This window comes from Hyperoodon ampullatus (assembly GCF_949752795.1).
Source record: "Hyperoodon ampullatus genome assembly, chromosome: 18".
NCBI lineage: Eukaryota > Metazoa > Chordata > Mammalia > Artiodactyla > Ziphiidae > Hyperoodon > Hyperoodon ampullatus.
This window is the reverse complement of record NC_136931.1, coordinates 19,304,600-19,442,292: the sequence shown is the minus strand read 5'-3', so window position 1 is coordinate 19,442,292 and position 137,693 is coordinate 19,304,600. Positions and strand designations below refer to the sequence as shown.

The 137,693-nt window shown below is 49.2% G+C and overlaps 8 protein-coding genes across 17 annotated transcripts; 5 read left to right on the top strand and 3 right to left on the bottom strand.

Annotated features, from left to right (window-relative positions):
* Positions 1-13,271: 13,271 nt before the first annotated feature.
* RIPOR1 (RHO family interacting cell polarization regulator 1) lies at positions 13,272-21,526 on the top strand (the record flags this gene model as incomplete). Of its 4 annotated transcripts, none has more annotated exons than XM_079723718.1 (22): positions 13,272-13,390; positions 13,506-13,658; positions 13,828-13,906; positions 14,617-14,640; positions 14,733-14,786; positions 14,930-15,082; positions 15,184-15,247; positions 15,341-15,384; positions 15,463-15,588; positions 16,041-16,189; positions 16,267-16,396; positions 16,476-17,190; positions 17,380-18,131; positions 18,219-18,331; positions 19,222-19,354; positions 19,616-19,751; positions 19,876-20,037; positions 20,303-20,461; positions 20,622-20,818; positions 20,908-20,991; positions 21,091-21,181; positions 21,324-21,526. In XM_079723718.1, 22 exons carry the CDS (start codon positions 13,287-13,289, stop codon positions 21,419-21,421), a joined length of 3,720 nt encoding a protein of 1,239 aa, XP_079579844.1. In that variant the 3' UTR covers positions 21,422-21,526. The 4 variants fall into 4 exon arrangements, with proteins under 4 accessions (XP_079579844.1, XP_079579841.1, XP_079579843.1 ...); XM_079723715.1 differs by having other exon boundaries at positions 18,216-18,331; XM_079723717.1 differs by having other exon boundaries at positions 13,287-13,390; positions 16,476-17,160; positions 17,359-18,131; positions 18,216-18,331.
* A 41,311-nt stretch (positions 21,527-62,837) lies between these two features.
* CTCF (CCCTC-binding factor) lies at positions 62,838-82,098 on the top strand (the record flags this gene model as incomplete). 4 transcript variants are annotated; one of them, XM_079723976.1, is made up of 10 exons in its annotated part: positions 62,838-63,621; positions 63,995-64,165; positions 66,901-67,034; positions 70,403-70,523; positions 71,110-71,259; positions 75,230-75,390; positions 76,172-76,354; positions 77,115-77,247; positions 80,592-80,756; positions 81,914-82,098. In XM_079723976.1, the coding sequence occupies 10 exons, from the start codon at positions 62,841-62,843 to the stop codon at positions 82,096-82,098; spliced, it is 2,184 nt and encodes a 727-aa protein (XP_079580102.1). The 4 variants fall into 4 exon arrangements, with proteins under 4 accessions (XP_079580102.1, XP_079580101.1, XP_079580100.1 ...); XM_079723975.1 differs by having other exon boundaries at positions 77,115-77,250; XM_079723974.1 differs by having other exon boundaries at positions 62,841-63,621; positions 81,920-82,098.
* An 8,075-nt stretch (positions 82,099-90,173) lies between these two features.
* On the top strand, positions 90,174-102,623 carry CARMIL2 (capping protein regulator and myosin 1 linker 2; the record flags this gene model as incomplete). 2 transcript variants are annotated; one of them, XM_079723504.1, is made up of 39 exons in its annotated part: positions 90,174-90,213; positions 90,469-90,563; positions 90,657-90,707; positions 90,943-91,005; positions 91,105-91,229; positions 91,358-91,449; positions 91,653-91,723; positions 91,838-91,911; positions 92,056-92,131; positions 92,219-92,307; positions 92,430-92,524; positions 92,602-92,688; positions 92,769-92,881; positions 92,996-93,073; positions 93,205-93,281; positions 93,373-93,477; positions 93,664-93,733; positions 93,887-93,968; positions 94,067-94,163; positions 94,245-94,302; positions 94,431-94,603; positions 94,796-94,958; positions 95,039-95,140; positions 96,502-96,630; positions 96,710-96,823; positions 96,990-97,150; positions 97,226-97,313; positions 97,558-97,710; positions 97,830-97,896; positions 98,361-98,596; positions 99,447-99,547; positions 99,630-99,993; positions 100,080-100,202; positions 101,076-101,112; positions 101,255-101,326; positions 101,450-101,671; positions 101,828-101,908; positions 102,225-102,302; positions 102,389-102,623. In XM_079723504.1, the coding sequence occupies 39 exons, from the start codon at positions 90,174-90,176 to the stop codon at positions 102,499-102,501; spliced, it is 4,215 nt and encodes a 1,404-aa protein (XP_079579630.1). In that variant the 3' UTR covers positions 102,502-102,623. The 2 variants fall into 2 exon arrangements, with proteins under 2 accessions (XP_079579630.1, XP_079579631.1); XM_079723505.1 differs by lacking the exon at positions 101,828-101,908.
* Positions 100,272-105,261, bottom strand: ACD (ACD shelterin complex subunit and telomerase recruitment factor; the record flags this gene model as incomplete). The annotated part of the gene is made up of 14 exons (XM_079723506.1): positions 100,272-100,414; positions 101,404-101,498; positions 102,638-102,710; positions 102,791-102,882; positions 102,999-103,372; positions 103,557-103,643; positions 103,726-103,822; positions 103,901-104,052; positions 104,203-104,237; positions 104,353-104,397; positions 104,508-104,584; positions 104,671-104,764; positions 104,947-105,080; positions 105,163-105,261. The coding sequence occupies 14 exons, from the start codon at positions 105,259-105,261 to the stop codon at positions 100,366-100,368; spliced, it is 1,503 nt and encodes a 500-aa protein (XP_079579632.1). The 3' UTR covers positions 100,272-100,365.
* Positions 105,262-106,420: 1,159 nt separating this feature from the next.
* On the top strand, positions 106,421-108,171 carry PARD6A (par-6 family cell polarity regulator alpha; the record flags this gene model as incomplete). Of its 3 annotated transcripts, none has more annotated exons than XM_079723414.1 (3): positions 106,421-106,483; positions 106,864-106,996; positions 107,325-108,171. In XM_079723414.1, the coding sequence occupies 3 exons, from the start codon at positions 106,421-106,423 to the stop codon at positions 108,077-108,079; spliced, it is 951 nt and encodes a 316-aa protein (XP_079579540.1). In that variant the 3' UTR covers positions 108,080-108,171. The 3 variants fall into 3 exon arrangements, with proteins under 3 accessions (XP_079579540.1, XP_079579539.1, XP_079579538.1); XM_079723413.1 differs by having other exon boundaries at positions 106,864-107,086; positions 107,328-108,171; XM_079723412.1 differs by having other exon boundaries at positions 106,864-107,086.
* A 224-nt stretch (positions 108,172-108,395) lies between these two features.
* Positions 108,396-111,617, bottom strand: ENKD1 (enkurin domain containing 1; the record flags this gene model as incomplete). The annotated part of the gene is made up of 7 exons (XM_079723343.1): positions 108,396-108,769; positions 108,860-108,996; positions 109,097-109,260; positions 109,364-109,489; positions 110,498-110,670; positions 111,242-111,436; positions 111,533-111,617. 7 exons carry the CDS (start codon positions 111,615-111,617, stop codon positions 108,609-108,611), a joined length of 1,041 nt encoding a protein of 346 aa, XP_079579469.1. The 3' UTR covers positions 108,396-108,608.
* Positions 111,618-112,139: 522 nt separating this feature from the next.
* On the top strand, positions 112,140-113,767 carry LOC307066149 (uncharacterized protein C16orf86; the record flags this gene model as incomplete). Its single annotated transcript, XM_079723246.1, is given in 5 exon segments — positions 112,140-112,244; positions 112,453-112,682; positions 113,038-113,255; positions 113,357-113,484; positions 113,486-113,767. Coding segments are annotated over 5 exon segments (963 nt in total).
* A 4,632-nt stretch (positions 113,768-118,399) lies between these two features.
* GFOD2 (Gfo/Idh/MocA-like oxidoreductase domain containing 2) lies at positions 118,400-128,821 on the bottom strand. The gene is made up of 2 exons (XM_079723169.1): positions 128,560-128,821; positions 118,400-119,959 (listed from the first exon to the last, which is right to left on the bottom strand). The coding sequence occupies exons 1-2, from the start codon at positions 128,816-128,818 to the stop codon at positions 119,061-119,063; spliced, it is 1,158 nt and encodes a 385-aa protein (XP_079579295.1). The 5' UTR covers positions 128,819-128,821; the 3' UTR covers positions 118,400-119,060.
* Between the last annotated feature and the right edge of the window lie 8,872 nt (positions 128,822-137,693).

Genomic DNA, 137,693 nt, shown 5'->3' with positions numbered 1-137,693 from the left:
AGTGTCCTTAGACACAGATCTTTTCTTGCCTGGATACCTCTTCCTTTGGGATAAATTTCTTTATTTTTAAAAAAATATTTATTTATTTATTTGGCTGCATGGGGTCTTAGTTGCGGCACACGGGCTCCTCAGCTGTGGCATGCATGTGGGATCCAGTTCCCCAACCAGGGACCGAACCCAGGCCCCCTGCATTGGGAGCACAGAGTTTATCCACTGTGCCACCAGGAAAGTCCCTGGGATAAATTTCTTTTTCTTTTTCTTCTTCTTATTTATTTATTTATCTTTTTAATATAAATTTATTTATTTGTTTTTATTTTTGGCTGTGTTGGGTCTTCATTGACCTGCGCGGGCTTTCTCTAGTTGCGGCGAGCGGGAGCTACTCTTCATTGCAGTGCGTAGACTTCTCATTGTTGTGGCTTCCCTTGTTGCAGAGCACGGGCTCTAAGCGCGTGGGCTTCAGTAGTTGTGGCATGTGGGCTCAGTAGTTGTGGCTCGTGGGCTCTAGAGCGCAGGCTCAGTAGTTGTGGCGCATGGGCTTAGTTGCTCCGCGACATGTGGGATCTTCCCGGACCAGGGCTCGAACCCATGTCCCCTGCACTGGCAGGCAGATTCTTAACCACTGCACCACCAGGGAAGCCCTAAATTTCTTGAAGTGGAACTTCAGGGTGAAAAGGAGGGTTTGCACTTGACATCCTGATATATACTGAAAAAACTACTCTTAAATACTCAAACCAGATCCCATTCTCTACAAAGCATCCACTTACACATCATGTCCCTCACTGCCAATCTCAGAGGCCAAAAAAAAGTCTCTTGTTTACATTTGCATTGTGTTGATTATTAATGAGACAGAGTACCTCTTAAAAGTGCAATTTTAGTGAGTGAATGGATGAGTGCAGTTAAAGCATCAGAAAAGAGAAGTGGCTATAGGAACCGCAAGGTGAGAGTGCTAAAGCCAAGACTTAAATGTGAGCAGCATCCCTAGCCCTTGCCCTTTGACACACACATTGGGCAGTAGGGGCCAGGCTGGGACTGGAGGTGGGTGGAGGTGGTGGCAGGTCCAGGCCCACCCACAGACCCACACTTAGCCCCTTTCAAGCCTGCATCTGCCCCCACCACCCACTGAAGTGCCCTAGCGGAGCATAGTGCCGTGGTCCCTCTCACGTTTGACCTCTTGGTGAGCCAGTTGACGATCATTGCCTCCAAAAGCTGTCTCTAGCCTAGATACCTCTTTCCTCTACCCACATGTCCACCTGCCTTCTGGACACCTCCTCCTGGATGGATAGTCCCCAGACCCCTCAGATGCCACCTGCCGAAATTGACCATATCACCTTCCCCTAACCTGATCCTCCAGGCCTCTCCACATCACTGAAAAACACCCATCACCCAGGCCCAAAACTCTGGCATGATCTGGGATGCCTGCCCCTCTAGACCTCACATCCCATCGGTCACCCAGCCGTCCATTTTGCCTCCTGAACATCTCTTGAATGTCTCCATCTCTACTGCCTCAACTCTGGCGCAGGCCACCATGACCTTGGCAGGGAAATGATAGCTGCCTCTACCTGCCCCCCTCCAAGCACTGCCTGAATGACCTTTGCAAAGCACAGATATGGCCACAGAATTCCCCAGCTTAAAGCCCAGGCTCCCCATCACCCTCCATGCTCCTTAGCCAGTCCCCAAAGCCTCTCATGGCTGACCTCATCCCCAACACATACACAATTCTCCCACCACATTAAGCTTCTGCTCCCCGCCAGCAAAGGAGGCTGCTCCTCCCTCCTGTACCTTGAACTCTGCTGTGCTCTCTGCCCCAGATACTCCTCTAAAGACCCACCCCCTGTCTGCCTAGGGAGCCTCAACAACTTGCCCCATTCCTACAAAGCCCTTCCTAACCAGCACACACCTTCTCTCACACACATAAATGTGTACACAGACACAATCACAGTCACACATTCACACTGGTGACATAAGAGGTGTAGAGACTCAGGGATGACCTGCCCTAATTGACAGTGAGTCCCCAAGTGCAGGGACTGGGTGGCCTCACCTCTCTGTCCACCCTTCTGGAACCCCCAGGGCCGAGCACACACCAGGCTCCACGAAATCTTGCTGAATATCTGGCAAATGAATGAATGAATGTGTACATCCTCTCTGAGGCATGTGAGCACAGGCGCAGTAAGGGGCAGACTTTATTCTGTCCCGTCACAGGAAGCTGGGGGTGACGTTGCACACCAGAGAGCTGTAGCCATGGGGGCTGTGGGGTGGGGCGAGGGAAGCTTCTGTTTTTCTGCGTTTTGGGACTCGAACGGCGTTACTTTCAAAAGTGGAACTAGCTGCACCATATGTGAGGAACTGGAGTTCACTATGGTTCTCACCACCCTCTGCCATCTATTAGAGGGATTTTTTTTTCTCAGGCCAGAGCCCAGCCCTTCAGGAATGTGCACTGCTCGAAGGTAGCAATGGTGATGATTCGGTTGCTCTGCCCTAGCTCCCAGCCAGCACCAGCAGAGCAAATACTCAGGGAATGATGCCTGGCTCAGACAGAGCCAAACTAATTAGGATTCGGTGAGCTGAATTGGAGCTCAGATGCTGCCCCCTCCTCTGACCATGGAAAGGCCCTGCCTTCCCTGAGCCTCAGGTGGTGCCTCTGTGAAATGGGTGTCAGCTATGTCCTTCCTCCCCTGGCTCACTGGCTGCTGTGGAGAGGCCTAGCAGGCCTCTAGCACCCCATGATCCTCGGAGGCTGTCACTCCTTCAAGGCCCCTGAACAGGGGGAGAGGGCCAGGTGAAGCCTCAGGTGTCCCGTCTGTTCACTGCAGCCCCATCCATGCCTGGCCCTGATGGAAAAAGGATGGGGAACCAGGAGTGGTCACAGACAAGGACAATAGGCAGTGATGGGTACTCAGAAGGGGTGAGTGGGAAGCCAGAGGACACAGGTTTCTTGGAGGAGGTGACATTTGAGCTGTTTTCCAAGTGGATAAGGGAGAGGAGCATCCCAGGCAGAAGGGAGGCTGGGAGAAGAGACAGAGGCCAGAGAGTAGGGGCCATGTCCAGGGATCTGCAGGGAGGCTGGTGTAGTGGAAACAGAGCAGGAAGAGCTGGCAGGACAGGTGGGAGATGAGGAGGTGAGGTCATCTAAGGCCAGATCTCCTGGGTCTTGGAGGCCTCACTACAGAGTCTGGACTTATCCTGAGGGCATTGGGGAACCAATATGAACTGACTTATGATTTAAAAGATCACTTGAGGGAATTCCCTGGTGGTCCAGTGGTTAGGACTCCATGCTTCCACTGCAGGGGGCCCAGGTTTGATCCCTGGTTGGAAAGCTAAGATCCCACAAGCCACAAGATGTGGCCAAAAAAACCCAAAAAGATCACTCCAGCTGTTGGGTGGACAACAACTGTAGGGTACAAAGGAGGCGGCAGGGAGGCCAGAAAAGATAGTGGCCCAGACCCGGGTACCAGCTGTGACAATGCAGAGATGTGGCCAGACACTGGACAGAGGGACTAATTGACTGTGACGAGCAAGGGCGTTATCTATTACAATTGGGACTTTTCTGGAAGTGGAATTCCAGAATTCCAGGCCAAGAAAGAGTTCCTCGGACAGTAGCCTGGCGAGTCCCCACAATCACCGCTGCCTCATCAGAGTCTCAAGCAATGGCACAGGGACAACTCTGTGCCACTGCCACCCCAGGGGCCAGCATGCTGCCCAGCCCTGAATGGTCAGTGGGTGTTTGTTGAGTGAATTAATAAACAACAGAGTTCTAATAGTGGGAGGTGAGGTGCAGGGAGGGAACAAATCTGCACATTTTATGTTAACATAACATAATCACCTCCTTAACATAATCATGTTAAGGAGGTGGAATCTACAGGACTAGGAGGCTGAATTAAGGTGGGAGTAGAGAGGGGGACGTCCAGGGTTCATGCATTTACTCATTCATTCAATCTCTCATTTGATAAATATTTCTTGAATTCCCACTATGAGCCAGGGACAGTGGTGATGAGGACATCTGTGGCCCCTGCCCCCACAGAGCTTAGAGACTCACAGTGAGGCAGGCTTAGGTGCGTGAGCACACACGGGCATACATGCTACCTGGTGGTGATGGGTGACATGAAGGCATGAGTCCACAGGACATGGGGACAGAGAGTACCAGGGAGAGGCTGTCTTCAGAGAAGGTAGTCAGAGGATGCCTTGCTGAGGAGATGACTTTACAGGTGGACAGGGACCAATTGGTGCCAGTTTTGAGAGCTCTAGAGAGGCCCAGCCTCACTCGGGTGCGAGCCTAGGTGGACAGTGGTGCTTTGCAGAGATGAGAACGAAGGAAGAAGAGTCCCTCTGGGGAAGGTCATGAGATCTGGTGGGTCATCAGGGGCTCTGGAACAGGAGAGGGCTCTGGGCACAGGGGAAGGCTCAGGATGCTCAGCAGTGGATGGATGAAGTCCTGAGACTGGATGATATTTTAGGGTGGGGGGAAACAGAAAGAAGAACCCAGTCTCTGGAAGCAATCCTCAGGTCTACTGACTACAGAAAAGGGGGTGCTGCAAAGGAAGGCAAAGAGGAGGGGCTGGAGAGGGGGAGAACTGGGAGAGGGTGAGGTCTGTCTCTGGTAAGAGCTAGCGAGGGAGAGGATGTCAGTGCCCCCTGCTACCTCTAAAGGTGACAGACTACAGAGTGAAGCCTGAAGGGTGGGGTTGGAGAGGACTGGTGGTGTCTTATTGATGGGAGGGGTGGGGGAGTGGAGCTGGCCCTTTTACCCCAGTGTGAGGTCAGCTATCAGCTCCACCGTAACCCACTCCAGGGGACAGCCAGTATTCTAGCCCCCTTGTTGGAAAGGACTGGGTTCTGGCCCCCTTGGACAACATGTACCCAGACCTTGCCAGGGTCCTCACCCATGCTTCCAGAGCAAGGCCCGAGACTCCGCAGATGCCGGTACCCAGTGAGTGGTGACTGCGTGGCCTGGCTAAGAGCTCAGACTTACCGGTGCCAGATGGTGGCAGGAAGGACAGCCTGCCCCCACAGCAGGGAAACTGAGGCCGGCGGACGGGCAGGGCTCAGGGGCAGCGTCCAGACCCAGAAGGTGTCTGATGAGTAGCCTTCAGGCCTTCCTGTTCCCCTCTCTGAAACTGGCCTTGATCCTTTCCTCCAACCAACTCAACCCAGCAGTGGCCGCTCCAGGACCTCTTTCACATATGGGGGCCTGAAAGGTCTCTAGAGCCCACGGAATTCAAGGAGGGAGCAGCCAGGCGAGGCTCTCCGGTGCACCGGTTTTGGGGTCTGCATGGGAAGGAATGGTTCCTTCCTGCCTTTGCTAATGGTTCTCCGAAAGTCGCCCTATTCCCGCATATGTATCCGGATCCCGAGCAATGAGAACTCCCACCGCCCGCGTGTCGTCCAGGGTTCCCCCCAACCCCCCGCCGCCCCGTCCCGCCTCGCCCCGCCCCGTCAAGCTGGTGGACGCCGCCAGCCACCGGCCTGCCCCGTTAGCCGAGAGGGCGGAGCGAGCCGTGGGCGCCTCCAGGGGTGCGGGAGCGCAGGGGGTGGGGCCCAGCTGGCCAGAGGAGGAGCGGGTCGTCTGGGCTGCAGGCGGCGGAGCAGAGGGAGGGGCGGGCAGCAGCGGCGGCGACCGCGGCAGCTGCGGCGCGACCTAGCCGGGCAGCGACCAGTGCACGGAGAGCGCGAAGTCCGCGCAGCCCAGCGCAGCCATGTGAGTGTCCCCGCCGTTTCCGGGGAACGCGGGCAGGGCGGGGGTCGGGCGCGGCGGTTCTGGTGCCTCTCCCCGCCTGGGGAGTCCCGGATCTGCTGCCCCGGCTGAGGCCCTGTCCCATATCGCCCCATCCCCGGGACCCAGGCCTCGCGGTGTCGTTCCTCCCCTCTTCTCGGGCGCGGAGGACGCCCACAAAAGCCGCCGCCTCTGGGCCTGCCGCACCCGGCTCTGCCTCCTTCCCTCCCACGGCAAGGCCCAGGCGGCCTGTGCCCCGGGGCTCTGGGGTGGGCCAGGCCTGAGGGTGGGCCCTTGGCGCCAGCCTGGGCCCTGGCACGGACGCTCACCGGGAGCCCCACTGCCCTCGCCGCAGGAGAGACTGAGCTGGGAATGGGGAGAGGGCGACGAGGCGTGCAGGCCCGTCTCCGAGATGAGCTAATCTCTCTGGCCCCACCGGCTGGCCTAAGCCGCTTTGGGCCCCGACCCGAGGTGGCCGATCCGGCCTTGGGCTGGGCTCTTCGCCCAAATCTGGCGCGGCCCAGGCTGGAGAGGATAGCACCGGCGCCGTGGGGAAACAGACCCTGTTCCTGGAAATGAGAGGCTGGTGTGGGAATTCTGCAAGCAGCCAGGCCTGGGCAGCCTGCAGAACCGGTTTGGGGAAGGGGCTGCTCACCAGGGCTAAGGGTCTGGGTAAGCCTGGCTTCAGCACCCTCTGTTCTCCTCTCCCCGACAGGCCTGAGTCCAGCCTCCAAGACTGACCCATCTCAGCCAGTTCTGGGTTGCTTCTAATATATGTCCAGGCTGGCTGGCCGAGCACCTACTGTGTGCAGTCCAGTGTAACAATAACGGTGGGCCATCTGTGGGGCTTGCCCTGGGCCTGCATCGCTCAGTGCCGGCACAGTCTTCTGAGGAGGGTTACCAGACGATGTGGCAAATGCAGAAACTGGCCCAGAGAGGTTAAGTAATATTCTGAAAGTCACACAGCTGGTTTGGAGAGAGGTGGGAATTAGACCCAGATCTGAATTCTTGCCACTGCACTATCAGCTTCCCCAGCATGGAGGGTATCAGCGGGGATAGGTGGGCGGGGAGAGAGATGAGAATTGGAGAGTGAGGTACAAAACCTCCCTGTCAAAAACAAAAAACAAACAAAAACAATCCAACAAAAAAAACCCTCTCTGTCCTGGGTCCTGTGGGGCAGCAGCTGCAGAGGGGTACCTGGAAATGGGTGGGGATGAGGGGAGCACACAGGGCGCTGGGCTGGGTCCTCCCCGGGTGGAAAAGCTGGCGGGGAGGACGCGGCTGAGTCACTGCGGGCCCCTTGCTGCAGCTCGGACTAGCGCCTCTGCCAGGCCCGGCCCGGGGGAGGCCACAAGGCTTCCAGTGCGCCGCCGTCCGGGAATGTGACCAGCTGACCAGGGAGGGGGCCGGCAGGAAGTGAGGCCACCCGGGCGCCTCCGCCCGGTTCCGGGGTGGGGGGTCCCAGGCGCACCGCGCCCCCCTCCCTCCCTGCTCCCACAGCTGCGGCATGATGTCAGCAGCCGGGTTTGGGGCAGTTGCCATGGAGACAGGGGCAGGCTCAGGAGGGACCCCATTCTTCCTTGAAGCCGCCCCTTGCCCGGGTTATTTTTAGCGTCTGTTTACCTCAGTCCTGGGCGGCCCTGCGGTGGGGCGGGGCCAGACCGGAGACTCCCGGGAAAGCGGCTGGCCTGGCATACCACTGAGCTGGGCAGCACAGGTGGCGGGACCTCCTGACCCACACAAGTGCACCAGTTTGGGCGTGTAGAGGGTATTAGAGGCCGCGGGATCTGGGGCCACGCAAGCGGGCAGAGTTCCATTCCTAGCTGCCCTGAGCTGGCTATGCTGCAGGCCCCATCACCCTTGAGACCTGGGTTCTTTCCCATGTCCAGAACAGAATTTAGGGCTGCCATAAGTCCAGATAATCCCCTGGCTCTTATCAGCCAGCCTCCACCAACACCAGTTGAGGTGGCCCCTCTCCCTTAGCTCAAGGGGTTCAGCTCTTTCCCTTCCCCCACCCCCAGCAGGGGAGATCCTGCCTATTCACCCCCTGGAATTGTCACTTAGATTGATATTCTGATGGTCATTTGGACCAACAGTTATACATCCTGGTCCCTGTGGCAGAAGCCCAGAGAAAGAAAATTGATGGGACACTCAGGCCACTCTGAGTCCAGCCCACCTACTCAGTTCCAGAATCCCAGGGAACCCCCACCTGGCCCCATTCTCAGAGGACAGAACCCCACCTTACTTTCTGATACAATCAGAAAGTAAGGAAGGGAAAAGGAAATTGTCTATGAGGTAGAGGAGTTGGGGTAGATAGAGACTTGAAATCTACCCCTCCAGCAGCTCAGGATCTACCTGTATCTGGGCAACCCAGTTCAGTCAGCCCCCAACTCATAATCAGCTCCTGCCTTCCTTCATTGCTTTGGTGCAGGGCGCAGAGGGTACAGCAGGGAGCAAAGCAGACAGGCCTCAGCCCCCAGAGTTCACAATCTGGTTGGAAGGCAGCCCTAAAGGGGAACTGACAACTGAGTTATGTGGCCTCAGGGATCAGAGAGAGGAAACTGTGAGGCACCTTAAAGGGGGACCCAATCCAAGGCAGGCTTCTTTGAGGAAGAAGTAGTAGGGTAAGACTTGAGAGAAGAGAGGGAGCTGGTCAGGCTGAGAGTAGTGGGAAGAGGATGTAGGATCAATGAGAGCTGCTGCTTAAATGCTGAAGAGCCTTACAGGCATGGACAGAATTCACAGTATCTGGAACAGAACGATCATGGGGGGAACAGGACTGTGAGGGGAGGAGGAAGGTATATGAGGGAAGGGACGGAGCGTGAAGGTCTTGCGGGTCATGTTAGAGAGTCTGGACTTTATCCTTGGGGTAGAGGAATGCCCATGGATGTTTCACAAGAGTTAGAACAGAGGGAAGTTAAAGATTTAGAGTCCTGGGGTTTGAATCCTGGCCCTACCACTTAACAGCTGTGTAATCTTGGGCAGATTAATAATTGTTAATAACATCAGTTAACATTTGTTGTGTGTTTACAGTGAGGTACTGTGTCCACCCCAACTTCTGTACTCCACATACAATTCTCCCTTCCCCGAACACTCCCAGTAGGGGAAGTATCTCATTTCATTCTGCCAACAGCCCTGTGAGATAGTTGTTATTATTATTGTTGTTATCCTCATTTAACAGATGGACATCTGCAGCCCCAAAAGGTTAAGAAATGTCTCGCCCAAAGTCACACAGCCAGTTAGCCTCAGGTTTCTCACCTGTGAAGTGGGACTAATAGGACACACCCCATAGGTTTGTTGCCAGAATTAAATGAGATGATGTTTGTTAATTAAGCACAGTGCCTGGCATCCAAAGCACTTGATAAGAGGACAGTTTTTAGCATTGTCAGGTGACTGGAATTTCAAGAGGGGCAATGCTGTTATTGAATAGATCATTGTGGGTTAGCACGGAGACAGGGAACCCATTAGGAAGCTGCTGTAGGGTTCTAGGTGAGAATTGGTGATGGCTTGGCCTTGAGTTCTAGCTATAGGGGTGGAGGTGGGGGGCAGATTCCAGAGACGGCAGGAGCGGGTGGCTGAGTAGACGTGGGGGTAACAGAGGCTGAGGGATCCACGATGACTCCTAGTTTCTGTCTTGAACAACTGGATAAATAGATGGTGGGGCTGTCGTGGAGAGGTTAAGACTGGGGAGAGTCAGGGTTGAGGAGGAAAGTGGTGAATTTAGTCTAGGGACTTCAAACTTAGCACATGCCTAATAACCCACTCCACACTGTCACTCAGCTTCCAGGAGGTATCAAGCAGGCAGCTGGATAAACAGGCCTGGTGCTCAGAAGAACGGTTTGGGCAAGGAAGAGATATGGAAGCTGGCAACATTTAGATGGCATTAAGCTGTGGGAGATGTACCCAGCCCATGAGTGGGGAGGATGAGGCCCATTCGGGGATGGGGAGAAAGACAGATCCTCTGGGAAAATAATATGTGCAGCCAGAGCGATAGGTGAAAAGCCAGAGGCATGTTGCCTGTTGAAATCCAAGACAAGGAAAGGCTCAAGGAAGAGGAAGAGAACTACACAGTGAAAAGCTTTGCTGAGATCAAGCAGGATAAGGACCAAACATTGGACACTGGATTCAGCAATGGGGAGGTCACTGGTGACCTTGTCCAGACCAGTCAGGGGAGTACTGGGTATAGAAGCTGGACCAGGATAGGAAGAAGAGTGGGTGGGTTTAGAGAGGAAATGGAGGTAGACACCTCTTCAAGAAACTTGGCTCTAAAAGAGCCAAATAGGGTGAGGGGTAGGGTAGCTAGAAAGAGGCTGGGAGTCCACAGAGAGGTCATTTCTTTTTGTAGTTATTTATTTAAAGTTAACTTTATACTGAAATATAATATTCACATAGAAAGGGTACATGTCCTAACTGTACAGCTCACAAGACATTTTCACAAAGGAACACACCCATATAGGATCAGGAAATACAATCCAGATTAGGAAACAGAACATAATCAGTACCCTGTCAGCCCCCTTGTGCTCCCTTCCAGTCACTACTCCCCAGGGGTAGTGTCACTACTATTAATAGTCACTACTATTCTGACTTCTGTCACCACAGATTAAGTTTAACTGTTTTTGAACTTTATATCAAGGAACTCAAACATATATCCTCTCTTGTGGTCTTGCTTTTTTCACTCAACATTATATCTGTAGGATTCATCCATATCATTGCATGTGGTTATATATTGTTCATTCTTTTTGTTGCATAGCATTCCATTATCTACTGATGGGCATTTGGATAGTTTCCAAGGTTGTTTTCATCTTTTATGTGGGAGTGACTTGAGCTTGTTTGAGGCTTGTGGAGAAAGTTTGAAACACTCATCTTCCATGGGAAGGGAGAGAGATGGCTAAGGTCACACATGAGGATTTCCCACATGGGAAACAAAAGCCTGGCTGAGGTTGAGATTTGCTCTTTTCCAGCCCAGCTGCTGTGCCAAGACCTCTGGCAGCTCCCGCCAGCCTGTGCACAGGTGCAGAGAAGGCAGGGGGTTGGGTTGCCCAGGGTTGGTTTCTGCCAGGTAAGAGAGAAGCCCAGGGTGCTGGGGATATTGGTAGCAGGCGAGCAAGCTGGAGTGGTGGCTGCAGATCCAGGCTGGGGAGAAGGGTGTGCAAGGAAGGTAGGGAAGAGAAGGTGGGAGGGAACCGGCAGAGAGAAAGGAAGCAGAGGCGGATTGTGAGCTCTGTGCAGGGCAATGTCTGTGCAATTCCGGCTGTTATCTCCAGAGACTTGCGTATTGTTGTCACTTAGTAAATAGTTGAATAAATGAGCTGAGGTCTCAAGAGGTCACAGGTAGAAGGCAGGTGAGGTGGGGGTGATGGAGATGTGGTTCTGATTTAGGAAAGGGTCATTCCAGAGCCAGGTGATGAGACTGGGGTGTTCCCATGGAGGGTGGCTGCAGGGAGCAGAGAGGCCAGTGTTGGGTGGGCAATCCATGGGAATGCATAGCTGCCAGCATAGGGTGCACAGAATCCGGTCTTCAAGGAGGGAGGGGGAGATAGCATTTCTCAAACTAGGATCCTTGGACATCTTGCATCTGAATCTGTAGGGGGGTGGTGGGCTGGTTGGAAATGCAGACCCCTGGGCCCACCCCAGCCTCTTGGGGAAAAAGTAAGCTCAGTGCAGCAGAATTGAGCATCAAGGAGCAAGAGTGTTTATGGGGTGGGGGAGCACCCAGCCCATCTGAGAGGATGAGATGCTCAATGGACCTTGAGTATGGTGGCCTTTATCCAGGCTAGAGTTGGATAGGGATAATCAACGAAGAGATACTGGGGGCAGGAAAGGGCCGACACCAAGGGGATTCAGCCCATGTGAGGTGGGGGCCATAAGGATGGGGCCTCTGCCCTAGGATGCAGCTTCTGCCAGAGAGAAGGCCCTGACTGGGCAATGGGACCAGATCCTCTGCCCTGTGGCCTGGGGGTAGAGAGGGTGTCCAGACTGAGCATCCCCTTTGAGGGTGGAGGGATGGGGGTGGTGCATGGTGCTATGGGACTCTCTGCACCCAGTTGCTTCTCTTCCTTCTCTCGGCAGCAACACATAATATGGGATTGATCCAGTCCCCCCACTTTTAGCTCCTTCTCAGCCTCCAAACCCCCTCACGCTCAGTGCTTCTCTGCCGTCCTTTGGCACAGCCCCTCCACTCAGCACCCCCAGCCCTTCCTTCTACTCTCTCAGCCCCTGCTCTCTAGCCTTCACACACTCAGAACCCCAGCTCTCAGCCCTCTGTGTCCAGCTCTCTCTCAGCACTCCTCAACAGCCACTCTATGAGCCCCCTGTGTTAACTGCACCCAATTCAGCCCCATCCGGTGTCCTCACTCTGTTTATCCCTCCATATTCACCGCCGCCCTCGACTCCCTTTACCCACACTCCTGACCCAGCCGAGAAGACCCCCGTAAGTCCCCTGCCTGAGGGGAACCTCCAGTCACCCCTCCCAGAGGCTGGGAGGGGGGCCAAGGGCCCGGTGCCCCCGTGGTCCGGCGGGTCCCGCCCCATCCCGGCGGGCTGAGTCAGGCGGCAGGAACTGGGCGGGGGGCGGCGCCGGGAGGAGCTGAAGCAGGAGCCAGAGTCGCAGGGAGCGATCGCGGAGCCCAGCCCGGCCGGCACCGAGTGGCCCTGGGCCCGCGGGGACACGGGGGGCAAGCGCGGGGCTTGGAGGGCTGTCCCGGACCTACCATGAACTCCAAGAAGAGAGGTAGGACCTGGTCCGGGGCTGCGGAGGCTCCGGGGCTGGTCCCAGGGGGCTGCGGGCCGCGTTCTGGGGGCCTGGGGCGCGTGTTTCGCCGGAGCGGTGTGGGGGTCTGCGAAGGATCTCTTCCTGCTAAGGTCACGGGCGAAGGCTGCTGTCTGTGACTCAGTTTCCCGGTTGGAGTCTCAGGAAAGTGGAGGGGGCGGGGCACTTCTCGGCACTGCCCCCCAACCTGGGAATCCCCCGGCTCTGGGCACCGGGAGGGCTCAGGCGTCTGGGCGCCTCGGCGCCTCGGAGCGGGTGGGGGCTGGAGGGGAGCAGCTTCCGCGGGGCGGCCGGTGTGGGGAGCCCAACCTGCACAGGCCGGGCCTGCCTGGCAGCTCTGCTGGGCTCAAAGCACGCACCCCGCCCCGCCCCGTGACCTCCTACGGCCTCTCGGGGTGTGGGCGTGGGAGCTCCTGGTCCACTTGCGGGGAGGAGGTCAGGGCAGGGCTGGGGAGCCCGCCCCACCCCCGGGTAAACAGGCGCTTCCGCACATTCTTCGCGCGCCCCTCCCCTTTCCTGCCCCTTCCCAGCCCGGGGAGGGTCCCAGTGCGACCCCCCTTCCTGCCCCGCGCGGCAGGCGGAGCCTGCACCTCTGCAGGAAGTGGGGGCGTAGCCGAGGCCACGCTGAGTCCGACACCGAGTCACCCGCGGCCGCCCTGTCATAAGCACCAGGGCCGCTGGGGTTCCTCAGGCCGTGGCCGGCAGGACTGAGATACAGAGGCTGGGCCGTGGGGAGGGGGCTTCAAGGGCCTGATTGGCGCTGGACACCTGCCCTCGCCACCCCCAGGGAACCCCGCGCGGACTCATTCCATGATGTCCCTGTCGGTGCGGCCGCAGCGCCGCCTGCTCAGCGCCCGGGTCAGTAGGAGCCAGTCCTTCGCAGGCGTCCTCGGCAGCCAGGAGCGGGGGCCCAGGTACGCGGCAGAGGTGGGGCTAATGGGGTCAAGAGAGTCTGGCCGGGTTGGAGTGTGCAAGTGAGGGTTTGGGGGATGACTTCTTGTCCCCTCCTGAGTGCAGTCTCTTCTTTAGGAGCTTCCCAGCCTTCAGTCCCCCGGGGCCCCCACGGAAGCCCCCAGCGCTCTCCCGAGTGTCCAAGATGTTTTCAGTGGCGCACCCGGCCCCCAAGGTCCCGCAGCCTGAGCGGCTGGACCTGGTGTACACGGCGCTCAAGCGAGGCCTGACGTAAGCAGTGTCCTCCCAATGCCTTGTCCCATGATCCCTCCCTAAGTCCTCATTCCCTTTCTGCTAGTAGGAACCTTCCCCAGCCTCACACCCTCTCCTCACTGCCTGTTCCCTGGGCAGGTAGAAGCTGGAGAGGTAAGATAACTCTTGTGGTCACCCCTTTCCCCAGGGCCTATTTGGAAGTGCACCAGCAGGAGCAGGAGAAACTCCAAAGACAGATAAGGGAGTCCAAGAGGAATTCCCGCCTGGTAAGTGAAGGGTTGGCATCCCGTATGCCCAGGATTAATATGCCCTTTGCTCTTGTGGTGTGGGGGGCTGGGCAGCACCAGCCCTGGGTGACATCAGAGCTGTTTTCTGGGGTGACTTGGTCCAGGTGTGACTAGAAAAGGGGGTATCAGGAAAGGCTGGGGAGGTTTCTCTCCTCAGCTTTCCCAGGCTGCATGCACTTTGCCTGGGACCCAGTGCCTGTCCATAGGAGCTTCCAGTGGGTTGGGTCAAACCCCACAGACATGGACAGCAGAAGATTATGTTGTAGTGGTACTGAGGGAGAGCCATGGTTCTTCCTGGGAAACAGGTCAGGGCTTCCCAGAGGAAGAAACATTTCTGCTGGGTCTTGAAGCATGAACAGGAGTTCCCTGGTAGAGGGAACCATGCATGAGGAGGCACAGAGCTCTCTTCCTAGGGGTTGTAGAAAAGACAGTGGGCCAGGGGAGGGATCCCATGGAAGAGGTGGGGGGAAGAGTACTAGAGGGGCCTTGGGGACCAAATCTATGACACCAGCAAAGACCAGGCATGTGGGAAGGTAGGTCAGTCCCTGCTTTGACTGCAATGGCTGTGGACTGTGGTGTGAGAGGGAGGAAGGCTGTGATGAAAAGGAGCTAGGTAGGTCTGGGTGAGCAGCTGCCCCTGCTGGAGTACTTCCCCTACCTCCTAATGCCCCCCTCATATCTCTCCGCAGGGCTTCCTGTATGACTTGGACAAGGTGAGTGTATAGAGAATGGTGTTGGAAGAGGTTGACTCAGGGAGGTAAAGGGCCCTGGGCCTCAGGCTTCTCCTAACGCACCTCTCCCCCAGCAAGTCAAGTCCATTGAACGCTTCCTGCGACGGCTGGAGTTCCACGCCAGCAAGGTACTTGTGCAGCATGCATGTGTGTTTGCAGCGTGGGGTGCGGGATTGGGTATCACAGGGAGATGAGATGATGCTAGGCTCTGGGTGAGCAACCCCGGTAGTGAGTCTCAATCTCCCCTCTGCCACCCCTCTCATCTGCTCAGATCGACGAGCTGTATGAGGCATACTGTGTCCAGCGGCGTCTCCGGGATGGCGCCTACAACATGGTCCGTGCCTACAGCACCGGCTCCCCAGGGAGCCGTGAGGCCCGGGACAGCCTGGCCGAGGCTACTCGGGGGCATCGGGAGTACACAGAGGTGAGGGATGTGTGCCTGTGAGGCAGAGGCACGGAGTGTGGCAGAGCTGGTGAGAGGGGACTGGTTCTTGACCTCCTCCTGTCCCTGCCCATCCCTCTCAGAGCATGTGCCTGCTGGAGAGCGAGCTGGAAGCACAGCTGGGCGAGTTCCATCTCCGGATGAAAGGTACCAAGTGGTGAGGCCGACTAGTGGTGGGGAGAGGGAGGTGTGTGCCTGAGACCCCTGGACCCAGCTCATCTCCTTCTCCCCCACTCCCAGGGCTGGCCGGCTTCGCCAGGCTATGTGTGGGCGATCAGTATGAGGTAGGAGGATGGGCAGGGAAGGGCTGGGATGGCAGGGTCGCAACACCAAGGGCTGCTTCATCCTGCCTCTTCCCCTAGATCTGCATGAAATATGGGCGTCAGCGCTGGAAACTACGGGGCCGCATAGAGGGTAGTGGAAAGCAGGTGTGGGACAGTGAGGAAACCGTCTTTCTTCCTCTGCTCACGGAGTTCCTGTCCATCAAGGTGATGTCTCTGCCCAGAACCATAGGACACCAAGATCCTGTGACTCTATGACCCTGTGAACCCCTTATGATCTTCATGACCCTGAGACCCTTACCCCTGTGACCCCCATCTGGTTCCATGACCCCGTGAATGTGTGACCCCTTGACCTTCATTACCCTGTGATTTCCTTGTGACCTCCTGACCTTGTGAATATATGACCCCTGAACTCTCATGAGGCTGTGACTCCCACGACCTCGATGACTACAAATTTAGACCTCTGTGGTCCCCGTGCTCCCAGGCTGCTTCGAGCCTCCATGGCCCCATTACCCTGAGAACTCCATTCCCTGTAACTTCCTCATGGCCCAGTGACCCTGTGACTGTCACATAACCTCTATGCAAATTCAGACCTCTGATCTCCCACAATCTCATGACCCCTACACCCTTGTGACCCCACCATGCATTCTTGGCTACAGGTGACAGAACTGAAGGGCCTGGCCAACCACGTGGTTGTAGGCAGCGTCTCCTGTGAGACCAAGGATCTGTTCGCCGCCCTGCCCCAGGTTGTAGCTGTGGACATTAATGACCTCGGCACCATCAAGCTCAGCCTGGAAGTCACGTGGAGGTTGGTGGGGCTGAGGGGCTTGGAGACGGGGCTGGGGCTTGATGTTAGCACCTTCTAACAGCTTCTTCCTTCTCCAGTCCCTTCGACAAGGATGACCAGCCCTCAGCCGCTTCTACTGTCAACAAGGCCTCCACAGTCACCAAGCGCTTCTCCACCTACAGCCAGAGCCCACCAGACACGCCCTCACTTCGGGAACAGGCTTTCTATGTGAGTCACATCCCAGGCTCAGCCCCCCATCCAGGGGTTTGCTGGGGGTGGTCCTGAGATGTCCTTTTCTCTCTCCTAGAATATGCTGAGGCGGCAGGAGGAGCTGGAGAATGGGACAGCGTGGTCCCTGTCATCCGAATCTTCTGATGACTCCTCTAGCCCACAGCTCTCAGGCACTGCGCGCCACAACTCAGCCCCCAGGCCCCTGGTGCAGCAGCCTGAGCCTCTGCCCATCCAGGTTGCTTTCCGTAGGGCTGAGACCTCCACTTCTGGGACCGTGGATGAGGAGGGGGCCATGGCCCCAGCCCTGGTCAATGGGCATGCCCCCTACAGCCGGACTCTGAGCCATATCAGTGAGGCCAGTGTGGATGCTGCCCTGGCTGAGGCTTCAGTGGAGGCTGCAGGCCTAGAAAGTCTAGTCCAGGGACCCAGCCCACCTGCACATCCAGATCCCACACATGGGGAGCACCCTAGTCCTGTCCCTTCTGCCCTGGACCCTGGCCATTCTGCCATAAGCCCCACTCTCAGTACAACAGGCCCTGCCCACACATCTACAGACCCTGCCCCCTCTGCACACCTAGACTCAGTTAACAAGACCATAAATTCTAGCTCTCCTGAATTGCCAGACCCCACCCACACCACTACAAGCTCCACCTCTAGTGCTGTAAGCCCTGCCCATAGTGCTCCAAGCCTTACTCACACTACCACAGGTTCTACCCACAAGACTGTGGTCTCTACCATCACTATTACAGGCCCTACCCCCAGTACCACAGGGCCAATCCAGACCACCACAAGTCCCACCCACAAGCCGATGCTTTCTACCCTCACTCCTGTAGCTCCTGCCCCCAATACTACAGACCCAGTCCAGACCACCACAAGCCTCAGCCACACTGTCACAATCCTGACACACACTGTCACAAGCCCCACCAACAAGCACATGATCTCTACCCTCTCTACTGCAGCCCCTACCCCCAGTACCACAGACCCCGCCCAGACTACCATGAGCCCCACCCACACTACCACTAGCCCCACCCACACCACTGCAAGCCCTACCCACACCACCATAAGCCCCACCCACACTGCTACAAGCCCTACCCATACCATAATAAGCCCCACCCACACTACTGCAAGCTCTACCCACACCACAAGCAGTACCCACACTACTGCAACCCCTACTCACACAGCCAGGATTTCAACTCACACCACTACACCCAATGCTAAGGACCCAGTCCAGATCCCCAGGAGTCCTACCCATTCTGTCACAAGTCCCACCCTTATAACTGTAAGCCCTTCCACTTTTCTAGACCTTGCCACGCTCTCCAACCCCTCTGCAAACACAGACCCTCCCCTCCCAGGCATCGACCCCCTGTCCTGTAGCTACCCAGCCTCCACTTCCTGCACTCAGGCAGACCCTATAGCCCTCAGCACCTCCCACCCAAGTCCTACCTGTTCCAGTTGGGAACCCCTCACAAGCCCTTCCCCAAAACTCCCAGAAGCCATCCGTCAGAGCCCAAGTCCCCCTCCCTCACCCCTAGCCCCTGTGCCCCAGCATTCAGACCCTAGAGTGGCCAGGGCAGCCCAGGCCCCAGTTCCAGGGGCAGCTGGAGGTGCTGGGGACAGGAAACTGGAAGAGGCACTGGGGGCCCTAATGGCTGCCCTGGATGACTATCGTGGCCAGTTTCCTGAGCTGCAGGGCCTGGAGCAGGAGGTGACCCGGCTGGAGAGTCTGCTTATGGTGAGGAGGGCTGGGCTGGTTTGCGGCAGCGCAGGGAGGGTAGCCAGGCAGGGGCGACAGCTCTGACGCCCTTCACAACCCCAGCAGAGACAAGGCTTGACTCGCAGCCGGGCCTCCAGTCTTAGCATCACTGTGGAGCATGCCCTGGAGAGCTTCAGCTTCCTCAATGAAGATGAAGACAATGACAGTCCTGGGGACAGGTGAGAGGGGCTAGGAGCGGGGGAAGAGGGGAGGTGAGTAGCAGGTGAAGGAGACAGGCGAGAAAGGGGAACAGGTGAGGTGAGGCCAGGGGGAGCACGTAAAGAGAGCAGTAAGATGGGTGGTGGGCTCGAGGGAGGTGGGTGGGAGGGGATGGACTTGCTGGCGGGTACATCTGTGTTCACCCCTCCCATGTACTCCTAGTGTGTCCTTGTTGCTCACGTTTTCAATCACGTCTGTATCCCCAGTGCTTCTGGTCACCTTCCTTCTCATCCCTGCAGTGTCTGCCTCCTCCATCGGTCCCCACCAGCTCCTGAGCTTCCAGCTCCTCCTCTCTTCCTTGGCCTCACCTTGAACCTACCCTATGAACGAGCCTTTACTGTGCCTCCCCGTGCATCCTGTGCCCCCCAGCATCAACCCCTCTGTCTGGACCCCAGCTTTCCCAGAGACCCTGGCCCCTTGGCTCTTTGTCCCAGAGTGGCCTTTGCCGATTCCCAGTTGAAGGTCATGCCCGGCCCCTCCTCCCTCCAGTGCTGCCTAGGTTATGGCCCCGTGCCCTGCACCCCTTGGGCCGCAACCCCTTGCAGTCCACATTGCGTAGACCATCCCGCCTGCAACCCTACTCCCGCCCATCCCAGCCCCGGCGGCCCCAGAGGTCCCAGCAGTCCTAGCTGGAGGTAGCCCTGGGCAGACAGGCTCTGGAGACCCCTGCTACCACCTGCTGGTCCCAGCCCTTTCCTCCTTCTGGAAGTCCTCCGTGAACTTACCCATTGTCTGTTGTTTGTGCATGATGTGTTCTTCTGTTCTGGGATGGGGGGAACTTAATAAAAATACTCTGGTGACCAGATGATGATGTGTGCTCCTGGGGCGGTTGACCCCATTTTTCTCTCAGGCCCCCAAACAGCCCGGAGCCTGGGGCTGAGGACAGCCTCGACTCACCTAGTGCCCGACCCCTCAGCACGGAGTGTCCAGCTCTGGACACTGCCTTGGTCCAGCACCTGTACCACTGCAGCCGCCTCCTGCTGGTGAGGCTAGTGGTATTCCCCCACCCTTCCCTTGTAGCCCCTTCCCCCAGGGAGCCCTACACTTCAATCCTGGCCCTGCACACCTCCTCTGAGTTCCACTCCCCAGTGTCCCAGGGCCTGGCTCTTGCTGAATGGAATACCTCCCACACTCTGGCTCCCCCAAGTCTCTCCCGATGCATGCAGGGACTGGTAGTCCCTGGTCTCCACCCTCTCTAAGCTCTGTCTTGAGGTCTGAGCTATTTGGCCACCCCTATTCTCCAGAAACTGGGCACATTTGGGCCCCTGCGCTGCCAGGAGGCATGGGCCCTGGAGCGGCTACTGCGGGAGGCCCGAGTGTTCGAAGCAGTATGTGAGCTTAGCAGGCGATGGGAAATCCCTGCCACCTCTGCCCAGGAAGGTAAAAGCTGTGTGGGCTCTGCCTCATGTCTGCCCCAAAGTTCCTCCCTTGCCCTATCCCACCTACGCGCCTGTCTCCCCACCGGCCTGTTCTGTTGCTGACAGTTTCCTGCACCTCCTCACAGTGGTGCAGTTCTCGGCCTCCCGGCCCGGCTTCCTGACCTTCTGGGACCAATGTACAGAGGGACTCAGCCCCTTCATCTGCCCTGTGGAGCGGGTGCTTCTCACCTTCTGCAATCAGTACGGCGCCCGTCTCTCCCTGCGCCAGCCAGGCTTAGCCGAGGCTGGTGAGTGAGCTGCCTACCTGCCCCCTCTGCCCTCCTTTCTCAGATCCCCAGTGATGGGACCTCAGGGAAAGCCAGGTCAGCCCACAGAGACATGCTGAGATGAGCACTGAGAAGAAACATCGAAGGCTCATGCCTCAGCACAAAAGGGCCCAGATTGGACCCTTTTGTGCAGGGTCCCTGGACCTGCGCGTGGGGTGGGAGCCCTCTTCCCTCTAAGGACCCAGGTCCATCCACACCCTGAGACCTGCGGCACTGCCTCCCACAGTGTGTGTCAAGTTCCTGGAGGATGCCCTGGGGCAGAAGCTGCCCCGGAGGCCCCAGTCAGGCCCTGGAGAGCAGCTCACCGTTTTCCAGTTCTGGAGTTACGTTGAAGCCTTGGACAGCTCCTCCATGGAGGCCTATGTGACCGAGACTGCCGAGGAGGGTGAGGCAGTAGCCCTGGTCACAAAGTGGCCTGATGCTATGGGTGGGTCTGAAGGTGTGAATTCAGGACATGAAGGTACAAAAGAACCCACCCCGGGAGGCTCTTTGCCCTGCCAGCGTGTTCCAACTGACACCCCCCCCGCCCGGCTTCCTTTTTTCAGTGTTACTAGTGCGGAATCTGAACTCAGATGACCAGGCTGTTGTGCTGAAAGCCCTGAGGTTGGCACCTGAGGGGCGGCTTCGAAGGGATGGGCTCCGGGCCCTCAGCTCCCTGCTTGTCCATGGCAACAACAAGGTCATGGCTGCTGTCAGCACTCAGCTCCGGAGCCTGTCACTGGGCCCTGCCTTCCGGGAAAGGGTAAGAGTCAGGCAGGGCTCCCTGAGGGCAAAGGCTGGGGTCCCAGGCTCCCAGTGTCTGGCTAAGTCTGCCCTCCCACCCTTAACCAGGCTCTACTCTGCTTCCTGGACCAGCTCGAGGATGAGGATGTGCAGACGAGAGTGGCTGGCTGCTTGGCCCTGGGCTGCATCAAGGTGACCCCTTTCTCTCCCCTCCCAGCTCCCCAAGCCCTGGGTCCTGAGCCTTTCTCACCTGCTGCACTGGGCCCACCTCAATGCTCTCTCCCCTGGTAGGCTCCTGAAGGCATTGAGCCCCTGGTGTACCTGTGCCAAACGGACACAGAAGCCGTGAGGGAAGCAGCTCGGCAGAGCCTTCAGCAATGCGGTGAGACTGGGGAATGGGAGATATGGGTCAAGTTGAGTTCTATGACATTTTGGCTGCTGGGAATAGGGGTGAGATGGGGTCAGGGGTGGGAGGGCCAGGGCGGGGCTAGGGCCTCTCCTGACCCCATCTTTATCCATTACAGGGGAAGAGGGACAGTCTGCCCATCGACGGCTGGAGGAGTCACTGGATGCCCTGCCCCGCATCTTCGGGCCCGGCAGCATGGCCAGCACGGCATTTTAAACTCCCCACCCACCGGCCCCCAGTGCCCCTTCCCCCCACTTTCAGGGCTTACCAGGCACTGGCAGGGAGGGTGAGGGCTGGCTCCAGACACTCCTCCCTCACAGATTCCTATCAATGAAAATCTAATATATTCTCCTTTTGTCCTCGGGGTGGGTAGAGTCAGTGCCGCAGTCAAGTGCCTCCCAGCCTCGGCTCAGCACACTTGCCATAGATCGGTGTCCCGGGCCTGGCCGTCCTGCCTCTGCCCTGCCACGTCCCTTGGTTTTGTATTTTATTTACAGAGTTTTACAGAAAATAAAAAAGCAAAATGCCTTTCCTACGTAGCCTGGACTGGTGCACTACTGACCTTCTGCTCCAGCACACTCTGGCTGTGGCCCTGACACTAGTGTGTCCACACTCCAACTGTGACAATGCCATGTGCTTTTGCCCTGGAAATCCAGATGGAACAGAGCCCAGAGGCTGGAACTGCGCTTGGAAAAGAGGGCAGAGGAAGAGGGTGGTGGAGTGTTGCTGAGGAGGCCCGGCCTGCAGGTGGGTGTACCCTGGGCCTGGAAGCTGTGGGCCTAGACTGGAGCCAAACTGTGGAGTTGGCCTAGAGAAGGCCCAAAGGGTGCCAGTCCTGGGAATGGCTCCCTAGCAGCCAGCTCACTTGGCCAGGAGGCAAAGAGGAAGCAGGCAGGAAAAGGTGTGGTGGTGGCTGGAGCTTCTGGCCACCAGGGAGCAGCAGAACCCCGTCAGGGAATGCCAGGCTTCTGGGTCTTCGCCTCAGCCCAGGCAGCTTCCTACAGAGGGGGCTGAGCACAAGGAGCTCCTTGAGCGCTGGGTAGTTGAGAGGAGATTCTTGCAGAGGGGAAGAGCTGGGGCCTGGGAGGCAGGAGACCCGGATGGCTGCCCTGTGACTCTAAACAGAAAGTCCTTCCTCTCCCTGAGCCACCTCCTCTCCGTAATAACAAACCTGACTAAACCCTGTGACCTCCCCACAGCTGGCAGACTTGCGCTGCTTCAGGAAATAGGGCTCCAGGGAGAGGGCTCACGTGAGTTTATTAACCCCAGAAAGTTAAGTGTTCAATGGGAGGAGCCTGAGGGTGGGGGGACTTCAGCATGGCAGGCCTGTTCTAAGGAGGGCCTGGGGGAGGCCCACGCTCAAGGCTGGAGAAACAGGTCTGCCACCCTTCCCCTTCCCCTCCCCCTCCAGAGTTTTCAGTGGAGACAGTGCAAGGGCAGGGCCTTCCCCACTCCCTGAGCCCACTCTGGCGTCCCAGTACCTGTGGCTGTAGCACAGCAGCGTGACACCCTGGGGGGAGTCTGTGTCCCTGCACTCAGGTAGAGCCAATGAGCTGCCAACAGTCCCCCCTGGGGGGTGACCCAGATCCCCAGAGAGCCCTGCCCCCCTGTGTTTTAGAGCTGTGTATGAAGAGGTTTGGCGGGGCCCTTAACCACCTGCTGGGGAAGCCAAGCTGAGCAGAAAAAAAAAAAAACGGTAACAGGAAGGAGCACAGGAAACACCTGTGTGTGGATGCAGGTGGCTCATTCCAGTTGGGTGGGGGCAGGCTGACAGCCCTCAGCACATCGGCGCAGCGCTGTGCTCCCTCTGTGACTGTGACGGGTGGCATGGGAGGGATAGTGTAGCTCAGTTTTGGGGTGGTCGGCTGGAGTGGTAGGGGAGGGGAAGGCAAACAAACGATAGAGACCAAGGCAGCACCCAAAGCTGGCCACAGCCTGGGCCTGCCGCAGGGGCCCCTGCAGCAGGGTTGCAGTCCCAGGACCACCCCTAGGAGCCCCTCAGGCCTGAGGTCCCCTAGTAGGGCAGGACTGTCCACTGACATCCAAAGCGTGGCCTGTGTGGCGGGGAAAGAGGAAGTGAACACTGGCTGACCAGGTCCTGCAAAAGTGCAGGCGGGGGTGGCTGGACTAGCACAAGCTCATGGCTTAACCCACAGGAGAAGACAGGGCCTGGGCAAGAAATGTAGGATGGGAAAATATCCCAGCCAGGGGTCAACTGGGACTGTCATTGGAAATCTGAGTGGCTCTACATCTCTGCATTCCAATTCTGGGAAGGGATAAGGTACCTAACTCTGTCCTCTACAAGGAGAGTCCTGAATCCCGAGCCTCATATTCAGCTCTAGGTGAGGGTGGATATGAAGGTCAGAGTGGGCAGGAGCTAGAATTAGGGCACTGTGAGGTACAGCCGAAGGACTATCAAGGCCAAGACAAAAAGAGCCTCGGGCCTTTGCCCCACTAACCCTACCCAGCTCAGAGCAGTGTGAACCAACCCCAGAACAGCCACTCAACCCCTCTCCATCAATGACTTGAAGTCAGGCTGGATGGCCTCCTATACCCTGGCTCAGGCCCATGTCTGTGAGGTGGTGGGGGGCAGGGAGAGCCCTTGTCCTCCCTCCTGTACACCCTGCCCCCCCCGAATACACATAGCCTCACATAGGTCTTCCCACAGGGCAAAGCTGCTCCCAGCACACCTCCCATCTCCTACCCTGCTGTCACACAGGTTTGGGGAGGCACTCACTCCCGCGACTCTGGACGGTTGAGAGCCTGCTGCCTCCAGTGATGGGAGGTTGATGACACCATCGGGAGTCAAATGCACCAGAGCAGGGAAAGCCTGTCCCCAGCTGTCCTGTGGAGCCTGTGCCAGCCTCTTGAGGGGACAGAAGGAAGTGGGCCTCCAAGTTCTGTGACACACTGAGAAGCACCCCATCAATCAGGTCCATCAAGGCCACAGCCATGCCTTGGCCACCATCGTTGGGGGTCTCCCCGGAAGAAACTAATAAGCATGCACTGCAAAAACTGGGACCAGGCTGAGGTAGTCCAGGATACAATTTATTGTGTTGGTGGTCCCTGGAGGCTCCCCCGACTCCCCTCCTTTCCTTTTGCCCTCTTCCAACCTTACCTTTCCTCCAGTCTCCCACTCTCCTTCCTCATGTATTCAAAGCTGCAGAGAACCAAAAAAAAAAGAAAAAAAAAAAAAGGCACGTTGGTAAATGCAAAGAAGCAGATGGGTTGGCACGTGGGAAGAGAACTGCTTCTTTGTCTCGCCTACAGAGCGGGGGTGACTTCCTTGTGTGCTTCTGCCTGGTGTGTGGGTACAATCTGCTGAACCCTAGGCATATGACATGCTCCCCCCAACCCCAGACAGCCCTGGAGTGCCCTATTTAGGCCATCCATCACCCATGGACAGAAGGCTCTTGGCTTGGCTGCCAGACCTGGCTCTTCTGGACCTACATAATACAGAAGGGTGAGCTTGGGAAGGACTCCCGGGCCTATACAAACAGCTCAGGAAGAACATCTATCATTTGGAAAATAAGACTGTCATTGACCTGCGAGAAGGGGCCTCTTGTTTCAGAAGGCTGCAGTGGGGTGTGCAGTGGGGTCACAGTTTAAGTTTAATGTCAATGGTCACGTCTCACTTATCTCTGAAGACACCCAGGGCATATGGATCTTCAATAAGTACTGACTTGGAGCAGCTGAATAAGCAGATGAATTGCCATGCTAACACCAACGTTTGTAGCTATTTCCTCTGAATCTCCTTACAACTTTCTCCTCCACCTCCTCCTCAGGCATCCTCTTATAAACATCACTCCACAGGATTCCATTCTAGGCCCTTTTCTCCTCTCTTTTGAAACACACTCCCTGAACCACCTCATCCATTTCTCTGGCTTCCATCTATACGCTGAGGCTGTGTGCCAGTGATTCACACGGCTCTCTCACCTCCCGACCCCCATATCCAACTGGTGACTGGACATCTTTTGAACAGCATTCTCAAAATCAAACATCTCAAAACCTGTTTATCCTCCAGAACTTCTGGAGAAAGTACTCAGGTACTCAAGCCACACAACTGGGCCTCACCCTTGACTCTTTCTTTCCCTGTCCCCTCTTCCCAGCCATCAGAATCTTCTCAATTAAATGCCCTAAATATTTCTAAATTCTGTCTGCTTCTCTTTATCCCCATTGGCACCACTCAGTTTCAGGACGTGTTGACCTCTCTCCTAAACACTAAAACTGCCCCCTCACAGGCTCCCTGCCTCTGATCTTGCCCTTCTTCCGTCCATTCTCCATGGTGCAAAGTGATTTCTAAAAACATAAACCCACCACTACAGTTTCTCTTAGGGAAAATTCCAGCCCCCTCAACCTGGCTCACAAAGGCTTTTAAGTGAGTTCCTCTCTCCAGCCTCACTTCTGCCATCTAACTTCTCAGTCTGCACTGGACCTCACCAAACCACCCGCAGGGCTCGCGTGCCCCTCTGTGGTACACTCTTCCCACTCCTCATCTTGCCTTGCTAATGCCTGGTTACCTGATAGGCTTCAACCTAGACATCACAAATTTCTTCAGGAAGCTTCCCTTCCACTGGGCTCCTGTCACAGAAACATGCATTTCCCCTAGTACAGTACTAGGGGAATCACACCCCATTGCAATTGTTCATTTACTTTGTACCCTCCAATATATACATCCATAAGTATTTGCTGACTAGTCTACTAGGTAACAGGTACCACCCAAGTCTGCGAAAGATGATTGGTGCCTTGCTTGTAGAGCTCGTGTTTTGCTTTGTTTTTAAACAGCTTTATTGAGATTTAGTCCACGTACCATGCAATTCACCCATTTAAAATGTGCAATTCAGTAGTGGCTTTTAGTATATTTACAGAGTTGTACAATCATCACAATCAATTTTAGAGATTTCATCAACCCCAAAAGAAACTCGGCACTCCTTACGTATCATCCCTGGGACCTCTACATCCCCTCCCCTTTCCCGGCCCCCAGCCCCCGAGGCAACCACTAATCTACTGTAACCACAGATCCTATTGATTTGCCTATTCTGGACATTTTTTTTTTTTTTTGGCCGCACCATGCAGCATGTGGGTCTTAGTTCCCCGACCAGGGATCAAACCTGCACCCCCTGCAGTGGAAGCGTGGACTCTTAACCACTGGACCGCCAGGGAAGTCTCTGGATGTTTCTTATAAATGAAATCAGGTTAGGTCTTCCCAACTTACCCAATGGTAAGACTCACCTGAGAACTTCCGTGGAGATTCAAATTCAGAGACCAGGGAACCTGTATTTTAAACATGTGCTCCAGGCAGTTCTCTATTTAATCAGGCTGCATCTGCCTTTACTGTCCCCAGCAAAAGTGGGTCAAGAAATAGCTTTTGATGAATACTGCTAAAATTTAACACGATCTGAAAACATTTTGAACATGAAAGGACAGTGTATGTTTAATGCAGAAAAAGCCTGGATACTCAAAATACCCCCCCGAGTCCCCCATGAAACACAGCTCTTCAGAACACAGTTTTACCGGGACTTCCCTGGTAGCGCAGTGGTTAAGAATCCGCCTGCCAATACTAGGGGACACGATTCAAGCCCTTGTCCAGGAAGACCCCACACGCCATGGAGCAACTAAGCCCGTGCGCCATAACTACTGAGCCTGTGCTCTAGAGTCAGCGTGCCACAACTACTGAAGCCTGCGCGCCTAGAGCCCGTGCTCCCACACTGCAACAGAGAGTAGCCCCTCTCGCTGCAACTAGAGAAAGCCTGTGCGCAGCAACGAAGCCCCGATGCAGCCAAAATATAAATTAATTAATTTTTTAAAAATGCACTTTTACCACAGGGATCTCAAATAAGGAATGGAATGGAAGCCTGAGCAGGGGACAATATAGGGAGGGAGAACTGAGATCAGACCAGTGGAGGCGGCAAGCAAGTTGCATCCACAGGGGCCAGAGGTGGCAGTTAGAAAGGGGCTTGTGGAGTGGCTGAGGAGTTTGGGATTTACCCCCAGAACACTGGGGAGTCATCCATGTGCTTGAAGCAGGGGAATTTTGTGATCACGTCTGTGCTTTGGAAAGGTCGCTTTGGCAGTTGTGTGGAGGGAGGGAGCAGGGAGCAGTGAGGAGTCTGCGGCTGTGGTCAGAGTGACAGTGCCTGAGCCAGGTTGGAGGCAGTGGAGATAGAGAGGTTAGAGTGAAGGGATGTTCTGAAGGTAGAATGGACAGGATTTGGAGATTGATGGGATGTGGGAGATGAGAAAATGAAGCTCAGGTTTCTGGCCTGTGTGGTGGATGGGTTGTGGCATCTTTCACTGAAAAGGGGGAGCCCTAGAGAAGCAAACTGGGAGGAGAGTGACAAGGCTCATAAGGGTGGCCTGGGAGCCATCCAGGAGGAAGTGTCCAGAAAGAAGCTAGATATGTAGAGTTGGGCAAGAAAAGAAGGGTGTAGGCTAGAGGCAGAACTGTGAGGGTCCTCCTTGCTTTACTGATATCCAGTGACCAATCTGTTCCTCCCACACAAGCAGCCCATGCCTTTTACTTGCTTATCCATCCTTGACTTTTACCTACTAATGCTCATGAGGTTTAGTGTCTCCAGACTAATGTAAGACAAAACATAAGGCCCTTGAGGACTAGCATCCCTCTCCAGTATTACCCTAGCCTTGAGCATAGACCTGGGCATCGAGCAGTTATTCAGGTTACAGATTAATAAGTCATGATTCCAAATACCTCTGCTATCTGCTTTCCAAGTGGCTGGAATTTCCCCCATTAAAGCCCTTCCTGGGACTTCCCAGGCAGTCCAATGGTTAAGACTCCGCGCTTCCAATGCAGGGGGCGCAGGTTCAATCTCTTGGCAGAGAACTAAGATCCTAGCTGCATGGTGCGCACCCCCAAAATAAATAAATAATAAAATAAAATTATGTTTAAAAAAAAAATCTCTTTCTTTGGGTTAAGGCAATAGTGTCCAACTTGCATTAGAGGGCAGACACCTTTTTACCCTTAAACAAATCACATAAAATTCGGAGAAGGGGGAGAAAATGAGGGAGCAGAGAGGCCCAGAGCCTGCCTGATAAGACTTGCCTTCCTCTTCCCCCTCCCAAGCAGCCCCTGAGCTAAAGGATCACGTCCAGAGGATCCCTATAAAAATGGAAATGCTACCTAACAGTGAGGAGCCCTGAGCAGCCAGTGAAAGAACAGGAAGAGACAGGGTGGGGCTGGAAGATCTGAGTACTCATTCTGGTTTTGCCAAGTTACTGGATGACTCTGAGCAAGTCACTTCATTTCTAGAGCTTAGGATGAAACTGTGGCTGGCTCTTCAAAAAGAACTGTGAACATCAGTTGAAAGGGCAGGCATGAAGGTGTTTTGCAAAGTGAAAAGTGTACAGATTAGATGGAATATTTAAGGGTGATCAATGCATACCTGAAAAATGCAGGTAAGAGCACAGAGAACAAAAGTGACCTACTTCTCAAATGTGAGATGTAGGCCCAAGCAAAGTCCTTCTTTAGACTTTAGAGAGCAGTAGTTTGAGCTGAGAGGTAAAAAATAAACAGGGTTTTTACAGGGGTCTGAAGAAAGCAGACATCAATAAGGAAAAAAATTCCTGTGGTCTGGGTAGGAGATGATGTAGAAGGGCAGGTCTTTAAAATTTAGGAGAAAGTGGTTGGCCTTGGCAGCTGACATTGAAAGCTTTCCAAACATCTTATAAGGTTTAGTATCACTACACCCTAGTTCAAAAGTATGGAATGACTTGCTGTCCCCCCAACACTCTTCTACCCTTTTATGTCCTTGATTATGGCTCTTCACTTTACACACCTTTGCCTTGTTAATGCCTTCTGATCCTTTAACACCCAGTTGAAATGAGATACTCCTGGGGAATGATTTGCTCCTTTATGAGTTCATTTCTTCTCATTATAACAATTAATGCATTAAATGTTTTTTGGTTTTGTTTTCTAAATTTTGAGTTTAAGGGCAGGAAACACATCTTGGGTCATCTTTGTATCCCCAGTGCCTAGAAAGGGAGCTGAACATAGCTGGTACTCAATAAATCTTTGCTGAATTGGAATATATCTCACACATGTCCTCAACAGACACAGAGAAATGGGAGTGTTCAGGTGTAGCTTTAGGTCTTACCCCCAAAGTGGGCAGGAAGAGTCTTGCCCATTGTTACTTAGAAAATCAGCACATCTCTTCTCCATTTGTTGATTCTCTTGTTTAATGAGTTCCAAAAAACACATAAATTATCAAGATTATTGCAAGCTTTACCTGGGGGCAATAGTGGGAGCTAAGGAAGATGTTGGAAATAGCATTGTTCTCCTGAGAACTACAGTACAAAGTACACTTTTCTTAGAAAGAATGGCTTCCAGGCCAAGGAACACTTAGTAAGTAATTCTATTAATTAATCTAGAAAGACTATGTCCATCAGAAGGTAGATTTGGGAGTGAGGGTAGGTTACTAAGAAGAATAAAAATAAAAGAAATAATAATGATAGTTTACATTTATTGTATGATTACTGGTGCCTAGAACTATGCCTAAAGTTTTACTTGCATTTTCTCATTCAGTCCTTAGTGAAGTACAATTATCATCCTATCTTATGGAGAAGAAACCTGCAGTTGAGTTGTTACTAATTCACCCAAGATCACACAGCTAATAAGGAGCCAAGACAAGATTCAAATGCCAGACAATCTGACTCCAGCATCAGAGAGGATGATATTAAACATTTAAGTTATATAAATTACATCTCAACCTAATGAACTGCTTACCAAAGCTTTCTAGTAATATGGCTTCCCAGGAGGCTCTCCTATAGGGAGAGAATATGCCTTTTGCCAGCATGTGAGCACCAGTCCACTTCCCAGTTAGTCACCTGGCTTATCCATCAAGCTCCTGTGCACCTGATGAGTCCCTAAGGAAGGAATCCACTCTCAAGGCTGAGGGCCAGATCCTAGAACGTGGTGACTTCACCAATGCCATGTGGTAAGCTGACAGCCTTCTGCTGATAATGCCCTGAACTCCTGTGGACTACAAACCTGAGATAGTCCATGGGAAGAACATTTCCTTAAATCACTTGGTGCTTTTAAGTCACAACAGTTCTCATTGGTGACCAGTCTGGGATAGTACTGCAGGGAACAAACCTGTCCTTATTTTTATCATCCCAACTGTTCCACAGGCTCTCATCATATTACTTTTCCTTCTCACCTTGTTTCTGTCCAGCATGAAACAGCCTATCCTGTTGGTTTGGCTTTCCGTTCCTTGGTCTTTGGGGCCAATTTCATGAAGTAGGACACATCACCATTTCCTGCAAGAAGAAAACATTTCCTTTTGTTCCTTCCTAGTGATCCTCAGCATTTTCTCAGCCATGTAAGAGCAGCATATGGGAATCTTTGTCTTCAGAGAGCAGGCTCCAAGGCCACTTGGACCCCATTCCCGGCTTCTAACTGATGCCTCAGAGGTCATATAGTTGTAATTATAGTTGATATAATATAAATATAGTAGTTGTCTTAGTCCATTCAGGCTGCTATAACAAAATACCACTGACTGGGTGGCTTATAAACAGCAGATGTTTACTGTTCACAGTTCTGGAGGCTGGAAAATCTGAGGTCAAGGCACTAACATGGTCATATTCTGGTGAAGGCCCTTCTCCTGGTTCATAGCTGTGCCTTCTTGCCATGTCCTCACATGGTGGAAGGGGCTAGGAGCTCTATGAAACTTCTTTTATAAGGCATTAGCCCCATTTATGAGGGTACCGCCCTCAGGACTTAAGCACCTCCCAAAGGCCCCACTTATCAATACCATACACATCTAGCATTAGGATTTCAACATATGAATTTTGGGAAGGACACATATTCAGACCTTAGCAGTTGTAAATATAATTGTAAATACAATTGAGGGTTTTTGCCATCTAAATACATTGCCTTGGACTTCTTTGGTGGTCCAGTGGGTAAGACTCTGTGCTCCCAATGCAAGGGGCCCGGATTCCATCCCTGGTCGGGGAACTAGATCCTGTATGCATGCCACAACTAAGAGTCCGCATGCCGCAAATAAAAAAGATCCTGCATGCCGCAACTAAGACTGGGCGCAGCCAAACTAAATAAATCAATAAATAAATACATTGCCTTATATTTATCCACATGAATGCTTTAGAGGTGTGGAGAAAAGGGAACCCCCTTGCACTGTTGATGGGAATGTAAGGTGATACAGCCACTATGGTGAACAGTATGGAGTTTCCTTAAAGAACTAAAAACAATTACCATATGACCCAGCAATCCCACTACTGGGCATATACCCAGAGAAAACCATAATTCAAAAAGACGCATGCACCCCAATGTTCATCACAGCACTATTTACAATAGCCAGGACATGGAAGCAACCTAAATGCCCATCGACAGCCGAATGGATAAAGAAGATGTGGTACGTAGATACAATGGAATATTACTCAGCCATAAAAAGGAACGAAATTGGGTCATTTGCAGAGACGTGGATGGATCTAGAGACTGTCATACAGAGTGAAGTAAGTCAGAAAGAGAAAAACAAGTAACGTATATTAACGATATGTGGAACCTAGAAAATGGTACAGATGAACCGGTTTGCCGAGCAGAAATTGAGACACAGAAATAGAGAAAAAACATATGGACACCAAGGGGGGAAAGTGGGTGTTGGGGGGAGGTTGTGGGGTGATGAATTGGGAGATTGGGATTGACATGTATACACTGATGTGGATAAAATGGATGACTAATAAGAAAATAAATAAAAAATAAACATAAAAAATACATTCTTTTTTTAAAAAATAAATTTATTTATTTATTTATTTTTATTTTTAGCTGCGTTGGGCCTTTGTTGCTGCACGCGGGCTTCCTCTAGTTGCAGCGAGCAGGCGCTATTCTTCATTGCGGTGCGTGGACTTCCCATTGCGGTGGCTTCTCTTCGTTGCGGAGCACAGGCTCTAGGTGTGCCGGCTTCAGTAGTTGTGGCTCGCGGGCTCTAGAGTGCAGGCTCAGTAGTTGTGGCGCACGGGCTTAGCTGCTCCGCGGCACGTAGGATCTTCCCGGACCAAGGCTTAAACCCATGTCCCTGCATTGGCAGGCAGATTCTTAACCACTGCGCCACCTGGGAAGTCCTAGAAGACACTCCTGAAGCTTAAAGGTAAGATGGTTTGAGGCAAGGTCTTAGAGAAAGCGAATTAGTCAGTTTATTAAAGGTACCAGAAAGAAAAGGAGCTAAGCATTAAAGTGTAAGTCAGCTTTGTTTCCAGTACATAGTTCCTAAGTATACCAGGAGCTGTTTGGAGTGGAGGGCTGAAAAAAAATGCAAAATGCAAATATTCCAGAGGTGTCTGGTAATTTTTCTCTAAGATTGCCTTTTCTTTATGCTTGAGCCTCAGGTGTACGTAAGAGACTACTGGAATAATTTGGTTTCTAGAAAAAGAGGTCACATGTAAATTTTCCAGATACTTCACACATTTCTAGAATAGTGAATAATCACATAAGGCAAGTACCTATTACTAGAAATCAGAAAACTTGGGTGTTGGTGCTGAGAAACCAAATTATCCCTTTTCTTCATGTCTGTACCCAAGCAGTTGAATGTTGCTTAGAGAAAAACCGCACACTGGGCCAACTGGTTTAACTTTAAACTCATGATCACAAACTTCAAATGGGTACCCGATACCACCAAGGCGAAAACTGCAAGCTTGCTTTCTCTCTCCCCTGCATTTGCACCCATCTTCACCCTTGTTATCCTAATTTCCACAGTGGAAGCATCCTGTTCCTATCCAGGGTCAATCCTCCCAGTTTCCTTATATCCTCCCATGAATTTCACCCTGATTTAAGTCAAGCAAGGGAATTCCCTGGCAGTCCAGTGGTTAAGTGCTTTCACTCCCGTGGACCTGGGTTCGATCCCTGGTCAGGGAACTAAGGTCCTGCAAGCCCTGTGGCACAGAAAAAAAAAAAGTCAAGCAAGGCTTCGCTCTCCTGTATCACTCCCAATGACAAATAAACATGCTCTAGAACCCTTTCATCTTTTAGAACATGCTCTAGAATTCTTTCACCCTCCCTTAACCCCATATCCTTCCACATTTATCCCTGAATTTCTTTGCTCCCTTCACAGCTAAGCTTCTCTCATGTTGCCTATGTGTGCTGTCTCTATTTCCTCACTTTCCTGTTCACTCTTCAACCCATTCTAGTCAGGTCCACACCTCTGATTTACCAACATGAATCAAGCCAAAGTCACCAATGATAAGCTCGTCTTCCAAGGTGACCAATTCAATATAGCCATGTTTCTGGCCCAAGTTTACCTCTCAGCAGCACTAAACACAGTTGACCGTTCCCCTCCTACCTGAATCCTTCTCTGCCATTGGATTCCAAATTCAACACTCTGTGGATTTCCTTCTGTCTTCCTGGCTGTTCCTCCTCAGTCTCCTTCTCCATTACCCTATCTCTAAATGCTGGAGTGCCTAGGATTTGGCCTTGGAACTTCTCTTCACTCTTTCCTCCAAGTCAGAGGTCTTATAAACTGACAGCCCCCACGTGCGGCTTAATCAGCTCATGCAGTTTTAAAACATCTGATTTAGTTGCCAACATCTGGAAATTTTACACACAAAAAAACCCCAGATTTTCTTTAAAAAGAAAAAAACAAAATATCTGTCAACATTGGGCTAACATTCTCGTAATGGAACAATCAGCTCAATGGAGCAGACACTGCCTACTTGACGCTGGGTCCGTTTGTTCTCCGTGATCTAAGGTAAGGGAGTTGAGAATACAGTCCTGAGTCAGATTACCATAAGTACCAAAGACTCTCCTCCCTGAGCCACCAGAACATCTTCCAGTCAGTCTTCAGGGAATTTTACTGCTGGTTGGGTAGAGTCCGCAGGTGCATCTCAGTGAGGGGGAGGGGCGACCGCACTGTGAGGGGCTGAAGGACCCCGCCCACAGAGAGCTCAACAGCTCTCGGGCAAAAACGAGAAATGTACGTTTTAAAATACACAATTACGCCGCTTCAAATACAGAAAGTCCTTTTGGCAAAAGACTGCTATGATCGTGCAAATGCATCAAGTCTGGCCTTCTGGCCTCTCCGGGCTGAGATGGCCTGGGCACACCAGAAAGCCCTCGCCCTCTTCTCTCACACCCGGTATTAGGAGGCCCTCTTGTAGGGCGGAGAGATCCCCCAAAACCGCTGGGCAAGGACAGCCCTGCTTGCCGTGGCTCGCAGGCGCTGGATTGTTTCTGAGGAGCCGGGAGTGAGAAGGGACCCGCCCGGCCTTACCCGGTGGCGGGCTGCGGTGCTGCGCTCGGAGGGCGGGTCCGGCCCTGCTAGGGCGGAGACTGGGGCGGGGCCCCGCCCAAGAACCGCCTCAGCCCCACCGCCTAGCCCCGCGTGCGCTTCCTCCAAACACCACCCCCCTTCCCTTACGGATTCAGAGCGGGTGACTGCAGCTAAGGAACCAGGTCAACCGGGCCGGGATCCTGGACCGCCCAGAGGCGACTGCCTCCGCCCAGGAAGCCCCACCCAGCGGGAGCCCGGACGTCGGGCTCCCTAAGAACCCACGCGCGACCAGTCGAGGGCGCGTGCGGCGTGACGCGACCCGCAGCGCGTCCCGTGACGCCATCGCGCCCGCTTTTGAAAGTTGGCGCCCGGGGCCGCCTCCCATGCTGCCCTGCGCCAACCCCTCCCCTCACCTTTCCTCCCCCGCCCTCCACTCGTCGCCCGACCGGCCCCCCCACCCGTCCCTTCCCTTATCAGCACCCGCGGCCCCGGCAGCGCCGACGCAGGCGCACTGCACCGCGCCGCCGCCATTTTGTGTCCGAGTCTGTGGAGCGATTAAACCGTGCGCGGAGCTGCTTCTTTGGCGGCAGCGGCGGCGGCGGTAGCCGGTGCGGGTGCGCGGAGCTGGCTGGGGACGCCGGGTGGCCGGAGCGGTGGAGCGGCGGCGGAGCGAGCGCTGCGGGGGGTGTGGCGCGGAGGTAAGGGGGCCCCGGGTGGAGGAGGTTTCGCGGGCCGCCTCTAGGTGTCACGATGGGGCCGCTCCGGTCGGCGCTGGCTGTAGCCCGGCGCCAGCGCCGCCGCCGGGGGGTGTTTGTCTCCCTCTACCGTCCCTGCTGCGGCGCGGCCGCCGCCATTGCCCGTCGCCGCCGCGGCCCGGCCGCCCCCCCCCACCCCGTCCGCCCGCTCGCTCGCTCGCTCGGCCTTCCTCCTACGGCGCGCTAGGCCTCCGGCGGTGGCACCGACAGAGGCCCGCGCGCTGGCGACTCCATTTTCCTTCCTTTGTCTCTGCCCTCGAGGCCGGCTCTTGGCCCGACCGATCACCCGGCCGCGGCCCGCCCTCTGCCCTCCGCCCCTCCCGCCATGGGTGGCCTCAGCCGAGAGGCGATCTCCGCTCCCCGGCTTCCGCGCCCGCCTCGCTCAAGTGTCGACACCCAGCCACCGCGCGCGCAGCCAGGTCTCCATGCAGTATGGGTGTCGGGCCCTTGCCGACGCCTCTCGGGCTGCCCATCCTCCAGCCTGCCCAGTCCCGGAACCTACCCTGCGGCCTTGCGAGCGTCCCCCGCCGCCCGGCTGCTCCGCGGTCGCTCCCAGTCCGCGCGTCGCCGCCGCTGGTCTCCGTCTCCACCGAGTGGCGCAGGCGGCGCTGCTGCGGCTGCGAGTAGAGGGACCCCAGAGCTGCCGAGAGCTCCCTCTGCAAGGCTGGCTGAGCTGCTCGCGCCTCGACGCCGCCTGAGCGGGCGGGGGGACGCGCGCTCGCCGCCCCCGCCGGGCCCCGCTGCGCCCCCAAACTAGCGCCCGGGCTCCTCGCCCGACCCGACCGGTGCGGCCCCCCCACGGTGGGCGGAAAGGACACGAGTTCCACAAGTTTTTCTCGAGCGAGGGTCGGATTCCCCTTGCAGTGATAGGAGCCTGACTTTGTGCGCTAAGAGATCTCAAAGGGATCAAAACTTAATTTCATTCTGATCTCAAGTGACGTGACAAATTCCTGAATTCGGGATTATGGGCTGGCTAAATTGGTTCAGGCAACTCTTGAGTTTCCGTCTCGCTTTAAAACGTCCTGACGCTAACTTACTACAGTATTTAGTACCTGATGCTTTTAGGGCTAGGCGAAGGCAGTTTTGCCCCGGGATTGTGCAACCCGATCTAAAGCGCCAGTAGGGCAGAATGAATTTATTCTTGACTCCACTGGTAATTTGCCCATATGCTGAAATATGAGGGATGATGTTGTAATTGAATCCTGGGTCACTAGTTGCAGTTGGTTTATAAATATCTACGCGTAATGTAACTACTTTTTAGTAGCTGACTTCCGGCAGCCCTGAGTTCAGCAATAAGTAAACATTCGCATATGTAGCGTCTTCCTGCTTTCTTTGAGTTTAGATCAAATAGGAAAGTTAAAATTCCAGGTCTCCTTTAGGTGGCAAAAGAAGTTAAACAGGGAATATATGTTAAATTTATTCTGTCCTTAAGTTCTCTTGCATCATTAAAAAGCTTCCTGTCGAATTGCCAGTTTTTTCTTTTCCCTCAAATATTCTAGTACCTTAATACAGTATCGTGCAGCACTTGATGTATCAACTGGGGTTGCTTTGGAGAGAGGAAAGTCTTGATTAAATAGCGGGGCGGGGAGGGGGAGGCTATGTTAAGTTTATGACGATATTAAAACAGCCTGGTGCTAGGCAAAATTGACCGGTCTACTGTGTGTAATCTCAATCTGTAGGATTCTGCAGCAAATGCCTCCGTAGGGGAGTGTTTTCAACATTACTTTTTTGAACCCTACAAAAATGTTCGTTCTCCCTCTCCTCCATAATAAAGTTGCCCTAAGTAACTAAATGCAGTAGTGTTGATGGAGTGTCAGGCTTGAGAATAGAACCACACTTAATTGTCTAATATATTGGTCCGTTTGTGTAATTTTTGGCATTCTTGTAATTTTCAGTTTTACTTTCCTTTTGAAATTATGGATGGCAGGTGGCATGTTTTACTTATTAAAATAAGGTCCACACGGTTAAAATCCAGCGGGTCTGTAGTTGAGTCAGGAAGAAAGCTTGTTTTCCTGGTAGCACTGTGCTCCATAGACCATGTTTTGCTTCTTGATTTCAGTTGTGCCATGTACAGCCAGCCATCAGCTTCTTGGTCTTACACATCGTTTATGTCTTTGTTTTTTTAAATACTCTATTTATTTATTTATGTATGTATGTGTATGTGTATGGCTGTGTTGGGTCTTCCTTGCTGTGCGTGGGCTTTCTCTAGTTGTCGCGACGGGGGGCTACTCTTCGTTGCCGTGCGCAGGCTTCTCATTGTGGTGGCTTCTCTTGTTGCGGAGCACAGGTTCTAAGTGTGTGGGCTCAGTAGTTGTGACACATGGGCTTAGTTGCTCCACGGCATGTGGGATCTTTCTGGACCAGAGCTCGAACCCGTGCCCCCTGCATTGGCAGGTGGACTCCTAACCACCGCGCCACCAGGGAAGTCCCGTTTATGTCCTTTTAATGGTATAGATCTTGTCCACAGAGTTGCTGTCCTTTAAGATTTCCTCTATGCCAGGATTCATACTTTGTTTGTTTATTTTGGCTGCGCCGTGCACCATGTGGGATCTTAGTTTCCTGACCAGAGATAGAACCCGGAGATCTAACCCGTGCCCCCTGCATTAGGAGTGCAGAGTCTTTTTTTTAATTTTTTTTTTAAGAGTCTTAACCACTGGACCACCAGGGAAGTCCCCTTTGTTTTTATTGGAAAACTAAGTTTACAGAGAGAATAAATTGAGGACATTAAGGTTACCCAAAGAAACTTAAATCACTAGTATGAGGAAGATTACAACAGGAATGTTTACCTACCTAGGAAAATACTGCTTATTTAAGAGTAGCTGTAAAAGTTATCTTTAGGGATCCATTCAACCAACTTAAAATTTAGGAGCTGTCAAAGTTATCCTTAATATGCATTCAAATTCTAAGAGCTTTAGGATTTTGCTTTAAAGGACATAGAAAAAATGAGGGCACCCACCAGGGACTTCTCTGTGTGGCTTGGGGAGTTCCTTGGGAGTGGCAGAAGCCACCTGTGGCTGACTAGGGCCCTGTGGCAGAGCCTTGCAGAGTGGTGCCTGCTGGCAGAATGTTCCTCTAGAGGCTGTTTTTTTGCTTCAGGGATGCTACTGGCATCAAATTCACTCTACATTAACTATCTTATAGGCTCTATTTCATTTTTTAAAATCAGAAACCTAGTTAACCATCTGTCTAACTTATTTACCTATCTTGGTTTCAGACGACTAGAGGCTTTTTTGCCAAAAATTAGGTCCCTCTTCAAACAAGTAGGATTTGTCTTAATTTAATGCTTTGAGAAAGAGTATACAGGTTTAGAAAAAACAATAATGGTAAGTAATGTATAACTTTGAAGACCATGGTTCACAATTAAATGTGTAGATTCGGCATACCATATTTGTTTTTTTAAACATCCGCAAACTTTCTCTAGTTGTCTTCAGATCTTCTCTGGCAGTACCTTTGTGCATTTTCTCAGTTTTTAGTATTTGAATGCAAAGATGTGGCATTGCATACAGACTGCTAACATATACCCCAAGAATAGTGATTTTTCCACACTTGATCTTATTTTTAGTCACTCATCAATTTTCAGGGGCGTAAAATTTCATTCCTTTTGACACACATTAGTGACAATATATGGACTCCAATACAAAAGTGTTTCGTGGGCTAAATGCACTAATTCTCTTCTTATGTTGTTATAAATTGCCTTTTCAACAGAGAAGACTTTTTTTTAGCTTCATCTGGTAAAGTATTATATCAGTTTAGTTTTGTGGGCTTTAGTTATGAGATGGATTGCCTCTTAATTGTACCTCATATGCCAAATTCTTTGGAAATGCTTAAATTCAGCTCTTTCATTTCATTTGGGAGTTTCTCCCCCCCACCCCCTGCCATGGAGTTAAGTACCACTCTACCATTGCCTGAAGCTTGACAGTCCATTTATTTGTATTTTAGGGAGAGAATTGTCAAGTAACAATATGACCTAAAAATATTTTGTTATTTGTCTAAAAAAAGATATTTCGTTGCTGTGCTTCTAGGATTTTCAAAGGTCAGTGGTGAAAGCTCCCCCCATAGTTATCTTATTACATGAAAAATATAGTCTTTACTTGTGGTTTAAACTAACTTAGTCAGTAAAACCACTACTTGCTGAAGATAAGGAAATAAACTGTTAAAGGAGTATTACTACATCTATAAGAATTAATTTTTTGGTAGTTTAACTGTATTTACATTATTTGGTTGCAAGGTCACAGTGGGGTGCTATTTTGATAATCAGAAATCTTTAGTTCTTTATATATTTAGCAGATGTTTAAAAAAATAAGTGAAGGTTTTATTATTGACTTGATAGACATTTACAGCATGTCAATTAGTAATGTAACATTTTAGCAAGTATATTGTTTCCCAATTTTATTTGTCTTCCTCTTGCCCTCATTTTGCTTTTCATACTGTATCTGCATTTGTGTATGTTTGGTGTTCATAAAATGATTTGTGCTTCTATTTTAGAATGATCACAGACTTGGGGCCAAAGAACAAGATGAAGTAGTGGATAGATTGCTGACCAGAGGCTTGAGAGCTGAGTTCTGTCTTCCCTGCTCAAACTGACTTTGCAGCCACGGAGAGGTAAATGCTGTTTCCATTTCTTGGTCTTAAAAATAGGAGTAATAAGACCTTCCTGGGGCTGGAGGATTTGCTGGATCATTCTTGGGTATAGGAGATACAGGACAGTGGGTGATTGAGGGCGTACAAGCTTTATATTCAGGCAGTACTCCATTTGAAACTCTGCGTGCACTGTTGTATACTAGCTGGGTGACACTGGGCAAATTACTTAACCTTTCTACTCCTACAGTCCTTATTTGTGAGAATAATACCAATTAAAGAGACTGTTCTCGGAGTTGATGAGAATGTGTATAAAACATCAAGTACCATTCTGAGTATGTACATAGAAAGACACAAGGATATGGTGGCTGCTTTTCTGTAGAAACCCAAAATACATTCCAAATATACATTCCATTCAACCCAAATATACATTCCAAAATGTGTATTTTGACTCGTGGCAAATGACCTCAAAAGTCCAGGGCTTGTGGCAATTTGTAATTTTGATGGGGAACAGATGGAATCCTAGTATTGGGGAAGCTGGTATCCTAGATAAAAATTGTCTCACTTAATTTGAGTTAACCTAGCTGATAACCCATGTTGCTTCATAGTGTTACAGTCATTATAAATAATTTTTTAAAAAACATTTGAAAGGGTCACTTAAAATTTACTTTAGCCTACAATTTCTGCTATGAAATATAATGAACAGTATAGGGAACTTGAAACAGGCCTCGTAAATGTCAGTCTACTAGGGTTTGGGATTTCATTAACAATAAAGTAGGGTTCTAAGTGTGAAAATTATCTCTTCTCAGGCTACCAGGAAGAACATCTTTCTTATCCCCTAAAAAATGTGAAAATAGTTTAATTGCACTTATGTAATGGCGAAAAGGAATGTAACAGTGAGGGTTACAAATGCTGAGATTAGATAAGCTTATATGAATGAATCATCTAAATGACTATTAAGATTTTTCTTACAAGCTGTGCCTGGAGCAAATAGAGAGGAGGAAGGGAACAGGAGTGAAAGCTCTTCTCTTCAACTGTCTGTTTTCCAAGTGGGCAGCTTGGTACCTCGATAGATATGAAGGACAAGATGTATGTGCTAGTATTCTGTTGCTCCAGAAATAACTTGTGCTCTGCAGGCTCTTTTAATGTTGACACACAGTGCATACTAATGAGCTGCTGAAAAGAGAAACAATACTGATTTGAAAAGCTATTGAGAAAACTAGCCTTAAGAGTTTGGGGAATGGGGTTGTAAGAACATTTTGGTCACTTTTAAGTTTTATGACTAGTTTAATTGTTTAGATCCCTGGTTCTCAAACTGGGATATGAATACCCTTAGGGTACAAAGTGGTATGATTCCGGGGTACTTGAAGCCACAAGATAAACATGACCCATCTTCTTGGAGCTTCAATTGTGCTCACTGAGGGGGCGGTGAGTTAAGTAATTTAACTGGTAAGTAATTACAAATTTTTTTACATTAAAGCAAATATATATTTTAGGAGAAGAATGTGAACTCTATGACTGTTTAAGATAACACAGGTCTTCAACAAAATAGGGCATGAGTGCTTGGGAGTGGGAAGCCCTATTTGTATAGGTACTACAGTGCAAACATTTGAGAAGCAGTACTTTTGAGCTATGTAACAGCTCTACCATCCAGCTCCTTATTTGTCCCCTGTAGTATCTACTGTGGACTATAGAAGTTAAATTGTATTAAATGGAGCTTGTTTGCTTGTATGCATGTTACTACACATGCCCAACATGAACAAGGGCTCTGTGCAGATTGGTAGACAGTTCTAGTTGGCTGGACCAAGTCATCAAGACCATTCCAATGATATAAGAATTATAATTTAAAAGAAAAGCAGCAGTATTGAGCAAAATCAGGTCTAAAACTGTAAATTCTATAAAACAGAATTTTGAAAACAAATGTCACGTTAACCCAAGCATAACTAACAATTTATACTGGTTTTTGTACCCTCCCCCCCCGCCCCCATTCAGGTTAGTCAGGGTCATAATAAAATGGCTAAATCCTAAGCTATGGACCTTATGACTCCTAAAATAGTTACTTGAAAGCATCTATTCTTAACTGTTTTGTGTGTTTTACAATCTCTAAGTATTGTTACTAGAGTATTGCTCTTAATGTAAATGGCACTTAAGAATTACATTTTCTGGGGGCTTCCCTGGTGGCGCAGTGGTTGAGAGTCCGCCTGCCGATGCAGGGGATACGGGTTCATGCCCCGGTCCGGGAGGATCCCACATACCGCGGAGTGGCTGGGCCCGTGAGCCATGGCCGCTGAGGCTGCGCGTCCGGAGCCTGTGCTCCGCAACGGGAGAGGCCACAACAGTGAGAGGCCCGCGTACCGCAAAAAAAAAAAAAAAAAAAAAAGAATTACATTTTCTGTATTGATAATGCCTGCTCTTTGAATACAGGTTTTATATTTGAACCTAACTGGTTCTAGATATACTGAAGTGTGACTTTCTCTGAAATGATGTAAATTGGATCAACTCAGATACTTAGATGTGCTCTAAATACCTGCAGTATTTATTCATTGAGCACTTGTAATGTGCTCACTCCATCCTTTGAACACTTGCCTTTCTACTTTGTGCCAGGGAGTGCATTAGGTACTGGGGATTTCAAGATGAGTAAGAAAAGGTTCCTTTTCCTGAGGGTCTTAAGTAGAGTATGGGGCAAGAGATCTATAAATAAGTGTTGTCAGTGCTCTGATAAAACTGTGTTCAGGGTGCAGGGAGGATGGTCAGTTACAGAAGTTAGTGAAAGGTGTTGGGAAAGGCTTTCTGGAGGAGAGACCCTGATCTAGGTGTATCGGGAAATACAAAAGAAGCATAAAATTAGATTTTAATCTTACTAGGGCACCAAGGCTTAGCCAGCGTGCAGCTTAATAGCTGTGGCAAGTTCATTAAGGGTCACTTCCTTGTCCCTTCCTTCCCATTTGTAAAATGACATATCTACTGTATTGGAGGCTTATGACAGTTAAATGTAGTATCGTTAGGGGGAAATATATACAGTTGGCCCTTGAACAATGTGGGCTTGAACTGCTTGGTCCACTTATACACAGATTTTTTTTTCCCCGTAGTAAATACTACGGTGTTACAACCCACAGTTGGCTGAATCCACTAATGAGGGTATGGTGTATGTGGAGGGCTGACTATGAATTAAAGTTGGATTTTAAACTACATGGAAGTTCAGCTCTCCCCTAAACCCCATGTTCTTTGAGAGTCAGCTGTATGTTTGTAACCAACTATAATGTGCTACATAGGGGTAAAGTGATGATCTTTACACTTTAGCAATAGTTGGTCATTGTATATATTTTGCATTAAATTGAATAGTGATGACCACCAGAGAGTACAAAAGTTAAGTGAACTTAAGTGGGACTTATCAGGAAGTTAATCAGAAAATATATTGAGCAGTAGACAAACGGATAAGTAAACAGGATCAAATCCTATGTTGGGAGTGATGTTTGACAACCACTAAAAAAAAGCTGATTGGGAAGACTATTAACCAGCAAAATGCTTATGAGAAGTTTTTTGTTTTTTGTTTTTTTTTTTTTTTTTTTTTAATATAGTACATGGTGGGGGGAGGGGTAGGCAGGGAATTGGATGAAGGCAGTCAAAAGATACAAACTTCCATTTATGATACATAAGTACTTATGTATAAGATACATAAGCATTTAGGATGCTTATATGTGCAAGGTGATAAGTATAATTAACACTGCTGTATGTTATATATGAAAGTTAAGAGTAAATCCTAAGAGTCTCATCATGGAGAAAAATACTTTTTTCTATTTCTTTAATTTTATATTTGTATGAAATGATGTATGTTCACTAAACTTACTGTGGTAAATATTTCATGACGTATGTAAGTCAAATCATATGCTGTACACCTTGAACTTATACAGTGCTATACATCAATTATATCTAAGTAAAACTGGAAGAAAAAAATTAAAATATGGTACAAAAAATTGTTATGGAAGAAAAGTAAAGAAAATCTCAAACAGTAATAACCTGGCATATAGCAAGAGCTTGTTTGAATGAATGAATGCCAAGGAAAAAAAGACTAAATGGATAGGCATCAAAACACTAGTCAGAACAAAATAAACTAGTAGTGTGAGGGTGGTTAGGTTTGGGGTGACTTTTCTTGGTTTTCTGTAGTTTTATAACATAGTTATTTTATAATGCAAATGGGTTTTTTTCTCAGAATTATCAAAATTTGGGAGTAACAATATTCAACAATAGAGGACTAATTAAATTATGATACACCTGTTTACAGACAGTCCTTTGTATCTGCAGATTCAACCAACTGCGATAAAGAGGGACCATTATACTGTGCCATTTTATGTATAAGGGACTTGAGCATCCACAGATTTGGGTATCTGGCCAGGGCTGGGAGGTGTCCTGGAACCAATTCCCTGTGGATACTGAGGGACAACTGTAATAGAATGTCATGCAACCATTTTATTACGTCTAGAAATATATTGAAATGGGGAGGGATTTGAGATATGCTACATAAAGAAAGCAGATTATCAAATAGTATGCACAATATGATTTCGTGTGAGAGTAAATACGTGTATATATGGGGAGGGGACTGTGGATATAAACCAGCATGTTTATGTAAAATGTATAAGTTCATATTCTTGCTTATCAGAGTTTTCTCCTATTATCTGTATTGTATAATTTTTAAAGGGAAAAAGGAATACAATACAATAGGAAGTAGTACTGAAGCTTTCCAATAAGTATAAAGAAATAATAAAAGTATTTTTGCCTAGTAAAGCTAGGCTCGAGAGCCTTGCAGGAACAGTTGCAAAAGTGCAGGCAGGTGGAGGGCACTGGCAGCCATGTTTCTGCCCAAGTGTTAGAGGGAATTGAGGTTGCAGTGGCAATTCTTAAAACTTTCCTTACTTAAATTTGGTCTTAAACTTTTTTTGTATCATTCGAGTAATGTTTAGTTTCATTCTTTGGTAGAGTCTAACAATTGTAGAATTATACTAGAACCTAACGAACCTTTTTTCCCTAGAGGTAAACACTATTAATAGTTTGGTGTGTTTCCTTTTCGTTTTTTCCTCCACTTTTGTAAATGGGCATTTACATATGGTACAGTTTTTAAAACAACATGTAATTGTGCAAGTATTCTGTGACTATCACATTCAATACAAGGACATGAGAGGAAATATTTCAAACAGTACAAAATGATAATAGTGAAAAGTAATAACTTCCCCCTGCCTCTCATCCCTGGGGAAGTTTTCTTCCCCAGAGGTAATAAATATTACCAATTTTTCATATATCCTTCCAGAGAAAATTCTACATATATATAAACATGTGTTTATGTATCTTTTTTTAAAAAAAACACAAATGGTAGCATACTATACACAACATTGTTCTGAACATTTGAGTTGTTTTCAATCTTTTGCTGTTAGAGAAAGATGCTATAATAATTATCCTTCTTGCATACAGCTCTTTGGGCACATGTACTAGTGTATCTGTACGATAAATTCTTAGAAGTTGAACTGCTTATATATTCCTAGAAGAGGGAGTGGCATGTACAAAGGCCCAGAGGCAAGAGAAAAGAAACCTAGGACGTTCTGGATACTGAAAGCAGCGACTAGAGCAGAGTGGATGAGGCTGGATGCAGATCTGCTGATAGGGCCTTGAAGGACCCTGTAGGCCCGGTGAAAGGGTTTAGACTTCAGCCTAAGAGTTTTAGCATGGGAGGTTTCAGAAGGGAAGTCTCCTTGCTGATAATGAATTTATATTTTAGAAATCTGTGGCCACTGTGTAAAAAATGGGTGGTAATGGAGCAAGAGGGAAAGCAGGGAAACTAGTCAGGAGGCCATCGCACTTGGCCAGGCAAGATATAATGTCGGCCTGACTTAAGGTAGGGGATCTCAACAGAATTGCTGTTTGTCTAGTTTTGTTGTATTTTTTGTTTTGTTTTGTTAAACTAAGCTGGAATCCTGTGTCCTCTTTTGTAACCTTTTTTCATGTTATATGTTATGAACATTTTCCTTGTTAGATACCCTGTGTTACCTCAAGTTACTGGGAACATACTTCCTTATTGCTAAATGTTAAGCTTTCTAACCTATTCCTTGTTGTTGGCCTTAGCTGTTTGCCTCTAATACTTCATGTCTCTTCTTATTCCCCATGATTTGAATTATTTCTAAAATAAGAGTAAATTGACTCTGAATGAAAGCCAAGTTAATTGTAAATTTGAGTGCATAGACTTTGATCTATTCAGAATCCTATCAGGTATATAGCTATAGCTCTAAGCATTTTTCACACTGAAATTAAATCCCGTGTTTCTTATTTTGAAAGAGGTAGGTGATACACTAGCTTCCCCAACAAGGAAGGAGGAAATAGAGTCCTAAAATGTCCTAGATGGGTGAGGGCTTTTGAAGAAGAGAGCAGATAGATAATCTTGATGCTTTGTGTGCAGTGGGGAGGGAGGGGGGGAATTATACCCTGACTTAGAGCGGCCGTTCTAGTTTAAAACATACCCTAATAGAGGGGGGGAAGAGCCAGTCTGGTAGACTGTATCTTTTTTTTTTTTTTTTTTTTTTCGGCTGCTTTGGGTCTTAGTTGCAGCATGCGGGATCTTCACTGTGGCGCGTGGGCTTCTCTCTAGTTCCAGAGCGTGGGCTCAGTAGTGTGGCACATGGGCTTAGTTGCCCCGCAGCATGTGGCATCTTAGTTCCCCGACCAGGGATCAAACCCGCGTCCCCTGCATTGGAAGGCGGATTCTTTTTTTTTTTTTTTTTTAATTAATTTTATTTATTTTTGGCTGCGTTGGGTCTTTGTTGCTGCACGTGGGCTTTCTCTCGTTGAGGTGAGCGGGGGCTACACTTCGTTGCGGAGTACGGGCTCTAGGCGCACGGGCTTCAGTAGTTGTGGCTTGCGGGCTCAGTCGTTGTGGCTTGCAGGCTCTAGAGCGCAGGCTCAGTAGTTGTGGCGCACAGGCTTCGTTGCTCCGCGGCATGTGGGACCTTCCCGGACCAGAGCTCAAACCCATGTCCCCTGCATTAGCAGGTGGATTCTTAACCACTGCGCCACTAGGGAAGCCCCCAGCCTACTACTTTTTAGATAAACTCTGGTATTACAAAACTCTGGCATAGCACAGTCACTGTCACAAATTGTTAAGTGTGTGCAAGATACTATACATTCACAGAGGTATGGTACAGAACTATAATAATAGAGGACACCCTCATTGTTTTTAGTATTTCTTGTGTTTCTGTTTTATTTGTATCTTACAGCTTTCTACTTCTGTTTAAAATTTTTTTGTTGTAGGTATATGTTGAGACTATAAAATAGTAGTGACTTGGTTTCCTGTTGGGAATAAATTTTATTATATAATACATTTTTTTCTTTCTGGCTCCTTGGCGGACAAGGCCTTTGATCCTTCTTTTGTCTTGTCTTTTGAGTATTTGTATATATATAAATTTCCCCCCAACTTCTTGATTAAGCTTTTGTCTGTATTTCTTTTTTTTTTTTAAACATCTTTATTGGAGTATAATTGCTTTACAATAGTCTGTTAGTTTCTGCTTTATAACAAAGTGAATCAGTTATATATATATACATATGTTCCCATATCTCTTCCCTCTTGCGTCTCCCTCCCTCCCACCCTCCCTGTCCCACCCCTCTAGGTGGTCACAAAGCACCGAGCTGATCTCCCTGTACTGTGTGGCTGCTTCCCACTAGCTGTCTATTTTATGTTTTATATTTTCTTTTTTTCCTCTATTTGTTTCCATATTTCTCAGGAGTAACCAAGTTGACAGATTACTTGTTTTTATAACCTAATATTAGTTCAAAGTAGCATTTTGTTTTATTGTTTAAACTCTGTGTTCCTATGCATGTATAGCCTTCTTCTGTTTTTCAGATTTCTTTGTTCTGTTGAACAACACTTTAACTATTATTCATATTTTATGCTATACTATTTACTCACTAAGGATGTCTCTCTGTATTTTTTTCATATTAACTGTTTCTTGATCTTTGTTCAAAGGCAGTATATTGCCACTTATTATTGCTATTACTATGCCTTTGGTACAGACATTGTTTAAGCTGTTGACTTCTGATTTAACCTTTACCTTATAGGAGACCCCATTTACCAAATAAAATGGTCTTGTTTCTACAAAGTAGCCTTCAGGAATGAGTACTGGGTTATAGAGGCCCTGGAGCAGTGGCCACATGGTCACTGACACACACTGCAAAAGCATGAATTCACTCCGTTATGTGTGTCCATTTCTCTTTTTCTTTCCCCCTTTTTCCTTTTGTCTTATGTTGAGCTTGTCCATACCATCTAGAGAGATCTTTTGATATTGATGCTACCCACAATAGAGGTGATATTTTAGAACTTCCTTCTTGAGTCATACATTCCATAATTGCTTATATGGGAATCATATTAGTTTTGAGGTAGGCTTTTTTTTTTTTATTATTCCAAATAAATAAACGAAATGATTCTTTGTTGTAAAGAATGAACCAAAAATTCTAATAGTAGAAAACTATGGGTATTTGAGTGGTTTTGATTTATGTCGACTTGCATTTAGGGTGCATAACTGTTGTGTTCTATCAATAGGTCAGTCACTTCAAAGCCATAGTCAGCAGACATTCTATATCAGGATTACCATGGGACCTTTTGAAATAAGGTCTGTCCCACCCCAGACCTACTGAATCAGAATCTCTGGGATCTGTGCTTTTTTTTTTTTTTTTTTTTTTTTTTTTGCAGTACACGGGCCTCTCACTGTTGTGGCCTCTCCCGTTGCGGAGCACAGGCTCCGGACACACAGGCTCAGCAGCCATGGCGCACGGGCCCAGCCGCTCTGCGGCATGTGGGATCTTCCTGGACCGGGGCACGAACCCACGTCCCCTGCATCGGCAGGCGGACTCTCAACCACTGCACCACCAGGGAAGCCTTGGGATCTGTGCATTTTAAAGCTCACTAGGTGATTTTGACACCAACCAGGTTTGGGAACCACTGCTCAGGTAGGACCTGCCCCCAATCCATAGATGTACTGTATATTTTACACTGTATGTGTGTAATTTATTCCTTTTTATAACATAATTATTTATTCAAGGTGATACTTGCTGTACATCCCCAACCTTTCTCATATTCTCAGTGATGAAACACTGTAGGAACACTCTAAAGACAGTCTTAACTCTGAGCTGCTTTCAGGATTATGGGCCTGGAGCAGGGCAAGGAGGGACCTGGTGGTCTCTGACATAGTCACCCTTGGGAGAACAAGGAGAAATGAGTTATTAGGTTGCTGTATGCCAGCAAAAGTGTCATTCAAGCTGTAGAAAGCAGAGAGGGATAGCTCGTGCCTGGGAGGCAGCCTCCAATCCATACTGTGGCACTAGGATGCTGACTGCCAGAAAGGCTTTGTCTTCTGTTTCACGTATAATGTCCAATAAGTGAAATAAACAGGGTACCCTTAATGAGGGCCTAGAACATGACCTCTGAAACCAGGTCACAATAATAAATGAGGTGGTTTAATACAGTTTCACTTGAATTTTTTTGCACAAAGTTTGTCTAATTCCATACATATTTAAGTTTTTCCCACTTACTGTTTCCACTGCTAGAATGTTTCTCTCTACTGTAGTTCACCTGTCAAGGTCTGTTTTATCCTTTAAGATCCACCTTTAGCAATTCCTCTCGTTAAAGCCCTCCTTCACCAGCTTAAGCTATCCTTTTTGCCAGGGTGGTGGGAAGTATGTGTTAACCTCTGTTATAGCACACGCTGTATAGCTCTTGTGTGTTGTTCTCTTTGTCTCCCTGTCAGCTGAGGAGCTCTCTGAGAACCAAGCCCTATGCAGTTAGGACTTTTTTTTTCCAAGTAATTAAGAGGGAAATTCATTTCTGTGTACCCAGCATCAGGTACCTTTTGATAAAAGAATTATTATTGGTTTAGCACTTCTTATTCTTTGTAGCAAAAGAACTCTTTCACCTCCTATAGTTGTTTCACCATATTGTTGAATTAATATTGTTGCAATTACAAGTATTTTATTAGTATGTATGTATTTCCTTATTTCCTAGGTTCAAAGCTCTCCATAAATAGATTTTTTCAAGTAGCTGTTAGAATCATTGTTTTGCTTTGACTGCACCTTTTAATATTAACAAATGGGGAGAAGGGTGGGTTAAAAACTGGGATGCTCTTAACCTTTTTTACTTAAAAGAGATACAATTTTATTTCCCTTTTAATTACTTCTCCCCCCTCCCCCAAATGCCCCATCTGTTCTTATTAAAGTTAATGGCACACAACAGGGAAGAGAAAGGTGTACATGTGACTGAGTAGGTGAGTGCTACTTCAGATAAAGGCTGCTTCCGCTTCCAGTCACCCTGAAGTAAATGGTCGCTAATGTTTTTCTGCTTCTCAGACTGAGTCATCCTTTCCACTCAGCTCCTCCCCATTCTTTATGGTAGTTTTCAACTTTCCTGGTACTCAGTATTAATCAGCATGATACTTTGCTTTGAGTTATCTTAAGCTCTCAGATAAGATGATGATGTATATATTTTCAGGAATAGTAGAGTAAAATGGTTATTTTATTTGACTTTTTAAACCTAACTTTTGTTCCAAAAGGGTAAATAATTTTTGTTATTTTTGGCTAGTGTTCTGCATCTAATAAAAGGCAGCTTTTCCTTTCATTCTCAGGAGAAACTGGTTACTTATTTGTAATTCCTTTTTTTTCCCTTGTCCTAATGGCACTTAGTATCCTCTGCAGTCAGAATACTGGACTAGGTTTTTCAGTCTCCTGGCTAAAAACATTCTTCTAATTTAAATATCTAGAAAAGAGAAAGCTACAAGGTGTCTCCTCTCTTCTCTGCCTTCTAATGATGTCTGATGTTTTGTATTGAGCAGTCTGAAGGCAAGTTGTTAGGTGACCTCCATGTTAGGCTATTTCAGAATTGCTGTGGCTTATGGAATCTCAGTGGGGAGTTTGGGCTGCTGTTTCTTGCCAAGAGTGTAGACGGTCTTCTGATCTGCTCCAGGAAATAAGTTGGGGTTTTAGCTACCTGTTGTCCCTGGAGGGAACAACAATAGGGTATTAAACAAAAAGTTTTGGTGATTTTATTTATAAAGCAGACTTCTGGAAATTGTCCTTCTCTACTGTCTTATTCTCAGTGCACATGTGTTATTTTTAGTACACATATACTTTATAATAACCAGTGTCCCCAAATGACTAAACTCTGAACTAGTGAGTATGAAAGATTATTTTGGTTGTTTTCCTTTGAGAAATAACCTGACACATTTGCTATCTAGCCACATAATCAGGTAATAAATTACTAAGTCTTAACATCTTCAAAAATTAGTGTATTCACAATTAGCTTTTATTTTTGTGGCAGGATTTTTAAAATCTTAAACCTATACTTGTGTTGTTAAGACTTATTTTTTTCTATTTGAGAAATGACACAAACAGCAATAAAGGATATAAATTCATATAGTTAAGCTTCCACGTAGCATACAAACAAGGTTTTGTTTTTTCCATGTTCTCTTCCTGCTTTTGTCATGTGCAGGAACCATTTATACATGTTTCATATGACAGTGACGCCAGTATTGAATGTCTGCTGCTTACCTAACACTGTTTTTGTGTTCATTGCTGTAGAGTATTCAGAAGTAAAAGGCATAGCTCCTGCCCTTATCTAGCTAATAGTCTATTAGGGGAAAAGACAGATAAATAGAACAGTATATTACAGACAAACAAAATAACAAAAAAATGAAACAAATTAGAGTTCAGTCTGCACTGGTCAAGGTTGAGAAGACTTTGAATAGCGGATAACTTGACCTGGAGGGGACAAGACAGTAGGCTCTTGTGTGGGAGATACCCCAAAGGTGAGGTTGGATGGGTTGAAAGGGTGGTAACAAATCATACAGAACTCTGGGATTGAAGCCAAAGAGTTTGGAGGTGATTGAGTAACCCTCAATCCTCATGAGTTTTTCTGCCTCATTTCAGGAAGATTTAGTCTGGCAGCAATATGCTGGACAGACTTACTATAGTAAGATAGACCAGCCTGGGAGGCTGTTTTGTTCCTTTTTGACTCTTTTTCTCTTTCATTCCTGAATTTGATCAGTCACCAGATTCTGTCAACTGGTTGCTACCTTCATTCTGCAGATAATTGGGTAGTTTATCAGAGAAGTCATTTTTGTGGCGAAAATATATCTAAGGTTTGTGATTAGAATTCTAAGAAACAGAAAGGTCATATGTTAAGCTAACATGTGTTCATTGCCTTCTGGGGTGACCTGTAAGGATACAGAGGAGCACAGTAGCCAGGCTCTGCCTGCATTGTTTTATTTAATCTTTATGACAGCCAGTGAAATGGATACGATTATTATCTTTGTTTTGTAGAAAAGGAAACTGAGGCACAGAAGGGTAGCATGTCTCACTCCAGGCCACACTGCTAGTAAGTAGAAGAACCAGAATTGGAATGTGCAGGTCTCTGGTTGGAAAGCCTAAGCTCTTAATGACTATTCCATTCTGTTTCTCCTCTTGCCCCCCCACCTTTTTTAAGATATGGAACAAGCATTTTCCTCATATAAGCATTATATTAAAACATGATTTTTAATATCTGCATAATATTCTGTTTCGTGGATGTATCATCATTTACCAAATTTAACTATTCTCCTGTGGTTGTACTTTTAGGTTGTTTATAATTATTCAGTCTGATTAATAATGTCCTTATAATCTTCGTGTTCATCTCTGATTATTTCTTTTTTTTTAAATTTATTTTTTTAATATTTATTTTTGGCTGCATTGGGTCTTCGTTGCTGCGCACGGGCTTTCTCTAGTTGTGAGCGGGGACTGCTCTTCGTTGCGGTGCGTGAACTTCTCATTGCAGTGGCTTCTCTTGTTGCGGAGCACGGGCTCTAAGCACGTGGGCTTCAGTAGTTGTGGCACGCGGGCTCAGTAGTTGTAACTCGTGGGCTTTAGAGTGCAGGCTCAGCTCAGTAGTTGTGGCACATGGGCTTACTTGCTCCGCGACATGTGGGATCTTCCTGGCCAGGGCTCGAACCCATGTCTCTTGCACTGGCAGGCGGATTCTTAGCCACTGAGCCACCAGGGAAGTCCTCTGATTATTTCTGGGCATAAAGTCTGAAGTGGAATTACTGGATCACAGTAATTTGAATATTTTAAAAATTCTTGATTCATATCACCAGTTACCTTGCTGTTTTTTGGGGTTTTTTTCATTGAAGTATAGTTTACCTCCAACATTATATTAGTTTCAGGTGTGCAACATAGTGATTCGATATTTTTTTAGATTACACACCATACAAAGTTAATATTTTTTATTCTCTGTAACATTTATTTTATAACTGGTAGTTTGTACCTCTAGTCCCCTTCACCTTTTTCGCCCACCCCCCCAACTCACCTCCTCTCTGGCAACCACTAGATTGTTCTCTGTATCTGTGAGTTACCTCACTCATTTTACTGCACCTTGACCAACATTGGGAGTTATCCTTTAAAACAGCCTTAACAGTTTAATAGAGGTAAAAATGCTGTCACATTATTTTAATTTGTATTCCTCTTAATGTTTAGGAGATTTGGTTGTGTTTTTTTTTTTTTCTTATTCATCTGCCATTTGTATTTCTTTGATCTACTTGTGTCCTTTCCCCAACTTTCTCTTTTGGTATTTGTCTTATTCTTATAAAATTTACAATTACTGGGGACTTCCCTGGTGGCACAGTGGTTAAGAATCCGCCTGCCAATACAGGGGACATGGGTTCAAGCCCTGGTCCAGGAAGATCCCACATGCCGCGGAGCAGCTAAGCCCATGTGCCACAACTACTGAGCCTGCGCTCCAGAACCCTCGAACCACAACTGCTGAGCCCAGGCACCACAACTACTGAAGCCCACGCGCCTAGAGCCGGTGCTCCGCAACAAGAGAAGCCACCGCAATGAGAAGCCCACACACCACAACGAAGAGTAGTCCCCGCTCGCCTCAACTAGAGGAAAAGCCTGTGTGCAGCAATGAAGAACCAATGCAGCTGGAAGAAAATAAAGAAATTTTTAAAAAAAATTTACAATTACTTATATAATAAGGATATTAGTAGTAATCCTTTGTCATAATATGCTGCAAATATATTTTCTTGTTGGCCATTTTATTCAACATGTTTTTGTTTTTACAAAAAAATTTATTTTTACTTTAAGGTGGTCAAAATTTCAACAGTTTCCTCTAGGCTCTTCTATTATTTAGGAATCTAAACACAAAGCCTTCCTTATTCTGAGATCAGAAGGCCACTCACCTATATCTTATTTCAAGTTTGGTGTTTGGATTTGTCTTTTTGTGTGTGTGTGTGGCTGTGTGGCTTGTGGGATCCCAGTTCCCTGACCAGAGATCGAACCTGGGCCCTTGACAGTGACAGCACGGAGTCCTAACCACTGGACTGCCTGGGAACTCCCATGTCTTTTTTGTGTTTTTGTTAACGTCTCTCCTTATCTCTGACAACAGAATATATTCCAGATGGATTAAAGCTATAACTCATTGTTTTCCAAGTATTTATAGTTTTTCTGGTACCTTTTATCAAATAATCCTCTTTCCCCAACTAATTTTATTCTATTTGTTTTGTTGTTTTTTAAAAATTTATTTGTTTTTTTTTGTTTTTTTGTTTTTTTTTAATTTTTGGCTGTGTTGGGTCGTCGTTGCTGTGCATGGGCTTTCTCTAGTTGCGGTGAGTGGGGCTACTGTCTTCGTTGGCAGTGTGCCGGCTTCTCATTCTCATGGCGTCTCTTATGGAGCACGGGCTCTAGGCGCGTGGGCTTCAGTAATTGTGGCATACGGGCTCAGTAGTTGTGGCTTGTGGGCTCTTGAGCACAGGCTCAGTAGTTGTGGCGCACGGGCTTAGTTGCTCCGTGGCATGTGGGATCTTCCCGGGCCAGGGCTCGAACCCGTATCCCCTGCATTGGCAGGTGGATTCTTAATCACTGCGCCACCAGGGAAGACCTCCCCCACTAATTTTAAACTGACAACTTTTTATATGCTAGGAGTTTTTTCTGGATTCTCTGTTTACATTGGCTGGCTGTGATAGTGACAGTGCTATACTGTATTACTTATTGTGGCTTTATACTATGTTAATATTTGGAAATAAAAAATGGCCTTCTGGGGACTTCCTTGGTGGCGCAGTGGTTAAAGAATCCACCTGCCAATGCAGGCAATGCTGGTTCCAGCCCTGGTCTGGGAAGATCCCACATGCCGTGGAGCAACTAAGCCCGTGCGCCACAACTACCGAGGCCTGAGTGCCTAGATCCTCTGCTCCACAACAAGAGAAGCCACTGCAATGAGAAGCCCGTGCACCGCAACGAAGAGTAGCCCCAGCTCGTTGAAACTAGAGAAAGCTGGCACACAGCAACGAAGACCCAACGCAGCCAAAAAAAAAGAAAGTGGCCTTCATTTTTCAGAAATTTTATTGCTATCCTCAATATCTTGTTTATTTTTCAGAGATTTTGAAGATTAAATGAACTAGAAATAATTAACATCTTTACAATGTTTGGCCTTTCTGATCATGGATATAGATAGTAGTGTCCCTATTTAGTGAGGTCTTTTATGCCTCCTGGAAGAGTTTTGTGATCTTCAAATAGGTCTGCAAATTTTGAATTGAGGTTATGTTAAGATTGTTGCAACTTTGTATTTCTGTGTTTTTCTGTATTTTATATTAAATATATATGTGTATACAATTTCAGGTTTATTTATAGCTCATCTTGTTCCACAAAGAATTTGAAGAAATGTATAGAAAATACAAATGGTAAATGATATAAAGTCAAACCCCCAGAAAATACAAATCAGAATAAAAGGTTACTACATAGTTTGAGAGGAAAAAGATTTATTAGGGTATGGCCAGCTAAAGTAATGGATCCTGTTACTTAGGTCTCACAATGAAAGAAAAAATTCCTTAGTTGAAGCAAAGCTTTTCTAAGCATGTAACTCCAAATGAAATTTCTTCCATGTATACTTTAGTGTAAGCCAAGGGCATAATGCCAAAACAGAACTTGGTGAAAGCAAGTTCTGTAGGGGATAAGACCATGTGACCCAAGTATACCCAGCTTTCTGATGGTCTGGCATAATTCTGGGATAAAGCCTAGAATAGGATGCTGAATTCCACAGAGAGGTCAAGTCAGATAAGGACAGAAAAGTCTCCTTTGGATTTACCAATTAAGGGCCATTGCTGGCTTCAGAGCAGTTCAGTAGAATATTGGGGAACAGAAGCCAGACTGGTGAAATGAGGCATGGAAGAGAAGTAAAGGTATAGAAACAGCTAGTGTGGGGTTGAGTGTGGGGGAATACAGAGATGGCAGATGCTAAATTGTCAAGAGGGGTTAAGGGGAGTTTTAAGATAAAAAGATTTGAGCAATATAGAGCTGACAGGCAAGAGGGGGAGGGCTGACCCAGCAGGTTCCCCTAGGATTCAGGCCAGGCTGGCGTAGGAGCATAGGCAGACTTCAGGGGCCTTGACCTCGGGGGCCTTTGCGTGAGAGTCTGGGCCTGTGTATCCTCCCACTCAACCAGTCAGCATGTGTTTTTTTCACAGTGAGAGAATAGCGGTGAGCAAGGGCAGGGTGGTGCTCAAATACCAGTTTCCTCTCTTCCAGCTCCCTCAGCCCCATGTGCCAGTTTCACTCTGCCTCAGTCTGAGGGAACCTCCTCCTGCCCCATCTTCTACCCATAAGTTGATAGAATTATTATTATTATTATTATTTTGCTGTACGCAGGCCTCTCACTGTTGTGGCCTCTCCCGCTGCGGAGCACAGGCTCTGGACGCGCAGGCCCAGCGGCCATGGCTCACAGGCCCAGCCGCTCCACGGCATGTGGGATTTTCCCGGACCGGGGCACGAACCCGTGTCCCCTGCATCGGCAGGCGGACTCTCAACCACTGTGCCACCAGGGAAGCCCCGATAGAATGATTTTTTAAAAAGTGTTCCTAAGCTTCAGTTTTTCACCAAGATGGTAGAGAATACAGGAAGGATCTGGTCTTCAGAGTTCCATTTTTTGTGTGCTACTGCAGCCAAGAGGACTAACCCATTTGCCAAGCTCATTTGGTTGGATTAGGGATTAGAATCTAGGTTTCTTTCTTCTTTTTTTTTTAAGCCGCACCTCGCAGCTTGCGGGATTTTAGTTGCCCCACCAGGGATCGAATCCGGGCCACAGCAATGAAAGCGCTGAGTCCTAACCACTGGACCACAAGGAAATTCCCCAGGTTTCTTTATTCCTTATTGAATGCCATTGAGTTGAAGGTGATAGCCAAACACATGAGAGAGATCCTTTAGGCAGTGAAACTGTGGGATTGCGCATGTGGATTTGGGTGGAGACAACTGAAGTAAAAAGGCTAGTGAACGGAATGGCTATGGAGAAGGGAACAGAGCCTTGATGTGCTCAGAGCGGCTGGTGTAGGAGCTCTCGGAGACAAGGGAAGCCAAGGGAGAAGAAAGGCTGATGAAGGAAGAGTATGAGTTTCATGCTGTTATATGCCAAAGAAACTGAGTTTGAGGATGAGGGGGAGGCCTTTGGGTTGGCTGGTATGGTTCCTGGTGAATGGTGCTTGTAGACCAAGCACAGGGACCACAGAGGGCTAGACAGGGCAAGGACAGGTTCCTCAGATAAGAGCAAAGCCATATACATGATCTCATCTATATTTAAAAATACATGTCCATAAGAGGAAAAAAACTCAGAAAACAGCACCAAAGTATACTAGGTGATTATCTCTAGGTATAGGAATTGCGAACAACTTAAAAAAATTTTTATATGTGCTTCATTTTTCAGACTTCTATAAATAGACTAATGTGCTTTAATAATCTGAAAAAGTTGTGTCCAGAAGTTAATGTAAACCGTTTTTAATGGCGTTGGTCCACAAAAAGATTTGACAAAACCTAGAAAGCATGCCTAACTCAAGCAAGGAGAGAGGCAGAGAACATGAGAGACTCCAGAGAAACTGAGTGGAAAGCAGGAGGCACAGCTGAGTCCATAGAGGGAGGAAAGGGATGGATCAGAACCGCTAATGGAGTGACACAGCTAGGAGAGTACAGTCCCCAGGGAGAGAGGAGAGCGACCTGGTCCAGGCTATTAAGTTTGTTACTGATTCATAGACTCCTTTTCCTTGGAGGAAGTAGAAGGATACACTGCTGGAAGGGATGCACTGCTGGCAGGGATTTCCAAGCAGTGTATGGGCGAGGCTGGTGCTTGCTACTTTGTGTCTGATTTTTCTTTGTGAAAATAGAACCTACTGCTTTAAGACCCTGAATAGATGCTGATGTTCATGGACCTTATGCCGTGTGTTTTTTCACAGTGAGAGAACACTCTTGTCAGCTCAACTCCCTGGCAGCACAGTTGGTTTCAATTTGTACTCCTTTGTACCAATTCTTTTTCACCTGGTTTATAATTCCGTAACCTCTTTTAGGTTGTACTTGGTTATTAAAAGCAATTTCTAATATTTTAAGTTCTCAAATTCATGGCAGAGACAACATGGATTTTTTTGTGTTTTTCAAATTGTTGTGTGCTACAAAATGTCGCAGAGCTCAGAGATTAAATGTTTTTCCTCCACTGTTTTTTGTTTGTTTTTTAAAATTTATTTTGGTTGCACCAGGTCTTAGTTTTGGCAGGCAGCCTACTTAGTTGAGGCTCTCAGATTCCTTAGTTGTGGCTCATGGGCTCCTGAGTTGTGGCATGCGAACTCTTAGTTGCAGCATGCATGTGAGATCTAGTTCCCTGACCAGGGACCGAACCCACATCCCCTGCATTGAAAGGCGGATTCTTAACTACTGCGCCACCAGGGAAGTCCCTCTACCGGTTTTATTATTGAGGATATCTAAATAGCCTGGGATTATGTAGTGATTCTGTGGCAGGGCTAGCATTAGCATTTACAGCTTGTGAATTTTTTGTTCTTTGTCCTTTGATACTTTTCCAAGACTGTTTCCAAGGTGGATGGGGCTTTTTCTCTGTTCCTAACTCCAACATTGAAGTTATCATCTTTGCTGGGGTACTAATTTCAGACCTTCATGGCCTGGAAAATGCTTTTTAAAAAAAATGTGAGAAGAGTAATGGTATAAAGTAGTACATCTCAAACTTTAATATATGACACCACTTAGGGATCTATTAAATTGCAAATTCTGATTCTGTGGGTCAAGGGTGGAGCCTGAAGTTCTATGTTTCTAACAAGTTCCAAAGTTAAGCCAACGCTGCTGGTCCTCAGATCATACTTTGAATAACAGAGGTATAAACTGTGCTGTCCAATACAGTAGCCCTTAACCACATGTGGCTGTTGAGAACTTACGGTGTGACTAGTTCCGATTGAGGTGTACTATAAAATATGTACCAGATTGCAGAGGCTTATGAAGAAAGAATATATAATACCTCAATTTTTTATATTGATTTCATCTTGAAATGATAATATTTTGGACATACTGGGTTAAATAAAATAGATTACTAAAATTAATTTCACCTGTTTCTTTACTTGTTAAATATGGCTACTGGAAATTTTTATTTTTTTTTATTATTTTTTTTAATTTGTTTTTATTTTTGGCTGTGTTGGGTCTTTGTTGCTGCTTACAGGCTTTCTCTAGTTGTGTCGAGAGGGGGCTACTGTCCATTGTGGTGCGTGGGCTTCTCATTGCAGTGGTTTCTCTTGTTGCGGAGCACGGGCTCTAGGCGCGTGGGCTTCGGTAGTTGTGGCACGCGGGCTCAGTAGTTGTGGCTCGCAGGCTCAAGAGTGCAGGTTCAGTAGTTGTGGTGCACGGGCTTAGTTGCTCCACAGCATGTGGGATCTTCCCGGACCAGGGATCAAACGCGTGTCCCCTGCATTGGTAGGCGGATTCTTAACCACTTGTGCTACCAGGGAAGTCCCTGAAAATTTTTTAATGGTACATATGTGGCTCACTTTTGTGGCTTCCATTATGTTTCTATTGGATAGTACCAGTACAGAACATTCCTGTCCTGAGACAAATCCATCTGAACAGTATTGGTTATATAAAAGCAATTATAGTTAGGATCATGGCTCAAGTAGTCTTTCATGATCAGAAATATAAATAAGATCTTATAAAAATGCTAGCACATTGATGCTCAGACATGTTTTATTTACAGGCAAATTATAAAAAGCACTTCACAAATGTCCCTTGACCCTCATGTTCTGCGGTAACATTTTGTTATATATGTCCTCGCTGGTAATGGAAAAGACAGTAAGAGATCTTTGCATTGAGCGTTGTATCAATAGTATATACTCTTGGTTGTTGAGAATAAGGGACTAATGAAAGCAGGTAATGGCAGAACAAATCAGGACAACCCAACAACTCACAAGGTTTTCCATTAGCCTTGGTTTTCGTTCCATGCTGATGGTGAGGTTTGCTGAATCTGTCCAAATATGTAGGTTGCCTCAAGCCTGGCTTTTGCCCTCAAAGAGCTTTAACAAGCCAACTGGGGCAATGGATCATTTTGAGAAAAATTTTAAGTGCATAATAGTGTGATTGTTTTATCAGCAGACACATACAGGGAAAAGTAATGGCTAAAAACCAACAAGTCATGAATCTGAATAGGTTATCTGGGGTCAGATACTGAAGGGCCTTGAAAGCCAGAGGGCATTATATGTATCATGCATCTTTCCCTTTTGCAAAAATACGGATACACTTTGTTGAAGAAATCAAGCACTATTCTTTATGAACCAAGTAAATCTTAATTTCCCCTGCTCAGAAAGCATATGTGGGACTTCCCTGGCGGCACAGTGGTTAAGAATCCCCCTGCCAATGCAGGTGACGTGGGTTCGAGCCCTGGTCCAGGAATATCCCACATGCCGCGGAGCAACTAAGCCCGTGCACCACAACTACTGAAGTCCGCATGCCTAGAGCCCGTGCTCTGCAACAAGAGAAGCCACCGCAATAAGCCCATGCACCGCAATGAAGAGTAGCCTCCACTCGCTGCAACTAGAGAAAGCCCACATGCAGCAGCAAAGACCCAGTGAGGCCAAAAATAAAATAAATAAAATTTAAAAAAGGAAAGAAAGAAAGCATATGTGATTTCCCATTGATAGCCAAATGAGTATAGTCTTAATATTTTGTCATTCAAGACCATCCAATCTATGGCCAGAACCAATACATCTTTCTCCTCTTTCTACCCTTTCCTCTATCCTGTGCTTTTTAAGTCTTTTATTCTTTAACTCTTTTATTCTTTCTCATAACCAATTCCGTCATATATTTTTTCTACGTAGGGACCCCCTCCCCTGCAGAATTTGTGTGTGCACACACACCATGATGTCTTTAAATATCCTACCCATCTTGATCTCACACCTGGTTATGTAGGGTTCTCCAAACCTACCACTTTTACCTTGAGCCATTGTACTTATTCTGTCTTTTTTTGTTAGACAATAACTCCTAGAATGCAGGACCGGGCCTGCATAGTTTTAGTCTTTGTACTGCTTTACAGGTGGTCCTGACTTAGGGAGCCTTCTCTGACTGCTAGCATGGATAGTGTTAAGGTACTTGAATTGAAGAAACATGTCTCTAATAGAAGTAACAAAAGCTTTGTTTGAGATGAGGGCAAGAATACAAAACACTTGAAATTTTAATTTTGAATTAACCTTTTATATATTTGTCAGTTTTCTTAAGTCAGATTATTGATATGAGTTACATAATTGATCAAACTCATTTTATTCTTAGGTATCTGGGTACTCTCAGCACTCACAAGACATTAGAGCCAGAAACTGTGAATCAGAAAAAAACTGATTTTTTTTTCTGTTTTCTGTTACGCATTCAGTTAGCATTTATTGTGTTCTTACCAACCTGGGCATAGTGCTCAAGAGTAAAAACTACTTGTTTTCATGGTCTCTGTCCTCAAGGAACTCATGGTTTTATAGATAAGAGAGATACATGAATGTCAAGTTGATGCTATGAGACAGGAGGTAGCGGTGTGTGTAGCTACGAGCAGGACTATTGGAGTCTGGATCCAAGTTCTGATTTTGGCTCCAAAAAGAACTCTGGTGGCTTGTTTTCTAAGGGAGAATTTAGCTAAAAACAGTGAGGTCCTCTGCCAGATGTAAGAAATGTGTAAGATTTAAACCAGTTTTGTGAATAACTCTTTAATAACAAATATCCAGTCAGAGTTGAATCTCATTGTCTTGTGGCTTTTTTTTAAAAATAAATTTATTTCTTTATTTTTGGCTGCGTTGGGTCTTCGTTGCTACGAGCGGGGGCTACTCTTTGTTGTGGTGTGCGGGCTTCTTGTTGCGGAGCACAGGCTCTAGAGCGTAGGCTCAGTAGTTGTGGCGCATGGGCTTAGTTGCTCCGCGGAATGTGGGGTCTTCCCAGACCAGGGATCAAATCTTGTGTCCCCTGCATTGGCAGGTGGATTCTTATCCACTGTGCCACCAGGGAAGCCCTCGTGGCATTTTTTTAAACCATTTGTTGGTTTGAATCAGAATCCAAACAAGATCCATACACTGTGATTGCTGTATCTCTTAGGCCTCTTTTGTCTATATCAGAGTTTCTCAACCTCTGCACTATTGACATTTGGGGACCAATAATTCTTTGTTGTGGAGGACTGACCTGTGCGTAGCAGGATGTTTAGTAACATCTCTGGCCTCTGCCAGAGCATCTACTAGATACTAGTAGCACACCTGCCGCAGTAGTGACAACCAGAAATGTGTCCAGGCCTTGCCAGATGTCTCTTGGAGGCATAGTCACCCCAGGTTGAGAACCACTGATCTGTAGGTTCTCCCTCTACCCTTCCCATTTTTTTTTTCTCCTGGTGATTTATTTGCAGAAGAAACTGGATAGTTATTCCTGCAGTTTCCTTCAGTCTGAATTTCATCCCTGTAGTGTAATTTAATATCGTCTGTCACCAGTTTCCTGTTAATTGGTAGTTGGATCTAGAGGCTTGATTCGTTTCAGATTTTTTTGTTTTGTTTGACAAGACTGCTTCATAGGTGGGATTCCATTCTTCCATCAGGAGGTAAATATCTGTTGTGTCTTTTTGTAATATTAACAACCACTGGTGCCTCATTCATTCATCAGGGGGTCTTTTTTGTTTAAAATGTATATGTTTTCAATTAGGCAAATTTTATTTTATATAATAATCTGTGTTCTCCCTTAATAAAGGAAGGGGAAATGGAAGGTGAGGCGGTTGAAGCCATTGTGGAAGAGTCTGAAACTTTCATTAAAGGAAAGGAGAGAAAGACTTACCAGAGACGCCGGGAAGGGGGCCAAGAAGAGGACGCTTGCCACCTACCCCAGAACCAGACTGATGGGGGTGAGGTGGTCCAGGATGTCAATAGCAGTGTACAGATGGTAATGATGGAACAGCTGGATCCTACCCTTCTTCAGATGAAGACTGAAGTAATGGAGGGTGCAGTTGCTCCAGAAGCAGAGGCTGCTGTAGACGATACCCAGATTATAACCTTGCAGGTTGTAAATATGGAGGAACAGCCTATAAACATAGGAGAGCTTCAGCTCGTGCAAGTACCCGTTCCTGTGACTGTACCTGTTGCTACCACTTCAGTAGAAGAACTTCAGGGGGCTTATGAGAATGAAGTGTCTAAAGAGGGCCTTGCAGAAAGTGAACCCATGATATGTCACACCTTACCTTTGCCTGAAGGGTTTCAAGTGGTAAAAGTGGGGGCCAATGGAGAGGTGGAGACGCTAGAGCAAGGGGAACTTCCGCCTCAGGAAGATCCTAGTTGGCAAAAAGACCCAGACTATCAACCACCAGCCAAAAAAACAAAGAAAACCAAAAAGAGCAAACTGCGTTACACGGAGGAGGGCAAAGATGTGGATGTGTCTGTGTACGATTTTGAGGAAGAGCAGCAGGAAGGTCTGCTGTCAGAGGTTAACGCAGAGAAAGTGGTTGGTAACATGAAGCCTCCAAAACCAACAAAAATTAAAAAGAAAGGTAAAATGAGTTTATCCATTATACTCTCATAAAACCTTTTTGGGATAAAGAACATAACACAGTGCCTATGCAGGTTATTTTACATTAAATGGATTTATTTTAAAGATTGTGATGTGGGCGCCAGTCTAAAAGAAGTTTTTCCAGATTGAGTACTTCTTTTTTTTTTTTTTTTTTTTTTCCAGATTGAGTACTTTTTAAGTCCTGAAGAGAAAGAAGTAAATCTATTAGTGGCATGAGATAATTATAACTCAATGTGACTTAGTTGGCTTTAGTTATAAAAGGCTAATGAAATATATCTGTGGAAGTTTAAGATTAGGATTAATCTTAACACTTTGAAACCCTGCAACAAGTAAGTGTTTTATTTTGCACATAGGTGTAAAGAAGACATTCCAGTGTGAGCTTTGCAGTTACACATGTCCACGGCGTTCAAATTTGGATCGGCACATGAAAAGTCACACCGATGAGAGACCACACAAGTGCCATCTCTGTGGCAGGGCATTCAGGACAGTCACCCTTCTGAGGAATCACCTTAACACACACACAGGTGGGTGCTAGTTAAGAATGTTGGGGGCTACAGCATAGCAAAGGTTTAAACTTGGGTTTTAAATATCATCTAAGCTGATTCCAGTGGGAATAAGAATGGGAAGATTTTTTTGTTCTTTTTTATGGTTACCTCTTTGTGATCTTGATTTATTGTAAGCAGATGGACTTAGTTATAGGCAAATGTAAAGAAAGTTTAGTGGAAAATAATCTAAATTTTATAAGGATGGTGATTCAGAAAAAGATTTTCTGTGGTAGTTAACCTATAATATTTCCCAAAGGTATCACCACTGTGTTGCTAAGGTTTTAACAACAATGACAAAAACTAACCCACCTTAAATTCCCAGGCAGTAATTGCCAGGCACTATGAGGAAGAACATTAGGAGAGAAATGAAATCCTACCTTTGTAAAAACTATAGTTTCTGGTTGTTTTACCTCAAAGAAGATAATTCATAATCCCAGAATGGAAAATTTAAGGCACCATTCCAGCAATTCAAACATTTATTCATTCATGGTCCACACATACTTAATACTCTAATATTAGCTTCATGTTGGCTGTGGTCATGTTCTGGGGTCACTAAAGAGGAGAGACTATGGGCTAAAGCTCTCTTTAGACTCTCTTCTGGGCTCTTTATACTTTTGGTGTTGGCATTTGGCTGCAAGTGCTAATAGAAACTTCTTTCACCTAGTTCTTCATGCAGAATAGCTTTCCTCTATCCAGATTCTCCACCTCATTTTATATGATGATTCTTGTTTTTTATTTGATGTGCTGGTTGTCTGATGAATGTGATCAAGTAGGGATTGGCCAATGAGCAGTATGCTGTGCATTAGTATATTTGCTAATGTGACTTGGTCACTTTTCACCAACTACCTAGTTTCTACCCAGACACTTGATAATAATATGTTTTATTTGGTACTTTGAAACCCTAGGGAAAGGGCATATGACTAGATGAAAGCAGCTGGCCCCATTTATAGGACTTGCCAGAACGGGAGTGCCTTGATGTGGGCACTGCATGTTATGGTTTAGTCCTCAGCTTTGAAAATAAGAAATTCAGTCTGTCTGGTTATTCAGGAATGATTTGGCAGGACTAATTCATACTAACCAAATCCTCAAAAGAGTCAGATTCATATCAGAAAATCAGTTTATGCCAAGGAATATACCTTTTTATTTTCTAGATGCAGTCGTATTGCATTCTAGGGGGCGCCCTTGCCTAATTGCTACAGGATGCTGTAGCAATTGAAGGGTGACTTGGTGAGCCATGGACCTTGAGCAGAGGGACATAGGCAGTCATGTGGGTCAACCTGATGAAAACTTCTGTCCCACAGCAGTGTCCACTTCTTTCCTAATTGCCGTGCTTACGTCTACCAGAGGCAGGCCTCTTTCTCTCCCCTAGATAATACTAGGTAAACATTGGAAATTCTTTGTTTTCAACTTACCTCATCCTAATAGAAATGAATGTTGCTTTCCTTCTCTTGTTAGTCGTTGTTTTACTTACCTGTTTGTACCACCAGACTATACATTTTTCATAGATAAGAACTTTATCCTTCACTCTTAATCCTCAGTGGTAGTAAAGAAGCAAATGGAGCAAATGAACATTCTTTGGAATTTTCTAGTTACTATCATATCCAATCACATTTCCCTCTCCAGTGTTTTCTCAATCTCTGGGAGAATCATTTCTGCAGATGGCTGGACCCATTCATTACATTGTGACTCTTCTTAATTCCATTCTCAAAGGTAGCCTTTGATTTTGGTGTTTGAGATTACCTTGCTGTTCACCCCTTATCCACAGCCCACAATTACAGATAGTCCCTAGTTTCTAAATAATAACCTATGAAGGTAGCACTGTGTTCTACTGTCAGCTTTATCTCCTTATTATCATTATTACCTGGGCATGATATTTTCAGTGCAATGTTCAGAATATAAAGTGGCTAGAGAAGATCTACTAAAGTGATGTTATGTTATGGGGCTACTATGGGAAGACATATTAAAAATGGTAAGATTATCTCAGTGAAAGAAAAATCAAAACAAGAAATATAGAGGGTATATTATTAGTTCATAAAAATATTTAAATATTCCATGATTTGACTTTCAGATCACAGGATATTAGATATTGATGTTTGAAAATGATCTGTTTAAATCACATAACATAAAAGGCAATACTACTTTATAAAGCCTTTGATAAATCTCTAGAATACCTTATCAAACCAAATTTATATAGAAAACATGTTATTATATTTGTATTTTTTTTAAAGAAAAAGTGGGTCAATATGGACAGCCCAATGGCCCTGTATGTATAATCATATTAACAGTAAGATTTGATATGCAAAAGGATCTTGAGTCAAATAACTGTTTATTCTGTGGCCTGTACTTGATAAAAATTGAGGTTTAAAGATGCTGTATATTTTTTAGAAGGGTTGAAACAGAATGGTGTTTCTGTTAACCTTTAATCCATAGTGACCAGAATATTCACAAAATAGGGATAAAAAATATTTTGTATTCAAAGGCAGCATACTCAAATGGATAATTAAGAGAAACTAAATGTTTGGCATGTGTTTATAATATTTTGGGGTTAGTGTTATAAAGTCAGCTGGGCTCACCCATAGCTTTTGGAGCTACTCTCAGGGAGGGTTGATGAGATGACCAGGGTCCAACCTCATGTAGCAGTTGTGTCACACATTGAACTCTGTAATTAACTGTGCCCTTGATCTTGTCTTTCTGTTATACCCTCCTTTCTCTAGGTACTCGTCCTCACAAGTGCCCAGACTGCGACATGGCCTTTGTGACTAGTGGAGAATTGGTGCGGCATCGTCGTTACAAACACACCCATGAGAAGCCATTTAAGTGTTCCATGTGCGATTACGCCAGTGTAGAAGTGAGTATTCAGCTCCTTGTTGGTTCCTCTCTGAAGAAGATCATGATTCCAGTATGAACTGTCCTCATACTGACTTAATACAGGATAGAAAATCTTGCTAGATTACTACACTCCCACTCCCCACCACCAAAAAAAAAAAAACAACTGTAATAAGTGTGAAAGGTTTTCCCATTAAAAAAGGAACACTAACGGGACTTCCCTGGTGGCATGGTGGATAAGGCTCAGCGCTCCCAGTGCAGGGGGCCCAGGTTCGATCCCTGGTCAGAGAACTAGATCCCACATGCATGCCGCAACTAAGACCTGCAACCAAAAAAAACAAAAACAAAAAGGAGCAGTAGGAACTTCCCTGGTGGCACAGTGGTTAAGAACCTGCCTGCCAATGCAGGGGACACGGGTTCGAGCCCTGGTTCAGGAAGACCCCACCACAACCCCACATGCCTTGGAGCAACTACGCCCATGCGCCACAACTACTGAGCCTGCGCTCTAGAGCCCACACGCCACAACTATTGAAGCCTGCACACTCTAGGGCCCACGTGCTGCAGCTACTGAAGCCCACGCATGTACAGCCTATGCTCCGCAATAAGAGAAGCCACCGCAGTGAGAAGCCCGCGCACTACAACGAAGAGTAGCCCTAGCTCGCCACAATTAGAGAAAACCCATGCGCAGCAATGAAGACCCGACGCAGCCAAAATTTAATCAATTAATTTTTAAAAAATCATCTAAAAAAAAAAGAGCACTGATCCACAAATTATTACAGGCAAGTTCTACCAAACTTCAAAGAAATGAGTAACTATACCAAGAGCACTTCAAAATGGAAGATTTTAGGGACTTCCGTAGTGCTCCAGTGGCTAAGATTCTGTGCTCCCAATGCAGGGGGCCCGGTCTCCATCCCTGGTGAGGGAACTAGATCCCACATGCCTCAACTAAAAGATCCCACATGCTGCAACTAAAAGATCCTGTATGCCATAATGAAGGTCCTGTGTGCTGCAACTAAGATCCTACGTGCTGCAACTAAAGCCCAGCAGCTAGCTAGCTAGCTAGCTTGCTTGCTTTCTTATATATGTATATATATATATATATATATATATATATATATATATCACCTTTATTATTTGAGGCTACCCACTTACCAAAACTGGATAAGGATACTTCCAAAAAGAAAACTGTTTCTGTTTGTCACAGAAAAGCCAAAATTCTAAGTGAATTAACAAACCAAATTTGGTAATAGATTTAAAAATAAGTGATTACTAAATAGAATGTATCTAAAATGCAAGAATAATTCAGCATTAGGATATTATTGGTGTGTACTACACTGAGAGATTAAAGAAAAACCATATTATTTCTATAGGTTATTGAAAAATCATAAAATTTAATACTTATTACTGTTTGGAGTTCTAGCAAGTCAAGAATAGAAAAAAATATCTTTAGGGACTTCCATGGTGGCGCAGTGGTTAAGAATCTGCCCACCAATGCAGGGAACACTGGTTCAGCCCTGGTCCGGGGAGATCCCACATGCCGTGGAGCAACTAAGCCCGCACACTGCAACAAAGAGCAGCCCCTGCTCAGCGCAACTAGAGAAAGCCCGTGCAGCAACGAAGACCCAATGCAGCCAAAAAAAAAAAAAAAAAAAAAGAAATAATTATAAGAAGTATATACTGGAAACCTATAGTAAACCCAGCCTAATTAACTCTGAAACACTGGAAGTATTCCCATTAAACTTTGGAACAAGATTTCCATTCCTACTGTTAACATTTCAACATTGTATTGGAAATCCTAGCTAATAGTATAAAATAATAAATGAATTATAAATGGAAAGACAAAACTGTCATGTCTTGCAGACATATTTGCTTACATAGAAAATTCAAGAGTATTGGCTGAAAAACCTAAAGCAGTTAGAGTTCATTTGGGTGGTCAGATCCAAGATAAATACACAAGAATCAGTGACTTATTTATACAATATCAATAGTAGGAAACAGATTCAAACTCTAACAGCAATAAAATGATCTAGGGATAAACTGAACAGCAAAAAACATCTGATACCTACCCGTAAGAAGAAAACGTCTCAAAATTTCCCAAAGGACACAAATACGCATTTCAGGTTGATTATAAATTTCAACTGGAAGAGTAAATATGAATGACTAAGAAAAATTTGAAAAACGAATGAGGGGCTTGGGCTTCCCTGGTGGCTCAGTGATTAAGAATCCGCCTGCCAGTGCAGGGGACACGGGTATGAGCCCTGGTCTGGGGAGATCCCACATGCCGTGGAGCAACTAAGCCCATACGCCACAACTACTGAGCCTGCGCTCTAGAGCCCGTGAGCCACAACTACTGAGCCCACGTGCCACAACTACTGAAGCCTGTGCACCTAGAGCCCGTGCTCCACAAGAGAAGCCACCGCAATGAGAAGCCTGCACACCGCAACGAAGAGTAGCCCCCACTCACCACAACTAGAGAAAGCCCGCACGCAGCAATGAGGACCCAACGCAGCCATAAATAAATGAATAAATTTAAAAAACAAAAAAAAGAATGAGGGGCTTGTGCTATTGGCACAAGACAGTGTGATATTGGAGCAGGAATAAACATAGTTTGTTGAAAAAGAATAGATCCTTGTGTATATAGGAATTTAATATATGATAAATAGGCAAGTTTTGGAAAGAGAATTATTCAGTAATGCTGTTGGGACCATTCTTTAGCCTTACAGTGTGTGGAATTTTACTATATAGTACTTGGAAGTACAGGGAGATTTTAATGTAAAAATTGGAACACTTTTTAAATTTTTCAAAGGAAACATTAGTGTTCAAAACACTTCTTAGAGTCAAGTTTGAAAGTCACTGTTCTGTTGGAAAGGTACTTAATGAAAGATGAAAAGCATAAGTCCATAGTGAGGAAGTGAGAGGCCCTTGGCGCCTGGCCTGTCAGGGAATATGCTGATGATAGGAAGAGAGACTTAAGGGAATTAAAATGCATTTATTAACTTGGATTCAAAATTTGCTAGAAAATTGATCCATAAATAAGCATGGATTATTTTTAAACTATTATGGAAAATTTCAAACATACATAGAAGTAGGTAGACTAGTATAATACACCTCCATGTACCTGTCACCCAGCCTAACAGTTAATAATAGCCCATCTTGACTCATCCATGCCCCTATCCATTTTACCCTCTTCCCTTGGATTATGATAGGGATTTGAGAGATGAGAGGCAACAGTTACAAATAATGAGGAGGAAGAAATACTGTCTTTTAGACTTCTTCTGTATTATAAACTGCAGTGTCCAAAATATAAGCTTTTGTGCCTGACCCACAGTATTCATGTTAACAATCTATGTTAACGAAAGTTTAAGAGGTTCGCTTGCTTTTGTGTTTCAGGTCAGCAAATTAAAACGTCACATTCGCTCTCACACTGGAGAGCGTCCTTTCCAGTGCAGCTTATGCAGTTATGCCAGCAGGGACACATACAAGCTGAAAAGGCACATGAGAACCCATTCAGGTAGGATTTCTCCCTTCCTCGTATTAATGAACCACTTTTTAGTGGATCCCGTGGGACCCTGTGAACCACCACATGCCCCTGTTAGTTACCCGAATGGAAGCTGGCATGAGAGTAGTATAAATTGACAAATGCTTCTCTGGCATATCTTTGGAGTTCATTGCTCTGAATATACATTGGAGAATGGAAAGTTTTTACTGTTAGAAGAAGTCTGGGTAGGTTACGTAAGTAACCCAACTCGTCAGTTTTCCAAAGTACTCTCTTTTCCTAAAAAGAAAATCTTGCAGGTCCTCCTGTCATCCCGTCTGCTTTCCCCCAAAGGTAAGTACTGCTGTAGGAACTACTCTTACTAAAATGTGAAGGACTCCGTGGCAGAGCTGGGCAAAGCAGAGGTGGGGGCCATAGCTTGGGACTTCTTTTCCATCTCTGAAGATAGGCATGAGCCAGGCAGTGGGCCTGAGCCTCATCCTTTCTAAATTAAGAACTGTAGATTCTCTGTGGATTAGCACATCTGCCACCTGGATTACCCTCCAATTAAGTGATAGTATTCAGTTATTTCATCTAAGTTCATTTTGTATTTCCTTTTAAGGGGAAAAACCTTATGAATGTTACATTTGTCATGCACGGTTTACCCAAAGTGGTACCATGAAGATGCACATTTTACAGAAGCACACAGAAAATGTGGCCAAATTTCACTGTCCCCACTGTGACACTGTCATAGCCCGAAAAAGTGATTTGGGTAAGTAAATTAACTAGTGGCAAATGAGAAATCTATTTTGACAAATTTGTGAAAATGATGGCGATCACAGATTACTTCCTTCATGTAAGTTTTGTGAATGTGAATGGCCTGCTGTTTAATAAAAGTCATTGCTTAGGTGCTAGTGATACTTTCTTCTGTCTTCTTTCTCTTACTGAAGCTAGGCTACAAGATTCTTTCCTGACTATAGCTCATCTATAAATTAATGGCAGCTATAACGAGAGAAAGCAGTATAATTAAAGCCCCCAAATAGGGAAGTGACATAGTATGATTCGAACTAAGGTCAGTTCACTTCAGGTTTTTTTCCACAATATTTGTACTTCCTCTAGGTAATGGGACTGTTTTATTGGTTTGGTGATAGCTATGTTTCTGTGTGTAATTAAGCTAGAGTTTATATAGAGGCAGAGTTTGGTGGTAGAAATTTTAGTATGACCCATATTCTTTTTTTTTTAATAATAAATATATCTATTTATTCATTTATTTATGGCTGCGTTGCATCTTCGTTGCTGCGCGCAGGCTTTTTCTAGTTGCAGCAAGCGGGGGTTACTCTTTGTTGCGGTGCGTGGGCTCCTAATTGCAGTGGCCTCTCTTGTTGCGGAGCACAGGCTCTAGGCATGCGGGCTTCAGTAGTTGTGGCTTGTGGGCTCTAGAGCGCAGGCTCAGTAGTTGTGGCTCACGGGCTTAGTTGCTCTGCGGCATGTGGGATCTTCCCGGACCAGGGCTCGAACCATGTCCCCTGCATTGGCATGCATGCAGATTCTTAACCACTGCACCACCAGGGAAGTCCCATACTATGACCCATATTCTTAAAGATAAGGTCATCTGGATTTATCCCTTTGTTTTTATTATTTAAAAGAGATAAAAAAATATTGCCCCAGTCTGTTCTCTATCCAAAATTCATTGCTCCCTGAATAATAATAATAATATAAACTTAGATAAATTACTTTCCAGGTTGTCTTTTACTTTTATTTTACTTCTTTACTCATTTGATCTTTACAACTACCATGTGAAGTCATCAAGGTATATTCTAGCTTTATAGATGATGAACAGGTGTCTTGACCAAAGCTACACAACACAGCTTATGAGTGGCAAAGCTGCACTTGAGTCCTCTCGAACCCTCTAGAGCTGTTTCTCACACAGGGGAGTACATAAGTACCCAGGTCATATCAGGATCATACTGAGCCACAGCATAAACTTGGCCTGTCTTTCTGCAGCATTGGTTATACTCAGAAGGTTTTGAGTAAAGTTATACAGTTGAGCTGGTGTCTTAAAACATTTTTACGTTAATATGACTATATTGAACAAACTGTAGACTGACTAACGTTTTTAAGATGAAACTGTGAGCTTGAAGTAGAGGACTTTGGGCTCCACATAAGATCCAGTGGGTCCTGTGTTCATCCTGCTCTGCTCTTGAAAGGACTTCGTTTAAAAAACTTAAGAGGTACTGTCCTCAGGTAAATGAAAGAGTTTTACTGTTCTCGCTGTATAGAAACTAAAACCTAAACCAGTAATATCTCATGGCAGTGTGTGAGCTGTTAGGCCACTGTTTGAATTATTCAATTTTTTTTTAAGTTATTCACTTTCATGATGCGGATAAAAACCTTGAGTGTTTTATACTTGAATGATACCTCTTAGACCCTGCATAACGAGCTCTTTATGAGGCACTTAATTGCCTGGGAGCTGTCAAATAATAGTTATCTCCCAAAACTATTCCCAAACAAGTTTGTGTTCCCCAAAGCAGGTCTGATTTCACACTAATATGCAATAATTAAGATTCATCACTTTGAGACACAGGAAAGCATGGAGAATCGTGACAGACCTACCAGAGTCAAGATTCACCTTCAAATACTTACTGCTCTAAGTCTTTTGTTTGTTTGTTTGTTTGTTTGTGTTTTTTTTGCGGTACGCGGGCCTCTCACTGTTGTGGCCTCTCCCATTGCGGAGCACAGGCTCTGGACGCGCAGGCTCAGCGGCCATGGCTCACGGGCCCAGCCGCTCCGCGGCATGTGGGATCTTCCTGGAATGGGGCACGAACCCGTATCCCCTGCATCGGCAGGCAGATTCTCAACCACTGCGCCACCAGGGAAGCCCCTCTAAGTCTTTTTTTTTTTTTTTAACTGATGTATAAGAATAATTCCTACTTTATAGAATCATTATTGTAAGTATTTAATAAGAATGTATGAAAGAAAGTCTTTAACTATTAAGTCTCTATTTGAGGACCAGAAGGGGAAAGTTGAGGCCTAAAAATTATTTGGAATGATATATGTGTGTATAAAAGGCCTTCATATAGTGAACATGTGTAGAGAGTTAAAAGTGAGCCATCCCTTTCCCCTACCTTATTTCCATTCCCCAGAATTGGCCCTCTTTAAGTTTGTTGTGATATCACCTTGATTGAGCAGATTGGTAGCACCATAAATTCATGATCCCAAACGCAGCTGGGCTCCTGAGTAATCCAGCTGTTTGTCCTCATCAGTTGTGCTCCCATTCTCCTCAGTGAGTTTGTCCATTCATTCATTCATTCCACAAATGTTTGGGTGCCTGTGATGTGGGAGGTTCCATGACAGAGTAGGATAAATCATTGTTAACTTTCTTTAAACCTCTAATCTTCCTTCCCTTTTCTCTTTGCTTCCCTGGTCACAGTATGTAACCTCTTTTCCTACTTCACAAAAAAATAAAGGCAACAGGTTGAAACTTCACATTTTCTGTTATCAGATGTGTAAACCTACCTGCATTCATCCTCTTTCCCCATCTGCTACTAGAGAGTTTGTGTCACTCTTCTTGTCTGTGGCCTGTCCCTTTGCCCTGATCCCACTCTCCTGTGTTCTTGGCAGCCTTTCCATGGTCAGGTATTGCACCTTTACCTTCATTTTCATGTTCTCACTCCTTAATCTTTTGCCTCAACTCTAAATATGCTTACATCTCTCTTGTCTTTTTTAAAAGTCTTTCCCTTCTAGGTTTAACTCTTATTTCCTTCCTAGCCAATGCTCATGAAGAGTTATATCCCTCACAGTCGTCTCTTCCTCAGCTTCTAGTTTCCTTCCCATCTGGCTTATACCATCACTCTATAAAGTGACTCTGACTAAGATCACCAATGACCCCACATTGCAGAATGTAGGGAACGTTCAACTCCCCATCTGCCTTGATCTCTTAGCATCATTATTCATAGCAGGCTGCACCCTCCTCCTTAAAACACTGTCTTCCTTTGGCTTTCATGGCACTACATCCTGTTGGTTTTTTTCTGATTTCTCTGACTGTTCCTTCTCAACCTTCTCTTGTTTTAATCCTTTTTCCTCTCACTGGCCTTAACTGTTAGGTTTCTTAAGGCATGACCCATACTCTTTTTCTTTCTTTGCCTTAGTGATTTCATCAGTTCTCTTGGTCTAACTCAAATCCTACTCCAAATCTATCCTTTGATTTAGGCTTATGAGCCATCTATTCCTTGCCATCCCTATCCCTACTTGATATCATTGGCATTACAGCTTCAACATGTCCAGAACTGAAGGTCTAAAACCCCTTTATCCCCTCGCCCCAGAGATAAACACAGCTTGGGCTTCAGCCCTGTTCCACTATTCCTTGTCTCAGTAAATGGCCCCACCATCTGCTCAGTTTTCCAAGCCAGAAACCTAGAGGTCATTCCTGATACCCACCTTTCTCTTCCTCACTCTCTGGCCAGTCACTCAATCCTGTTGATTCAACTTTTTAGGTCTCTCATCAGTTCTTCTCCTTCCCTCCGTACCCACTGCCATCTCCTTTATCCAAACCACCACCACCTTTCACCTATCCAGTTTCAACGTCTCAACTAGTCTCCCCACATCTGTTACTCTTTTTATTCATTTTCTGTATAGCAGCCAGAGTAATTATTTTAAGAAGCAGAAATAAATGTATTCTTAACTCTTTGAAATGGTTGTTTGTGTTTTCACAAGTTGGACTGCGCTTTGCATTTTGCTTTCAGGTGTCCACTTACGAAAGCAGCATTCCTACATTGAGCAGGGCAAGAAATGCCGATACTGCGATGCTGTGTTTCATGAGCGCTATGCCCTCATCCAGCACCAGAAGTCACACAAGAACGAGAAGCGCTTTAAGTGTGATCAGTGTGATTACGCTTGCAGACAGGTAGAGCCCTTCATAGTTAGAAAACGGTTGATGTCCCATTATTGTTAGGGGTTTTTTTGTTGGTGGTTTTTTTTTTTTTTTTTTTTTTTTTTTGCGGTACACGGGCCTCTCACCGTTGTGGCCTCTCCCGTTGCGGAGCACAGGCTCCGGACGCGCAGGCTCAACGGCCATGGCTCACGGGCCCAGCCGCTCCGTGGCATGTGGGATCTTCCCGGACCGGGGCACGAACCCGCGTCCCCTGCATCAGCAGGCAGACTCTCAACCACTGCGCCACCAGGGAAGCCCCTATTGTTAGGTTTTATCAGAGTGTTTTTATATACCTTGTATGGTGACTATTTTTAAGGATAATATTTTCAGACTGTGGTTTATGAGATTGTCACCAAAGGTCCTGCTTCTCGATTGTATCATGTCTGGTTCCAACTGACAGCTTTATTCAGTCACACCTTCCCCTACCCTCCACACCCTCCAGGCAGACTGCCAGCTTTTCTCAAAACCATGGGAAGTAAGTCCAGGACTTGAGAGAAGGGAACAATCTGGTCCTGGGGCCTGATGCTTGGGAGTGATCTACAGAAGCAGCCCAGCAGGAGTGAGCGTATCTGTGCTAGGATTTGGGGAAGCAGTTTTGTACCCCAGTATGGTTAACTTTATCCTCTCAATAAGCAGTTTTGAGCCTAGACCCTTGGGAGAGAAAGGTCTTGTCAGCTACACGCACACAGATGGTGGCTGGGGTAGCAGCCCTAGGACAGGGTCTGAGACCTTCCCCCACCCCACTTTCTTTCAGGAGAGGCACATGATCATGCATAAGCGCACCCACACCGGGGAGAAGCCTTATGCCTGCAGCCACTGCGACAAGACCTTCCGCCAGAAACAGCTCCTTGACATGCACTTCAAACGCTATCATGACCCCAACTTTGTCCCCGCGGCCTTCGTCTGTTCTAAGTGTGGGAAAACATTTACACGCCGGGTAAGAGTCAGAACTTTACTTCCTGTCTTACAGTTCTTGATACCACGTTCTTGAGCTTCCATTGCAAAGCAGGGCAGTTGTTTCCACTGAGGTTATAAATATAGAGATGAACTGTCATTTGGAAAAGGGTCACTCATCCCCACCTCGAGGTTTTCTGTCCATGTGTGAACCCTTCCACTGATGGGGAACTCAGTATGTTTTTATTTATTTATTTGGCCACACCGGGTCTTAGTTGTGGCCTGCAGGATCTTTGTTGCAGCATGTGGGCTCTTTAGGTGCATCATGTGAACTCTTAGTTGTGGCATGTGGGATATAGTTCCCTGACCAGGGATCGAACCCAGGCCCCCTGTTTTGGGAGTGTGGAATCTTAGCCACTGGACCACCAGGGAAGTCCTGGAAACTCAGTACTTTTTTTTTTTTTAACAGTTCTGTCCTGAATCTTCACTTAGGGCCATGTTTGTCAGGTGTGCACAGGACAGGGAGGTTGGTCTGATTGTCAGAGGACCCAACCTCATCTTCTGAGCAACTCTCCTCTCTTGCCCACCCTTGTCTCTCTCTCTGCCCCCTCCAGATGGAGACCATTTCCTCTGAATGGGGAGAGTATGTTCAGGACACATTTAGCAGATACTAGAACATTGAGACTTAATAGGATTCCCCCTGCCGCCCCCTCGTTTTTTTTTTTATTAAACTAAAAGAGAACTTCCAATTTTAATTTTACCTTTTTTAGTAATGTGAAAGAGGGTTTTGTTCCTTTTGTTAGAATACCATGGCAAGACATGCTGATAATTGTGCTGGTCCAGATGGTGTAGAAGGGGAAAATGGAGGAGAAACGAAGAAGAGTAAACGTGGAAGGAAAAGAAAGATGCGCTCTAAAAAGGAAGACTCCTCTGACAGTGGTAAGTAACTTGTTTCTTGAGTTAGTTATACATGGCAGGTTTTGGTGCAGAGTTTCCAGTGTATTTACATATGGACATGCTGGGATACAGAGATAAGCCAGTCTCTCATACTTCCTTTAAACCTCTAATCTTCCTGATGTGTGTATATATTTACAACAGCAGTTAGTTTATTCCTGGAGCAAATTTTCTTTTTTTTTCTTTTTTTTTTTCCTCATGGCATTCTATTGCTTGATAAGATATTATATGTTATGTTCAGTTAAAGCCGAAGCAAAATTAATATCTTTACTCAATTTACTCAGATTAGTGATATTCTAAGGCCAGCAGAGTTTCTTTTCTATGTTCATAGCTTTTACATTTAGGAAGCTGGTCTAGATTTGAGCAGTGAATCTAATGGACATGAAGAAGGTTGCTTAAGCATCCTGACCAACTTCTGGTTTGACTGCCTGTGTCAGCCTAGCCTTGAGATGTGTTGATCAAATCCATGAAGGTCAGCCTTTCTCTTCCTACCTTAATCTCTCCATTTATAATTTAAAACTTTGCCTATTTTCCTACCATTGATGTTCTTTGGGGTATTAGTCATGAAATCCAGACAGAAAGTATATGCATTGTGGTGCTAGATTCATGAAAGGGGTGACAAACAAAGATGTTGGTAATGTAGGAATCACGTTTGATTATACAAACTTATTCCATAGTGTTAGGTTTTATAATGTGGATACTTGGGCTACTGGCAGCCAGTTAAGAAGTCACATCTGTGACTTAAAGATTTAAGGTTTTTGTGGAAAAGGATGTAGAGGGGTTTTGTTTTGGAGAATGCACTTATAGATGATGCCTAATGTATTTCTAAAGAGTTCTCATTTTGTCTTCTACATTGCTTGTCAGTAGAAATAGCGGGGAAGGAAATGAAATTTCTGAAAATGTATTAAAGAACTTATGTTACTTTATTGGTTTTATTATAAAATTTGTTCATGAAAGTACTAGGTTTGTTTTTTTTTTTTTCTTTTTTTGCGGCACGCGGGCCTCTCACTGTTGTGGCCTCTCCCATTGCGGAGCACAGGCTCTGGACGCACAGGCTCAGCGGCCATGGCTCACGGGCCCAGCCGCTCCGCGGCATGTGGGATCCTCCCGGACCGGGGCACAAACCCGTGTCCCCTGCATCGGCAGGCGGACTCTCAACCACTGCGCCACCAGGGAAGCCCCAGTACTAGGTTTTTAATACTTAAATCTATAACAAAATCCCTTTTGTTTTTTTATCTTAATAAAGACTTCATTTTTCTATTCAGAACTTTAACTGTTTCTGGGAGAATATTCATCTAAGCGTAAGAGTAGTTTATTTTTTGCTGCCTTTTTTAGTAGAAAAATCTATTTTAAGCAATATCTTCATTCACTTGGTTTTAAGTGAATGCCTCTTTTAAAAATGTCACTTTGCTTAATTTTTATAAAAGCGCATCACTCTCTACTGAGAATTTTGTGGGATCCCTTTGTTTGGCTAAGAAATTGAGTGGACTGTTGGGAGGTGCCAGGAAATGTCAGAGGGCCTCAAGTACCAGCAGAGATCCACAGATAACCTTGAGCTTCAGGATACATGTAGTTGCTCTTTGTTGCAGAGCCTCCTACTCACAGACATTGTCCCATACCTTTTTTTCTCATGGTTCTTCCCTGTTCATTTCTGTGGTTCATCTCCCAACAAGACCAGCTCTACTCTGTAATTGTACTTTACCAGAAGCATCTTTCACCTGCAGAGTTTATTGACGGTTCCTAATAGGTTTCTGCAGTTCCTCCCTTTGTCTTCTGCACTGCTGGTTTGTACAGCACAGTGTTTGGTTTTGGACCTCATACCTAGTGTCTCTTTATCCCAGAATTTCTGGGCTGGTGAAGGCCACACAGTCATATTTGTTCCCTCCCAGAAGTTCTGCCTGTTGGCCATTGGCAGAAATTGACCAGCAGAGTCTACTGCTATTTTCAAGGCCTTTTGCCAAAATCTCTCCCAGCCAATAAGCCTTTGACCCTATTAACCTTCTTTGTGTGCTTTTTCCCCCAATTCTGACTGAATTTGTTTAATTTCCTAGGCATTGGGCCAACTTAGGCAATAGGGGGCTTGAATAAGTCCAGCAGGAAAGCGTGTCGTCCTTGACACTCTGCCACGTACCAGTACGTTCCCCACATTTTCACTTAGGATTTCAGTCACTTGGCAAATAAGGCATTTTTTCCTGAAGATCAGGCATTTACCCACAGACTTCTAAATTTAAACATTTGGTGCTAGAGAAAGAGAATGTGCTTGTAACCTGCATTTCTTGGAGGAAGGCAGACGGGGTACATTTTGTGCCTTGGCAGTGGGGGAGGGGTAGCAATGGTTGCCTATAGGTGTGGGCAGCAGAACAGCCCCAAACTGTGGTTAGTTGTGCCTTACAAATCACTTAGCTTCTCTCTATTTCTATAAAATGAGGGTAATATCTCTTATTTAATGAAGCCTAAATGGAATAATGGAGAATTTTTAAACTGTGACGTACAGTGTAAAAATCAACTGTGATTATGTAGTAGAATGTAAGTTACAGAGCATGATTACAGGCAGTATCTCAATCCTTGTGATCCTTGGGAGTGCTTTAGAGATTATGCAAGGAAGCTGAGGTTCAGTGTGGTCATGGTCCCAGGTCACACACTTAAGAGATCTGAGGCTCAAAACCATATTATCAGGCTCCTCGTCAGTGTTTTTTCTATAGTAGTTCCCTCTCCTTTTATGTGATAATGGCATTCGGGAGAAGGTAAGGGAGTTAAGAATGACCTGTTGGGTTTGGAACAGCTGGGAATTAAATTAAATCCCAAAACTTGGCCTTATGCTTTTCCTACTAAATAGGACGTCACGGTGCTTCAAGAACTTCATACACACAGACATGCATGCACACCGTCCACCACTCTTCAGGGGTCCATCTCAGGCTTAGTGTCCTGCTTTATCCTTGTGTAGTAGGTAGAGGGAACATTTGTTTCATTTTCAACTGAGAACACCATTTGTGGGTTTTTTTAATATAACTGGCATACTGTGGAGTTGCCTCTAAGAATTCAAAACTCAATATTCTGATATCTAAAGCTGAGAAGAAAAAAGTAATATCCAGTCCACATAAAATATGAATAATAGTATTTGGGTTGATTTGCTTATTCTGCATCAATACCAGTTTACTCTGTTAACACTGATAACAAAAATTCCAGTGAAAGCATTTTTTAAATGGGCTTTTAACGTTGAAAATAAATACGTAACTAGACTTCACAGAATATGTGATTATTTGTGTTATTTTTTCTTCCACCACTCTTCTCCTTGCCCCACTACCTCTTCTTCCTGATTTCATGAGAAGAAAATGCTGAGCCAGACCTGGATGACAATGAGGATGAGGAGGAGCCTGCCGTGGAGATTGAGCCCGAGCCAGAGCCTCAGCCTGTGACCCCAGCCCCACCACCTGCCAAGAAGCGGAGAGGACGCCCCCCTGGCAGAACCAACCAACCCAAACAGACCCAGCGTAAGTTGACCGTCTCAGCACAGCAGGCTGGCGTCCTCTCCTAACACATGGGGAAGCCAGACAGGTCCTTATTCTTTGGGTAGATGGGAACTGAGCCATGAGAACAAATTAAGGTCACACTGGGAACAAACTCTCAGGCAGCAATTTTTTGGTTTTTACTGAGGAACATCTCTAGAGGCCTGTTAGGTTTCAATAAGAGAAAATCCAGAGTAGAAGGGTACTTATGTTCTACAATGTGGGTACTGTTAATGTGGGAGGGTTTTACAAAACAACCAGAGTCATAGTCAGCTGGCAAAATTGATGTGGTAATGAATGTAAAACAGCCAAATTTTAAAAGATAGAAGGAAAAAGCAATTTCTGAGCTGACACTGTCCCTCCTAAGAAATCCAGGCCTGTGGATTCTATTGCTGGCCTCCTGATTTATGAGAGGACACAAAGGAGGTGTTCACCCTCCACGTCACACCACGTAGCAGTCCTGTACTGGACGTGGCCCTTGTGACGGCAGGCTCTGCAGGGTCTCAGGTCTGTGTTCTATTCATGAATCTCCTAAAAGCTGGCAGTTTTTTTTCTTTCTTTAACAAATACAGGGTTTCATCTGTTTTTTTAACATGCTCCCTGAGCCCCGTGTCCAGATGTCTTATTGCAGAGGGGTCGTTGACTCTAAAGATCCCGGGAACTATTTTGCCTACACACATTTGAGTGAGTGAACTGGCGGGAGGGCCCTGGGTGTTAGGAGAACTTCAGACTCAAAAATGTCAGGTTCTTTGCTATAGGTGGGTCATCTCTAAAACGGACCTACATCCCACACTCTGTGAAGTATTCCTAGTCCCACACCATCTGCATTTTTTCCTGTCTGACACACACTATTATGAAGCCCAAATTTATGATACAAAGGAAAACTAAGTTTTTTAATATGCAATTTGGGAGTCATATGAAGAGGAGTGTCAACATTTTGTTCTTTGATAGTATCTAGACTAGTGGGGCTTTGTGTATGGCCACATTTTAGGTTATTAGGTCTTTTTGATTGACTTTCTCTGTATCGGATCTAAGGCTTTCCTGTGTTGCTGACATTCATTTAGTGTCGAGTCTGAAAAGACCCTTGCAATCCTTGGGGGCTTTAATGGAGCATTTGTTTTGTTCATGATCCTTTTTGCCAGCAACAGCCATTATTCAGGTTGAAGACCAGAATACAGGTGCAATTGAGAACATTATAGTTGAAGTCAAAAAAGAGCCAGACGCAGAGCCCGCGGAGGGGGAGGAAGAGGAGCCCCAGCCAGCTGCCACAGACGCCCCCAACGGAGACCTCACGCCCGAGATGATCCTCAGCATGATGGACCGGTGATGGCGGGGCCTCGCTCGTTGCCAGGACTGCTCTGGGCTGTGTTTAAACGGCCCGCATCTTAATTTTTCTCCCTTCTTTCTTCTTTTGGCTTTGGGAAAAGCATCATTTTACCAAACATACTGAGAACTAAAACTTCAAGGATGATGTTAGAAAAATGTGATTTAACTAGAACTTGCTGTTTGATGTTAGCAAATCATGGAATGTTCTGAGTCCCTGAGGGTTTACTGTGAAGTGCTGAGGACAGTGTTGACGCCTAACTGGTTTTCTTAGATGGAAATAGACATTGAACCCTCTCTCTTGCTATGGTAAACCACTCCAGAAACCACCACTGGGTTTCCCAGAGTTCTATGGTCTTCTTCCCAGGAGAGTTTTTAATTGTAAATGCAGACTTGGGAAGGACTTAGACTTTTAAACTGGTTTTTGCTTTTGCTTTGCCCTGACTCTCTTTGCTTGGAGTCAGTTGCACACCAGTAGTATGGCATGCTACGATTGGTTTTTGTCCTGAAGACTTTGCCTCTTTCTTGGCAAAGTTTCTGGTATGGTCAAGCTTGTAAATAACTTTTTTTACATTTTAATCTTTTCCATTAATTAAGAGGTTGAAAAGAAGTGCAGTGTAAGAAAACCCAGCATTTTAATTACTTGCAAATTAAGTTTCCACAGACTGTAGTATGTAAATGTTGACAAGGAATTGGATCACAATCACGTAGCAGAACGGCACCCAGACTGCTGCCCGCTAGTGACGGACACCCACATGGAAGATCATGATTTTCCAGCCCATGGAGCCAGCATTTGAACCTTGTACAATTAACTTTGTTATGATTTCCCATCTACATTTTCTTTGCTTTGTTTGTAGCTGAATTTTGTGTTTTATAAATCCTCTGTTAAAGCAGAAGGGTGATTATGAGTGGGTCACAGCAGCTCTTAAAAGCTGGGCCAGAAAATTTCACTAGGTCAGTAATTTAAACTTTGAATCTTCAAAAAATAATAATGTGAAGCAAAACCAACTAAAAAGTGATTCTTGCACATGAACTGTCACATGTTTAAAATGTGTTTTTTAGAGAGCCTCAGTCTTGCTGATTTCAAACACTTTTTTCTTCTGTGTATTGCTTTTAAGAGAACCATCAGTTAGCTATCAGACTCTAGGTTGATGCATTTTGTACTTAGCTGTACTGTGTGATATTTTTCATTATTTTAGGACGCCAACATGAGACCTGTAATAAAATATGTAATGGGGTTGAAAGCTGGGGAGGAGGATCTACTGCTGTACAGCTAATAAATCATAACGGATTAACAAGTGCTCCAAACACTCCGACTTGTGTGATTCCTGCCTAACGAGGGGCCCAGAGGGGTCTGTGTACGTAGCCTCAGGCAGTGCAGGCCTCCTCGCCTTTCAGACGCAAGCTATGTTTCCAGGATGACCACTTCCTCTCTAGCAAATGAGCGATGATCTTGGCAGGTGATGGAATATTGAGTGGATCCTGCTGCAAGTTTCAACGCCCCAAAAGTGGTATGTGAGTAGAGAGGTGAGTGTATACAGCTGCCAGCCCCATGACCCAACTGAAGAGCTGGTTGTCTGTGGTAGAGCAGGTGGGCCACAGAGCTTAAAGGAGAAGGGGCTGGTGGGAATCTTTGGCCTCGAGATCTCAGCTCAAGGAGAGCTGGGATCAAAATACATTGAGCTCTGCCAAGTGCAGGGGAACAGAGAGAAGCTGGGCCCAGTCTTCCCTAGAGAAGTTTATTTGAAAGGGAGACAGATGTGCCACCACCAGGCTGTGGGGAGAGAGCACAGCTGCTTGTTAGCACCTAGGAAGCAGGATGGAAAGGGAGTATGTTAGGAAGTTTATGCATTAGTGTAATACCGTCTTGCTGCTGTTGGCCATTTCTGGGTAGATTCCTTTGGCAAGCCTCTTTTAGGTGAAAGCTTTGGCCACTAATTACAGGTTTTTTGGTTTTTTTAAAAAAAATTTTTATTGAAGTATTTACAGTGCTAATTACTGCTGTACAGTGATGTTGATTAAGTTATATATACATTCTTTTTTATTTAATACTACTTTCCATTATGGTTTATCATAGGATTTTTTTTTAATTTTTTATTTATTTATTTGGTTGCACCGGGTCTATATAGTTGTGGCAGGCGGGCTCCTTAGTTGTGGCATGCAAACTCTTTGTTGCAGCATGCATGTGGGATCTAGTTCCCAGACCAGGGATCAAACCTGGGCCCCCTGCATTGGGAGCACAGAGTCTTATCCACTGCACCGCCAGGGAAGAGCCCTGTCATACGATATTAAATATAGTTCTCTGTGTTATACAGTAGAACCTTGTTGTTTATCCATTCTATACATAAAAGCTTACCTCAGCTAACCTCAACCTCCCACTCCATTCCTCCCCCATCCCCCCTCCCACTTGGCAACCACCACCACCAGTCTGTTCTCTACGTCCGTGATTCTGTTTCTGTTTCATAGATAAGTGCATTCATTTCATATTTTAGATTCCACATATAAGTGATATCGTACAGTATTTGTCTTTCTGACTTACTTAGTATGATAACCTCTAGTTGCATCCATGTTGCTGCAAATGGCATTATTTCGTTCTTTTTTATGGCTGAGTAGTATTCCACTGTATATACATACCACATCTTTTTTTTTTTTTGCGGTACGCGGGCCTCTCACTGTTGTGGCCTCTCTCATTGCGGAGCACAGGCTCCGGACGCGCAGGCTCAGCGGCCATGGCTCACGGGCCCAGCCGCTCCACGGCATGTGGGATCTTCCCAGACCGGGGCACGATCCCGTGTCCCCTGCATCGGCAGGCGGACTCTCAACCACTGCGCCACCAGGGAAGCCCCTTATTTTTGTTTTTATTTCTATTGCCTTGGGAGACTGACCTAAGAACATTGGTACAATTTGTGTCAGAGAATGTTTTGCCTATGTTCCCTTCTAGGAGTTTTATGGTGTCATGTCTTATGTTTAAGTCTTTAAGCCATTTGAGTTTATTTTTGTGTATGGTGAGAGAGTGTGTTCTGACTTCATTGATTTACATGCAGCTGTCCAACTTTCCCAACACCACTTGCTGAAGAGACTTCATTGCTGTGCACGGCTTTCTCTAGTTACGGCGAGCGGGGGCTACTCTTCGGTGCGGTGCGTGGGCTTCTCATTGTGGTGGCTTCTCTTGTTGTGGAGCATGGGCTCTAGGCATGTGAGCTTCAGTAGTTGTGGCGCACGGGCTCAGTAGTTGTGGCTCGTGGGCTCTAGAGCGCAGGCTCAGTAGCTGTGGCGCGTGGGCTTAGTTGCTCCGTGGCATGTGGGATCTTACCAGATCAGGACTCGAACCCGTGTCCCCTGCATTGGCAGGCGGATTCTTAACCACTGCGCCACCAGAGAAGCCCCCATTATGTATTCTTGCCTCCTTTGTCAAAGATTAATTGACTGAAGGTTTGGGTTTATTTCTGGGCTCTCTACACTGTTCCATTGATCCATATGTCTGTTTTTATGCCAATTTTGACTACTATAGCTTTGTACTATTGTCTGAAGTCTCAGAGGGTTATGCCTCCTGCTTTGTTCTTTTTCTTCAGGATCACTTTGGCAATTCTGGGTCTTTTATGGTTCCACATGAATTTTAGGATTATTCTAGTTCTGTGAAAAATATCATGGGTAACTTGATAGGGGTCTCATTAAAACTGTAGATTGCTTTGGGTAGTATGGCCATTTTAACATTATTAATTCTTCCAGTCCAAGAGCATGGGGTATCTTTCCATTTCTTTGAATCATCTTCAGTTTCCTTTATTAATGTTTTATAGTTCTCAGCCTATAAGTCTTTCACCTCCTTGGTGAGATTTTTTCCTAAGTATTTTATTTTTTGGATTGCGATTTTAAAAGTTTTTTTTTTTTTTTACATTCCCTTTGTGATATTTCCTTGGTGTAAAGAAGTGTAACCAGTATGTTAATCTTGTATCTTGCTATCTTGCTGAATTCATTTATCGGTTCTGGTAGTTTTTGTGTGGAGTCTTCAGGGTTTTCTATATATAGTATCATATCATCTGCATATAATGACAGTTTTACCTCTTCCCTTCCAATTTGGATACTTTTTTTTTTAATTTATTTTTGGCTGCGTTGGGTCTTCGTTGCTGTGCACGGGCTTTCTCTAGTTGAGGCAAGTGGGGGTTACTCTTTGTTGCGGTGCATGGGCTTCTCACTGCGGGGGCTTCTCGTTAGGCGCGTGGGCTTCAGTAGTTGTGGTACATGGGCTCAGTAGTTGTGGCGCACGGGCTTAGCTGCTCTGTGGCATGTGGGATCTTCCCGGACCAGGGCTTGAACCCGTGTCCCCTGCATGGGCAGGCAGCTTTTAACCACTGCACCACCAGGGAAGTCCCCCAATTTGGATACCTTTTATTTCTTTTTCTTGTTTGCTGTGGCTAGGACTTCCAATTCTGTGTTGAATAGAGGGGTGAGAGTGGGCATCCTTGTCTTCTTCCAGATTTTAGTGGGAAGGCTTTCAGCTTTTCACCATTGAGTATTATATTGGCTGTGGGTTTGTCATAAATAGCTTTTATTATCTCAAGATAATTATAGGGTTTTTTAACCAGAATTCCAACTTACCAGTTTTCAGTGAAAAGTAAGTAACAGTGGACAAGCTGCGTGAAGTCTTCGGCTGGTTTGTGGTATCCATGCAGTCGGGTCTCCCAGAAAAATCGGTATCGTCAGGGGCCTCGGGACTGTGAACCAGGCAATCAGCAACTTGGACTGAATGTTAGTGGCCCGAGGCTGTCAGGGCATTTGGTCTCCATCCCAGGCATGGGCTAACCCCCACTGCCACCAGGAACCAGAGCACCCCCTACCAGAGTTGTTTCAGTGGCCACATAGCTTTTTAAAAATTGTAAGTATAGCTCCTTCCCTGGTGGTCCAGTGGTTGGGACTCTGCACTTCCACTGCAGGGGGCCCGGGTTCGATCCCTGGTCAGGGAACTAGGATCCTGCAAGCCACACAGCTGCCCCACCCCCACACTCCAAAACAATTTTTTTAGATTAATTTTATTTTATTATTATTATTTTTTTTTGGCTGAGTTGGGTCTTCGTTGCTACACACAGGCTTTCTCTAGTTGTGGCGAGCGTGGGCTACTCTTCATTATGGTGCGCGGGCTTCTCATTGCTGTGGTTTCTCGTTGCGGAGCACAGGCTCTAGGCGCGCGGGCTTCAGTAGTTGTGGCACGAGGGCCCAGTAGTTATGGCTCACGGGCTCTAGAGCGCAGGCTCAATAGTTGTGGCACATGGGCTTAGTGACTCCGTGGCATGTGGGATCTTCCCAGACCAGGGCTCGAACCTGTGTCCCCTGCATTGGCAGGCAGATTCTTAACCACTGCGCCACCAGGGAAGTCCCAACAATTTTTTTTTAAGTATAATAGAAAATCTCTTCATAGAACAGCAAGCAGTTTATCTGTATCTTCAACATAGCTTTTCTGTTCTAATTGTATATATTCAAACTGTTTACAAGTAGGTTGGTTTTGGTTGGGGAGGGGGCAAGAAAAGTGACATTGTGATGCAGCTAAGGCCGGAAGGAGATTCCTCCATTGGCATAGCCCCATGATACATCCTGTGTGACTCCATTAAATGTGAAACCTTCACACTTACTCCACACGGGAGACGGGAGCCTCATGGCAGTTCTGGGAGCTGCAGCCTGGCCTGTCGCCCTGTGCTAATGGAGCAGGCAGGCCTTATTCCTCATTATGAGCTTTTAGCATTTCCTGAGTGCCCACGGAGTGTCATGCTGTCTAGAACACAGAGACAGTCTTGAAAAAGTTGAAGGCCTCTCTCCCTCTCATGAGTCACTCACTTGTGGGAGCTGAGTCCCACGTGTTCGCTTGGTCTCTGATAGCAGTTACGCTTGTTTTGTCACCGCCACCCTGACGGCCAGCAGTTATGGAGATGTGTGGCTAGCCTGGCACCCCGTCCTAATCTCCAGGCTGATCCTGGTTTCCTCCTCTGCAGCTCCCTGCTTGTCCTCACAGCACTCACTAGACAGGGGCTGATGCCACCAGTGCAGCTGTTGGTCTCAAGACGCCCTCCACCTGGGAGCAGCTTGAACCCTTTGGCACTTATTCCCTCTTGTATTTCTCATTCTTGTCATTTGAAATAGAAAAATCCCAGTGAGGGGGATTTTCTATCCTTCTGTTCTGGAGTCTTAAGGTTGCCATGGTAAGACTTGGCAAATGTGAGTGTTCCCTGAGTTCCAGCCACTGTTGTGAGCACCTCTGTAAACATTTAATCCTTACACTTCAAGGTAAATTAATAGCTCCAGCTTACAAAACAGGAACTGGATGCCCAGAAAGATTAAGTGACTTACTCAGTGTCAAACAGCCAGTAAGAGGTGGAGTCAGGACTTGAATTCAGGTAGTGTGCCTTCAGAACCTTCATTCTTGGCCACTTGGCCATACTGTGTGTGAGAGCTGCTGAGCTCGCACCCTAGAAGCAGTTGGTGGGTTCTGTGTGGTCTCTTGTGAGAGTCTTAACCTGAACTCTCTCTCAAGTTGGGAGGCAGCAGAGCAGGACATCCTCTCACCTCTGTTGGCAGGAACTCAGCACCCCTATCTGGCTGAGTCCTGCCCTGTCAGCCCTGGGCTGTCACACCTGGGCCTGCTGCTTTAGGGAAGGGGGCTGCCTCCAAGTAGTTACTATTCAGTTTCTACTTTGTCCTAATCTATGGTGGACCTCAGCAAAGGGAGATGAGATTTCGGGGGGGATGGTGGTAGTCAGATGACTGGAAAATGCTCCCACTGTCTGCAGGCCTCAAGGTGAGGAGGGGTAGCTGGAGATGGGAAAGAAACCAAGAGACTCTGCCCAGTGTCTCTCACCTCCTCTCAGGTTGTTTCACCTCTGCCTGGCTGAGCTGTGGGCAGGGCAGAGGGCTGTTCCTTATCTCATAGAGTTTAATTAGACTAATGGAAGAAAAAAAATTGAATCCCCTCCTGTGAACCCTCCAGAATCTAGGTCCCTGGCCTTTTTTTGGTTTTTTTTTAATATTTATTTTATTTATTTATTTGGTTGCACCGGGTCTTGGTTGCAGCAGGCGGGCTCTTTGGTCGTGGCATGCACGTGGGATCTAGTTCCCTGACCAGGGGTCTCACCCGGGCCCACTGCATTGGGAGCGCAGAGTCTTAACCACTGCACCACCAGGCAAGTCCCTAGGTCCCTGGTCTTTTATAGGGTATCATGCATCCCATGACCTGATGGCCTCCTAGGCCTCTCTCCTAGTGGTTCCCCCCTCCCCAGACTCTCCAGCTCAGGGAGAATGCAGACATGAGAGGACCCCCCACCACCACATACATTGCCTTTGCTCATGAGTCACTCCACCCCTCCCTGCAGCCCTTGGGGCTGGCTGCCCCCTGATGGTACACCCCCATCTTCTGGCCCTGACCCAGCTTGAACTTGATGAAAGCTAAGGAACCTCTGCCGCAGAGAAGGGCGTGGGGCCCACCTGGTGTTTTTTCCACCCTGTCAACAGTTTGTGACTCTCTGACGGGGTGAGGGACTCCACGTTAGGAGCAACAGATAGGGTCCTCCAGGTTTAGGAGGGATCCGATGCTCCTTTCTGAACAGACGCCCCTTGCGTCCTGCGTGCTGTCCAACTTCCCCGCTGGGCTTTGGAGGGGACGGACCGAGGCGGGCTGCAGAGATCCCCGAGCGGGCAGCGCCCCCTGGTGCTCACGGCGGGGACTGTGGCGCGGGGTGGAAGTAGTGGGGTAGGAACCGAAAGAGGCACGTGACACGCGAGACCCTCCCGGCCACACCTCTCCCTTCCCTCCCCAGGTCTGCCCTAACGGAGTAGCTCCTGAGCGACGGCACGGGCGGGCAGCTGGGATCTGCCCCCCTCCTAAACCGTCGTAGCCGCGCGACTTCTCCCAGCCCGCGGAGGCCGGGCAGGGAGGAGCCGGGCCGGGGGCGGCCTGGCAGGAAGCGGCGCTTACCTTCCGCTGCAGGAGGAGCAGGTGGCTGCAGCGCGCCCCGAGGCCCCAGGCTTCCTGTGCTCGCCCGCCGCTACCGTTTCTCGTCGGAGCTCCTTGGGCCACCCGGCCGCCGGGCCGGCCGCATGGCCCAGACCCCCGACGGCATATCCTGCGAGCTGCGAGGTAAGCGCTGGCCCTTGTCGCCTTCTTGGCTGGGAGGAAGCAGAGCGGCCCCAGAAAGCAGAGGCCCAACCAGCGCCTCGTGGCACCGGGCAAGAAGTTCCCTCTGCTCCTCGGGAGGGCTTGGCGGCCCAAATCCACTCCACTCCTTCCTCGCTGGCCCACAGATGAGCCCAGGCCCCCTAGCCCGGTACAGACCGTGGGCGTGAGTTGACCTCCATGGGAGGACCAGTTGCCCAGCAGGCTGCCCTTCCACAGGCGAGATCACCAGGTTCCTGTGGCCCAAGGAGGCAGAGCTGCTGCTGAAAACCTGGCTGCCAGAGCGGGAGGGTGCTGAGCAAGGTCATGTCCTGGTATGGCGGGGGCAGAGGCTGGGAGGGCCACTGGGGCACCAGCAGAAAGAGGCTCTTGCCCTGCCCAGGGTGTCAGACACTCTCTCCCCTCAGGCACTGCTCCGATGGAGAGCCTACCTGCTCCACACCTGCCTTCCCCTGAGGGTGAGTCCCAGGGCCCAGCTGCCACCCCTTTGCCCTCCAGCAGCTCCCTTGATGAGGGCTGCATCTGTGGTGGTGTCCTTGCGGGCTCTGCCCTTCCAACAGCACTGGGCTCCCAGCAGCAGGCAGGACTGGAGTGTAGGCAGGTCCAGCTCTGAGATCCAGGCTGCACAAAGGACTGGGCTCCCAAGAGGGTGGGGCTCGGGCCTTGGTCCAGGCTGACCCAGGCGCTCCGCAGGTGGACTGCACGTTCAGCTACCTGGAGGTCCAGGCCATGGCGCTGCAGGAGACACCCCCCCAGGTGAGACACCTAGTGCCCCACCAGGGCCTGCAGTCTGGTCTTCCCCTCCCCCCAGCCTGCCCCACACTTGGAGCCCAGCCCCTGTTCCACCCACCCCAGGTCACCTTTGAGCTGGAGTCCCTGCCTGAACTGGTCCTGGAATTTCCTGGTGTGGCTGCCCTGGAACAGCTGGCCCAGCACATCACTGCTGCCATCAGGAAGGTCTTCCCTTGCTCGACCCTTGGGTGAGGGCCGGCAACTGAGGGGGCTGGCGGGGAAGGAGGGCAGCAAGGGGTGCTCTGGATGGAGCAGTGGGTGACCTCACTCCCAGGACCTCGAAGTCCCTTGCCCCCTTCTCCATGTCCCTCCTCAGGAAGCTATTCCGGAGGCCCACGCCCCCCTCCATGCTGGCTCGGCTGGAGAGAAGCAGCCCCTCAGAGGCCACCTCACCCAGCAGCCCCTGTGGTAAGGGCCAAGGTGGGGCCGCACGGGGCTTCCAGCCTACCCCCTCCTGCATCCTGACCCCTGGATTTGGAGGTCTCACAAACTGAACAGAGCCACTCAAGGCACAGCCACTACCCAGCTTCGGGCTGATCGTCCTCCATCTCTGACCTTTTGTCCCTCTCTTTCCCCCACCCCTCCTCCATCACACCCCGGCACCAACTCAGGTGGCTTTTCGGAGACATATGAGGCTCTGTGTGACTACAATGGCTTCCCTTTCCGAGAGGAGATTCAGTGGGTGAGAGTAGGGCCCTCTCTGGGGGCTCTGGAGACATCTGGTCCCCCATGTGCTTTGAGTCCCTCCCTATGCATTGTGTCCCAAGTAAGTTGGAGGTACTTTCTTCCCACCCAGGATGTGGACACAATCTACCATCGTCAGGGCTGCCGCCATTTCAGCCTAGGCGACTTCAGCCATCTGGGAAGTCGGTGAGTGGCCTGCAAGTTCTGTGAAGAGAGGAAGATTCCATGACCCACATTCCTGGGCCTTAGCCTCTCCATGGAGGGGGGATGCTGGGCCTAGGATCTGGCTGGAGGGCCCTGAGCTCTGCCTCTGCCCTTTCTTCCACCCAGGGACCTGGCCTTGAGTGTGGCCGCCCTGTCTTACAACCTGTGGTTCCGGTGCCTCTCCTGCGTGGACATGAAGCTGGTGAGAGCATGGGTGTGGCGGTGGGGGGGCGTGGCCTGGGGGGCCAGGGTGCAGCCCACTGAGCTCCCCCCACTCTCTGGTTCTCAGAGCCTTGAGGTCTTGGAACAGATTCTGCACATGATGAGTCAGTCATCCCACCTGGAGGAGCTGGTGCTGGAGACCTGTGGCCTGAGGGGGTAGGGGGTACAGGGTAGGGATTGGGGAGGGGAGTCTAGGGGCTTGGGATGGAGAGACTAGTGGCCTGGGGAGGAGTTGGGAATCCAGGGTCAGAGCCTCACACCTGGGGTCTGGTCCCCAGAGACTTTGTCCGGCGACTGGCCCAGGCCCTGGCAGGGCACACGAGCTCTGGGTTGCGGGAGCTCAGCCTGGCGGGGAACGTGCTGGATGACCGAGGTACGGCTGAGCCTGGGGAACCCCTGGGGGCTGGCGCTGGAGGAGGTGAGACCCACATGGCTGCCCCCATCCCCCAGGCGTGGCTGCACTCAGCAGACACCTGGAGCATCATCCTGGAGCCCTGAGGAGACTCACCCTGGCGCAGACTGGGTTGACGCCGCGAGGTAGGCGGGCTAAGGATGGCGGGGGGAGGTGGAGCTGGGGGTGGGGCACCCTGATTGTGAGCCCCCTCCTCCACCACCAGGAATGAGGGCTCTGGGCCGGGCGCTGGCTTTCAATGCAGCCTTTGACTCTGCCCTAACCCACTTGGACCTTTCCGGGAATCCCGGGGCACTGGGGGCCTCGGAGGACAATGGGGTGAGTGGCCATCCTTAGGGCGGTGATTGGGGGCGCCGCAGGCAGTGGGGTGTCAGGAAGCTTTTGGTGGGGTGATCCCTGACTCCCTGCCTCCCATCTCCATCCTCCCACCAGGGCCTCTATAGTTTCCTGAGCCGTCCTAATGTTCTGACGTTCCTGAATCTCGCAGGCACTGACACCGCCCTGGACACTGTGAGGGGGTGGTCAGTGGGGGGCGGTGATTTGTCGGGCTGGCAAGGCCTGAGGCCCAAGGGTCGACTGGAGGGCAGGGCGGGAAGGGGCTCAGTTCCCCGGCCAGTGTAGCCCACACGCTCCTCCCGCAGCTCTTCGCCTCGCTGTCCCGCGGCTGCTGCGCCAGCCTCACCCACCTCGACGCTTCGAGGAACGTGTTCTCCCGCACGTAAGGGGGGCGGGGCGGGGCGGGGGTGGGGCTCTGCTGGGAGCCGCCTCCCCGCGCCAGGAAGCCCACTGCTCCCGCTCCCCCGCCCCAGGAAGTCTAGGGCTGCGCCGGACGCGCTGCAGCTCTTCCTCAGCCGCGCCGGGACGCTTCGGCACCTGTGCCTGGCGGGCTGCAAGCTGCCGCCCGACGCTCTCAGGTCAGTGTCCCTGCCCACGGCCAGGCCCCCGTCTTTGCGGCCACCCCCCAGGCCTGGCCTCCAGCACCTTACCCTGCTCGTGTAGCACCCATGACCCCCCTGGCATCCTGGCCCTTCCTTCTTGCTATTCGCGGTCTAGGGCCTCTGTTCCCAGCTCCTGCCACCCGCTGTGACATTCCCTCCCAGGGCGCTTTTGGAAGGCCTCGCGCTCAACACGCACATGGACGACCTGCACCTGGACCTCAGCGCTTGTGAGGTGAGCGCCCGGCCCGGAGACGAGAGCGGGCAGTGGGGCCCACACATCGGCTGTGGGGCCGGGGCTGCGAGGCGGAAGCGCTGGGCAGTTGGGGGCCTGATCCTTCCCACCTGTGGCCTGTTGGCCTGAGCGCGTTATCCCTTCCACCTTCAGCTGCGCTCCGCCGGCGCTCAGGTGATTCAAGACTTAGTGTGCGACGCTGGCGCAGTGAGCTCCCTGGATCTGGCGGATAATGGTGAGGCCGCCCAGAAACCCATCCTCCCACCATCCACCAAATTCCCACCCCTCCCACTCCCGCAGCCTCGCTTTGTGCCTGACCTGAGCCACCCCCAGGCTTCGGCTCAGACATGGTGACTCTAGTGCTGGCCATCGGAAGGAGTCGGTCCCTGCGACACGTGGCGCTTGGAAGGAACTTCAACGTCCGGTGCAAGTGAGCCCCCATCTCACTCCTGGGCCTCCCAACAGCACCCCACCGCCCGGGTCTCCCGCCAACCGCTGCCCCTGCCCACAGGGAGACCCTGGACGACGTCCTGCACCGGATTGTTCAGCTCATGCAGGATGACGACTGTGTAAGTTCACGGAACCATGCGGGATCCTCAGGCGATGGACCCCTGTGACCCCTCTTACTCCTGCTCCCTGACCTGCCTTGCTTGCTGATCCCTGACTCCAGCCACAAATGGCTTTCTCTTAACCCCAGCCCCTGCAGTCTCTGTCCGTGGCTGAGTCGCGACTGAAACTGGGCGCCAGCGTCCTGCTCCGGGCCCTGGGCGCCAATCCTAACCTGACAGCCCTGGATATCAGCGGCAACGCCATGAGGGACACCGGCGCCAAGATGCTGGCCAAGGCACTTCGGGTCAACACGAGGCTCCGGTGGGCGGGGTCAGAGGGATGGGACCAATGGGGGAGGAGGGCGTGTATGGAGGGACTTACTGGGCTAAGGGGCAGAGCTGAACGAAGCGGAGCAAGTGGAGCGCAGGGGTGCTCCAGTCGAATGGAAAGGCAAGCGGGGTTGGGTGGGGCCTTGCAGAGCTCCGCCCCCGACTGAACCCTGGCCCGGCCCAGGTCTGTGGTCTGGGACCGGAACCACACGTCTGCTCTGGGCCTGCTGGACGTGGCACAGGCCCTGGAGCAGAACCGCAGCCTGAAGGCCATGCCTCTGCCACTGAACGACGTGGCCCAGGCGCAGCGCAGCCGCCCTGAACTGACAGCACGTGCCGTGCACCAGGTGGGGGTTCCCTCTCTTCCCCGCCCTCCTCTGTGCCTTGGCCCCACCCCCCACCACTTCTCAATATCTCTTGTGCCCAGATCCAAGCCTGTCTCCTGCGGAACAACCGCGCAGACCACGCTTCTGCTGACTGCACCTCCCGCCCGAAGCCACTAGGTCTGGGGTCAGACCCCTCCGAACAGGTCAGAATCCCCTCCCTCAACGTTGAGCATACACAGAAGGTAGGGGATGGGGAGAGCTGTGGCAGCTGAGAGCCTCCATAAGTCTGAGGCTCTGACTTTCCTGGGGCCATGAACCCTGCTGTCCCAGACAAGTCCCTTTCCTTGATCTGCAGAGGAGCCAAAGGCTCTTGAAATAGTTCCCCCAAATAACACTCCTAGTTGCTTTTTTAAAGCATTTTTTCCCTTTCTTTTAATTTTGAACTAATTTTAAACTTACAGAAAAGTTACAAGACTAGCACACAGAACTTTTTTTGTCCTGAGCTATTTAAGAGTATGTTGCCAGCAATATGCCCTGTCACCTATGCAAATACTTAATGGTGTGTATATCCTACAAACCTTTTATTTTTATTTTTTTTATTTTCTGGCTGCTCTGCACAGCTTGCGGGATCTTAGTTCCCGGACCAGGGATTGACCCCAGGCCTGCTGCAGTAGAAGTGTGGAGTCCTAACCACTGGACTGCAGGGAATTCCCTTAAAGCATTTAAATAGGCTCCCCTGTTAAAGACAGGAGGTATTTTAAAATCTTCAGTCATTTCTCTCCACCCCCAACTGTAGCCCCACCTGTGACTTCCCATTCACGGGGCTTCCCTCCCCTCTCCACTGACCTTTGTTGTGGCCAAACCCAGTGACCCTTTTTCTGGCTTCATCTCCCTCCAGTACCTTGTCTTGGTGAGATGTTCCCCATCCATCCATTCCCAATTCCCACTTCTCTCCCAAGCTCCAGAGCCCAGGCATCGTGACCCAGACATCCTGCAGGGGCTTCACATTCTGTGTCTTCAAGTGATCTCATCATCTCCCACATCTCTCTCTTCTCTTTACCCTGGAGCCCAGTCTCGCTGGTGCCCACACCCACCAAGTGCTGTGGACAGAGCTTCAGTCCATGTCTCTCTTGGCCACACCGAAGCCCCCACAGACCTCCTTGGTCCTGCCTCTTGACCGACTCTCTCAAACACACCACTCTTTACTCCCACCCCAGCTATCCTTCTCTCCCCCTTGGCCTTCCTCCATGGCTCCTCACTCCCATTTCTCTTCATCCCTCAATCTGTCCTCTAGCTGGGTGATGAACAGACTGAGCTTCTAAAACACTGACATGACTAACAGCTCTTTTCCTTCCTATTCTGGACACTTAGGAAGTATATATAAAGTACCTACAATGAACTAAAGGAGACATTGCTCTCCCTCCTTGAACAGATAGGGCCCCTAAGTGGCTGTCCTGATGGTGTCAGTTTCAGGACCTCACTCACCCTGTTGGAGACCTTGGGAAGGAGGCAGTCAGGGGATGGGGACGGGACCAGGCTGAGACTGATTCCTCTTGCCCTCCAGGAAGTGAATGAACTGTGTCAGTCGGTGCAGGAGCATGTGGAGTTGCTGGGCTGTGGGGCTGGGCCCCAGGGTGAAGCTGCTGTGCACCAGGCCGAGGATGCCATCCAAAACGCCAACTTCTCTCTCAGTGTGAGCACCCCCTCTCACTACGAGGACCCTTCCCCTCTTAGGTGTCAATTTGAAACTCCTCTTCCTCCTTGTCCTCCAGATTCTCCCCATTCTACATGAGGCTGGGAGCTCCCCAAGCCACCAGTGGCAGCTGCGGCAGAAGCTGGAGGGCCTCCTGGGACAGGTGGGCGAGGTCTGCCGCCGGGACATTCAGGTGAGATGGTGCCCTTGCCCCAGCCCCACCTCCATATCCAGGCTTGACCCCCATCCAGAGGCTTTGCCTGTGATACCCCGGAGTCAACGTTCTGTGAGGGTTGGAGCCTCAAGCCAACTGGTCTGGGCCCCAGCCACACCCTCACCATGCTCTGACCTTTGCCCAGGACTTCACTCAGACCACACTGGACACCACAAGGAGCCTCTGCCCACAGATGCTGCAGGGACCCAGGTGGAGGGAGCAGCTAGAGGGGGTCCTGGGAGGCTCAAGGGGTCTCCCAGAGCTGCTCCCAGAGCACCTGCTGCAAGATGCCTTCACGAGGCTCAGGTAGGCTGGATAGGGCTGGGCCGGGCTGGGCTGGGTAGAGACAGCACACTAACCCTTGCCCTCTGTTGCCGTCAGGGACATGCGCCTGTCAGTCACAGGGACCTTGGCAGAGAGCATTGTGGCTCAGGCTGTGGCGGGTCTGAGTGCAGCCCGGGATCGGCTGGTGAGCAGGAACTGCGTGCTTATACACACACACATACATACACATACATACACACACACATGCATACACACACACATGCATACACACATACACACACACACACAGTGACCTGGCCACTGCCTTGCAGGGGTTCTGTAATGTCTTCTGGGGTCAGATAGCCCAGGGGTATTTCAGGATTCCCTTCGCACTGATACGACTATGGCTGAGGCCCTGCCTCCCATCTTTGGGGTGCCTGGTATTGCAGGTGGAGAGTCTGGCTCAACAGGCAACAGAGGCAATGCCCCCTGTCATACCGGCACTAGATGGAGGCGAGCCCAGCCCCCTTGGGCCTGGGGAATTGGAAGGTCTTTTCTTCCCTGAGGAGGAGAAGGAAAAGGAGAATGAAGAAGAGCAGAAGGTAGGTGGTCCTAGAACTCTGGGCCTAGAACCCTAGATCTTCCCATCTTGTTCTGGAGTGTGGAAGGAGGGGAGGCAGCTCCCCGCCACCCCAGGCTGAGTTTGTGTCTTCCCCACCAGGATGACAGTCCTCCACAGAAGTGGCCTGAATCCAACCGCTGTCTTCGCCTGGTCCCCTCCACTCACAGTAAGTCAGGGCCCGGGGGAAGAGAGCTACTCAGGTTGGGCTGAAGTTCCATTAGACCTGGACACCTGGACACATACATTCACCCCTGTTCCGGGAACTCCCTGACCCTTGAGTGGGCTGGGCCAGGACCCCCGTGCAGCGTGCAAAGTTGGGGTCCTCTGTGGTCAGTTAGCGCAGGGTGGGACCTGAGCAGACCAGGGCCGGGACACAGTCTCCTCTCATCTCATTACCTCCCCGCCCCCTTCACCCCTCCCCTACCCCCAGGATGCGCATGCTTGGCGGCGCCGCGCGCCGCTCGGGGCCGCGCTCAGCACCACGGACAGCGGCGGCGGGGGAGGGGCGGGGGGCGGGCAGCGTAGCTGGGCCCCTCCCCGCGCCCTGGGCGGGTCCCCCGCCGCCCTAGCGCCGCCGCTGCCACCTCCCTGGGCTTGGCGCTCGGTGCTCTTCTGGTGCTCTCCCCTCAGGTGCCGCTGAGGAACCAGAGCCGGAGCCCGAGCTGGCGGCTCCGGGGGAAGATGCAGAGCCGCAGGCGGGGCCATCTGCTCGCGGCTCTCCGAGCCCCGCCGCCCCTGGGCCCCCGGCCGGCCCGTTGCCTCGCATGGACCTGCCACCCGCCGGGCAGCCCCTGCGCCATCCGACCCGGGCCCGGCCGCGGCCACGGCGCCAGCACCACCACCGCCCGCCGCCGGGGGGCCCCCAGGTGAGCGCCCTACCCCCACTCCAGAGCTCGTGGAATTGGGGGTCGCGAGTGGCCCGTTCGCGCCTTACGGGTGATGGCCGGCAGGGAGGTGGGTGCCCAAGACCACCTGGTCATACTGCCGAGTTCTGGCTTCTTCCTGGCCAACCCCCCACCCCATGCTCATGCGGGGTCACGAGTGTGTGGATTTCGTTGGGGGAGCTCTTGGGTGTAGGACTCTGCCTCGGGTTGGCCGCTGCATGGGTGGATGTGCGCGAGGGGGCGTCTGTCTTATCCTCCCTCCCCCGGGGTTAATGAAAGCTGCTGGGCCCCTGGCTGTGGGGACAATCCTGCGTTTACTGCACGTCCGGTGCGGGTGTGTGTGTGGGCTGGGTACTGGCGCGGGCAGTGGGCACGGGGCCAGAGGTGGGGAGGAGCCGGCTTGAGGCCCCCCAGAGGGTCTGACGCAGCAGCAGGCGCCGCTGAGCCGGCAGCAGGCTGGGTGGGGTGGGGTGGAGGGTACTGCAGGGAACTGTTTGGAGCAGAGGGGGTGGCAAGTGGGAATGTGTGACCCAGCGGGTGCGTGGGCTCTAGCCCGCTGGTGACCAGGTGGTTCAGGGTGTTTAGGATACTCCGTGGGACAAGCATGGATGTGGACTGGTTACATCCAGGGCCAACTACAGGCGAGGGGGGTACGTGAAACCAGCATCTCTGCCCACCAGCTGGACAGTGGGAGAGCCTGTGTCAGCAGCCCTATAGGGTCACTGCAGCTCCCAAGTCCTGGAGTTGCCCAGAGCCTGCCGTTGGACAAGGAAGGTGGAGAGAAGTCACAGTTGCACTCAGCCCGGAGCCTTAACCCTGTGGTGTTCCTCAGGTGCCCCCGGCCCTGCCGCAGGAAGGGAATGGGCTCAGTGCCCGTGTGGACGAAGGCGTGGAGGAATTCTTCTCCAAAAGGCTGATCCATCAGGATCGCCTGTGAGTAGGGGGCAATTGCAAGGGGTGGGAGAGGGTGGAATGCTCCATGGGCCTTCCCACTTACTGCTGGCTGTCCCCACAGCTGGGCCCCCGAGGAGTACCCGGCAGCCGAGGGGGGTACCACCCCTGTCCCCCGTACACTTCGAAAGAAGCTGGGCACTCTCTTTGCCTTCAAGAAGCCTCGTTCAACACGTGGGTCACGGCCTGATCTAGAGACCAGCCCTGGGGCAGCTCCCCGCTCTCGAAAAACCACACTTGGGGACTTGCTTCGGCCACCAGCCCGTCCTGGCCGTGGTGAGGAGGCTGGTGGGGCTGAGGGGGGCACCGGCAGCCCCGACCCTACCCGCAGGAGTCGGCCTCGATACACTCGGGAAAGCAAGGCCTACTCCATGATACTGCTACCTGCTGAGGAGGAGGAGACAACACTGGGTGCCAGACCTGACAAGGTGAGGCCTGGTGACAGGGAGTGAAGGCTCTGCAGGAACAATGAGGGCAGTGGGCTCTCTCCCCACTTGGGTATCTCTGTCCCCAGCAGCAGCCCCTGGAGCGGGGAGATACAGAGCTGACCCCAACCTTTGAACAGCGAGTACAAGTGATGCTCCAGAGGATCGGCGTGAGCAGAGGCAGCGGGAGTGCCGAAGGCAAGAGGAAGCAAGTGAGCTGGGAAGGGACACACGTGGGAAGTGAGGAGGCAGGTGACACGTAGCTCATTTTATGTGGGCGATTTATGTGACCAGGAGACTCATGACACACAGGTCTGTCGATTCTTTCCCCTCCCACAGAAGTCATCAGAGTCAACCTTTCTTCTCTCTTGGCTTCTACCCTGACCCAGGCCTCCTTGAAGTGGATGGTCCTTTCTCTGCAGATCTAACAGAAATCTGGCTTTGCCATCTGCATTTGAAATAGCAAATCCTCCAGGGGCTTCCTCTCAAGACACTGCCCTGACTCCTGATCCTGCCTCAAGGCCCAGTGGGGTCTCAGCCCTTGTCACTGCTCTCAACCCTGGTTCATCTCAGAGCCTCTACACAGGTTCCTCTGTCCGGAACTCCTCCCTGCCCCACTTCCAGCCTCTCATCCCCACCCATGGGCTATACCAGGTCCCTCTTCATCCACCCCTGTATTTCCCTGTGGGCCTTCCTTGACTCTCTTCCATGGCCCCCCTGCTAATACCATCCTCTGATCACAGTTCCTAGTAAGAACCACCACCCTACAGACTGTCCCTTTAATAACTTCAGGAAAATAAGAAACACAAATGAAGTGAAACTCAGCTTGAATTTAGAAGCATTAAGGTATAGAAAGTGAATCACAGAATTAAGAAATTACTTTGTGTGTCTGTGCTTGCATATGCTTCTCTGTGTTAACTGTCCACCATCACAGACTGAGCTTCAAGAGGACCAGGACTGGGTTTGCCATGTTCTTGCCCAGCCCACAGTGGGCATTTAGTGGCGGTTATAACAAGAATGAATAAAAGGACAAGGCTAGCACGAGGGTGGGACAAGGTCAAGCTTAACGTCCCTATTTCCTACAGAGCAAAGATGGAGAGATCAAGAAGGCTGGCTCGGATGGTAAGTGGGACCCTGGGCTAGGGCAGTACATTTTTGGGGAGGAGATAGTCCCCAAGGGGTTTGCTCTCCCTGGCAGAAGAGTGGGAATAGCCATGTTTTTCTTCCCCTCACTAAGCCTAAGCCCCCAGCCCTGCCTTTGCAGGTGACATTATGGACAGTTCCACAGAGGCCCCTCCCATCTCGATCAAGTCCCGCACCCACTCTGTGTCTGCTGGTGAGTGAGGGCCACTGTGTATGTTGGGGGTCATGCAGGGACAGGCTGGAGGGGATCAGACCATTGGTCAGGTTTACCTCCGACACCTGGCCCAGGTCTTGGCTGACACCTTTCTCCCTGCAGACCCTTCATGCAGACCTGGTCCAGGAGGCCAGGGGCCCGAGTCTGCCACCTGGAAGACACTAGGGCAGCAGCTGAATGCAGAGCTCAGGGGCCGTGGCTGGGGTCAACAGGATGGTCCAGGCCCCCCCTCCCCTTGTCCCAGCCCAAGCCCCCGAAGAGCCAGCCCCTCCCCAGACAGCCTGGGCCTCCCAGAGGATTCTTGCTTAGGCTCCAGGAATGAAGGTAAGCAGTTACCCTAGCCCCCACCCAATACTGGGCTAGGGCTTGGAGGAGTCCCTGGTGGGAACTCAGCTCCTCTGGGGACCCTGAAGATGGGAGGCAAAGGCTGGAGTGGGGGCAGCTGTTGGGACCATACCCTGATACCCTGGCCTCCCCCAGATGGCCAGCTGAGGCCGAGGCCTCTCTTGGCGGGGCGACGAGCAGTGTCTGTGCATGAGGACCAGCTCCAGGCCCCTGCTGGTGAGGGGAGACATCTCCATGTGTGCTTGAGTACAGGATGAGGTGGGGGGGGAGGGTGGGCTCCCTTCGAGGCTCTGGTCCTCGGAGGGGGCCACCAGTGGCATGGGGGGTTGAGAAATCAGGGAGCCAGAGGCCAGGAGCAAGGGTCTGAGAAGCCCTTCCTACTAGCCCTGACTCTTACCTCCACAAGAGGAACCTCTGCCAGGGGTGGGAGGATGCCGGGGAAGGGGGAGGCTCTGAAGGCAAGTGTGAGTGGGGGTCGAGGACAGGAAGCAAGCCCTTAGCAACCCTCACCAAGTCTTTCTGTATCCCTCAGAACGGCCCCTGCGGCTGCAGCGCTCCCCTGTTCTCAAGCGCAGGCCAAAGCTTGAGGCACCTCCATCTCCAAGCATAGGTAAAGGGGGCTGGAGCCAGTTGGGTGGGCGGCAGGACTGCTCAGTCCAGTCCTGACCCTTCCTCTCTCCCCCTCTCCCTATGCAGGATCTGGCCTCGGAGCCGAGCCTCTACCCCCCCAGTCTACAGAGTCCTCGGGCCCTGAGCGGAGCCCACCATCCCCAGCCACAGACCAAAGAGGCGGCGGCCCCAACCCCTGACCTTCTTCTCCTTTCCTGCCGCATGAGATTATTTTATTAAAAAACGTAAAGGAAGCTGGTGTGAAGCCCTGTTTATCCACCCCCAGGCACGGACCTGTGCACGCATCCTCCCACGTGCTCACATGACCTCTCACACCTGGGTTAGTTCAGCCTCCGGCTGTGGCTCCATCAGAAAGTGCAAGGCCCAGGCCACAAGCTGGGGAGGGAGCCTGGGAAGAGAACCATGGTTGTAGGCCAATGGAGACTGGGATGGGTAACCAAGAGAGTGGGGGCACCCCAAGGCACTCACCTGGCAGCTTGGACCTGGGCACACAGGGAGGAGCAGGGTGGCTCGTACTCATATTGGAAGGCAGAACCGTCACGATGCCTCTTTGCGGGGTCCTGAAGGGGGAGGGTATGGTGTCTGGAGAGAGGCCAAAAAGGCCCCTAACCTCATCCAAGGCTACCCCCAGCCCAGCCCCATTCTATCCTCCAGTTGTAAGGGGTGCTATGCTCACCCAGACAGGGCTGGACTCCAGGGCTTCCTTGGTGGTTCTTGTCCTTGGAGAGTGCTGCCAGGTCTTAGGGGGTAACCCTAGCTCCTTGAACTCCAGACTAGGTCTCTGGGCCATGGTTACAGGGGCCTGGTGTAGACTGGGGACATGGCCAAGGGATGACAAACTTGGGGTGCAACTCAGGGGTGGGGAGTTGGGTACATGGCTGGGGTGTGGGGAACTGGGGGGCAGAGGGCCATGGGCTGAAGAGATGGCTGACGGGGGCTGGGAGCTGTCCTTCTGCGCTGGGTCTGGAGCAGCCAAGGGCAAGGCAGGCAGAAGGCTGATACTGGCACCACTTTCCTCTGACAGCATGTGGCTGGGTAGGGCAGAGGTTCCTGAGGAGGAAGGGGACTCACCATGGGCACAGACCTCTCAGCTCAGACTAGCTGAATGACCTGTGAACATAGGCCTGCAGGAACTGTGTTCATCCCTGCACCCAGCTGTGCACCCTTTCACAGCATCCTGTGTAGCCCAGGCAGCTGATAGCACCAAGAACATGGGGCCTGAGCACCAGCTTACCTGAGGAACTGGGTGAGGAAGGAGGAGAGGAGATGAGAGTCAGCGATAGGTCCTGTAGAGCCGGGTGTGGTGGGGGTAGCTCAGGGCCTGGCGGTCAGGGGAGGCTTATCAGCACGGAGGGCACTGGGCACGCAGGCACTCCCCTCTTGACCTCTCCAGCTCTCCTTACCCTGTGCCCTCTGACCTGGGCCCAGAGAGCTCAGGATTTGCTGGTCATTCTCAGAGATGTGCAGCCATAGGCTGGGGACAGAGTACACAGCCTCTCCCTGTAGGATGAGAACGTTCAGTTTGGCCCTTGCCCAACTCCCCACTCCGACATTTCCCAAGAGAAGCCCCAGACTGACCGTGGCTCTGCAGCGTGAGGCTGCCCAGCGGGTGAGGGGGCGTGCTGTGCAAGGGCCTGCCAGCATCAGACAGCTCTCAGCCAGGCTCACTAGCGCCCCCCGATGCTCCTGGTCCTCCTCTACCTCATCCAGAAGTTGGGACAGTGAAAGGTCTAGGGACAGAGGACCGGGGGATGGGCTGAAGCTCAAAGAAGAGGAACGGGGGTGCAGGGGGAGAAGGGCTTATTAAGGAAGCAGGGGGGTGATGGCTAGAGAGATCACTCTACAGGGAGTTAGGGCAACTGGCCAACCCCTATAAGTACCTGCACTGGGGGAGGTGGACTCTGAAAGGTGCTCCCTAGAGAAACAGAGAGAACAAGCCTGAGGAAAAATCCTGAAGCCTATCTGATAACACAGATTTGCCATTCCCTGACCGAACCACACCTGACCCAAGAGCCCAACCCCAAACTCACTCCAGGCAGTCATAGAGCTTTTTCTGCACATCCGGGTCCTGGTTGCTGGGAAGGAGAAGTAGTAGGCAGTCAATGTAACTAGGAGCCCAAGGCCTATGCCAACGCCAGCCAGGCCTGGGTGGGGAGTACAGCTGGAGGGTGGAGGCATCACTTACCAACCAGTCACCCGTTCCCGGGGCTGCTCCGTGGGCAGCAGGCTGAAGCGGTCCACCTGGAGGTAGAACTCCGCGGGCTGGAGGGGTGAGTTCAGGGACCGGGTCTCAGGAGTTGTCAGGAAGTCGGGCCCAGTAACCCACCGAAGCCAGCCTCACCACTCACCGCGCCTCCCTCGGCGACTTGGACGCGGACCCCGCAGTTTTGCAGTAGCAGCAGCCGGCCTTCTGCCCCTCGAAAGCCGAACTCCTTCTCCTCCCTGCAGCGAGCGCGATCCTCACTAACGCGCTTGCCTGAACACTGCCCCGCCCGCCTGGGGCCCGCCCGCCTGGGGCCCGCCCGCCTGGGACCCGCCCTCCAGGAACCCGCCCACTTCGGGCTCAAGGCTCGTGCTCTCCCACCGGATTCCAATCTTCCCAGGCTCCGCGGAGCCTCTCTCACCAGTCCGAGGCGTTCAGAGCCTCCCGCGTCACCAAGCATCGAATACTGTGGGTCCCGTCGGACACAAGTAGCGTGGCCCCTTCAGACGTGTCGGGAGCGCGGGACGGGCCCGGGGCCTCGGCCTCCTGCAGTACCTGACGGCGACGACCTGCGTCAAACCCACCACCCGGGGCCCAGCACTGGTTTCCGGGCCCTGAGAAGGGGGTGGGGACTCACCTTGAGCAGCTGCCCCGCCCGCGGGCTTGAGAGTGCCTCTGACCCTAGAACCAGCTCTCGAATCCAAGGCCGCAGGACCAGACTCCGCAGGCCTGCCATTCCCGCCGCGGTAGCCAGCCGAGCAAACCTGGACCGCGTTTCCCGCGGGCGCTGCGGCCCCGCCTCTCCTCGGAAGAGGAAACTTACGGCGGCTGGGCGGGACCTGAGGTCGAGGTCCCGCCCATGAGCGTGCCCGCGCGTGCGCACGAGCGCGTCCTATTCGGGAACTTGTCTGCAGACCCGTGTTGGTTCAACTGTAGGCTGTCCTGCTTACTCTTACCCGAGCATCTCTTCAAGCAGCGGCCGGGCGTTTGCGCCGTTCTTCAAGACTCCTGTGGCACTGGGCAGGAAGGGGCCAAGGGCTGGCTCCGATGGAGTGGGAGGGATCTGGGGCCTGAGGCTTCAGCCGAGGGTGGTCCGAGTGGGTGGCTCAAAGCCACTTCAACGCCTGTGACCCCAAGGAGTTCAGCAATTATTTGTTGTGACTCAGTCTCCTCATCTACAAAATGCGCAGTCTTGTTAGTCCGTGGAAATAAAAGTACATAGCATTCACGCTTCCCTGGTGGCGCAGTGGTTAGGAATCCGCCTGCCAATTCAGGGACACGGGTTCGAACCCTGGTCCGGGACCCTACATGCCGCTGAGCAACTAAGCTCGTGCGCCACAACTACTGAGCCTGCGCTCTAGAGCCCGTGAGCCACAACTACTGAGCCCGCGTGCCACAACCACTGGAGCCCGTGCTCCACAACAAGAGAAGCCACCGCAATGGGAAGCCTGCCCATTGCAACGAAAGAGTAGCCCCCGCTTGCGGCAACTAGAGAAAACCCGCGCCCAGCAACGAAGACCCAACACAACCAAAAAAATAATTAATTAAAAAGAGATTAACATGATAAAAATTTTAAAAAGTACACAGCATTCAACAAATACTTCCCTCTCTCTCCCCTCGGATTGGCCAAGCCCCTCCCCCAGATTCCCGGGACGCGAGGACCGTAGCGTAATGACGTAGGAGGACGTAAAGATTCTCCCACCCTTATCTCCGTTTCCTAGGAAACGTGGACTCCGCGTTCAACTCCCCGTCGCTGCCCTCTTGACGTCACGGTCCGGACAGGAGGGCGGGGCGAGTGCTACCGCCAGGGGCGGGGTGGCGCGGGCCGGCCGGGCTGTGCACCTGCGCCTCGGCGGTCCGCCTGGGGCATCATCCCCGGCCCGCCTGGCCCCGCCATGGCCAGGCCGCAGAGGACTCCGGCACGCAGTCCCGACAGCATCGTCGAGGTGAAGAGCAAAGTAAGGGCCCCTCCAGCCCCGGCTCCGGCCTCGGCCCTAGGCGCTTCCAATTCCCTCATTCTCCCCTTCCTGGCTCCTTGGTCCCCACCACCTTTTTCTCTCCTCCATCCTCCACGTCCCATTCTCCGGCTTTTCTTCTCGCTTTCCCCCATCCATCCTCCTTCCTTCTACTGCCGGCCTCAAGAGTCCCTCTGTGGCGTGGGTACCTGAGGGTGGGGAGAAGACCTTGGACAGCGTCCCTTGTACTGGGTGCAAGGCTGCAGCTGTTGTGAAGCCCCCCTGTCTTTCTCACCCCTGCCACCTTCGGACCTGTGGTGAGAAAGGGCACGGACTCCATCCTAACCCCTCCCCGCCCCCCCCACCCCCACCCCGGCCTCCAGTTTGATGCCGAGTTTCGACGCTTCGCGCTGCCCCGCGCTTCGGTGAGCGGCTTCCAAGAGTTCTCTCGGTTGCTGCGTGCGGTACACCAGATCCCGGGCCTGGACGTGCTGCTTGGCTATACGGATGCTCACGGCAACCTACTGCCCCTCACCAACGACGACAGCCTGCACCGGGCCCTGGCCAGTGGGCCCCCGCCGCTGCGCCTGCTAGTGCAGAAGCGGGGTGAGGAGGATGGGGTACAGTGGGCAGCCTCTGTGGGGTAGGGTGACAGGGCAAGTCTACAAGGGTTAGTCCATGCCCAGTGTGCCCAGGCTTCACCCTCTGCAGTCCCTGCCCTTGGCCTGACCTCCAAGTGGCAGGAAATAGCTACAGTGCCCCCTTCCTCAGGCAATTGGCCTGATGGAAAAGGGCTCAAATGGGAAAGCAGGGTGTCTGATCTCGGCGTCCCCCTCTCCTGCAGCAGAAGCTGATTCCAGTGGCCTGGCCTTTGCCTCCAACTCTCTGCAGCGGCGCAAGAAAGGGCTCCTACTTCGGCCAGTGGCACCCCTGCGCACGCGGCCACCCCTGCTAATCAGCCTGCCACAAGATTTCCGCCAGGTTTCTTCAGTCATAGATGTGGACCTACTGCCTGAGACCCACCGACGGGTGCGGCTGCATAAGCATGGTTCCGACCGCCCCCTGGGTTTCTACATCCGAGATGGCATGAGTGTGCGCGTAGCTCCTCAGGGCCTGGAACGGGTTCCAGGCATCTTCATCTCCCGCCTGGTACGAGGGGGCCTGGCTGAGAGTACAGGGCTGCTGGCAGTCAGTGATGAGATCCTCGAGGTCAATGGCATTGAGGTAGCTGGGAAGACCTTGGACCAAGTGACAGACATGATGGTCGCGAACAGCCACAACCTCATTGTCACTGTCAAGCCAGCCAATCAGCGCAATAATGTGGTGCGTGGGGCATCTGGGCGTCTGACAGGGCCTCCTTCTGCTGGGCCTGGGCCTGCTGAGCCTGATAGCGACGATGACAGCAGTGATCTGATCATTGAGAACCGCGAACCTCCCTGTTCCAATGGGCTGTCTCAGGGGCCTCCGTGCTGGGACCTGCGCCCAAGCCGCCTACTTCCTGATGCCCGCAGCTCTCTGCCCTCCCTGGATGATCAGGAGCAGGCCAGCTCTGGCTGGGGGAGTAGCATTCAAGGAGATGGCAGTGGCTTCAGCCTCTGACAGGCAAAGATGCAGCCCTTGCCCTTCCAGGCTGCTGGGACATGGCAGGGACTTCCCCAGTGGGGTTTTTTAGCTTGCTCATGGGGCCCTCTCAGTCTGGGGAACATTAAAGGTTTTCTACAAATGCAGTTATGGTCCTTCTGTTTCCCAGCCCTGGCCTCCTCCTTGATCCCACAGTCTTGCCTTCTGGCCTGGACATGAGGCAGGAGAGGAGGAGTGATAAGGGCAGCAAAGAAACCTTCCTGTAGTCAAGCAGCAGGAGGGACACCAGGCTTGGCATTTCTAGGGTAAGAAAAGCTCTTATGGAAACAAACCCCACTGTGTACAAAAGGTTTAATTTTGACAAAGGGGTTAAGAGGCTGGGATGGCCCTTCCACAGCCACCAGTGACTGGGAAGAGTGCTCTGGGGATACTGCCCACCCCACTGCTCCTGTCTTCGAACTCCACTCTATGATGGGGCCCAGTCCTGCCCTTTACAACCATGTAGCGATACTCAGTGAGACCCCTGACTCTATCCCCATAAAAGGGCTCAGGCATCCATCTTCACAAAGACCTTGGGGCGGGAAAAGATCTTGATGGCCTCCTCTACCTGCACCAGCTTCTGGTCCAGCTCAGCACGATGGCTCTGGGCTCTCAGTGAATCCGCCCCAGCAGGCAGCAGCACCAGCTCACGCAGCAGCTGGCTCTGGCCTACAGAGGCCCCAGGAACACTAAGTGCTGGGCAGGGGTGCATGGTCCCCAGTGGGTTCCCCATCCAGCTCCCTTTGGCCACATACTCACTCTGGAGCAGATTGCTCAGTGTCTCCAGCCGCTGGTTCTCAGGCATGCAAGTGTGGCCAGGGGGCATGGCCGGGTCCGGCTGGCTGTGCTGACAGGCCTCAGCCTCCTGCCGCCACAGATCCCTGCGCTCCAACAAGCTGCGATGCAACAGACTCAGGATTGATGATCCCAGGGCAGATGTTGGCTCCCACCCACCATAAGCGTCCCTTACCCTGGGTGTTGGGCAGTAGGACCTACTAATGGGGCACATGACCCTTCTGTGTGGCGTTGTAGTGCTCCTGGGCCTGCCGCTGCTGCTCCAGCACCTGTGCCAGCACTTGCAGCGAGCGAGAATGACGCCGGGGGGCCCTCTTGGCAGTGCGAGCATTGTGGGTAATGAAGTCCACACTTGGGCCTGGGCCCTGCAGGACATGGCAAGCGTGATGAAGTAGACAGCACTGTGTTGTGCCCTTGAACCTCCCCAGGATCCCTGCCCTACCTCTCAGCCCTCACACATCCTCTCACCTTAGCATTGGGACCTGGTGGGGTTAGCTGGGGACGGGGGATGCGGGGTGGTGGGAACCCAGGGCCGCAACGGGAATGTGCCCGCAGGAAGTGGGCAGGCTCTGTCCCAGAGGCAGGGCTGGGCTCCTGTAGGCCAAGGCATAGCAGAGGGATAAGTCAGGCTGAGGTCAGGGTCTCAAGCCATAAGACCAAGCCTCTGCCCTTCCTGCCTTTCAGGATCTTTCTCTATCACCAGTCCTCTGGGACTGGCCTCCTTCGTCTTGAAAGAGCACTTCTCCTCATCAGCATTTAAACATGTGTGTTTCTCACATCTTTAAGAAAACAAATACCCCTCCTTCTATCTCAGTCCTGGCTTCAGCCACCATTTCTTTTTTCTTTCCTTCCTAGCTAAGATTTCTGGCTCTGTCCCCACCAAGGTCACCAACAGTTGGTCTCCAAGCCCTTAAATCCAAGGTCACTTCCCTGGTCTCATCGTCCTCAGCCAGATCCTCAATAACTCCTGGGTCTCACTCCTGATATCCACATCTGATTCTCCATCTGCTTGCTGGACACATTCCCACTCCCTGCGAGTCCCATAAATGCTTCTGATTCAACACATCCACATATGACCTTATTGTCTTTTCTCTCAATCCTGCCTCTCCGTCTCAGACCCGTGGATAGAGAAGTGGTGCCACCATCTACCCAGATAGAATCCTACCACCATACATACCCCTGCCCCTGCCCTTCCCATTGTCCTTAGAAATAAAGGTAAGAAGGGGATTATGTGGCCCTTTATGATGTGGGTACAGGTGACTTCTTGGCCTAACCTCACGCTCTTCTTCCCTCACAGTGAATTGAACACAGCATTCCCACTGCCCACACTCCCTCTGGTCTTAGGACTTCTATCTGTGAGGTTCCATCTCTATAGAATGTTCTCCTCCATCCTCCCCTGGCCTAATTCCTACTTGCCCCTCAGAATCACCCAGCCATCATCACTTCTGAGAAAGCCCCCCAGCCCCACTCTGCAGCAGAACCAGCTATCTCTTAGTCCCCTGTTACCTTAGTTCCCTGCGGTTTTCCACCCTCCTCATAACTCAGATCAGAGTATAATTGCCAAAAAGATGGGCAATACTTCTGGCTGCCTGAGGCAGGTACCTGCAGCTGGGCCTTGACGTGGGACTCCACTTTGTCATACTTGGGTGAGCGCCAGAGAGCCTTCAGGGGCCTGGACTGGTCCTGCTCCCGGCTGTGCTCCTGCTCACGGAAGCGCCTCTGGATCTCCCTGATCCGCCTCAGGTTCTCCTTCTCATGGTCTTTAGGGTCCTTCCCTGGGGAAAAGATGTTGCCAGGCTCTGCCCTACATACAGCCCATGCAATCCAACTCACAGCAGTGAACACACAGGCCCACACCCTGCCTCCCACAGAAAGATCTCCCTGACATCTCCATCTAAGTCCACCTTGTTCGTCACCTTGTTCCCTTCCTCACGCAGTAATTATCTTCTTCTATTCCTGATGATTTTCTACATGTTTTATTGTGAAGTATACCATTAATCATCTTGCATATCATATTCACCACTTCACTTGTTTATTGTCTCTCATCTTGATTCGATGATGCGCTTCTCCAACCTTGTTTTCCTAGCACCTATAGGGCCTGGCACACAGTAGACACTCAAGAAACAACCTTTCACTGATGCATGAATTCATGAAGCTGAGCTATGGGTTTTCTGGGGGATACCTCATCTAGTCCTCTCCTGCGAGGAAGAAGAGAGGACTTTTATAGTCGGGGAAACTAACACTCAGAGAGGTAAAGCCTGAGCCTTCCTCAGGGAAGGAGAAGCAGCTGCTTTTGATCTCAGCTTTGACTTCAGACTCGCCTCGTCCCTTCTGTCCAGAACTTACACTTGGGAGAGGCCCCTGGGCCTAGGGAGATACCCCCGAGCTGCAGCAGCACGCCATCCACGCCGCGCCGGCCACGCTCCAGGATTTCTCGGGCTCCGGGACCGATGCGGGGACCGCGGGGAGGTGTGGCATCTAGGTCGGGGTCCGGAGTCAGCAGGCCCAACTTCAGCGCGCTTCCCTCAAGGCGCCCTTGGGCTGAGAGGCCAGACGGGGCGGAGCGCGGAGTTCAATGGTGGAGCTGGGCCCGACCCTTGCTCTGGCTTCGCCAGGGTGAGGCACCCCACAACTCACCCGAGGCCGGCCGCCGATAGTAGTCTGGACAGAGCGTAGGGTCTGGGGGGATGGGCCCCGAGATGCGGGACGGACCCTCGCACATGCCGCCGTCGTCCTTCTGCAACAGTGCACCGAGGCCTGCCGGTACGCATCTCCGGCCCCGAACCCCCTCCCTCAGCCCAGTCCAGTCCTCCCTGGAGCCGGGCCCTGACCCCAGCTGTGCCGCCCTGCCTGAGTTCCCGGCCCTCGCCCCGCCTCCCGACCCTGGCCTGCGCTCGCCACCTCCGCTCTCAGCCCACTTCCCTGCCCCGTTGGCAGCCCCTCACCCGGGCAGGGGACTCACCCGAGCAGTTTCACCGCCCATTGCCGCCACCCGACCTCTTTGCTGTTGCCAGGTAACAGTGGTTTCCGTCCCTGAGGTCAGGGGCCAATGCCCCCTGGCGCAAAGCCTTCTGGGGCTTGTAGTTCCAGCTGAGGGTGGGGCCAGACCGGCTGCCAGTTGCCCTTCGCAACCCGGCCCTTCTCCGGGGTCAGCTCACGGTCTACCAGTTTAGGGTCCGCCCTCCACCTCCCACCCGCCACGTCCCCCAAGCAACCGTCGAGGATGCGCTGATCCTCCGCAGCCATGGCCTCAGCAGGGGCTGAGAAGCGGCCAGGGGCCCAAGAGGGAACAGCCTTGGGGCAGTCACAGCTTATGGAGGTGCCTGGTGGCCATGCGCAGAATTCTGAGGTGACCATTAGGCTGTCTAGCCTTCAAACACTTGGCCACAGAGCTTTAGGAGACCAGCTTCTGTGCAATGACCCCCTAACTGCCAGGACAGGCTCCACAGGCTGGGAGGGGCATGGGCTGGTGCCCTTCATCCAATTTGGTATCTAATGGCTGATCCCTGTATCCTTTGCCTGGCCATGGTGACCAGTTACCTATGTGTCACCTCTAGTGTCCAGTTATGGGAGACCAGTGCCTGGTGCCAGCCCATGAAGCCTGCCAAACCCAGGGTGAAGACAAGTGTCCAACAGGGCCAGTCTCAGAGCCAAAGATCCAGGAGGAAAGACTCAAGCTGGAGGAAGAGAGGCACAAGCCAGAGGTGCAGGCACTAGAGGAGAGAGGTCCCAGGCCTATGGCCTCCACTGTGAGGACCAGTCATGGTCTGAAGAGGAAGCCAGTCAAGTGAGGGGGCTTTCAGAAGGAAGAAGCTGAAGGGCTGGGGAGGTGGAATGGGGGTGGATTCCGTAGGATTCCTAAATCGGGCATTCCTGCAGTGTACATACTTATCCTTTGCCACCACCATCACTCCTCCCCTCTTCTGTCCCTCGAGAGCTCTGATGTAGGGAACATCCAGAGAGGGAGTCTCAAAGCCTTGTAAGGGACTGAACTCATGAGCTCTTGGCCCCTGTCCAGCCCCGGGCCCCACTGACCAGGAAAGGGACAAGCATCTGGGTGGTAGGCAGACAGGGCTATTCCCTAGGACAGGGCACAGGAGCCAAGGCTGGTGGCTGGCTCCTCAGGCCTTCTTGTCCCCTAGCCTCCCAGGACCTAGCCACCAAGCCCATCCTAGGGCTGAAGCTGAGCTGCCACAGGGGATGCCGCTGCAGAGGGAGGAGCGGGAGAGTAGCCAGAGTGAGCCCTCGCCGTCTGCCAAACAGCGCAAAAAAGCCAAGAAGCGCAAGAGTGTGGGAACCCCAGTGCTCCCTGTGGTGGCCAGCACAGTGTCTGCGTGCTCAGAGACCTTAGGACTGGAGCGTGAGTGGCATTCCCCGGGCCTTCCTTTTATCCCCCGCCTGCTGGACCCGACATGGCGCAGCTTGGCGCTCCAGCCCCTGCCCTGCCCCGGGTCCTTGCAGGAAAGGCCCAGCGCCTGCGACCGCTGTACCGGTACATCAACTATTGCAACCCTGAGCTGAACCAGGCAGGGGAGGGGGACAGGGAGGCCGAGGCTGAGGTGAAGCCTGAGTCGGCGCTGGCCCTCGTCCCCTGAGGAGACAGGTGTGGAGCAACTGCAGGCCTTGCTGCCCATGGCAGGTGAGCTGGGCTCAGGCCTCACTTTGCCCTGCCCCAATATGTTCATGACCCCCACCTACACTCTGGTTCCCCTGGGAGAGGAAGCTGGCGAGGAGCCTGGGGGTTTGCCCAGCCTGGGGGTCAGCGGTTGCCTCAAGGCTGAGATGCTCAAGTCAACTCAGGTGGACACCAACGAGATGCTAAGTGTCTGCGCTGCCCTACTTGTACCCCCACTCTCTCCTCAGTACAAGTGACTGTCCTGCCCCACTGGGGGCTCCCCTTCTCCCAAGCCTGAACCCGAGCAGCAGGCTATGGCCCTGGGCACTCAGGTGGGAGGGGATTCTGCTCCTGCCCCTACTTGGGACCTTGGGTTTGCCAAAAATAAATGTTTTTCCTTTTCTCAGACTGTGATTCTCCAAATAAGATGCCTGAAGAGGGAGAGGCTGGGAAGAAGGGTGGAGGATTCCCCAGTACAGTGAACTGGATTGCCCAAGAACTTGACAGAAACATAGATTCCTGGGCACTACCCCAGACCTAACTGAATCAGAACCTGCAGGGGCGGGGCCTGGTTCTGTGCATTTAAAACCTCCTCAGATGAACCTGAAGGTCAGACAAGATAACAGTGGGGATGGAAAGGCGGGTGGTAAGGAGGAATTTGGGGAAGAGAAAGGAAAAGGACTGTCAGGTCACGGGAAGCGGGTGCTTGGCCTTGCTCCCTGTCTCCCAGGGAAGGGGCCTGCATTGATCTGACCTTGAGGGGACCAACACTTGGAATCCTCCTTCTGAGGTGGCAGAGTTCATTTGCCTGTCCCAAGAGGGGCAGCTCTCACAGCTGGACCAGACTTTGCCCCCAGAGTGGCCCCTGGTGACAGAGGAATTGGTGCCTTTTTCTGGCAGGCAAGGGGTGGTGGTGGAGGTGAATGTTCTCTTTGGACCCCTGTGGCTGAGCCACTGGATGACTGTGGCGTCTCATCCTCAGGGGTCTCTGGGAAGAGGGGGCCAGTGCTGGCCATTTTGGAAAGCCCCTATCCTGCTGCCTCCTGGTCCTCTTGCATGTCCCTCAGACATCGTAAACACAGGGAATTCCAGATTAAATGGATTTCTCCTCCCTCCAACCTGCTTTTCCTCCTGTTTCTCATCTACACAATTGTTCAAGCCAAAATCCTGATATCACCCCAGACCCCATCCTATTCTTTGCTCATTGACTCCTGCCAGCTAATCAGGCATCAAGGCAGGTGAATCTACCCTCTCAGAGAATCTCTCGGACACCCTAGTCAGCACCCTTGCCTGGGACACTATCATCGCCAGGTGAGAGCTCACTAGTCTCCCTGCCGGTGGGTCCTTGCCCCACCAACCCACCCAGTGATTCTGCTACACACATTCCTGAACCCCTGATGGTGTTGCTCCCCCTCTAGCACCCTGCTCCTTTTACCCCAGCTACCTTAAAACTTTTAGTGGCTTCCTGTAATTCCCTGACCAACTACACCTTTTCTTACCTTCCCTCTCTGCCTGTGGGGCTTCCCCTGCCTAAAATGCCTTTATTTCTTCACCCTCAACCTGGCTAGTATACTTGAAGACTCACGGCGCCTTGCTTCCTGCTGGGCCAGGCAGCACCCAGTGCTGTATTGCCCTACATTGTAGCATCTACACGCTACTATCACTGTGGGTTATACAACTATTTTGGGGACTAGACTGTGAACTCCCCAAGGCATGGGTCATTGCACCGCATCCACCTAACAGAGGGCCCCCATGAAAGGCACCAAGATAAGGAGACCAAGGTGGGGAGCCAAGGAAGCTGCAGAGAGGGACAGGTTAGGATCTGAAAGGCTGAGGCCATCCAAAGTCTAGGACCATATGGGGGGCCCCTGGGATAATGGCCTGGCTATCCAGGAAGGGAGGGGGTGGGCAGGCCCAGATGGAGGAAGTAGGAAGAAAATGGGCACAATCCCAGGCTGTTCCCTCCTTTAGGGGTCACTTGGATGCTCACTGGCCCCATGACAAGGCCTCAGGGCAAGCCTTGGGGTCAGGACATTTATTCTTTTTGCCCACGCTTCTCCCTGGGCAGTGACTTGACTGAGCTAGGAGATACTTCTACAGGGACCATGCAGACTGAAATGTTGCCCATAGGGATGAGCACGAATTCTCCAGGGATTTTAGGGATAACGGAGTTTGATCTCCTGACTTTATGGCTGAGGAAGCAGAGGGCTGCAAAGGAGTGGCCTTGCATGAGACCACACCCCGGGGCCAGGGAGGGCCTGCCCTTTCCGGAGCCCTGAAGATCTCTGAACCTGGGGGCTCTCTGGCTAAGACCTGACCCAAGAAGGCTGAGCATCTGCTTTCTCTGTGTGGTCTCCAGGGCTGGAGGTGTCGGCCAGGCCAGCACTGATAAGGAAGATCTGTTCCTATCTCCTCACAGGTGACGTAGGAAATACTCAGTAACCACAGAAGAATTAGTCTGTTTCCCGGGGGCTTATTCACTTGACAGGCTTGTCTAAGCAGGGTGGGTGATAGCAGCCACAGAAAGGAACAAGACGCCACTACCGCTCCTAGAAGCTCACTCTAAGTGTGCAATGCTGAGGCAGCATAATTCAAGGAGACGTGATACAGAAGGGCTGAGGACCAAAGCTGTGGCGCCACAGGTAGTGGGGGTGACTGCCGCTTTGCCTGCAGGAGTGAATAGGCAGCTCACCAGCTGCTTCCTGAAGGAGAGAGTTGGGTGGCCTTCCAATCAGAGGATATGCCAGGGATGAAGCCTCACTAGTGTGGAAGATGTCAGGCCCCGTGTAGGAGGGCCGTTTAGCATGGCTGAAGCAGAGGCCTGGCTATCACACCAGGCTGGGTGAGACTGGGAGGGATAAGGAGGGGTGTAGGCAACGAGGGATCTTGGCCTGACATTTTGGCGAGGTTGCTTGGGCATCAGCGTGAAGGGCCGAATAAGGAAGGGAAAGACTGGGGACAGGGAAGCGAGGAGGCTGCTGCCATTGTCTGGGTGAGTGCGAGGCCTAGATTTGGTTGGGGGTTGGAAAACAAGCAACAGGTATTCTGGAAGTTCGCTTCTGCTTGCTGTAACAGAGAGGAAAAGCTAACTGCATTTTCACTGGCTTGGAAAAACTTTATTTTGACCCAAGGAAGATCCTGAGATTTGGGGAACAGGTCCTGGGAGGTGATGCTGACTTCCTCCAGGAGGGGGAGCTGCAGGACAAGCCTGGAACCAGTTGACTGTCACCTCTGGGAACCAGAACCCTGCTGGCTTCCTTGGGAACAGGCATCTGGGCCACCTCATGGTACCTCCCCTCCCCGGCACCAATCCAAGAGATACATGGTGGTAAAGATGTCTGAGGGATGGCCATGGACCTAGGTTCTGCAGAGTACCAACAGAGGACCTGGGTCCTCAAGAGTAGCTCTGCCCTAAGCCCATGTACAGTCGGCCCCAGGACTTGGTCGGAATCCATCTTTGTAAACCAGAGGTTTTGTTGCAGAGTCTTATAAAACCTAAGTGCCACTGTGGGTTAATAACATGGCCCTTTCTTAAGTAAGAGCATCTGAATCGGATGCAGGATGCATGTGCTTTCTTGGTCAATACCCAAATTTAGGGGGGATCTCAACATCCTATTAACACACAGAAGGATGACCTGGAGCTGAGCCGGGAGGAAGGGAGCAGCTTCTCCTCCTTCACCTCTGCCAGCATCCTGCCTGGTGGGGTTCTCTCTACAGTCCACCTACTAGTTCAGGCCAGGCTGAGATTCCTGCTGTAGAGAGGAATGAAACCTGGATGAGGACCCGAGTGGGGAGGGGCAATGCCTGGGCACTCAAGAGTCTTGAGATGCCACAAGCACTAAGGAAGGAGTAGTTCAGGGTCAGGCTCTGTAGTCAGAGGACCCTGACCAGGCTCCTAGCTCTGTCACTTCTAACTTACAGGAGGCAAGTAACTTTGCCCCTCTCTGCTCTGAATAACGGGAATATTAATAGTAGTACCTCGTAGAGTGGTTTGGATATTAAACGGAATAATACACGTGAACCGTCTATCCCAGGGGCCCCAATATGCAATAAGTACACCCCAACACTAGCCACTGTTATTTTATCTCACAAAGACAAGGTCTGTAACCAGGACAATACAGGAAAATAGGCCTGGTGACTCCTATAAAGGGTGCCAGGAGGAAGAGGGAGCCCTCTCTGAGCCTTTCTCTTTCTGGTGAGGAGTCCACAGCAGGCCAGAAAGAGGGAAGATTAGAGAAGGGGAAAATTTGGTCCAGACTTAATTCTGGCAGAGGAAACAAAGGGGTAGATGTGTCCACTCCCACGGTCCTGCCCCACCTGCCCGACTGACAGGGTTAAAAGCCTCTTCCTGTGGGGAGAACAGGTTAGTAAAAGCAGAGCTGGAGACTGGCTGGCTAGGCCAGGCAGTGCTCGGTTACACCCCGGCTACAATGCTTCCGAGGGGCAGCGCCTTCCTCCAGTTCACCCCGTCTAGCCTCCCTGGGGCCACTCCTCACCCCTCCTCTCCCAGGGCTCCTCTGGAGCCAACCCCTTGGTTTCGAGAACAGAACCCTTCCTGACCTCCAGCCCAGGGAGACCTCAAACTCTCCCACTATCTCCCCTTAAACATCAGGCCTGGTTGGCCCCCTGAAGTCTTAAGTCCTGTTTGCTGAGGAAAGACTTCTTGGAGGGCTCCTGAGGGATTCAGCTGCAAGGGAATAAGCCAGGAGATGAGGGCAGACAGCAGTAGGAGCCTGTGTGTCCTGCTAGATAGTGATGGATCCAGAGCAGGTCAGGGCTGCCACGGAGCCATGAGGAAAGAGAAAAATAGAAACAAATCTACAACAATCAACAAGCCTTTCATTATTAAAGAAACCCAATCTACCAAACAAACAACCAACAACCACATGTCACAGTGTCAGACTTTCGGATTTATTAACATTTATCAGATGTCCCAGAGCTCTCCCTTGTCTCCTCTCTGCCAACTCAGGGGCCCTCTGCCCTCGGTCAACAGCCCCTGAGAGCTCATCTACTACAGAACCCCTCCTCCCTGCCAGGGAAGGGGCAGCCTGGAGGCCGGAAGGGCTTGGCCACATGGGAGCGAGGGCAGGTGCAGATCCCCGAGGGATGACTTCATGCCCTCACCATTCCTGAGATGCCCCAGCCCAGGACGGGCATGGAAACAAGGCCTCTTGTCATTTCTCCTCAGGCCTGAGGAATCAAGCCAAGCTGGCTCCTTGCTGTGCTTTCGCATCCAGTTAAGACCACAAATAGGCTGATGAAGCCCCCAAGTCAAGCCTTTGCTGGAACTGCTCACACACTGGGGGCAGCTCCGCCCTGTGCAGTGTGCTGGCCCTCTCAGCCATGGCAATAGGAACGGCACCGCCTCACCAGTCTGAGGAGCAAATGAGCACTGGAGGGGGCGTTCTCCTGGGGCCACCTTCGGATTCACCCGAATTCAACTCTGCCCAAGCTGACCTATCAAATGAAAGACACTGTGCTATAACCAAGCCCTCCCAACACAGCTCCTCCCTCGCCCTTTGCCCCGTGGCAGGGAGCCCACGTGCAGGCTCACAGGTTATTCCGCTGGAGCGCCTCGCACAGGTTCTGGTTGGCGTCGGGCTCCTCCGTCAGCACCTCCACAGCCTCCCACTCCCCGGATCGGCTCGACCGTTTGATGGCATCCACCACGCTCTGCATGTAGAGCCCATCCTCGAATGAGGCGGCCATGGAGACGGGGGTGTGGTCCCACGTGCGGCGGTCCCCCTGCCCCTGGAAGGACTGGCGCAGGGCCTGCACCATGTAGACCATGCCCTTCAGGTAAAGCAGCGGGACATCCTGGGGCCCCTGCTCGGGGAGCCCCGTGCCCACAGCCAGCGAGTCCCTCAGCAGCAGCTCCTCTTGTGTGGCAGAGTTCTTCTGCCCGTAGAGGTCAGCTCCCCGGGCAACAAGGCGTCCCGCAGAGCCCACCACCATGACCTCGTGCACAAAGGCGCCTGGCATGTTGAAGTTGAGTGTTACTGTGCTGCACACACCCCCGCCCATAAGCATCTGGAAGAAACAGAAGTCATCGCTGGTGACATGCCGGATGCCACGGATGGCTGCATTCTGCCTCACAAAGGTCTTGAGCAGCCCATGTACCTTCTCGGCTTTCTGGCCAGTCAGGTGGGTCAGCAGGTCCACAATGTAGGTGCCCATGGTGTGCAGGCCCCCACCGCCCATGAGCTCATCACAGATCCAGCCATAGTTGGGGCTGAGCAGGCTGCCCGAGTAGACGCGGGCATCACAGATCATCACTGCACCCACATAGTGCTCGGCAATCAGCTGCTTCATGCGCACGAAGGCAGGCAGGAAGCGCAGCACGTTCCCCACCAGGCTCATCAGCTGCGGGTAGTAGCGTGAGGCTGTCACCATCCGGAAGGCATCCACCGAGGTTGCTGCCTTCTCACAAACCACATTCTTCCCAATGCCTGAGAATAAAACACAACAGGAAATCTCAAAGCTCCAAGGGGTTTACACTGGGAAAAGAAAACCCATTTCTGGAAGGCAGGTGACTCAGGAAAGCCGCCTCTGAGACCAGGTGGTGACCTGGGACAAAAGGAAAGGTGATCAGCTTGGATGAAAATGGTACCCAGTGACTGGGACTAGAGAAAGAGTTACGGGCTTGAGAAAGAGAAGCAAGTTCTTAAAGGAAAAATGAAAGGAGTAGAGGTAGAAGGTGCAAACCAGGAGTGAGAGGTGAAGAGAGGTGGTACAAGGTTAACTTTATGTGTCAACTTGGTCAGGTCATGGTGCCCATCAAATACTAGTCTAGACACTGCTGGGAAGATATCTTTAGATCTGATTAACATTTAAACCAGTAGACTTTGAGTACAGCAGACTACCCTCCATAATGTGGGCAGGCCTCAACTCATCAGATGAAGGCCTTGAGAAAAAAGACTGAAGTTCCCTGAAGAGGAAGGAATTCTGCCTCCGGATTGCCTTCAGACTCAAGTCTGCAACATAACCTCTTGCTGGAATTCAGATTTGCTCTGCAGATTTCAGATCTGTCAGCTCCTACAATAGCATGAGTCAGTTTTTAGAAAATAAATCTCTACCTCCCTCTCTCAATATACATCCTCCTGGTTCTGTTTATCTAGAGAACACTGCCTAATACAAGTGGGCTGGAGAGGTGGACATGCTTCCTGGACATGCTTATGTACCTTTATGCATTTATTAGATCATCATCTTGGGGTAAGAAAATCAAATCAATATTCTAGGGGATGAGCTTAGCACTCTCAGTTGTAACTGCAGAAAGGGCTCTAAGATTCCTTGCAGATTGTCCTCTGAAAACACTGGTTCAACAAGTTAGTGTAGTCATAAGGCCCGAAAATGCTTGGCTCCAGGAAGAGGGGAAAGGGAGAGAAAACATCCTTTCTGTCTCATGCCTGTTCTGAGTACATCGCAGCTGGAATGCACCCAGAGAGCAAAACAAAGCTAGACAAAGCCCTGAAGAGAGAGACCAAGAGGACTGAGCAGCTCCCACACGAGGGAAACGAAGGGATCAACACTCCTCCACATCATGAGATGAAAGCTCATGAGGGTACGAACAGCCACAAGACACCAACTCCTGGAGTATTGCTGTGAGCTTGGGATGGTTCAAGCAGAAGAAAGTCTTATGCTAATATCTTCAACAGAAAACTTACAAAGCCCAAGAAGTCGTATGGACTGGACACACACAGGTTTTGGGGTACAGCAAGCTAGGGAAGGGTGAAGACATCCAGTTATTCCACTACTCATTCCACAGACACTGCCCTTGGGGTGCAACTCAAATTCCACTACCTCAATTCACCCAAGAAGTCATGGGCTTCTTGAGGGAACAAGCTCAAGGGTCTGGTACAGATGGCAGAATAAGGGAAGACTTCATGGGGGAGTGCCGCCAGGGTTATCTTTAAGGAAGCAGATGTTCCAGGAAGCATGAGGGGGAAAGGACACCCAGGCAGGAAACTGCATGTGCAAAAGCACTGAGGAAAGGGCTGGGATTCCTAAAGTCCTGAGTGAACACCAGGAAACAGGTTGGAGGGTTTACACAGGGTCTATAAGAAATGTAGGAAATTGGATAGATAGTTGGTAGCATCACTCACAAAGACATTCAAGGTGGTGGGATAGGTTTGGTGTTGGAATCCCAAACTGAGCTCTTGATACTCCCTTCCCTGAGTTTTCTCCATCTCAGTCAATGGCGATTCCATTCTCCCCGTTTCTCAAGCCAAAATCACGGATGTCACTCACATCCATCCCACTTTCAATCATCAATAAATCCTGTTGGCTTAGCTTTCAAACTACATCCAGGATCTCACCAGTTCCCACTACCACCACTGCCACCTTCCTCATCCAAGTCACCACACTTTTTTGCCTGGATTATTGCAATGGTAACTTAACTCGTCTCCCTCAGTCTTTTTTTTTTTTTTAAATAAATTTATTTCATTTATTTATTTATTTTTGGCTGCGTTGGGTCTTCGTCGCTGTGCGTGGGCTTTCTCCAGTTGCGGCTACTCTTTGTTGAGGTGTGCGGGCTTCTCATTGTGGTGGCTTCTCTTGTTGTGGAGCACGGGCTCTAGGTGCGCGGTCTTCTCATTGTGGTGGCTTCTCTTGTTGTGGAGCACGGGCTCTAGGCGCGCAGGCTTCAGTAGTTGTGGCTCGCGGGCTCTAGAGCGCAGGCTCAGTAGCTGTGGCACACGGGCTTAGTTGCTCCGCGGCATGTGTGATCTTCCAGGACCAGGGCTCAAACCCATGTCCCCTGCACTGGTAGGCGGATTCTTTACCACTGCACCACCAGGGAAGTCCGGCTTCTTCTTTTATACATTTTTATTTAATTTTTTATTTTAATAAATTAAAAATATTTCTTTATTAATTCAGGCTGCGCTGGGTCCCAGTTGTGCACATGGGATCCTCGTTGTGGCCTGCGGGATCTTTTTTTTTAGTTGCAGCATGTGGACTTCTTAGTTGCAGCATGTGAACTCTTAGTTGTGGCATGCAGGATCTAGTTCCCTAAGCAGGGATTGAACCTGGGCCCCCCACGAATGCGAGCGTGGAGTCCCACCCACTGGACCACCAGGGAAGTCCCTGAGTGTAGCTTCTTCTGATGGACTTGGATTCTGTTCACACATGCTCAGGAGGCGAACTTGTCTGGCCACCTTGCAACAGAAACAATGGGGCCCCAGGACAGCTGACTGCTCAGAAAGGGCCATTTATTGGTGCCAAACTCGAGCTTTGGAGCCACTCTGGGATTCAAATTTTGGTTCTCTCGCTTGGTTGCTGCATGACCTGGGACATTTCTAAACCTCTCTGGGCTTTGGTTTACTACACTGTAAAAGGAGAGTCACATCTACCATGCAGGGTAGAACAGTAAGTCAAATGAGGCAGGATATGTAAAGTGCTCAGCCCAGCAAAGCTCTGTCAACGGTACATTTTATAACCATCACCACGGGAGAGACCCAGCAGATGTCATAAATACAGGAAAAAAAAGGTCCACTGTGACTCAGATTTTAAGACTCACACAGAAGCTACATTTTCCAGGCCAATAATATCAATGTTCAATATTTTGAAAATTTAATTTTTAAAAAGAAGTTTAAAGATCAACATGAACATAGATGAGTTTTCTTATTCTATGTGCTGTTTATCAGGCCTCTCATAGAGTTAGGCCCAGACCAGTCCTTCGGAAGCTCACATCCTGACAAAGCCCACAGGAGATAATCTGGTGCCTTTGGCCAATCCTTCCAAGCTCCCCTCACTTCCTACCCTCTCCCCTGCCACCCTGACCCTCAAGAACCCCACAGAGCATTTGCCATCTGCACATATGGGATTCTCGGGCATGAACTCCCAGTGTTACGAAGCTCAGTGTTGCGGCAAGGAGGAACACATGTAGATCAGTAGCCTATGACCTAATTCAATCTCTTCACTTTACAAAACTCTTGAAATCTCCTGCTCTTCTCTAAACAGTAACGAAAGCTTTACAACAGGCACTGGCAGGACAACAGGAGAATGGCTAGCCAAGCGTTACATGCCCAAGGCGGGGAGCAGCGTGGAAAGGGCAGGGGGCCAAGGCAAGGGGAGAGGCCCTTGCACAGGGGTCCAGAGCTGGACCTGCAAGGAGAGTAGCCCCTAACTGCTATCACTATCTGCTCTTGGAGGGTCTCCAATGCTTCCCCACACTTGTGGGATTTTAGGATTAGGGACAGGAGAATCACAATACTCGGTGAGAATTTGGCCACTTGGCTGCAGCTCTGGCCAACCCAGAGGTTTCCTGCTATAACTATGCACAGCAGGGGTTGGGGTGGACACTGCAATGTGGGGAGGAGAGGAGGTGGGCTGGGAGGAAAAGGATTCCTGTGGCTGCCGAGAGTTTGGTGGTGATAAACTAGAGTAAGTAATATCTACTTCATGCCACGAGAGGCCAGGGAAAGGGAAGAGGCCTTCCTTCTTGAGCCTGAACAGTAAGAGAGCTTTTGAACTTGGGACCCAGTAGTATTATTAGTGTGGGAGCTAAAGGCCATCTTGAGTTAAACCAGGCTCCTGCAGGCCAGCTGCACAGGTCCTGTACCTTTAGGAAGACTGGTGTTGCCTTGAAAGACATGTTTATTTAAGTTTATCTAGCTTTCCTATTAGGAAATCAATGAGGTATTAGAGAAGCTGAAAACCACTTTTGTCTCTAGGGAATGGGGAAAGCATGGTTGCCGAGTGCCATTAGCTCAGATCTTCTGGAGGCTGAACAAGTTCCAGACTGCAAGCCTCTCTCCAGCTCATGCTCCCCAGACGACCTAGGAGTAAAGTGCCCTGAGAAGCTGCCCCAAACCACCTCTTTGTTCCTTAGTAACGCACCACAGGTTCACAGCTCTGGGACAACACCGCTGTTTCCCTCTTTAGAGGTGTGGGACTAGACAAATGATTTCAAACAGCAGGGAAGAAAAGCAGCCCCAGAAAAAGCACCACTTTTATGTTTTACAAAATCCATGGATTCTGCCTTTTTTTTTAAACAAAGAACGTTCTGCTACTTAGAAAAGTAAGTTTGAAAGCCACCAGACAGAATCACTGCTGCCCACAGCCCAGTCTCTCCTGGGTCACAAGCCCCTGTCAGCTCCCTGAGTCACACCAGCAGACTGGGCTTGCACAGGTAGAATTTGTGAACACTTCCATTCAACCAGTGTGCCAGGCCCTGTGCTAAGCTCAGAGGATACAACATCAGGCATGATCTCTACTTTCAGACAACTTACAGTTTAGTGGGAGAGAAAGCCATTAATCAAATTATCCTATGAATACACATAGAATTGCACTTGTGATAAATGCAATGAAGATGATATTAATGTTAATATGAAAGATATAGCAGGGACCTGATCTGGACTGGGGGTCAGGGAAGGCATCCCAAGGGACTGGTGTTCTTGAGATTAAATTATCTGGGTCAGGCTGCTTGAGAAATGATCCCTTGTTATCTTAAGAACTGGGCACAGAAGCTTACCTTTTAGTGACAGATTTAAGAAAACATTCAACTATGGCAAAAATGGTGGGGCACTTTGTACATTAAAATTTTTCTGAACCACTTCTAAACTGAGAAATAAAACATTAGAGTCCCTCCCTCTCCTTTAAGGAATTCACAGGAAAGCCACACAGATGAAATCTGAGGTGGAAGAAAATGAAAAGTCAAACAAAAGTAGAAAATAAGATCCTGAGAAAACCATAATTCAAAAAGACACATGTACCCCAATGTTCATTGCAGCACTATTTACAATAGCCAGGACCTGGAAACAACCTAAGTGTCCATCGACAGATGAATGGATAGAGAAGATGTGGTACATATATACAATGGAATATTACTCAGCCATAATAAGGAATGAAATACGGTCATTTGTAGAGACGTGGATGGACCTAGACTGTCATACAGTGTGAAGTAAGTCAGAAAGAGAAAACCAAATATTGTATATTAATGCATACACGTGGAATCTAGAAAAATGGTACAGATGAACCTATTTGCAGCGCAGGAACAGAGATGCATAAAGAACAGATGTGTGGACACAGTGGGGGAAGGAGAGGATGGGATGAACTGGGAGATTAGGTTTGACATAAGTACACTACCATGTGTAAACCAGATAGCTAGTGGGAACCTGTGGTATAGCACAGGGAGCTCAGCTCGGTGCTCTGTGATGAGCTAGATGGGTGGGATGGGGGGTGGGGTGGGAGGGAGGTCCAAGAAGGAGCTCCTTCCAGAGCTTCACATTACAGGAGGAAAGAATGGGTCCTGCTTTTGAGGCATTAATTTAAGTACAGTCCTCCAGGGACTTCCCTGGTGGCAAAGTGGTTAAGAATCTGCCTGCCAATTCAGGGGACACGGGTTCGAGCCCTGGTCCAGGAAGATCCCACATGTCACAGAGCAACTAAGCCCGTGCGCCACAACTACTGAGCCTCTGCTCTAGAGTCCACGAGCCACAACTACTGAGCCCGCATGCCGCAACTACTAAAGCCCACGCACCTAGAGCCCATGCTCCGCAACAAGAGAAGTCACCACAATGAGAAGCCAGCGCACCACAACTACAGAAAGTGCACGCGCAGGAAAGAAAACCCAACGCGGCCATAAATAAATAAATAAATTTATATTTATAAATATATATATATATATATATAGTCCTCCAACCTACAGAAAAGTGTTTCACATTTGAGATGACTTAGAATGCTTAGTTTCATTTCTAAGCTACATTCAACTCGGTGAACACTTACCTAACGAACATCCAGAGGAGATGCCTACCATTTATTTTTGATGTGAATTTAACTTAAACAAATCTCTTCCATGTGGGACAACAGGAAAGCCTGGCTTTCCCTTGTAATGTGATGCCAGTGTCTTTCTTGGTCAGTACTCAGAGGCAGTCATGTATCATGCTGGAAAGGCTGAATGATACCCTCATTTCACAGGGGCCCACACAGGTTGAGAGGGACAGAAATGGGGTCAGAAGTGGGGTCTGATGTCAAGGTCAGTTTGGTGCTCTGCCTACAGCAGTTCGTGTACTCACATCAAGTCCTTTGGGAAAACTGGAGGAGTTCTCATGGCCTCTTCCATATAAGTTAAAATTAAGACAGAATTCTCACTTAAAAAAAAAAAAGAAAAAAGAAAGCAAGCACACAGGGAGTCAACTTCATGGTCACAACAGGCTCAGTGACTCCTTTGGAGCCTAAGTGGGCAGTGCCTGAGGGCAGGTCCAGCTGACAAGGGCTCTCCCAGCCCAACCAAATTGGCCCTGTGGTCATGTACCTGCAAGAACAGACCAAAGACCCTCATTCATACCCTCCTCCTTCCTGACAACAGAGATGTGGAGAGAAGGCTGATGGCCTTACTTCACTAAGGGCTGGGATACAAGACCCCAGAAGCTTCTGGTCATCCCTGTCCTTCCTGTTTATATTAAATGGCCCAAAGTCCAATGTTTTCCTGTACCAGGAAAACAGCAGGCTTGGGCCCAAAGAACTCTGGGGTTTCCTCTTTCTCCTTACACAGCTCAGAAATGGCCTCTGTGGGGACCCTAAAGTTCAAGAAGGCAACCAGAGCCTCTAGCACTCTGCCTCTGCACACACCCGGCCTCACCAACCTGCATTCATGCCACAAGGAACGGCGAGAAGTCAAGTGACCATGGTAGCTTGATTCCCTTGAACCAGCCCTCTGTTAAAGTGTTGGCTTAAGTCTACTTCTAAACCCAATCTGGGAGCGTTATCTGCCCTAAAAATCTAGGGCCAGTGAATAGCTCCAATGTCACACATCCTCAGAGAGAGCTCTCTGGAAAAGACAAACCATCTATAATTTTTGGCCAAAACTTACACGCTCTAAATCAACAACCAGACAGACTATTCCTGCTCACTTCAATGAACATTTATCCTCTCCAACCCATTGGGCTAGAGGTGACAGACACCCTCTTATCCCCAGACTACGGGAGAGACAAGCAGCAGAGCCTTGGACCCTCCACCATGGTAGTGGCCAGAAGGAGTGGTGGTCAGCCTCACGGCATATCAGTTCCTGGACCCACAGATCTCTGACTGCATCAGAGAGACACCTGGCTCCCATCACCTTATATAAAACAATTACTCTGTCAATTAATTATATGCTACCTGAATTGTTACTTAAGTCTTTTCTCATTTACCTTGCAATGTGTGTTACTTCTAGTCTCTTCAACTGGACTGTGAAATCTGAAAGCAGAGATAGCTCCAATCCAACACTGCTCTGAATGTCAAGAATGACATCAGGACAGTGCCTAGCACACAGGAGACATTTTAAAAAAAACTGCTGGATGAATGTTTACTGGTTTGTTTTCCTATTAAATTAGATTCTGATTCCTATATAAGACAAAGAGAATAATTTTTCTACAGTTGACAGGAAAGAGAAGCCCAACAGGAACTGCAGGAGAACAGCGCACCAAGCCATGCCCAGCCAGGGGCAGGAGGTGGCCGAGCAAACTATTTCCGGAGGGAGCAGAGATGTGAGCAGGCTGATCTGTGGATCCTGTCAGGGAAACCCAGCACTGTCAGAGAGCCTTCCCACCCTCTGGCACACAAAATTGCAAAGCTTGGCGGGAAGGGTGTGTGCTCAGTCTAGTCAAGGACTGACAAAATATGAGAAATGGCAGCCTTGATACACATCCTCTTCTCCTTTCTGTGGTGCTGCGTGCCACAGAAATGGAAGAACAAATGCATCAATCACAGCCAATACCCCAGTGCCCAGGTCTTTGAACTCTGACTTCACAGAGGCAAACTTTACAATGCCTGAAATGTAATAATCTCTAGCCCCTGCGACAGGCCAACTCCAAAGACATTTGCTTCATTTTTGCTCAGGGATTTACTTATTGGAGGTGGGGAACGCTGCATGTCTCCCAGCCACTGGAGCATTTCCTCCCCCAGCCATAAGGCCTCCCAACGTGCCCTCCCTCGGCACTGCTTCAGGGATGAGTGCTGTCCCAGACCCAGGCCCAAGAAGGACCACCCAGGCCCAGAGGAGAGCAGTGTCACTCAAGGACCACTGAGAGGGAGGCGCAATCTGCCCTTGCTGTGGCCTGACTGTCCATACCTAGAGCCTTCACAGATATCTGTCGGGTAAGCGGAGGGGGGATGTTGATGCACACCAGATCCACGTCTTGATGCAGCAAGACGTCATCGGTCCGGCTGGTGTAGAAGGTGATGTTCATCTCCTCGGCAAGCTGCTTCGCCTCCTCCTCGGTCTTCCCCCACAGGGCCTCCACTGTGAACCCTTCTGCCCGCAGCAGTGGGACCAGAACCCGGGCAGAGCTGCCAGTCCCAAACACGCCCACTCCGGGAAGCATCTTCATGCTGGCTTCTCCGTTCACCAACTCATCTCCTCACAAGAGTCTCCAGCATGAGTACGACCATCCCACTGTCCTGGTCACACATGGCTCCTGGAACAGCAAGCAGGACACTGGCTGTTAGTGGAGGGCACACTCAGTTGAGGCTACTTTCGGGACTGATTTGGAAGCAGTAAGTTCTCTGCCACAAAAGACAAATGAAATATTGCTCCAAACTGAAATGCTGCAGAAGCTTCTCCCATGGAGACTTAAGGATATTAGCCATATCTATCTACTAGGAGGAGGAAGGATGAAAAATGAGTAAAGCTAGGTTCAAGTTTCTGTTCTGTTACTTAATTTTCGGTGTGACTCTGGTCAAACCATTTAACCTCCAGGGCCTTAATTTGTACAAGTTCATGATTCTATGATATTATATTACAGAAGAAAAAGAAGAAAAAGAAGAGTGTTATTACAGTAAAAGACGAAAGAGAACTACTTAGGTGCTATACACGTTATAATTTAAAAGTTAAGGGTAGCAAGCATAGGAAAATGTTCACTAGAAACCAAAAATACCAAAAAAAAAATTCAACTACCAAACTGGCAGCAGCAGCAGCAGCAGCAATAACAAGGATATTTAGAATGAAATTTTTAAAAAAATTTATTTGTTTTATTTATTTATTTTTGGCTGCATTGGCTTTTCATTGTGGTGCGCGGGCTTCTCATTGTGGGGCTCGGTAGTTGTGGCACACAGGCTTAGTTGCTCCGCGGCATGTGGGATCTTCCTGGACCAGGGATCGAACCTGTGTCTGCTGCATTGGCAGGCGGATTCTTAACCACTGTACCACCAGGGAAGCCCAGAATGAAATTTTTTATATAAAAATATCCATGCTAACGTTGACTAAGATAGTGAAAAATTGGGAAATGAGATAGATGTTCAATAACAGTAGTGGGTTAGATTAATAACACTATGGAGCCACTGAAAATCATGAGTAGAAGGCCCTCAATGACCTGAAAGACATCACCATTTATTCACTGAAAAGACAGAAAACAGTATGTGAAGCATGATAACAATTTTGTTTAAAACAAAACCAGAAAAAGTACAAAAGGTGTATGTATGTATGAGAATATACAGGATATCTCTATCAATAACCATACTCCATACAGAGGACATAACACAAGGACCTGAATTTAATAATTATTACTCAAATTGATGGGATTGTGGATGATTTTTGTTTTCTGAACTTTGTCAAATTTTCTACAATGAATGTTTCTTACTTATTATGGAGTTTTTCCTTCTGATCACAAGGGTTTATAAGAGGAAATAAAGAATGAGACCAAGCAAAAGTCTGCTTGGAAACCACAATGAGATTTAGGTGTGTGCAGGGTATCAGGTTTCTCCACACAGCACTCCCTCAGCTAAACCAGTGGTCCCCACTCTAGCTGTGTATAGAGTCACTGGTGACCCGAGACCCACTGAATCAGACTGTGGGGATGAGGCTATGTCACCATCACTTTCTTTTTTTTTTTTTTGGTTCTTATTGTGGTAAAATACACATAAAATTTACTACCTTAACCATTTTTAAGTGTACAGTTAGTGGTATTACGTACATTCATACCATTGTGTAACCATCACCATCATCTACTTCCAAAACTCTTTTCACATTGCAAAACTGAAACTCTGTCCCCATTAAACAATAACTTCTCATTTCAACCCCTCCCCCCAGCCCCTGGCAACCACCATGTCTCTATGAATCTGACTACTGTAGGTACCTTATATAAGTGGAATCTTATAGCATTTGTCCTTTTGTGACTGGCTTATTTCACTTAGCATGTCCTCAAGGTTCATCCATGGTGTAGCTTATGTCAGAATTTCCTCCCTTTTTGAGGTTGAATAATATTCCATTGTATGTATATACCACATTTTGCTTACGCATTCATCTGTACATGAACACCTGGATAGCTTCCACATCTTAGCTACTATGAATAATGCTGTTATGAACATGGATGTACAAATACTTCTTCCAGACTCTGCTTCCAATTCTTTTGGGTATATACCCCGAGGTGGAATTACTGGATCATATGGTAAATCTGTTTTTAATTTTATGAGGAACTGCCATACTGTTTTCCACAGGTCCTGTACCATTTTATTTAGTTATTATTACTTTTAATTTATTTATTTAGGCCAAGCCACGCAGCTTGTGGGATCTCAGTTCTGCGACCAGGGATTGAACCTGGGCCCACGGCAGTGAAAGTGCCAATTCCTAACCACTAGACCACCAGGGAATTCCCAAGGTCCTGTACCAATTTAAATAATAATTTTATAAACACCTTACAGTCCCTTAGTCTACCAACTATCTTTTAAAAAAATCTACTTTCTGCAAATCACAATTTTTAAAAAGTTGTATCCAAATGTTGGATATCCAAATGCTATTCTACTTTTATCCATGTAACATTGCTTCACTTGCATCTCCTCATAGATCAGTCAACCTATTTGTCAGTTTAATGGAGACATGGCATTCCTTTTGTAAATCCATAATAATTAACTACCTCCTTCACCAACTGTGAGCACTAGCGACATATACATCTGTTCCTTCCCCATCCATGACATCCCCCCACCTTTCTGGTCATTTCTGAGCGCTACTTTCAGGCTCCCCTGCTCTTATCCTCAGCTCCTTCAACGTTGGGCTTCTCGAGGTTCTGTCAGAGGTGTCCTCTTCTCTTCTTGCTCCACATATTCTTTTTCCTACTCATGTCCCAGGCTTTAATTAGTATACCAGTGACTTCCAAATCTGCAGCACAAGCCCTGCTTTCTCTCCAGAGCCTCACACCCATATATTCTAAGCTCCTCAAACCCCACAGGACCAAACCTGAACAGAAGCAGTAAAGTAAGATGGTGAGAACACACAAAGTGAAGGCATCCAGGACATCAGGGTTCAAATTCTGGCCTCACCACTTCCTAGCTGAATGCAATGTTTTTCATGGGAAAAGCAGGTCTAATGCTGTTTAGCTCCTGGGGTTTTTTGAAGATTAAATGAGGTCCTGTTGTAAGTGCCCAGTGAAGTGTCTAGTATCCAGTCAGCATTTAATAATTATCATAAACCTTCCCTCAAACATTTTCTTCCTGTATTCTCTGTCTCTTGGTATGTCACCATCAACAACTCAGTTCCTCAACTCAGAATGCTGGCCAGCATTGCAATCTCTTTATTCCCTTACCTGTACAGGTAACTCACCATCAAGTCTTGTTGATCCTCCCTCTTTATTATGTCTTAAATCTACCCCTTCTTTGATATCCCCTCTGCCATTGCCCTAGTCTAGCCCCCAGCACCACTCACCCGGATGGCTGCAACAACCTTCTACTTGATCTCTCTTGCTTCCATTCTTTCCTTCCTTCATCCATTCCTCATACTGCGAAGAGATCTTTCTAAAATGCAAACGGAATCACATCACTCCCTTCCTTTTTAAACACTTCAGTGACTTCCCATTGGACTCAGTATGAAGTCCAGATGCTTTAGTATGACTTACAAGGCCCTGCAAGATCCAGAAATCTCAAGACAGGTCTAGCTTTGTGTAGGGTCACTTTCAAGGGTTATCTCCAAAAGAGATGAGTTTCAAAACATTTACCTAGATAACCTAGTAAGAAGAACGCTCTGTGAAATTACTTGCTATAAACCAGTTAAAAGTTGGGGAGATAGTTACTCAAGGTGAAAACAATGCCTTCAGAGTAACAGATGATGAGTGTATTTTTTCTTTCTGGGAGAATTAAACAGTGGGGAACAGTTGTTTATTGAGCCCCTTTTAGATCATATTAACATATAAATTTGTACATGAATGTTCACAGGAGAATTAATCATAATAGCCAAAAAGTAGAAACAACCCAAATGTCCATCAACTGCTGAATCGGTAAACAAAATCTGGTATAACCATACAAAGTAGTACTATTCAGCCACAACAAGTAATGAAGTACTGATACAAGCTACAACACAGATGAACCTTGAAAACATTATGCTAAGTGAAAGAAGCTAGTCACAGAAGGCCACATATTATATGATTCCATTTATATAAAATGTTCAGAACAGGCAAATCCTTGGAGACGGAAGGTAAATTAGGGGATGGGGGAAAGGAAGGAATTGGGAGGTACAGTAAAGTAAGATGTTCTCGCCATCTTACTTTATTGCTTCTGTTCAGGTCTGGTCGTGTGGGTTTTGTGGAGCTTAGAATATACCGGTGTGAAGCTCTGGAGAGAAAGCTGGGCTTGTGCTGCAGATCTGGAAGTCACCGGTATACTAATTAACTTTATTCTTCTACATTTGGTTATTTAGTTGTTCCAGCCCCATTTGTTGAAGAGACTATTCTTTCCCCCAGAATGACCTTGGCACCTTTACTGAAAATCAGTTGATCATAAACGTATGGGTTTATTTATGGACTCTCAATTTTATTCCATTGGTCTATACATCTGTCCTGAACTTATAGTAAGTTCTGAAATCAGTAAGTGTGAGTCTTCTAACTTTGTTCTTTTTAAATATTATTTTGGCTATTATGGGACCCTTGTATTTTCCTATAAATTTTAGGATCAGTTTGTCAATCTGGGATTTTGATAGAGATTGCTTTGAATCTGTAGATCAATTTGGGGACTGTTGCCACCTTAACAATATTAAGTTCATGAACATGGGATGTCTAATTTCTTTCAACAATGTTTTGTAGTTTTTAGAGTATAAGTTAGTACTTTTATGTTAAATTTATTTCTAAGTATTTTATTTTATTTGATGCTATAGTAAATGGAATTGTTTTCTTAATTTCATTTTCAGATCCAGCTTCTCTTTTGCTTCTACCGTAGATACAACTGTACTGTGCGAAGTATACATCTCTGTTAGGGGTTGGTTTGCCTGTATAGCCACAGTACAGCATCCTACAGTACTGGTTGATCCTACCTGAAGGACACCTGTGCCTTTGTGAACCACGGACATAAGCATGACTTGAGCTGCCTCTAAATCCAGACCCCTGTCAGCTTCCTGCCTCCTCCTGTCTCTACTCTCTGGGCTGTGGAGCTTGGCTTGTTCCCTGCACTCTACCATTTCTACCACTGGGTTCTAGCTTATGTGGGATCTTAGTTCCCCAACCGGGGATCGAACCCGTGCTCCCTGCATTGGAAGCACAGAGTCTTAACCACTGGACTGCCAGGGAAGTCCCATCTTTCTTTCTAATGGTGAATAATGTCCGTGGCCTCTCAGCCACCTCTCTTTCCTCTTTGCTGATAGTTCTCTTGCCCTTACAGGAGTCCCTTCTAGTTAGAGAACAGGTCAGTCACATACTATCTTCTATAATTTTCATGTCCTGAACTCCCTTTAGCTATTTTGGTCACTTTCTCCATTTACAGGTTTTTGGGGGGTTACTTACAAGTCATGGATATTCTGGGAGCTTGAGAGTGTAAAATTTGTAGCACTACACAGTAAGATTCTGCTTAAACTTTGTGGTTCATTCATTACAACAGTTCTAAGGGTCAGGTGAGTGAGACATAAGCAAGGATGTCCGTGTCCTCTCTAAATTCCTGCCCAGGGCACACTTCTTCCTCTCTCACACCTCATTCCTTCATGCTCTAATTATATTTGGGTGTATATTTGCACTGGTGGCTTAAAACAACAGAATGGATTAGAAGGAATTTTAATAACGTCTGTTTCACTGACAGTGACTCAAAGGGCAGCTTCATCAACACCCATAAATAAAGGGGCAAGAGCTGGCCTCTGAGGAAGCCAGATGGCATGAAGCTAGGCAAGCTTGACTAGGTATTTCCTGCTCCAGTAGACAGAACTGGTTTTCCTCATTTATTTCAGTGATTACCCTTTCTCACCCCAACATGTCCTATTGCTTGCCCCCAACATCCTTGTACATACCTTTCATGTGCCTCCAAAGATCTCCACAAACCCAGTCCTGCCTAGCTCACATGCATTCCAATCAGCATATGCTGGTCAGGAATGAAGGGGGAAAAGTGCCTTGACAGGACTGACTATATATAGTTTGACAAGGCTATAGGTTATGGGGAAGGTAGCACAGAGGTTAGAAGCATGGAATCTGCAGCCATCCTTGCCTGGGCTCAGATCCTGGCTCCACCACTGACCAATTAGGTAACGTCAGTTAAGTTTCTTAATCATTCTGTGCCTCTGTTTCCTCATCTGTAAAATGGGGTTAACTGTATGTACCTCATAGAGGAGTTAAGGATTAAATGAGTTAATATTCATGAGCATTTAAAACAGGGCCTGGCCCATCGTAAGTCACTACATGGATCTTTTTTTTTTTTTTTAAAGCTATGTATGACTGCCTTAGATATCTCCTCTTCGAAAGCTGTGTAGGACTATGAAGATAATATTCTAAGCTAATATGCAGTGAGTGCAATAGGCCAGGCAGTGTTTAGTGTAATGTACAGTATATCCCTTCAAGTCCACGCAACCCTGTCTTATAGACGAGGAAAGCAGAAGCTTAGAGTGGCTAGGTAACTCTTCCAGGGTTCCACAGCTGGTTTTGTGTAACACACCTGCCACAACTAGCTGTGAAACCTGGAGCAGGTTACTGAGCTTCTCCAAGCCTCCATAAAAACAGAGGCTTGTACGTGTGGAACAACTCTTCTTTCATCCTTAGCGATGAGTGTGAGCCAGGAAAGTTCATTCTGCTCCCTGGCTTGGCGACTGCTTGCCTCAGCTCCACCACTCAAACCAATATTGCTCTGTTCATACATCACACCTTTATTGAGGGCCCCAACAGGGAGACTGTAGGGGATAAAAAGATGAAAAGACACAGTCTTAACTTTGGGAGCAACAAGTCAGAAAGGGAGTAGGAGCCAGAGCTGGTGGCACAAGTGTTAATCTAAGGAGTTTGGACTTTGGTGGGTGTGCTCGGTCCCACCTTCGCCACCTGATGCCCTCTCTGCTCTGCTCTGTGCCCCACGAATCAGAAGGTCAGGCTCTAAGAACTATATCACGTGGGCTTCAGGCCCTCTGGCTTCCATCTGGGTCCAGCCAATCTCAGGAGATCAGAGCACAGGAAGAAAGGTTACAGTATTCATTCTCTGCCTCTCTCCCTACCAGCATGTGGCTCTGGCAGGAGCTGTGATCCTTGACCAAGGTCAGTGTCTACGGAGGACCCCTCTCCCATAGCCACAGATTTTGCTGGGTTCCGGTACCCCTCCCTTCCCCCACTGTGCCTGAAGTGGTAACAGTATCAGCTATAGCCAGTCCCTGCCGGTCCCTCGGTGGGCCACCATCCCTTGTAGGTTTCCCTTACCGCACTCACCACTGTAAATAATCTCTCCATTAAAGGCTTTTCAATAACCCTCTAAATGTGCTGGCTGTGTCCTGCCTGGACCCTAACTAACACAGTAAACAAAGCAAAGTACTCAATTTTTTTTTTTAATTTGATGTAGGTGGAATAGAGTTCAGGAGACACTAGACACAGAGAGCCAGTTAAGATATAAAATAAGAGATAAGGGGCTTCCCTGGTGGCGCAGTGGTTGAGAGCCTGCCTGCCGATGCAGGGGACACGGGTTCGTGCCCCGGTCCGGGAAGATCCCACATGCCGCGGAGCGGCCGGGAGCCATGGCCGTTGAGCCTGCGCTCCGCAACGGGAGAGGCCACAACAGCGCGAGGCCCACATACAGCAAAAAAATAAAAAAATAAAAAAATAAAAAATAAAATAAAATAAAATAAAATAAAATAAAATAAGAGATAAGGAGGGGCTTCCCTGGTGGCGCAGTGGTTGAGAGTCCGCCTGCCGATGCAGGGGACACGGGTTCGTGCCCTGGTCTGGGAAGATCCCACATGCCGTGGAGCGGCTAGGCCCGTGAGTCATGGCTGCTGAGCCTGCGCGTCCGGAGCCTGTGCTCCGCAACGGGAGAGGCCACAACAGTGAGAGGCCCGTGTACTGCAAAAAAAAAAAAAAAAAAGAGAGATAAGGAGGGTCTGATGGAGGGAATGAAGTGGAGAAGACAGCTATCAATAGGACCTGGGGTTATGAGGGGAGAGGGAAAAGCCAAAAATGGCGCCAAACTATAGACCAACATCCCTCATGAACATAGCCACAAAATCCTCAACAAAGTATTAGCAAACTGAATCCAGCAATGTGTTAAAAGGACAATGCATGATGACCAAGAAAATGTAAGGTTGTTTCAATATTCTAAAATCAATTACTATAAGTCATGAGATTAGTTATTAAATTGCATTAATTAGAAATGCAAATTAAAACTTATTTATTACAACTACACACCTATTGGAATGTGTGAAATTCAGAAAATCTGATATCAAAAACTGGCGAGGATATAAAGCAGTTCATTGTTAGTGAAAATGAAAAATGGTACAGCCACTTTGGAAAACAGTGCGCCGTCTTTTAAAGTTAAATATACACAGCATACAACCTAGCAATCCCACTTCCAGCTATTAACCAAGAGAAATGAAAACTTATGTTCACACAAAAACCCATATGTGAAGGCTTACTTTATAATGTCTAATGTTGGCTTTCTTTGTAACTGCCAAAACTTGGAACCAACACAAATGTCCTTCAACTGGTGAGTGGATCAACAAACGGTAGTACATTAATGTAATGGAATACTACTCAGCAATAAAAAAAAGAAATACTAATACACACCACGACATGGATGAATCTCAAATGTATTATATGCTAGATGAAAGATGCTAGACTCCAAAGGCTCCATACTGCGTGATTCCATTTACATCACATAATAAAAAAGGCAAATTAGAGGGGCAGAATAATAGATCAGTGGTTCCCAAGGGTTGGGGTCAGGGGCCTGAGGAGACTACAAAATGCCACAAGGGAATTTTGGGGGTGGGGAATGGTGAAGGAACCGTTCTATATCTTGACTATGGTGGTGGTTATATGACTATATGCACTTGTCAAAACT

What these genes read in the sequence shown, in the direction of transcription:
- GFOD2 (XM_079723169.1), bottom strand. Translation starts at nt 128,818, where the DNA reads ATGAAGATGCTTCCCGGAGTGGGCGTGTTTGGGACTGGCAGCTCTGCC. An exon ending in GATATCTGTGAAGGCTCTAG is followed by an intron (nt 119,960 to 128,559) that starts GTATGGACAGTC and finishes TTTTATTCTCAG; the next exon opens with GCATTGGGAAGAATGTGGTT.